At 40.8% G+C, this 121,896-nt stretch overlaps 5 protein-coding genes across 6 annotated transcripts; 1 reads left to right on the top strand and 4 right to left on the bottom strand.

Moving 5' to 3' along the window:
- Positions 1 to 896: 896 nt before the first annotated feature.
- Positions 897 to 35,972, bottom strand: NME5 (NME/NM23 family member 5; the record flags this gene model as incomplete). The annotated part of the gene is made up of 5 exons (XM_079704096.1): positions 897 to 980; positions 16,830 to 16,948; positions 28,738 to 28,838; positions 29,504 to 29,709; positions 35,844 to 35,972. The coding sequence occupies 5 exons, from the start codon at positions 35,970 to 35,972 to the stop codon at positions 897 to 899; spliced, it is 639 nt and encodes a 212-aa protein (XP_079560222.1).
- Positions 35,973 to 36,898: 926 nt separating this feature from the next.
- LOC307051227 (bromodomain-containing protein 8-like) lies at positions 36,899 to 44,737 on the bottom strand (the record flags this gene model as incomplete). The annotated part of the gene is made up of 8 exons (XM_079701557.1): positions 36,899 to 37,213; positions 37,781 to 37,958; positions 39,196 to 39,264; positions 39,363 to 39,452; positions 41,878 to 42,035; positions 42,884 to 43,153; positions 44,002 to 44,280; positions 44,717 to 44,737. 8 exons carry the CDS (start codon positions 44,735 to 44,737, stop codon positions 37,163 to 37,165), a joined length of 1,116 nt encoding a protein of 371 aa, XP_079557683.1. The 3' UTR covers positions 36,899 to 37,162.
- Positions 44,738 to 46,409: 1,672 nt separating this feature from the next.
- Positions 46,410 to 53,298, bottom strand: BRD8 (bromodomain containing 8). 2 transcript variants are annotated; one of them, XM_079702621.1, is made up of 10 exons: positions 52,974 to 53,298; positions 52,573 to 52,666; positions 52,324 to 52,370; positions 51,337 to 51,551; positions 51,055 to 51,147; positions 50,790 to 50,858; positions 50,022 to 50,199; positions 48,928 to 49,032; positions 48,405 to 48,449; positions 46,410 to 46,764 (listed from the first exon to the last, which is right to left on the bottom strand). In XM_079702621.1, the coding sequence occupies exons 1-10, from the start codon at positions 53,271 to 53,273 to the stop codon at positions 46,705 to 46,707; spliced, it is 1,206 nt and encodes a 401-aa protein (XP_079558747.1). In that variant the 5' UTR covers positions 53,274 to 53,298; the 3' UTR covers positions 46,410 to 46,704. The 2 variants fall into 2 exon arrangements, with proteins under 2 accessions (XP_079558747.1, XP_079558748.1); XM_079702622.1 differs by lacking the exon at positions 48,405 to 48,449.
- A 12,411-nt stretch (positions 53,299 to 65,709) lies between these two features.
- Positions 65,710 to 72,957, top strand: KIF20A (kinesin family member 20A; the record flags this gene model as incomplete). Its single annotated transcript, XM_079703630.1, has 18 exons — positions 65,710 to 65,874; positions 67,037 to 67,126; positions 67,229 to 67,348; positions 67,927 to 68,065; positions 68,169 to 68,356; positions 68,443 to 68,572; positions 68,752 to 68,946; positions 69,059 to 69,170; positions 69,280 to 69,348; positions 69,568 to 69,711; positions 69,853 to 70,018; positions 70,129 to 70,293; positions 70,423 to 70,562; positions 70,699 to 70,801; positions 71,114 to 71,312; positions 71,558 to 71,649; positions 71,874 to 72,011; positions 72,640 to 72,957. The coding sequence occupies 18 exons, from the start codon at positions 65,710 to 65,712 to the stop codon at positions 72,955 to 72,957; spliced, it is 2,673 nt and encodes an 890-aa protein (XP_079559756.1).
- Positions 72,958 to 73,789: 832 nt separating this feature from the next.
- On the bottom strand, positions 73,790 to 97,107 carry CDC23 (cell division cycle 23; the record flags this gene model as incomplete). The annotated part of the gene is made up of 16 exons (XM_079702787.1): positions 73,790 to 74,817; positions 75,619 to 75,738; positions 75,816 to 75,894; positions 76,594 to 76,655; positions 76,987 to 77,062; positions 77,383 to 77,502; positions 77,623 to 77,776; positions 88,378 to 88,459; positions 88,601 to 88,698; positions 88,784 to 88,961; positions 90,767 to 90,899; positions 90,994 to 91,099; positions 91,847 to 91,889; positions 92,849 to 92,986; positions 96,789 to 96,861; positions 96,947 to 97,107. 16 exons carry the CDS (start codon positions 97,105 to 97,107, stop codon positions 74,647 to 74,649), a joined length of 1,794 nt encoding a protein of 597 aa, XP_079558913.1. The 3' UTR covers positions 73,790 to 74,646.
- Positions 97,108 to 121,896: the final 24,789 nt, after the last annotated feature.

The raw sequence follows: 121,896 nt of genomic DNA, 5'->3' as shown, positions 1-121,896 counted from the left end.
CTTCTCGAAATTAAAAAATAATAAGCAATATCTTACATCAGCCTTTTATTACTTAATGCTTACATCGTTAAAATCATATCCTAAATCGACAGCCATTGCAACACAATGAGCTCCACAGAGACAGCACCAGGGCAAGTGAGAGTCAGATGGGCACTGGATGACTGTGACTCATGGAGGAAAAATAACTAAATATGAGAAAGGATATCCTAAGAGACCAAGAAGCACCATCATATGCATCCTTTGGGCAAACCTGCCAGAAGGAGCACAAGAAGTACCCAGTCACCTTCTCAGAGTTTTCCAAAAGTCCTCAGAGAGATGGAGGGCCATGTCTTGCACTGTAAAGCTGTGCAAAACTTGTTTTTAAACTGTATAGTATCTTTTGTGTATAGTTAACATACTACCAAATGTGCCTTTAGCTGCCCCTGTCCTGGTGGTATTTTCAATAGCTACTAACCTTGCCTAGTACATTATGGGGGTTGTAAACTGGCAGAGAAATTTAAAGTAGGTTCTTATTGGTGCACAGCAAAAATCAGTTATATATAGAAATGGTATCTTATTATCTTCAGTTGTCTCTGATGCATCCTATATGAATTATTGTTCTCTTAACTGAATACCACTTTGTAACTGTAAAAATAAAAAGTTGCAGTTACTTTGTTGACATTCTAAATCCTGCTAATACAATTTTCTTATTAGAAAAAAAATCATACCCTAAACCAATATTTTACTTTACATAATGTTATCTGCTGCACGAAATAGTTATTCTTTTAAAATTTATTTTTAAGAAATAATTTATTTCACATGTAGTTACTTAAACCCTTAGGAGTTACTTCTTTCTTAAGTAGAAGCATGCCTTTTACAGTGAGATAGTTCGTGATTTGTTCTTTGAGGGCTTTATTTTAATAAGGTTCTTCTGCAACTGGATGATGACAAAGTTTGGGTTTGTTGGGATTATTTTTCAGCAACCAATCAGCCAGCCAAATCTACGGAAAAAAGAAAAAAAAAAACCTTACGTTAATTAACGTTTACATATTTCTTCAATATATACTATTTCAATTTAAAACAGTTTCCAAAATCACTTTAAGAATAATAAGAAAATGACCATTAAAAATTGAAACAGGGGCCTTCCCTGGTGGCGCAGTGGGTAAGAATCCACCTGCTAATGCAGGGAACACGGGTTTGAGCCCTGGTCCAGGAAGATCCCACATGCTGCGGAGCAACTAAGCTCATGTGCCACAACTACTGAGCCTGCACTCTAGAGCCCGTGAGCCACAACTACTGAGCCTGTGTGTGACACAACTACTGAAGCCCACGTGCCTAGAGCCTGTGCTCTGTAACAACAGAAGCCACCACAATGAGAAGCCCGCCCACCACAAGGAAGAGTAGCCCCCACTCGCCGCAACTAGAGAAAGCCTGCACGCAACAACAAAGAGCCAACGCAGCCAAAAATAAATAAATAAATAAAATAAATTTTTTAAAAAATGAAACAATAAGTTTTACATTAGGCAATATTGTCAAGTATAGATCCAAATTGGAAAGGAAGGTAAAACTATGTCCATTCACAAATGACATGACCCTATTATATATAGGCAGATCTCCATCAGTTTATTGCACTTTGCAGATACTGCATTTTTTTTAATACAAATTGAAGATTTTTGATCACTCTGCATTGAGCAAGATTATTGGCACCATTTTTCCAACAGTATTTGCTCACTTTGTGTCTCCATGTCATATTTTGCTAATTCTCACAATATTTCAAATATTTCCATTATTATTATATTTGTTATAGTGGTCTATGATCAGGGATCTTTAATGTTACTATTGCAAAAAAATTATGACTCACTGAAGGTTCAGATGATGGTTAGCATTTTTTAGCAATAAAGTACTGTTGCACACTTAATTGACTACAGAATAGTGTAACCATAACTTTTATACCCATTGGGAAACCAAAAAATTTGTATGACTTGCTTTACTACAATACTTGCTTAATTGTGATGGTCTGGAACCTAACCCAAAACATCTCCATGGTATGCCTGTATTAAAAAAATCCCAAAGAATCAAAGAAAGCTACTAGTGCTAATAAATTAATATGGCAAAGTTGTAGGTTACAAGATCAATTCACAAAAATCAATTGTGTTTCCATATATCAGCAATGAATGATTCAAAAAGGAAATTAGGAAATCACTTTCATTTATAATGGATTTGAAAAAAAATCTAGGAATAAATTTAACAAACTTGTGTCCTGAAAATATAAAACATTGCCAAAAGAAACTTAAAAACCTAAATAAATGGAAAGACATCCCATGTCCATGGATAGATTTAATAACGTTAAGATGTTAAGATGTCAATATTACTCAAAGTGATCTATAGAGTCAACACAATCCCCATCAAATTTCCAACAGTTGTTTTTGCAGAAAAGGAAAGGACAATCCTCAAATTCATATGGAATTTCAAGGAGCTCCAAATAGCCAAAACAATCATGAAAAAAAAATCAAGTTGGAGAACTTGTTCTTCCCAATTTCAAAATCTTCTATAAAGCTACAGTAATCAGGGCTTCCCTGGTGGCGCAGTGGTTGAGAGTCCGCCTGCCAATGCAGGGGACACGGGTTTGTGCCCCGGTCTGGGAGGATCCCACATGCTGTGGAGCGGCTGGGCCCGTGAGCCATGGCTGCTGAGCCTGCACGTCCAGAGCCTGTGCTCCGCAATGGGAGAGGCCACAACAGTGAGAGGCCCACGTACTGCAAAAAAAAAAAAAAAGCTACAGTAATCAAAACAGTGTGGCATATAGATATACACATAGATCAATGGAATAGAATTGAGAGCCAGAAATAAACCCATATATATATGGCCAACTGATTTTTGACAATGGTACCAAGTCCATTCAGTGGAGAAGATATAGTTACTTCAACAGATGGTAGTAAGAAACTGGATTTCCACATGCAAAAGAATGAAGTTGGACCCCCTATCTCACACCATACACAAAAATTAATTCAAAGTTAATCAACAACCTAAATATAAGAGCTAAACCCATTAAAATCTTAGAGGAAAATATAGGAATAAATCTTCATGACCTTGAATTTGGCAGTGGATTTAGACATGACACCAAAAGCAAAGGAACAAAAGAAAAAAGAGATAAATTAGATTTTTGTCAAATATTCAAAAATTCCATGTGTCAAAGGACCTCATTAAGAAAGTGAAAGGATAACCTATAGAAGAGGTGCATATATTTGCAAATCATATAAGGGTTTAAAATCTACAACAGGGGCTTCTCTAGTGGCACAGTGGTTGAGAGTCCACCTGCCGATGCAGGGGACGCAGGTTCGTGCCCTGGTCCGGGAGGATCCTGCGTGCCATGGAGTGGCTAGGCCCATGAGTCATGGCCACTAGGCCTGCATGTCCAGAGCCTGTGCTCTGCAATGGGAGAGGCCACAACAGTGAGAGTCCCGCATACTGCAAAAAAAAAAAAAAAAAAAAAAAAATCTACAACATATAAGAACTCCGACAACTCAACAACAAAAAAACAATTAAAAATGGGAAAGAACATGAACATGAATAGACGTTTCTCTGAAGAAAATATACAAATAGCCAGTAAACACATGAAAAGAGGGTCAACCTCATTTGTCATTAGGGAATTGTAAACCAAAACCACAATGATAGGCCATTTCACGTCTAATAGGACAGTTATAATTATTAAAAAACAAAAAAAAACAGAAAAGAACAAGGATTGGCCAGGACATGGAGAAACTGGAACACTCATACATTGCTAGTGGGAATGTAAAATGTTGCAGATGCTGTGAAAAACATTTTAGTGGTTACTCAGAAAGCTAAACTTAGAATTACCATATGACCCAGAAAATCCACTCTTAGGTATATACCCCCAAAGAAATGAAAACAGGTCCTCAAACAGATACTTATACACCAGTGTTCACTGCAACATTATGTACAATAGCTAGAAGGGAGAAACAACCCAAGTATCCATCAACAGATGAATGGATAAACAAAATATGATATATACATATACAATCAAATATTATTCAACTATAAAAGGGATGGAATTCTGATACATGCTACTACATGAATGAACTTTGAAAGCATTATGCTAAGTGACATAAGTCAGACACACACAAAAACAAATATTATATAATTCCACTTATATGAAATATCTAGAATAGGCAAATTTATGGGGACAGAAAATAGACTACAGGTTACTAAAGGCTGGGGGAAGGAAGTAATGGGGAGTTATTGCTTAATGGTTACAGAGTTTCTGTTTAGGGTGATGAAAAAATTTTGGAAATAGGTAGTGATGATGACTACACAACATTGTGATTATAATTAATGCCACTGAACTGTACACTTGAAAATGGTTGGGCTTCCCTGGTGGCACAGTGGTTAAGAAACCGCCTGCCAATGCAGGGGACACGGGTTCAAGCCCTGGTCCAGGAAGATCCCACATGCCGCAGAGCAACTAAGCCTGTGTGCCACAACTACTGAGCCTGCACTCTAGGGCCTGTCAGCCATAACTACTGCAGCCCGCGTGCCTAGAGCCCATGCTCCGCAACAAGAGAAGCCACCGCCATGAGAAGCCTGCACACCATAACAAAGAGCAGCCCCCACTCAACGCAATTAAAGAAAGCCCATGTGCAGCAATGAAGACCCGATGCAGCCAAAAATAAATACATAAACACATAAATAAACAAAGAAAGAAAATGCTTAAAATGGCAAAGTTTATCTTATTTATATTTATCACCAAAAAACTTGTTAAGTATATACAGGAGTACTGAAAATGCTGTTAAAAGCAATTGTTTATTGTGGTACTGTTGTTAGAACATACAGATCCATGTAACAGAATACATGCCCATATATGGAATTTAATGTGTAATAAATGAGGCTTCAAAAATCAATGTACAAGGACACCTGGTCAGAAAAAAAGTCAATTTAGATCTTCATCTTGTAATTTATACAAAAGTAAATTCCAGATTCATAGGAAAGTTAAATATAAAAAAACTAGAAGAATAGTGAATATTTAGCAAAACTTTCAATGGGATAGAACTTCCTAAACTTAAATGGTAAAGTCAAACTCACAATACGAAAAAATCAAGGTTTGACTTATTAAATATTACTTAAAAGGCAAAATTAAAATTTAAACAAAAAGGGAAAAAATTTTGCAGCAAGTATGACAAAGGTTGATGTAACTACTATATAAAGAATTCTTACACGTATCCTTCTCAAACTCTTCCAAAAAACTGAAGAGGAAAAAATGCTTCCAAACTCATTCTATGAGGCCAGCATCCCCCTGACACCAAAACCAGACAAAAACACCACCAAAAAAGAAAATTACAGGTCAGTATCACTGATGAACGTAGTGGCAAAAATCCTCAATAAAACGTAGAAAGCTGAATTCAACAATACATTAAAAGAATCATACACCATGATTAAGAGGGATTTATTCCAGGGATGCAAGGATGGTTCAATACCTGCAAATCAATCAATGTAATACACCACATTAACAGACTGAAGAATAAAAATCATACAAACATCTCAATAGATGAAGAAAAAGCTTTTGACAAAATTCAACATCCATTTACAATAAAACTTCTCAGCAAAGTGAGTATAGAGGGAACATACCTCAACATAATAAAGGCAATATATGACAAGTCCACAGCTAACATCATACCAGAATTCCCACTTTTGCCACTTTTATTCAGCATAGTATTAAAAGTCCTAGCCACAACAATCAGACAAAAAAATGAAATGAAATAAAGTAATCCAAATAGGAAAGGAAGAAGTAAAACTGTCAGTGTTTGAAGATGACATGATACTCTACAGAGAAAATCCTAAAGATACCACCAAAAAAAAAATTAGAACTAATAAATGAACTCAGTGAATTTGCACAATACAAATTTAATACAGAAATCTGTTGTGTTCTATACACTACCAACAAAAAGATAAATTAAGAAATCAATCACATTTACAACTGCATCAAAAAAAAACCCTAAGAATAAATCTAACTAAGGAGTAAAACACCTGTACTCAGAAAACTATAATACACTGATGAAAGAAACTGAAGACACAAATGGAAAGATATGTCATGCTCATGGATTAGAAGAATTATTACTGTTAAAATGATCATACTACCCAAGACAAAATTCAATGCAATCCCTATCAAAATACCCATGGCATTTTTCACATAACTAGAACAAATAATTCCAAAACTTGTATGGAAACACAAAAGACCTTGAATACCCAAAACAATATTGAGAAAGAAGAACAAACCTGGAGGTATCACATGTCCTGATTTCAAACTATACTACAAAGCTAGAGTAATCAAAACAGTATGGTACTGGGGGCTTCCCTGGCAGTCCAGTGGTTAAGACTCCATGCTCCCACTGCCGGGGGCATGGGTTTGATCCCGCATGCCGTGCAGCATGGTCAAAAAAGATAAAATAAAATAAAATAATAAAATATACAGTATTGGCACAAAAAGACACATAGATCAATGGAAAAGAACAGAGAGCCCAGAAATGAACCCACACTTATATGGTCAATCAATCTATGCCAAAGGAGACAGGAAATACAATGGGGAAAAGACAGTCTCTTCAATAAATGGTTTTGGGAAAACTGAACAGCTACATGCAAAAGAATCAAACTGGGGCCTCCCTGGTGGCGCAGTGGTTGAGAGTCCGCCTGCCGATGCAGGGGATACGGGTTCGTGCCCCGGTCTGGGAGGATCCCATATGCCGCGGAGCGGCTGGGCCCGTGAGCCATGGCTGCTGAGCCTGCGCATCCGGAGCCTGTGCTCCGCAACGGGAGAGGCCACAACAGTGAGAGGCCCGCGTACCACAAAAAAAAAAAAAAAAAAAAAAAAAAAGAATCAAACTGGACTACTCTCTCACACCATATACAAAAATAAACTAAAAATGGAATAAAGATTTAAATGCAGACAGGAAACCATAAAATTCCTAGAAGAAAATACAGGCATTATGCACTTTGAAATCAGTCTTAGCAATATATTTTAAAAAAATTTTATTGAACTATAGTTGATTCACAATGTTGTATTATTAGCAATATATTCTTTTTTTTTTTGCGGTATGCGGGCCTCTCACTGTTGTGGCCTCTCCCGTTGCGGAGCACAGGCTCCGGACGCGCAGGCTCAGCAGCCATGGCTCACGGGCCCAGCTGCTCCACGGCATGTGGGATCTTCCCGGACCAGGGCACGAACTCGTGTCCCCTGCATCGGCAGGTGGACTCTCAACCACTGCGCCACCAGGGAAGCCCAGCAATATATTCTTGAATATATCTCCTCAGTCAAGGGAAACAAAAGCAAAAAAAACCCCAAATGGGATGACATAAAACAAAAAAGCTTCTGCACAGTGAAGAAAACTATCAACAAAATGAAAAGGCAGCTTACTGAATGGGAGAAGGTATTTGCAAACAATATACCTGATAAGAGATTAATATTCAATATATACAAATGACTCATACAACTCAACATCAAAAAAAACAAAAACTGAATTTAAAAATGGGCAGAGAACCTGAAGAGACATTTTTCTGAGGAAGACAAACAGATGGCCGACAGACACATGCAAAGATGCTCAACATCACTAATCATCAAGGAAATGCAAATCAAAACCACAAGGAGATATTACCTCACATCAATTAGAATGGCTATCATCAAAAAGAACAAATAACAAATGTTGGCAAGGATGTGGAGAAAGGGAACCCTGGTGCACTGTTGGTGGGAATATAAATAATTGATACAGCCACTATAGAAAGCAATATGGAGGTTCCTCAAAAAATTAGAATCAGAACTACCATGTGATCTAGCAATTCTGCTTCTGGGTATCTTTCTGAAGAAAACAAACACACTAATTTGAAAAGATATATGCACCCCTATGTTCATTGCAGTATTATTCACAATAGCCAAGATAGGGAAGCGACCTAAGTCAATAGATGAACAGATTAAAAAGATGTGATAGAGGGCAGACAGCAGAAGCAAGAACTACAATCCTTCAGCCTGTGGAACAAAAACCACATTCACAGAAATATACACAAGATGAAAAGGCAGAGGGCTACATACCAGATGAAGGAACAAGATAAAACCCCCAAAAAAACAACTAAATGAAGTGGAGATAGGCAACCTTCCAGAAAAAGAATTCAGAATAATGAGAGTGAAGATGATCTAGGACGTCAGAAAAAGAATGGAGGCAAATATCGAGAATATGCAAGAAATGTTTAACAAAAACCTGGAAGAATTAAAGTACAAACAAACATAGATGAACAATACAAAAACTGAAATGAAAACTACACTAGGGCTTCCCTGGTGGCGCAGTGGTTGAGAGTCCGCCTGCCGATGCAGGGGACATGGGTTCGTGCCCCAGTCCAGGAAGATCCCACAAATCAAAATCAAAAAATACCTAGAGACAATACCTAGAAATAGAAAAATACCTAGAAATCAAAAAATACCTAGAGACAAATGACAATGAAAACACAACGATCCAAAACCTATGGGATGCAGCAAAAGCAGTTCTAAGAGGGAAGTTTATAGCTATACAAGCCTACCTCAAGAAACAAGAAACATCTCAAATAAACAATCTAACCTTATACCTAAAGGAGCTAGAGAAAGAAGAACAAACAAAACCCAAAGTTAGCAGAAGGAAAGAAATCATAAAGATCAGAGCAGAAGTAAATGAAATAGGAACAAAGAAAACAATAGCAAAGATCAATAAAACTAAAAGCTGGTTCTTGAGAAGATAAACAAAATTGATAAGCCATTAGCCAGACTCATCAAGAAACAGAGGGAGAGGACTCAAATCAATAAAATTAGAAATGAAAAAGGAGGTTACAACAGACACCACAGAAATACAAAACATCCTAAGAGACTACTACAAGCAACTCTATGCCAATAAAATGGACAACCTGGAAGAAATGGACAAATTCTTAGAAAGGTATAACCTTCCAAGACTGAACCAGGAAGAAATAGAAAATATGAACAGACCAATCACAAGTAATGAAATTGAAACTGTGATTAAAAATCTTCCAACAAACAAAAGTCCAGGACCAGATGGCTTCACAGGTGAATTCTATCAAACATTTAGAGAAGAGCTAACACCCATCCTTCTCAAACTCTTCCAAAAAATTGCAGAGGAAGGAACACTCCCAAACTCATTCTATGAGGCCACCATCACCCTGATACCCAAACCAGACAAAGATAGTACAAAAAAAGAAAATTACAGACCAATATCACTGATGAATATAGATGCAAAAATTCTCAACAAAATACTAGCAAACAGAATCCAACAACTCATTAAAAGAATCATACACCATGATCAAGTGGGATTTTTCCCAGGGATGCAAGGATTCTTCAATATATGCAAATCAATCAATGTGATACACCATAATAACAAATTGAAGAAGAAATACCATATGATCATCTCAATAGATGCAGAAAAAGCTTTTGACAAAATTCAACACCCATTTATGATACAAACTCTCCAGAAAGTGGGCATAGAGGGAACCCACCTCAACTTAATAAAGGCCATATACAACAAACCCACAGCAAACATCATTCTCAATGCTGAAAAACTGAAAGCATTTCCTCTAAGATCAGGAACAAGACAAGGATGTCCATTCTCACCACTATTATTCAACATAGTTTTGGAAGTCCTAGCCATGTCAATCAGAGAAGAAAAAGAAATAAAAGGAAAACAAATTGGAAAAGAAGAAGTAAAACGGATGACATGACAATATACAAATAGCTTCCTAGAGATGCCACCAGAAAACTACTAGAGCTGATCAATGAATTTGGTGAAGTTGTAGGATACAAAATTAATACACAGAAATCTCTTGCATTCCTATACACTAATGTTAAAAAATCTGAAAGAGAAATTAAGGGAGAACTCCTATTTACCATTGCAATCAAAAGAATAAAATACGTAGGGGTAAACCTACCTAGGGAGACAAAAGACCTGTATGCAGAAAACTATAAGACACTGATGAAAGAAGTTAAAAATGATACAAACAGATGGAGAGATATACCATGTTCTTGGATTGGAAGAATCAATATTGTGAAAATGACTATACTACCCAAAGCAATCTGCAGATTCAACGCAATCCCTATCAAATTACCAATGGCATTTTTCACAGAACTAGAACAAAAAATCTTAAAATTTGTGTGGAGACACAAGAGATCCCGAATAGCCAAAGTGGTCTTGAGGGGAAAAAATGGAGCTGGAGGAATCAGACTCCCTGACTTCAGACTATACTACAAAGCTTCAGTAATCAAGACAATATGGTACTGGCACAAAAACAGAAATGTAGATCAATGGAACAGGATAGAAAGCCCAGAGATAAACCCACACACTTATGGTCAACTAATCTATGACAAAGGAGCCAAGGATATACAATGGAGAAAAGACAGTCTTTCAATAAGTGGTGCTGGGAAAACTGGACAGCTACATGTAAAAGAATGAAATTAGAACACTCCCTAACACCATACACAAAAATAAACTCAAAATGGATTAGAGACCTAAATGTAAGACCGGACACTATAAAACTCTGAGAGGAAAACGTAGGAAGAACACTCCTTGACATAAATCACAGCAAGACCTTTTTTGATCCACCTCCTAGAGTAATGGAAATAAAAACAAAAATAAACAAATGGGACCTAATGAACTTCAAAGCCTTTGCACAGCAAAGGAAACCATAAACAAGACGAAAGACAACCCTCAGAATGGGAGAAAATACTTGGAAACGAATCAATGGAAAATACTTGCAAACGAATCGATGGAATCAATCAATCTCCAAAATATATAAACAGCTCATGCAGCTCAATATTAAAAAAACAAACAACCCAATCCAAAAATGGGCAGAAGACCTAAATAGACATTTCTCCAAAGAAGACATACAGATGGCCAAGAGGCACATGAAAAGCTGCTTGATATCACTAATTATTAGAGAAATGCAAATCAAAGCTACAATGAGGTATCACCTCACACCAGCTAGAATTGGCATCATCAGAAAGTCTACAAACAACAAATGCTAGAGAGGGTGTGGAGAAAAAGGAACCTCGGGCTTCCCTGGTGGCGCAGTGGTTGAGAGTCCGCCTGCCAACGCAGGGGACACGGGTTCGTGCCCCGGTCCGGGAGGATCCCACATGCCACGGAGCGGCTGGGCCCGTGAGCCATGGCTGCTAAGCCTGCACATCCGGAGCCTGTGCTCTGCAATGGGAGAGGCCACAGCAGAGAGAGGCCCACGTATCGCAAAAAAAAAAAAAAAAAAAAAAAAAAGGAACCCTCTTGCACTGTTGGTGGGAATGTAAATTGATACAGCCACTATGGAGAACAGTATGGAGGTTCCTTAAAAAACTAAAAATAGAATTACCATATGATCCAGCAATTCCACTAATGGGCATATACCCAGAAAAAATTATAATTCAAAAAGACACATGCACCCCAATGTTCACTGCAGCACTATTTACAATAGCCAGGTCATGGAAGCAATGTAAATGCCCATCGACAGATGAATGGATAAAGAAGATGTAGTACATATATACAATGGAATATTACTCAGCCATAAAAAGAACAAAATTGGGTCATTTGTTGAGACATGGATGGATCTAGCGACTGTCATACAGAGTGAAGTAAGTCAGAAAAACAAATATCGTATATTAATGCATATATGTGGAACCTAGAAAAATGGTACCGATGAACTGGTTTGCAGGGCAGAAATTGAGACACAGATGTAGAGAACAAATGTATGGACACCAAGGGGGGAAGGTGGCGGGGGTGGGGGTGGGGGGGTGCTGAATTGGGTGATTGGGATTGACATGTATACACTGATGTGTATAAAATTGATGACTAATAAGAACTTGTTGTATAAAAAAAAATTCAGGGCTTCCCTGGTGGCGCAGTGGTTGAGGGTCCGCCTGCCGATGCAGGGGACGCGGGTTCGTGCCCCGGTCTGGGAGGATCCCACATGCCGCGGAGCGGCTGGGCCCGTGAGCCATGGCCGCTGAGCCTGCACATCCAGAACCTGTGCTCCGCAACGGGAGAGGTCGCAACAGTGAGAGGCCCGTGTGTCGCAAAATAAATAAATAAATAAATAAAAGTAAAAAATTCAAAGAAAATGATGTGATATATGTACACACACACACACAATGGAATATTACTCAACCGTAAAAAAAGAAAATTTGCCATTTGCAACAAGATGGATAAACCTAGAAGGTATTATACTAGTGAAATAAATCAGAGAAAGACAAATACCATATGATTTCACTTATGTGTAGAATCTAAAAACCAAATGAATAAACATAACAAAACAGAGTCACAGATAGAGAGAACAAACAGGTGATTGCCAGAGAGAAGGGGGGTTGGGGATAAGTGAAAGAGGAGAGGGATATTAAGAGATACAAACTTCCAGTTACAAAATAAATGTCACAGGGATGAAATGTACAGCATGGGGAATATAGTCAACAAATTTCAATAAATTTGTATGGTGACAGGTGGTAACTTGACTTAATCATAGTGATCATTCTGTAATGTACAGAAATATCAAATCACTATGTCATGTACCTGGAACTAATATAGCGTTGTAGATTAATTATAATTCAGTAATAAAAAAGGAATTCATACAAAACTCCAACAGATAAGTGGACAAAAGATAAATAGATAATTCATAAAGGAGGAAATACAACTAAACATAGAGGAAAATGTTTAACCTCACCATTGTGTGAGGTTGAAACAACTGAATGGAAGTTAAAACAATTGAATTACCATCCTTAATCTATTTTTCCTCTTATCAAATCAGTCCCACTCCCACTCCAGTGTTTTTAACTTATATCTAATACTTATGTGGATGAGGTGAAATGGAAATTATACATTGGTGATCACAGTATAACTTGGGATGGCCCTTTAAGAAAGCAATGTGAGGGGCTTCCCTGGTGGCGCAGTGGTTGAGAGTCCGCCTGCCAGTGCAGGCAACATGGGTTCGAGCCCTCGTCTGGGAGGATCCCACATGCTGTGGAGCAACCAGGCTCGTGCGCCACAACTGCTGAATCTGTGATTTGGAGCCCATGAGCCACAACTACTGAGCCCGCACGCCTGGAGCCTGCGCTCTGCAGTGGGAGGGGCCACTGCAACAAGGAGCCTGCACACCGCAAACAAGAGTGGCCTCCACTCGCCGCAGCTAGAGAAAGCCTGTGCGCAGCAACGAAGACCCAACGCAGCCAAAATAAATAAATTTATTTTAAAAAAAAGTAATGTGAGAGTATGTATTGTGACTGAAAATATTCACATTAGAAATAATAATGCAAAACAAAATTAAGAAAATTCTGAAAAAAGAGTAATTGAAATGTTTAGAACTATCTGATTTTGAAATATATTACAAACCTATAAGACTTAAAGCAATGTGGTACTTACAAATGAACAGATGAAATTAACAAACCAAAAAGAAAAAAAAAGAAACCACTAAATGCATGTAAGAACTTAGTATATATTAACAGTGGATTTTTAAATTGATGAAGAAAATACATACTGTTCAATAAATGGTTTTCGTCCATTGAGTAACCAAGTGGAAAATAAAATAAAATGTGGCTCTCTACCTCACTCCCTATAGCAAAAAAATATTCCAGATGATCAAAGACATATACGTGAGGGGAGAAAAAGGAAATATTAAAAAGTACTAGAAGTCAGAATGAGAGAATGTTACTTATAATCTTGAAACAGAAAACCTTCTTCAAATATAACAGAAACCTGGAAGGCATAAAAGAGCTCAACAAATATAGTACAAAAATTAAAATATATCATGGAAATAGTGATAAACTGAGAAAATCTACTAACCAACAAAATATGTTGGTTAAAATATGTTTAATTTCTTAAACATAGAGAGTACCAATACAGTAAGAAAAATACCTAGACGATAAAGCACTGGCAAATGGACAAAGGCCTGGGGTAGGAAGTTCACAGAAAAGGAAATGCAAATGGCTTTAAGTAGCATATACTGAAAGATACTTAAACTCACTCACAACAAAAGAAATACTAATTAAGTTACGAGATAACCATTTTTCACCTGAGATTGGTAAAAAAAAAACAAACCACAAAACTTGAAAAAACATCAGGTACTCTCATTCACTTTTAAAATTTTAATTAATAATTTATTTTTGGCTGCATTGGGTCTTTGTTGCTGCGCGCGGTCTTCTCATTGTGGTGGCTTCTCTTATTGCAGAGCCTAGGCTCTAGGCACGCAGGCTTCAGTAGTTGTAGCTCACGGGCTCTAGAGTGCAGGCTTCAGTAATGGTGGCACATGGGCTCAGCAGTTGTGGCTCGTGGGCTGTAGAGTGCAGGCTCAGTAGTTGTGGCTCTCGGGCTTAGTTGCTCCACAGCATGTGGGATCTTCCTGGACCAGGGCTCGAACCTGTGTCCCCTGCATTGGCAGGCGGATTCTTAACCACTGTACCACCAGGGAAGTCCCCTCTCATTCATTTTTGATCAGAGTATAAAATGGTACAACCACTACAAAAGGTAATTTGGCAATATTTATCCAAATTAAAAATGCACATATCAAAAACATCAAAATAACATTCTTTTTGACTTAGTATTTTCATTTGTAGGAATTTACTCTACAAATAAATGGTATGCTGACGAATGAATATATTCACTGCAGCAGTTTATAATAACAAAAGAGTGGAAACAACCTGAACAACCATCCATATGTGACTAATTAATAAATTGTAGGGAATTCCCTGGCTGTCGAATGGTTAGGACTCCACCCTTCCACTGAACGGGGCATGGGTTCAATCCCTGGTCAGGGAACTAAGTTCCCACAAGCTGCGTGGCCAAAAAACAATTAAAAAATTTGTAGAAAATCCATAAAACAGAATGCCATAAGCTGTTCTTTTAAAATGGGGCCATTTTGTTTATGGTGCTATTTAATAATTTATAATACATATTAAGTATATAAGGTAAAAAGCGTCAAATAGTGTGTTTAGTAGCTAGCATTTGTATCTATATGTGTTTTTAAGTACATATAAATAATAAGTATTTTAGTTTATGCTTATATATGTATAGAGTTTCTCTGAAAGGATATACTAGAAGCTGGTAACAATAATCAACTCCAAGGAACAACTGGGTAGCTGAGGAAGAGGAATGGAAAGGAGAGTTACTTTTCACTATATATCCTTTTGGAAATTTTAAATTTTATACCATATTCCAACATCGCTTATTCAAAAAATTAAACAGCTTAAAAAATAAGTAAGTTCTTAATTTAAGGGATAAAAAATTTTTTTAAATTTCATGTTTTGAATTATAATTTGACTTTTTGATCTCTTTCCAAATGAAATAATCTCAATGTGTGAAAAGCGTTATACTCAGAGATGTTTATTGTTACAGTATTTATAATAGCAAACAACTCAAACAGCAAAAGAATGGTAAAGGTAACAAAAGAAACATCATGTAACTATTAAAATAATCTCTATAAAATATATATTTAAATATAGCAATATTTATGGGATATGTGTTTATATTTAGTGATATATAAAAATAAAATCTGGGCAAAGAAAAAAAAACAGGACTAGTTGTTTTGAAATTAAACAGGATTAGTTTCATTGGAGATACAGGCTTTAAAAACCAAAACAAAACAAAACAAAAAACCAGTAATAGCAGCAGCTAATGTTTGAGCACTTACGCACCAAGCGCTTTAAGAATTTTGCATGCACTAATACATTTAATCCTAACAATATCCCTACTAGGTAGGTAGGTGCCAATATACCTACATCTTACTGATGAGAATAAAGAGACTCAGAGAGTGGTTAGGTGTCTGGAGTCAGAGCTGAATCCAAGCAAGATGACTTGGGAGACCATGTTTAGGAAGTGGAACCAGGAGTATCTTTTTCTTCTCTTCTTTACATTTTTCAGTAGTTTCAGGTTTCTTACTAAATGAAAATATACTATTTTCACAATGAAAAAGACATATTAAAGAAATAACCTGTCAATCTTTTTCCTTTTGGTAAAAGTGGTAATGTTACTGGGAAAGATTAAATCTTTTGTCTTCCAAAGGGGATTCCCTTTGAGAATGCTAACAAAGGCTAGAGATATTATTTTGGTACGGCTGGTATTAAAATAACCTTCCTTGATTATCTCAGATGGGTGGGAGTATCTATAAAGAAGGACCCCGGCTGACACTTGGCCCTGGACAATCATCCTAGGTCCTCATACTCAACTGTTCTTCCCCCTGAATGAGCAATGTTGAAGCCTCTAGGTATGTGAATAAATACGTTTTCTATTAAAAAATTTTAGATAGCATGAGAAACAAAAATGTTGAACACAATTCAAGTAAATAATTTTATCATTTGATTATATAAATTATATACGAAAACAATGCTCAGCAATGAAAGGATGCAATGACTGAAAATGTACTTAGGAAGAATTTTTTTTAAGAGTTAAAACACAGCAAGAAAAAAAGTACAATTGACCCTTGAGCAACATAGGTTTGAACTGCGGGGGGTCCACTTACACGCAGATTTTTTCCAATAGCAAATACTACAGTACTACACAATCCACGACTGGCTGAATCCAGGATGCAGAATCACAGATACAGAGGAAATGAGGATACGAGGGTCTATTATAAGTTATATGCCAGATTTTTGACTGCACAAAGGGTCAGTGCCCCTAACCCCGACTCTCAAGGGTCAACTATAATCAAAAGTTATACAAAATGAAGTATCTAAAATGTATATAAAAAGTTTTTTAAATGACTCTCAATATGTTTCAAAGAATATAATATTTTAACTATGAAAACTATAGACAATATTCTTTAGTATGAATAAAAAGATTTCTTACAAAAGGATCTGCTGGTTTTTGCTTACAAAGCTCTGCAAGTCCTTTAAGCAGAGTTGGCGTTACATACAAATTTAAATAGTCCTTAGCAGCTTGTCCAACTGGAATGGGCTCAACGATCACTGAAAATACAAATGATTAAAGCTAATATAAATGACAAAATATTATACAATCATTAAAAAGGACACCTTCAAATAAATTTTAACAGCATGAGAAATACTTAAGAGTTATTATTTTTTTAAAAAAAGGAAACAGAACTATATACATAGCATAATAGTTTGTTCAAAAACACACAAGCACACACATACAGAAAATAATAAGACTCATAAGACTGGCAAAAAAACCATCAAAATGCTGATAGTGCTCATACATAAGATTCTGATTATGTTTTCAACAATCTCCTTTTCTGCATTTACATTTCCATGTTTCTTACAGTAAATACATAATGGACAATGTTATGAAAAAGAAAAATATGAAGAATGTGTATAATCTAGGAGATTAATTCATCACAAAAATTAACTCAACAAAATGGTAGGCATTTTGCAAAGTGTTACAGATACAACAGTGAATAATACATGCTTCTTGTTCACTTACAGACTACCGAATATACACATAAAACCTATTTCTATAATAGTTTGAATATTCCTGCTCTTATTTTTCAGGTTTTAAAATAAATAATGTAAGATTTAGGGAAATTTTAGTGTTTTCAGCTTTTTTGAACACTATGTAGGTGAACCAGACTTGCAGTACAACAAAAAATATATTTCTACCAGAAAGAAATGTGTAAGTCTTCATAGGTCTTTTGAGGTTGATCTCCATCAATGTGCTTTTTTTTTTTTTAAATAAATTCATTTACTTATTTTTGGCTGAGCTGGGTTTTTCTTGCTGCGCACAGGCCTTTTCCAGTTGTGGCTAGTGTGACTACTCTTCATTGTGGTGAATGGGCTTCTCACTGTGGTGGTCTCTCTTGTTGCAGAGCATGGGCTCTAGGTGCATGGGCTTCAGTAGTTGTGGCTCACAGGCTCAGTAGTTACGGCTCACAGGCTTAGTTGCTCCGTGGCATGTGGGATCTTCCCAGACCAGGGCTTGAACCCATGTCCCCTGCATTGGCAGGCAGATTCTTAACGACTGCACCACGAAGGAAGTTCCAATGTGCTACTTTTGATAAAGATAAGAAAGCAAAGCTACTAGTCTCATGTGTTCAGATCTAAATCCTCATTGGCCCAAGGCAAAAGAAGGTGGGAGGATAATTTCTGTATGACTGTATGTATATGTGTATAGGCTCAGTCTCAATGAGACAAAGACTAACAATGGGAGTCATTTGCCAGGATGCCATGAAGAGCTGGGAGAAGTCTCATAGGTATTGGGTAACAGGTTCCTTTCCTATTAGTCTCATAATAGTACCCTTTATTACACTGATTACTGTAATAATTTTGTTTTAATTTGATTATATAAATATTTGTCATCTGTCTCTTCTACTCTGTAAGACCATGTTAAGACCATGTTTATCATGTTCACTGGCCCCAGGTCCTTTTATATTATTTTAAAAATGAAAATCTGAAAAAAAAAATTAATTAAATTAAATTAAAAAATAAAAATGAAAATCTGATGTCACTTCCATCCTTAAAATGCTTCACTGATTCATTTCTTTTCTGTTTTTTTTTATACACCAGGTTCTTATTAGGTATCCATTTTATACATAGTAGAGTAAACATGTCAACCCCAATCGCCCAATTCATCACACCACCCTCCCCCCACCACTTTCCCCCCTTGGTGTCCATACATTTATTCTCTACATCTGTGTCTCAATTTCTGCCCTGCAAACCAGTTCATTTGTACCATTTTTGTAGGTTCCACATATATGCGTTAATATACGATATTTGTTTTTCTCTTTCTGACTTACTTCACTCTGTATGACAGTCTCTAGATGCATCCACATCTCAACAAATGACTCAATTTCATTCCTTTTTATGGCTGAGTAATATTCCACTGTATATATGTACCACATCTTCTTTATCCATTCATCTGTCGATGGGCATTTACATTGCTTCCATGACCTGGCTATCGTAAATAGTGCTGCAGTGAACATTGGGGTGCATGTGTCTTTTTTTTTTTTTTTTTTTTTTTTTTTTTTTTTTTTTGTGGTACGCGGGCCTCTCACTGTTGTGGCCTCTCCCGTTGCGGAGCACAGGCTCCGGATGCACAGGCTCAGCAGCCATGGCTCACGGGCCCAGCCGCTCCGCGGCATATGGGATCCTCCCAGACCGGGGCACGAACCCGTATCCCCTGCATCGGCAGGCGGACTCTCAACCACTGCGCCACCAGGGAGGCCCCATGTGTCTTTTTGAATTACGGTTTTCTCTGGGTATATGCCCAGTAGTGGGATTGCTGGGTCATATGGTAATTCTATTTTTAGTCTTTTAAGGAACCTCCATATTGTTCTCCATAGTGGCTGTATCAATTTACATTCCCACCAATAGTGCAAGAGGGTTCCCTTTCCTCCACACCCTCTCCAGCATTTGTTGTTTGTAGATTTTCTGATGATGCCCATTCTAACTGGTGTGAGGTGATACCTCATTGTAGTTTTGATTTGCATTTCTCTAATAACTAGTGATGTTGAGCAGCTTTTCGTGTGCTTCTTGGCCATCTGTATGTCTTCTTTAGAGAAATGTCTATTTAGGTCTTCTGCCCATTTTTGGATTGGGTTGCTGTTTTTTTAATATTGAGCTGCATGAGCTATTTATATATTTTGGAGATAAATCCTTTGTCCTTTGATTCATTTGCAAATATTTTCTCCCATTCTGAGGGTTGTCTTTTCGTCTTGTTTGTAGTTTCCTTTGCTGTGCAAAAGCTTTGAAGTTTCATTAGATCCCATTTGTTTATTTTTGTTTTTATTTCCATTACTCTAGGAGGTGGATCAAAAAAGATCTTGCTGTGATTTATGTCAAGGAGTGTTCTTCCTACGTTTTCCTCTCAGAGTTTTATAGTGTCCGGTCTTACATTTAGGCCACTAATCCATTTTGAGTTTATTTTCGTGCATGGTGTTAGGGAGTGTTCTAATTTCATTCTTTTACATGTAGCTGTCCAGTTTTCCCAGCACCACTTATTGAAAGACTGTCTTATCTCCATTGTATATCCTTGGCTCCTTTGTCATAGATTAGTTGACCATAAGTGTGTGGGTTTATCTCTGGGCTTTCTATCCTGTTCCATTGATCTACATTTCTGTTTTTGTGCCAGTACCATATTGTCTTGATTACTGAAGCTTTGTAGTATAGTCTGAAGTCAGGGAGTCTGATTCCTCCAGCTCCATTTTTTCCCCTCAAGACCACTTTGGCTATTCGGGATCTCTTGTGTCTCCACACAAATTTTAAGATTTTTTGTTCTAGTTCTGTGAAAAATGCCATTGGTAATTTGATAGGGATTGCGTTGAATCTGCAGATTGCTTTGGGTAGTATAGTCATTTTCACAATATTGATTCTTCCAATCCAAGAACATGGTATATCTCTCCATCTGTTTGTATCATTTTTAACTTCTTTCATCAGTGTCTTATAGTTTTCTGCATACAGGTCTTTTGTCTCCCTAGGTAGGTTTACCCCTACGTATTTTATTCTTTTGATTGCAATGGTAAATAGGAGTTCTCCCTTAATTTCTCTTTCAGATTTTTTAACATTAGTGTATAGGAATGCAAGAGATTTCTGTGTATTAATTTTGTATCCTACAACTTCACCAAATTCATTGATCAGCTCTAGTAGTTTTCTGGTGGCATCTCTAGGAAGCTATTTGTATATTGTCATGTCATCCGTTTTACTTCTTCTTTTCCAATTTGTTTTCCTTTTATTTCTTTTTCTTCTCTGATTGACATGGCTAGGACTTCCAAAACTATGTTGAATAATAGTGGTGAGAATGGACATCCTTGTCTTGTTCCTGATCTTAGAGGAAATGCTTTCAGTTTTTCAGCATTGAGAATGATGTTTGCTGTGGGTTTGTTGTATATGGCCTTTATTAAGTTGAGGTGGGTTCCCTCTATGCCCACTTTCTGGAGAGTTTGTATCATAAATGGGTGTTGAATTTTGTCAAAAGCTTTTTCTGCATCTATTGAGATGATCATATGGTATTTCTTCTTCAATTTGTTATTATGGTGTATCACATTGATTGATTTGCATATATTGAAGAATCCTTGCATCCCTGGGAAAAATCCCACTTGATCATGGTGTATGATTCTTTTAATGAGTTGTTGGATTCTGTTTGCTAGTATTTTGTTGAGAATTTTTGCATCTATATTCATCAGTGATATTGGTCTGTAATTTTCTTTTTTTGTACTATCTTTGTCTGGTTTGGGTATCAGGGTGATGGTGGCCTCATAGAATGAGTTTGGGAGTGTTCCTTCCTCTGCAATTTTTTGGAAGAGTTTGAGAAGGATGGGTGTTAGCTCTTCTCTAAATGTTTGATAGAATTCACCTGTGAAGCCATCTGGTCCTGGACTTTTGTTTGTTGGAAGATTTTTAATCACAGTTTCAATTTCATTACTTGTGATTGGTCTGTTCATATTTTCTATTTCTTCCTGGTTCAGTCTTGGAAGGTTATACCTTTCTAAGAATTTGTCCATTTCTTCCAGGTTGTCCATTTTATTGGCATAGAGTTGCTTGTAGTAGTCTCTTAGGATGTTTTGTATTTCTGTGGTGTCTGTTGTAACCTCCTTTTTCATTTCTAATTTTATTGATTTGAGTCCTCTCCCTCTGTTTCTTGATGAGTCTGGCTAATGGCTTATCAATTTTGTTTATCTTCTCAAGAACCAGCTTTTAGTTTTATTGATCTTTGCTATTGTTTTCTTTGTTCCTATTTCATTTACTTCTGCTCTGATCTTTATGATTTCTTTCCTTCTGCTAACTTTGGGTTTTGTTTGTTCTTCTTTCTCTAGCTCCTTTAGGTATAAGGTTAGATTGTTTATTTGAGATGTTTCTTGTTTCTTGAGGTAGGCTTGTATAGCTATAAACTTCCCTCTTAGAACTGCTTTTGCTGCATCCCATAGGTTTTGGATCGTCGTGTTTTCATTGTCATTTGTCTCTAGGTATTTTTTGATTTCCTCTTTGACTTCTTCAGTGATCTCTTGGTTGTTTCATAACGTATTGTTTAGCCTCCATCTGTTTATGTTTTTTACGTTTTCTTCCCTGTAATTCATTTCTAATATGATAGCGTTGTGGTCAGAAAAGATGCTTGATATGATTTCAATTTTCTTAAATTTGCTGAGGTTTGATTTGTGACCCAAGATGTAATCTATCCTGGAGAATGTTCCGTGTGCACTTGAGAAGAAAGTGTAATCTGCTGTTTTTGCATGGAATGTCCTATAAATATCAATTAAATCTATCTGGTCTATTATGTCATTTAAAGCTTCTGTTTCCTTATTAATTTTCTCTTTGGATGATCTGTCCATTGGTGTAAGTGAGGTGTTAAAGACCCCCACTATTATTGTGTTACTGTCGATTTCCTTTTTTATAGCTGTTAGCAGTTGCCTTATGTATTGAGGTGCTCCTATGTTGGGTGCATATATAATTGTTATATCTTCTTCTTGGATTGATCCCTTATCATTATATAGTGTCCTTCCTTATCTCTTGTAACGTTGTTTATTTTAAAGTCTATTTTATCTGATATGAGTATTGCTACTCCAGCTTTCTTTTGATTTCCATTTGCATGGAATATCTTTTTCCATCCCCTCACTTTCAGTCTGTATGTGTCCCTAGGTCTGAAGTGGGTCTCTTGTAGACAGCATATATATGGGTCTTGGTTTTGTATCCATTCAGCAAGCCTGTTTGTTTTCGTTGGAGCATTTAATCCATTCACGTTTAAGGTAATTATCGATATGTATGTTCCTATGACCATTTTCTTAATTGTTTTTGGTTTGTTTTTGTAGGTCCTTTTCTTCTCTTGTGTTTCCCACTTAGAGAAGTTCCTTTAGCATTTGTCATACAGCTGGTTTGGTGATGCTGAATTCTCTTAGCTTTTGCTTGTCTGTAAAGCTTTTGATTCCTCCATCGAATATGAATGAGACCCTTGCCAGGTAGAGTAATCTTGGTTGTAGGTTCTTCCCTTTCCTCACTTTAAGTGTAGCATGCCACTCCCTTCTGACTTCTGGGTTTCTGCTGAGAAATCAGCTTAACCTTATGGGAGTTCCCTTGTATATTTGTCATTTTTCCCTTGCTGCTTCCAATAATTTTTCTTTGTCTTTAATTTTTGCCAATTTGATTACTATGTGTCTCGGCGTGTTTCTCCTTGGGTTTATCCTGTATGGGACTCTCTGCGCTTCCTGGATTTGGGTGGCTATTTCCTCTCCCGTGTTAGGGAAGTTTTCGAGTATAATCTCTTCAAATATTTTCTCGGGTCCTTTCTCTCTCTCTTCTCCTTCTGGGACCCCTATAATGCGAATGTTGCTGTGTTTAATGTTGTCCCAGAAGTCTCTTAGGCTGTCTTCATTTCTTTTCATTCTTTCTTCTTTCTTCTGTTGCCCAGCAGTGAATTCCACCATTCTGTCTTCCAGGTCACTTATCCGTTCTTCTGCCTCAGTTATTCTGCTATTGATTCTTTCTAGTGTAGTTTTCATGTCAGTTATTGTATTGTTCATCTGTTTGTTTGTACTTTAATTCTTCTAGGTCTTTGTTAAACATTTCTTGCGTCTTCTCGATCTTTGCCTCCATTCTTTTTCTGAGGTCCTGGATCATCTTCACTGTTATTATTCTGAATTCCTTTTCTGGAAGGTTGCCTATCTCCACTTCATTTAGTTGCTTTTCTGGGATGTTGTTTCTTCATCTGGTACATAGCTCTCTGCCTTTTCATCTTGTGTTTCTGTGAATGTGGTTTTTGTTCCACAAGCTGCAGGATTGTAGTTGTTCCTGCTTCTTGCTTCATTGATTCCTTACTGCACTTATATTCAAGACAGAGTTCCTTACATTGGCCCACAGACTACACTATGTGACCTCTGTTGACCTCTTCAACCTCATCTTAGTGTCTCTTCCTCCAGATCTTTCAGTTTATATATGTGCCATGTGCCATATTCTTTCCTGCTCATCACTTGAGCACTTGCTGGTCTTCTGCTAGAATGTTCTTCCCTTTCTCTGGTTAACCACTATTTATCCCTTGGATCTCAACTAAAATGTCACTCCTCAGTCGGGCCTGTCTTGTTACCAGTCTCTCGTGATACCCTCTAATTGCCATATAATACTTACCACACAATAACTATGCAACTGTTAGATAATAACTATGCAATTATATAGGTAATTATTATTTAATGGCTATCTTTTAAACACTAAACTATAAACTCCATGGGAGCAGAAACCTCATCTATTTTTTATAATTTTATTTTTTTAAGTTTTATTGAGGTATAATTCCCTTATCATGAAATTCTCCCACTGAAGTATACAACTTATTTAATAAACTTATAATTGTGTGATCCTCACCACAGTCATTTTAGAAAACTTCCATCATCGCAAAAATGTTTCCTTGTATTCATTTGCAATTCACCACTACCACTCCCACCCCCAGCCCTTGGCAACCACTAAGCTTCTTTCTGTTTCTAAAAACATCTTTTCTGGACATTTCCAATAAATGGATTATATAATATATGGTCTTTTGTGCCTGGATTCTTCTACTTTGCATAATGTTTTGAGGTTCATCCATGTTGTAGCATGTATCAGGAGCCTGTTCCTTTTAATTGCTGAGTAGTATTGCACTGTATGGCTGTATGGCTATACTAAATGCTGTTTATCCATTGGTGAACAGTTGGATTGTTTCCAGTTTGGGGCTGTATTAAATAATACTACCATGAATATTCACATGTTTTTTAAGTAGAGTTTTGTTTTCATTTCTCTTGTGTGGGTACATGCTGCCAGGAGTGGAACTGCTAGTGGAGTTACATGTTATGTGGATGTTTTAACAGTTTAAGAAATCACCAAACTGTTTTCCAAAGTGGCTGTACCATTTTACAATAATGTGTGAAGAATGCCAGTATCTCTATACCCTTGCCATTGATTATAGCCATTCTAGTGGGTATGCAGGTGGTATCTCATTGTTTCAATTTGCATTTCCCCAATGATTATGTTGAGCACTTTTTTATGTGCTATTAGCCATTCATCTTCTTTTGTGAAATGCCTATTCCATTCTTTTGCCCAGTTTTTAATTCAGTTGTTTGTCTTAGTATTGAATTGTAAAAGTTCTTTATATATTCTGGATACAAGTGCTTTACCTGATATATCATTTGCAAATATTTTCTCCCAGTCTGTTGTTATCTTTTCATACTTTTTTTTTTTTTTTGCGGTACACGGGCCTCTCACTGTTGTGGCCTCTCCCATTGCAGAGAACAGGCTCCGGACGTGCAGGCTCAGCAGCCATGGCTCACAGCCCTAGCTGCTCCGCGGCATGTGGGATCTTCCCAGACCGGGACACGAACCCATATCCCCTGCATTGGCAGGTGGACTCTCAACCACTGCACCACCAGGGAAGCCCAATACTTTTTTAAAAAAAATAAATTTATTTATTTATTTTTGGCTGCGTTGGGTCTTCGTTGCCGTGCGCGGGCTTTCTTTAGTTGTGGCGAGCGGGGGGCTACTCTTCGCTGCGGTGCGCGTGCTTCTCATTGCAGTGGCTTCTCTTGTTGCAGAGCACGGGCTCTAGGCATGTGGCCTTCACGTGAGCTCAGTATTTGTGGCTCATGGGCTATAGAGTGCAGGCTCAGTAGTTGTGGTGCATGGGGTTAGTTGCTCCATGGCATGCAGGATCTTCCTGGACCAGGGATAGAACCCATATCCCCTGCATTGGCAGGTGGATTCTTAACCACTGTGCCACCAGGGAAGTCCCCTTTTCGTACTCTTTTTTTTTTTTTTTTTTTTTTTTTTTTTTTTTTTTTTTTTGTGGTATGCGGGCCTCTCACTTGTTGTGGCCTCTCCCGTTGCGGAGCACAGGCTCCGGATGCGCAGGCTCAGCAGCCATGGCTCACGGGCCCAGCCGCTCCGCGGCATATGGGATCCTCCCAGACCGGGGCACGAACCCGTATCCCCTGCATCGGCAGGCGGACTCTCAACCACTGCGCCACCAGGGAGGCCCCCCTTTTCGTACTCTTAATGATGGCTTTTGAAGAAGAAAAGCTTTGAATTTTGATGTAGTCGAATTTATCAATATTTTCCTTTATAGATCATACTTGTGATGTCATATTTAAGAGCTCTTTGTCCAACTCAAGGTAATGAAGATTTTCTATATTTTCTTCTAGATGTTTTTAGCTGTTATGTTTAGGTCAATGACCCATGGTGAGTTAAATTTTGTGTGTGGTGTGAACCAAGGGTCTAAGTTGTTTTGTTTGTTTTTGCATGTGGATATCCAGTTGTCTCTGCACCATTCGTTGAAGAGCCCACCCTCTCCCCATCAAATTTTCTAGGTACTTTTGTCAAAAATCAATTGTACATAAATGTAAGAATCTAATTCTAGATTCTGAATTCTGCTTCATTGATCTTTATGTCTACCCTTATGTCAGGACCATACCGCCTTAATTATTGTGGTTTCATAATAGGTTTTGAAATCAGGTTAGTGGAAGTCCTCCAACTTTGTTCTTTGTTTTCAGAATTGTTTTAGCTCTCTAGATCCTTTGCAATGCCATATAAATTTTAGAATCAGCTTGTCAATTTCTACATAAAAGCATTCATAGACTTGTATAGGGATTGTATTAAATTTATCAATCAATTTGGAGAGAACTGCCATCTTGACAATATTGACTCTTCCAGGAACAAGGAATGTCTATTTATTTAGATATTATTGAATTTCTCTCAGCAACATTTTGTGCTTTTCAGTGCACAAGAATTTCACTTCTTTTGTTAAATTTATTATTAAATATCTTATTTTTGATGCTATTGTGAATAAAACTGTTTCCTTAAGTTCATTTTTGGATTGTTTGTTTCTGTTTTTGCTGACCATTTATTATTTGTCTCTGACCACTTACTATTTGGAAGTTGGAGGACTTCCACTAACCTGATTTCAAAACCTATTATGAAACCACAATAATTAAGACTGTATGGTACTGACCTAAGGATAGACAATAAAGATCAATGAAGCAGAATTGAGAATCTAGAAATAGATCCTTACATATATGGCAAACTGATTTTCGACAATAGGGCTGGATGAATTAATGAGAAACTAAAAAGTGTTTTCACGTTTCTTACATAGATAAACGTTCAATGTACTTTTAAAAGCTTTTTCATAGCATAATTTATATACTGCATTGTATATTTATTTTTATAGACTTTTAAAATACAGTCTTCTTGAAAAGAGCAGAGGCATCTTATTCATCTTTGTATTTCTGGCACACAGTAGTTAACTCAATAAATTTGTTGAATGAATGGAATATAGCAAAGCTTTGAATCAGCCATCCCTATTAAAAGGGAAGGGAAGAGCACTAGCTTTTTCAAGGATTAGGAATATGTTTTAGAATATCTTTGTAACTTGCTTTAGTGACTCCTCATCATATAGGGTTTTGCATATAGTTCCTGACTGACTGCTAAGCAAGAGGGAGCTCATATAATAAACTCTGAGAACTTTCTCTCAAGAACTTCACATTCTCATAGCAAGAGATCTGCAAGGTAGTAGGTAATAAATCATTTATCTTTATCCTACAACTGCTGCTTCTCAAATGTCTAACTGTATCTAGAGGAGTAATTAATGGGTAAAATCAAAGGCAATCTAAGATAACAGTTTAGGGATAAAACCCTATGAGTAAGAAGTGCTTCCAAAAATATCTTCTACTTAAGATAAATGAGCTTTAAACTCTATTTTAGTTAAAAGTTAAGGAGAAAAAGTCTAATTCACTAGTAGGACTAAATCTAAAGATCTACCACATTAAAAAGACATCTCATGTTTAAGATGTGCTCCAAAATAATATGGAAGCAGGAAAAGTAGGAGCAGGGGTTATAGATGAAATAATACTGAACTAAATCAACTATACTTCAATTAGAAAAAAAAAAAAAGACTGACCAAAATTGTTGAAGCTGGGTGATGGGTTCATTAAGGGTTTATTATACCATGCTATCTACTTTTGTGTAAATATTCCACAATAAACAGTTCCAATGAAAAAGATATCTTAATGGGATGGATATGACAGAAATTTCTGTCACAGAAATAAAGTATGTAGTAGGCAAATCCTTTTTGTGTACAGATATCTTTAAAACAGTTTTTGTTCAAAAATCTGAACTTTTAAACCTCCAAGACAATTTTCAATTTTCTTTGAATAAATCTTTAGCAGAAAATACTGAGGAACAGGTCTAAATTACTTAGAAAAAAAAAATGCCAAAAAAATTCAAAATTGCCCAATGCTTTGACTTTTCTTTATAATGAAAATCACCAAAATTCCTTTCTGCTCTAAAAGTATTATTGAAAATAAACTAAAAACCTCAGTGCTGCTCCTTATTATACCCACTTATAAAAGGTTTGTAACTTTCATAACAGATTGGAAACAAAAAGAGGGGCCTGAGAACTATTAATTTCATAAAACCATGAGTGTTTGTTAGACAAACAGTAAACTGTTAGAGAAAATAGCAAATCAGTCATAATTTCCAAAGAAGATTCTTTTTTCAAGTGTAACAAATTTGATGATGCATTTAGGGATAACTAAAAGGAATTACAACACAGAAGAAGAAAAACCCAAGAGAAAAGAAAGAAAAAAAAGTAAACTCTTCTCAAAAGATTCCCTAGAGATCACAATTTAGTTCTGAGAAAAATGTTTTCTACTCTTGGCTTCAAGTTAAGTAACTACAACTTGAAAATATGACAGAATATACTGGAGAAAAACCCTGTTATCTTCCTTCCCAGCTTCATCTCCAAAATAAAAGAGAAAGCAAACAATAAGTAGATGCAATTGACTAATTACTCATCTGTAACTCACCTGCAGGAAACATGAATCGCATTTCTCTTTCTGCTGCAGCAAAATCATTACTTCCATGAAGTGCATTCCTTAGCTCATCTGTGCCATAAATTGCCCTTAGACTAAAAGCAAGTTAGAGATGATGACCATCCAATCTGACATACTTTCTTTACTTTTTACATATGCATTCTATTTAGGAATTTTACAGAAGCATCGCCACTTCTCACATATGGAGGTCTTAATTTATTTTGAATGTAAGCATAAATCTATCTACATGAGGGTCAAGTATATTTAAATCTGCGGGAGGGATACACTGGAAAAATAAGAGTTACCTGGGTGAAAAAGAGGTGTTGTTTTGTGACAACTGAAAAAGCAATGCATTTTCAAAGTGCAAGAACTCAATGCCCTCTGGTTTCCAGACATTAATGATAATGCTGAAAATCTGAGTTTCTGGTCCTGCGTTACCAATATTCTATAAAATACCATACCAATATTCCCATGAAAAATCCTACATCAGTGGCAGTTTAATTCAAGGATGAGAGAAAAATAAGGCTAGTCAACCATAAATCAAAATTCTCTGAGACCTTTTGTGGTATTTGATATTAAAATACACATTTAAGTAGTTAAAACACAAAATGGACCTCCCCCACCCAGCCCTCCACCACCACCAAAAAAAATCAGGTTATTTAGGAAAACCTTCAAATTAAAGAAAATTCCTATTACAATGTAATCAGATTTTTTTTTTCATTTTCATAGTTGGATTCCATTTCTCCCCCAGGAAAGTTACCTGTCTGGGTGTGTCTCCTTAGCTACTAAGCTATTACTTGGTCCCAAGAGTTCTTTCCAGTAAGAGATGGCTTTATGTCTAGCTAATATCATGGCAACAAGTGGTCCAGAACTCATGTAAGCTGTTAAATTGGGGAAAAACATTTTCCCATACTGTTCCACATAAAAGTTACTACAGTGCTCAGGGCTGAGATGCAGTTTTCTTCTCTAAAAGAGAAACAAAATCAACAAAAGCATTATTGACAGTTCAATAATACCTCATTAAGTCATTAATAATTTGAAATTAGTACCAATCTGACCACAAATTTGAGATTTATTTTTGTATTATGAACAAAGGGCAAGATAAGAAAGTTAAATGTAGGCTGTAAATAAGAATTATTTAACCTACTTAAGAAAAACTATTCCTGTCGGGCAGCCTCTTTCAACATATGGTATGTTAATGACAAATTCATCATATCTCCTTCTTAAAGTAAAAACATGCCAATCATCAATATTCTGTTAATACATACTTTGCATAAAGTAACAAAATTGGACTTTAGAATATTCCAAATTCATCTTTCCCTATCTATTTGTGATATTTTCCTATTCATTGTGAAATTTTCCTACATATTTTAGGGAGCTGGTCTCATTATGGTATTTAGAAATAGTACGCAGGATAATGATGCAGTAAACAAGTTTTTCACTTGAACATGAAAGTTGTATATTCTTTATTCTGGTTCTGCCATAAATATGTTGATTCACTATGACTTTAAGAATAATTAGTTAGCATTAAGTTTGTTAATTTGAAAGAATATGAAATGTTTGGGACAAATAAATGTTACTTTTGTTCACAAATGAGAAACTGTATGAATGAATTATTAAATTTTAAAAACCAAAGAAGCTGAATCAGTCATTCTTCCAATTAGAAAGTTTCACATTTTCCCTAAGAGCAACTATTTGAGTACATCTTGTTTATTTATTTATTTTTGGCTGCGTTGGGTCTTCGTTGCTGCGCACGGGCTTTTCTCTAGTTGTGGCAAGAGGGGGCTATTCTTTGTCGCCACGCACGGGCTTCTCATTGCGGCGGCTTCTCTTGTAGAGGAGCACAGGCTCTAGGCACGTGGGCTCACCAGTTGTGGCTCACGGGCTCTAGAGAGCAGGCTCAGTAGTTGTGAAGCACGGGCTTAGTTGCTCCGTGGCATGTGGGATCTTCCCGGACCAGGGCTCGAACCCGTGTCCCCTGCATCGGCAGGCAGGTTCTTAACCACCGCGCCACCAGGGAGGTCCCTTGAGTACATTTTTTAAAAAATCACTCCATTACTACTGTTTATCAGATCCACTAAAGGTGGATCATGAAGGAAAGGGCTCAAAATATAATAGAGGGATTCAAAGTAGACATCAAGGAAAACTCGCTGGAGTAAGGATGATGAGACATGGAGATAAATTACTAGGGGAAGGCTAAAAATCTCCAAGATTAAGGCAGATATCCATCTTTCTAAAATGGGTTAGAGGGCTTCCCTGGTGGCGCAGTGGTTAAGAATCTGCCTGCTGATGCAGGAGACATGGGTTCGAGCTCTGGTCTGGGAAGATCCCACGTGCCACAGAGCAACTAAGCCCGTGTGCCACAACTACTGAGCCTGCGCTCTAGAGCCCGCGAGCCACAACTACTGAGCCTGTGCTCGAGTCCATGAGCCACAACTACTGAGCCTGTGTGCCACAACTCCTGAAGCCCACGAGCCTAGAGCCCATGCTCCACAACAAGAGAAGCCACTGCAATGAGAAGCCCGTGTACTGCAACAAATAGTAGACCCCGCTCGCCACAACTAAAGAATAGCCCAAGCACAGCAATGAAGACCCAATGCAGCCAAAAATAAATACATATATATATTTATTTAACTAAATAAATAAAATAAAATGGGTTAGATTTTCCTGAGAGTACAGTGTGAATTTTACCAAGTGACCTACTTCTTAAAGTCCCTTCCAAAACTATCATGTGTCTTCAAGTTTCAGAAACTTGATAAAATTGCTTGGTTTGTAGAGAGGGATCTAAACTGCCCAGAGCAAGAATCTTGTAGAGATGCTTACTAGGTAGGTCAGCAATGCTATGAACACGCTCTACTGGACGAACATAATATTCTCACTAGTCAAGGATCAGTTACAGTACTGTAAAAAAAAAAAAAGGTGCTGACATCTATTCTCATATTAAAATTCATATAGTCAAGAAATAGAAGAAATTTGAGAAGTTATAACAGTGCCTGATTTAGTATAATCCTTGATTTTATTATTTAAAATTAAGATATGCCAGTATTTGTGATTCTTATGCATATTGATTTGAGTGCTTTTTTTGCTGCATTGTAAGCCCTTATCTGCCATTATACCCCTTAACAAGCAAGGGAAGCTATATTCTGCAGGTATGCTAGCTAATGCAGCATAATTTTAAAAATTAAGGGCTCATCTTAAACTAAAGTTGATACTGAATCAGTGATTCCATCAGTTGCTTTAAAATTAGATCAGAAAAACTTTTTTGGAATTTAGATTAATATTTTCACAAAGAGGGAATTCCCTGGCAGTCCAGTGGTTAGGAGTCTGTGCTTTCACTGCCAACGGTATGGGTTGAATCCCTGGTAGGGGAACTAAGATGCTGCAGCCGCGGCCAAAAAATAAATAAATAAATAGAAATCAACAACAACAAAAAAAAATATTTTCACAAAGAGGAGTCATTAGTTTGTAACACAGGAAAGACTGCCACCTACTGAAAGAATACATCATATTTTAGGAGGTTTTTCCTAGATGGGACAAGAAAGCCTCAAGTTCAATGAACTCCCACCTATAATAGAGCCTATTTTTAAAGCATACTATACAAAGGACAAATGATTCCACTGACATGAGACACCTGGAATAGCAAAGTCATAGAGACAGAAAGTAGAATAGTGGTTACCAGGGGTAGGGAGAGGGCTAAACAGGGAGTTAGTGTTTAATGGGTACAGTTTCAGTTTGAGATGATGAAAAAGTTCTAGAGATGGATAGTGGTGATGGCTGCACAACAGTGTGAAGGTACTTAATGCCCCTGAAATGTACACTTAAAAATGGTTAAAAAGGTAAATTTTATGTTGTAAATTTTATGTTGTGTATATTTTATCACAATTAAAACAAAAAAGAAGCATACAATATACCAAGGTGTTCTTTGGTTTGAAATTTCTTGCTGACTAGGGAAAGTGTTAAATATTAGCATTTATACTAAGTTTTTTTTTAACACTGTTTTAACTTATAGTTGTCATTAACTCCTTAATTATTTTTTCACTAATTTTTTTTAAAATATGGACTTAAAAGACAAATTGGAAACTTTATATTATTTGTATACTGTTTTTTTCTCAAATTAATGAGTAATATACTTACAGGGCTAAAAAACTCAAAGCAATATAAAAAGGTTTATATGAAAAATCTCATTCCCATCCATCCTAACCCAGCCTGTTCTTCCTTGCCCTCAATATGCAACCATTTTTTTTTTTTTTTTTTTTTGCAACCATTTTTTAATGGTTATTTATCTCCTAGTTTCATTTTGCAAATACCGGCAAACATGAATATATATTCCTTTTTCTCTATCACAGAAAGTAGCTACACATTGTTCTGCATCTTGCTTTTTTCCAGAACAGGACACAGAGAGGTTTATAATTAGTTGCATGGTATTCAATTTGGTGGATCACCAGGGTCAATTTAACCAATCTTCTAATGCTGGGTTGTTTTCAATCTTTTGCTTGTAAATAAATAATGCTGCAAAAAATAACCTAGATATAGGTCACTTCATATTAATACATGGGTTATAGGAGAGATTCCCAGAAGAGTACTGCTGGGTTTAAGGGTATATGCATCTGTAATACTGATAGATAATTGCCAGATCCCCTTCCATAGGGGTTATGTCATTTACTTTTATATTCTTGCCAGATGGTATCTCAGTGTCATTTTAATTTGCCTTTTTCCTGCTTAGAGATTGAGCATCTTTTCCTATGTTTCAGAAGCATTTGTTTTTCTTTTTCTGTGACCATCCACATGTACTGCCCATTTTCAACTGAATTTTTATCCTGTTCTAGCAGCTTTTTATATACTAGGGAGATTAGCCTTTGTGATATGAATTACAAATCTTCTTCCCAAGTTTGTCATTTGTTTTGACTTTGTTTATTATGTTTATTTGGCCATGTGCAAGTTTTTTATATTTATACTTTTATCAATCTTTTCCTTTATGGTACCTAGACTTTTTTTTTAAAATAAATTTATTTATTTTTGTCTGTGTTGGATCTTCATTGCTGCACATGGGCTTTCTCTAGCTGTGGCGAGCGGGGGCTACGCTACGTTGCAGCGCATGGGCTTCTCATTGCGGTGGCTTCTCTTGTTGCAGAGCACGGGCTCTAGGCACACGGACTTCAGTAGCTGAGGCACATGGGCTTCAGCAGTTGTGACGCGTGGGCTCAGTAGTTGGGGCTCGCGGGCTTTAGAGCACACGCTCAGTAGTTGTGTCACGCGGGTTTAATGGCTCTGCAGCACGTGGGATCTTCCCAGACCAGGGCTCAAACCCATGTCCCCTGCATTGGCAGGTGGATTCTTAACCACTGTGCCACCACGGAAGCCCGAGTTTTCTCCTTTTTTTATTTTTTAAAAGATTCAATAGGCAATATGACACTGTATATTTATTAGAGAATAAAAAACTGAAATTTCAAATAAGGATGGTAGAGAAAAAAGGAAGATTAAAAATATTCCATTCTAAAGACGCAGACATAGAGAATGGACTTGAGGACATGGGGAGGGGAAAGGGTAAGTTGGGTCACAGTGAGAGAGTGGCATGGACATATATACACTACCAAATGTAAAATAGATAGCTAGTGGGAAGCAGCCGCATAGCACAGGGAGATCAGCTCGGTGCTTTGTGACCACCTAGAGGGGCGGGATAGGGAGGATGGGAGGAAGATGCAAGAGGGAGGAGATATGGGGTTATATGTATATGTATAGCTGATTCACTTTGTTATAAAGCAGAAACTAACACACCATTGTAAAGCAATTATACTCTAATAAAGATGTTTTAAAAAAATTCCATTCTATTTGTTAATTTTTTTTAATTTGATAATGTTTAACAACACTCTATATTCATTTTCAAAACTACCAACTGCAGAACAAGTATAAGGCTTAAAACATTAAACGTTTGTAAATAACTGGAAAAAAAAAACAACAACCAAAAAAAACACCCAACAGGTGCTTCCCTGGTGGCGCAGTGGTTGAGAGCCCGCCTGCCGATGCACGAACCCGTGTTCGTGCCCCGGTCCGGGAAGATCCCACATGCTGCGGAGCGGCTGGGCCCGTGAGCCATGGCCGCTGAGCCTGCGCGTAAAAACACTCAACAGTCAAGAGAACGCCAAGTAAATAGACTGTGGCTCATCTGTACAGAAGAGTATTACACAGAAGTTAGGAAGAATGAGATAGATTCAGATGTAATGATCTAAGGGACTATGATAATAGTAATATCTGAGGGACTCTGTAAAGGGGGTCAAGGGAAGGGGACTGTCCTACTTTATGGGGGAAAAATGTTTGTAAATGCATTAAAAAAATCCTAGAAGAACAGGAAAAGTGTTAAGTGGTTGCCTCTCTCTGGAGTTTAGGACTTGAGCTGGGAGAGGAGAGATGGAAGAAAAAGAAATTTTACTTCTCATTTTATATCCTTTTGAAATGTAAAAAATCTTTTGTAGTATTATCACATGTAACTTTTATACTTACAAGAATAAACCTAAATTTCATGCTAAATACTAAGGATCTAAATGGGCTAACACATTTACATAAACATTTTTAAAAGGTAAAATCAAAGGTAATCTTGGACTTCCCTGGTGGCGTAGTGGTTAAGAATCCGCCTGCCAATGCAGGGGTCACGGGTTCGAGCCCTGGTCGGGGAAGATCCCACATGCCGCGGAGCAATTAGGCTCATGCACCACAACTACTGAGCCTGTGCTCTAGAGTCCACAAGCCACCTACTGAAGCCTGCGCGCCCAGAGCCCGTGCTCCGCAACAAGAGGAGCCACTGCACTGAGAAGCCCACGCACTGTGACGAAGAGTAGCCCCTGCTCACTGCAACTAGAGAAAGCCCGTGTGCAGCAAAGAAGACCCAACGCAGCCAAAAATAAAAATAAATAACAGTAATTAATTTTTAAAAATAAGGTAATCTAATATAAGTTTAGGGATATAACCCTATGCCTAAGAAGTTTCCAAATATATCTTCTACTTAAGATAAGTGAATTTTAAATTCTATTTTAGTTAAAAGCTAAGGAGGAAAATCCTAATTCACTAGAGAGAAAAAAAACATGATGATCCTGCCCAGAAGTTACCTGAACAATGGTGAATCCAGATCTGAGAATAATATCTTGTATCTCCTCCTCTTTGTCAACAATATCTGGTTTGATAATGGCCAGAGTCTTTTCTACATAGATCTGAGGTGGGGGCATTGATAGCTCCATTCTGGCTTTTCAGGGTACAATTTAAGAGATTCTTGATTGGTATCAACTGCAATGACAGGCACCCCCCACCCCAAATTTAATGTAATTGTGACTAAACAGCATTATCAGGTGCTTGATTTTATTAATTTATAAAGCTGGAAACTGTCATACCTTTTTCAACAAGCAGCGTCTCAATAATACGATTTCTACTCTGCGTCTAAGTCCTGCCGTGGGTTTACCTAAGCACTTTCATGGAGGTGGAGAGACCAAGGAGCAAGGCGAAAGCCTAGGACCCTGGGGGCCCAGGAGGAGACTAGGTCTGCAACCCTCCGCGCTGCTCAGCGGCCCGCCCCCCGGGAAGCTTAGCGTCAGGCCCGGTTGGAAAGCAGAATCCCTGACCCTCTGTAGTCTGCACCCCCAGATTCCTTCTGAATCCGACCCTCATCTGGGCACTCACCTCAGCCCGGGCTCCTCGAGAGTCACCACATGTTGTTGCTAGGAGACCGGAAACTCAGCTTAGAGACGGTGGCTGCAGAGGCCCAATTCCAGCAGAGCGCTTCACAGCCCTTGGCTAGCTCAAGAAAGGGAACCAGCCACAGGCATTTTTATTTCCCTTGCACATTTTAAAAGCAATAGACGTTTTCTAACATTTTCCTCATAATTTATCTTACTTCATCCTCCTAGCCATTCGAAGGACACTTCAATTATCTCCACTTTATGAGACAAATCATACACATTTTCCCTCGTCCTACCCCAGCCCCTTCCAGACAGTGTATGTAAGAAAACCCATGTTAAATACCTTCCCTATTTCACCAGATAATGCTATCCCCTCTATTCCCAGCTTCTGTAAACATGAAAAGGCAATCTTCGACTTGTGAAATAACATTTATTTAAAGAGCAGTAAAAGAGGTTTCATCTATTTACCTCTAAATTAAGCCTATGGAACAAAGACATGGGCAACATATATGGCATAACCCCAAATCTCAGTTTTCTGTGTTTTCTTTATATTATGTCCACGGGCACCTTTAATTCTTTGGTTGTAAGTTAAGGCATTATTCTTATTGGAAAAGAAAACAGAGAAGTGGTAAACAAGTACTGGGATCTTCTCTAGGTCAGAGTCTCAATGAAAGATCCAAATTCCAGAAAAGTTCAGGGTAGCAGCTCCAAGTTAGCAAAACAGGTTTTCCATCATCCATGGGGTTGGTTAGTTCTCATTCCAGACTATTTAAGTCTCTTCTTTCGTCTAACCAAATACTCAGCACCTACAGGGTCAAGGAAGACAGCAAGCTATGAAACTTTATGGAGGTTTGAAAGCAGTTTTATTTCTTTCTCTGCAGAGATTCGACTACACTTTTCCTCTTTAAAGTAAGAAGCTGCCCAGAAAAGAAACCCTGAAATGTCTTCTTCTGGCTACCATATCTTATCTCCTATAGATGGGAAAATGTGAACATATATTAATACCAACAGGTACAGCAACCAAAAAATGGACAGTGACTCCAGCCTCTGGTCTGCATGTTCAGCCCTCTGACTTGAGGCTCTGGAAGCAGATGCGCCCATTATTTATCTATCCCCAGGTCTCTTAAGAGCTCTTCACTGCTGCCTGCCTTCCTAGACTATTTTACTTCACTATCTATTAAAGCTGGTCCCACAGAGGCTCAGTTTTCCAAACCAGCAGGTACAATGTCAGTCCTTCAGGTCCTTGAATCACCTCTGAACATAAACTCTGGGAACACAAGGTCACTTCAACATCACCCTTATTCTCACAGACTTTCTAAAATCAGATTCCAGAAACTACATTCCTTTTTCTTGCAGCTCTCTACCTACAGTACCTGAATCTGTTCCAAGACTTCTCGCTGCATCTCCACAGCCATATGGTACACCTGATGATCAGAGTCATTGTACATCACAGCATTCTGGAACATCAGCATCAGGTCCCTCTGGAACTGAGTCATGGTGCGAATACGTCCCTTAGACAGATTCCTTTTCAGGCTAGTTAAGTCCATGGGTCTACAGGTGGCCAAGAGAAACCAGAGGAAATCAAACCTTCATGTGGAACATGTGGTGACCTCACATGCTCTCCTGAAGAACTAACCAGCTCTTAATGAAAACAGTAGTAAAGATAACAATCCCCATCAGATAATAAAATAGCAACAGCAGCTAATATACGACTGCTTACAATAAGCCAAGTGCTATGCTAGGTACTTTCTATATGAACTCACTTGATCCTCTCAATAAACCTATATGGTAGGTACCATTATCACAATTGGCAATGAGGAAACTGAAATCAAAGAAGTTAGGTACTTGCCCAAAGTCACACAGCTTAGTTTCCAATTCAGAAACAGCCTGACTCCAGAGCCCACAGGCCCAGCCATTTCACTTTACAATTGGAGGTATCAAAGTTATAAAGAGCTCCAATGATCAGTTTGTCACAGGGTGGTTACTGACCGATTGTTTACAATGTGTAGTCATATACTAGGTATTTAATCAACTGTTTTTACTGTATAATCAAAAGCTCAGAGTTTTTTTTTCTTCTTTCATGGAGATGAAAAGAAAATCAAGTGAATATTAAGGTAAATATTATATAATGTGATACAGAGAGTGGGTATATAAGAGAAGGCACAGCAGCATAGAAAGAGGACTGAACTGGGAGGTAAGACTCGGGGGTTTAGTTCTAGCTCTGCTATTCACTGTTGATCACAGACAAGTCATGACCACCTCTGAGTCTTAGTTTCCTCATCTACAGAATTAAGGAGTCTGTCTCCAAAGGTTCTTTTCTGATCTTTTATACACTACTAACATACACTGGTTTATGACAGCATTTTAGATGAACTATGTTATAAAAATCCAAAATACTGCAATCAACCAGTGTTTGTAACATCCATTTGGATTACCATCTTTGCCTTAGCATACCTATAACTGCCTGAATGAATAGTGTTCCTTTTAAAGATTTGCTCTGAAATAACAGTGACAAAAACTACCAAAGGCTAATGTAAGATTATAATAAATGGATCATATTACTTAAAAGTCAATACTGATAAAAGCCTCTTTAGCCTTTTGTTCCCTATATTCTCAAATGAGGACTGAGCTTACCTTACCATAACTTTATAAACTTGTTCAGCTGTAAAGTATATCTTGAGCTTAAGTAATGTAAATGAAATAAAGAAATAATATAACAGATGTGAAATAAAGTATGAAAAGATAGATATAAAAGCAACCAACCTTTCTTGACCCCTTTTCCACTGACCTTTTCACCACATCCTTGTATCCTGGGGCCTGCCTTTCTGACACAGGCTTCAGAAACAGACTGCTGAACCTGTTAAGGGACAAACCCAGAGAGGATGAAGAAACCCTGGAAAGTCACCCTAAATGAGAAGAGTGGCTGTGAATACCGAGAGTGGCTTGGAGTCCTACCTGTGACTGGCTATCATCTTCCAGACTGGCAGGAGAGTCTTCTTAAATAGCAAGTGATCCTGAACAGGGTCACTATGGCCTACAGCAGACCTATAGGATAAAGCAGAGCAGAAAAGAAACAGTAACTTCACAGATGGTATTCTGTTCCCCCTAGATGCTTGATAAGGTTTCCTCAACACATAGTGCTCCTAGTTAACATCTGAAGGAAATAACACCACAGGAATGAAACATGCTTTCATAAAGGACCCCAGACTCTATAAATATTCTCTTACTGATCAGTATTATCAAATGAAGTGGTTAGATTCTTGTAAAGTGTACTAAAAATAGGCAACTGCCTTTGCCTTTTGGAATCTTGCTGATTTGCCCTTTAGCACCTGTGACTCTAAAGAACTGGTCTATAAAAGTAGTCTTTGTTCACTGATGTCTCCCAAGTTCCCGGTACATACTAGGTGCACAAATAAGTATTTGATAAATGAATCTGGTCCTGTTTTTTATGCAGAAATATGCCACATTAAGAAGTATCTCTCCCATACTTCCAGGGGAAAAAATACTTGGTTTCATATCCCACGGAATTCTCTTACACTTCATCTGAATGCTATACAATTTAAATATTTTTCCTTTTCACTCTCCTCTGTACAGTAATCTTTAAAATACCAAGAAAAATCCATTTCTCCTCATGGTCCCTCCTTCTCTGGGCTAAACTGCCTAATTTATTTAGTTTTTCTTTAGAGGTGCAACTGCTCAATGTTTTATTTCATTTTATAATTTTCCCAGTTGGCAAGTTTTCTATTTACCCCAAAGTTAAACATCATGTTACACCTCACACTTTATACACTGCATTATTCTCTCTAAATAGGCTCTCTTCACACCTAAGGTTTCACACCTTCGTTTTGCTTTATGTACCACATTGTGTGCATCCATTTGAGCACAACTCATACCTTATCATTCTCCAATTTGAATAGCTCCACGTAACTATTCATTTTCATGATGCACTATCTCACCTGTATCTAAATTACATACCACAAAAATCAATTTTTCCTTAAGCCCAGAACCCTACAAGAACAAGGGACTTAAAGCCCAAAGCAAACCTCTTCCTTTGTCTCTCATCAGTCAATCAGAATAAACAATAGGTCCTTGGTACTGATGCAATTTTGTTCATATAGCCACAAAACAGGTATTTATTGTTTCCATTACATGAAAGGTACTACAATAGGTTTTGTAACTTCATAATCACCTTTGCAATATTTTAAGAAACAATCCCTTGCTTACCTTTATTTCCATCTATTTGGAAATGCATGCCAAGCAACTACAAGTAAAAGTGTGGGAGTGGAAAGGATATGCAGACTTAGACTGGTACTCCAAAGGTTCTACTTTACTCCTGAGAGTCAGTACAGACTAAGGAAGAAGCCAGAAAAGAGGGGCCTAGGGAATGTCTATCTTTCGAAGTAGTTTTAAGCTTCCCTAATGATAGCACAAGAACTCAAATGCCTATCTCCCCTTAAGCTATCTAGCCAAGCAGACTCAATTACTAATATCTACTGCTTTCTAATAAAGATTTCATGTTTAACCTAAATTCTAAGATAAGAGTGTGGTGTTTGCGTTACAAGATGCTGAAATGTCATGAGATAAAACATCCCAGATTATTAGAGATTTCCCGTTTTGGGGATAGTCATCATATGCCATCTGCTCATACTCACAATTGGAGTTATAGAAAAGCAAAGGAAACAATTCTTCAACAAGCTAGGTTTTTAGCTGCATTCTATTTGTGTAACAAAAATTTGTAATCTGCTATTTACAAAAATATATATGCATGGTTCAGTTGTATACCTTAAACAAAAGAAGGCTAAAAGAATTACTGGTTTGCCTTCCCACAGATAATGTAGGTGGATCTGGGATAGAGGAAAGAAAAAAAAACAGTTCATACTATCTTCTCTCAATACTTAGACACAAGACTAGGCCCAGAAGATGAACTATTTGTTACATAACAAAAATAACTTTGTTTTTCTGATTTAAAAAGAAATTCACTTTACTGAAAAAAATTAAGATTCTAAAATGTGCCCTCTGGCCCCATAGTTATTTATGTTAAAAACAGACAATTATATAAACAATTTCCCAAGATGTGTGAAAAAGGAACAAGGGCGATAATAACTTAAAAATAATTTTTAATTTCAAGTTAATAGGAGATGCTTTAGTATTTTTAAAAGTATAGTTTGTATAATATTGGACTTGAGTGATAATCTGACTCAGCAACATTTCCTGAATAAATAGAGAGAAGGATTACTTATGAAAGAGATTCTTAATGTTGGTAAAACAGTCTTGTTTTATAAGATGAAAGCATACAGACTCTATTTATACAGTAAAATTATATTTAATTCTAGTTCTAGTGTTTTCGAGCTCTAATTCTCTACTTTTCAATTTACAAAAGTAATCAATGTCCGTGGCAACAAATTCAAATAGGCGTAAACAGAAGTAAAAGTATTAATCCTAACAACATGGGATAAAAGTCTATACTTACAGCTTTGAGGAGGTAGCATGGCTGAAAATGATATCCACCAGAGGAGTCTCCTGGATGCTGAAGCTATCATCACACTCACCTGAAGAACGCTGGTCTTCCATCTCTGACACATACCCTTCACTCTGGTCCTCCTCTTTGGATTCTTGCTGAACCTCCCCCTGGGAATGCCAGGAAACAAAGGAAAGTTTAGAAAGAGATTTACTATCTTCAAGGTAATTTTTCTTGCATGGGGTAACTGAAGACTGACCTTAAGGTAAGAATAGGCCAGTTATATAAAGTTATAGAATAAGTTGGAGATAGGTGACTTAACTAGACCTAAGACAAAGAATTCTTAGAGAACTCTGACTCTGTATCCCAAGAAAAAATGAAAAAGCAATATACTCTATTCTAGATAGATGTTGTTTTCTTTTAAAACTGTCATTATTACTTGTGGCCCTGGAGCTAACTAGTCTAGCTGGCCAGATAATATTAATGATAATGGTATTCTAAATTTTACTGATTGCTTACTATGAGCCAGGGACTATGCTAAGTGCTGCACGTGAATTATCTCATTTAAAATTCACAGTACACCTATAAGGTAGAGCACTATTATTCCATTTCATCAGAGAAAACTGAGGTTCTAAAATGTTCACTAGGGCTTCCCTGGTGGCACAGTGGTTGAGAGTCCACCTGCCGATGCAGGGGACATGGGTTCGCGCCCCGGTCCGGGAGGATCCCACATGCCGCGGAGTGGCTGGGCCCGAGCCATGGCCGCTGGGCCTGCACGTCCGGAGCCTGTGCTCCACAACGGGAGAGGCCACAACAGTGAGAGGCCAGCGTACCGCAAAAAAAAAAAAAAAAAAAATGTTCACTAACCTGCCTAAGCCTACACAGCTAACTGATGCTAAAACCAGGATTTAGACCCTGGTAACTGAACTCTCTGGAGTTAGCCTATGTGCTCTAACCATTCTGCCTGCCTCTTTGTGCAGAGGACTGATCAGACAGCTGGTTTAAGTTATTCACTTACCTCTTCACTCTCTGTGGGTTGTTCCTGAAGTGCCCAAATATCTGAGGGAGGTGGAGCCACCTCTGGCCTTCCATTTTCTCCCAGTAATGACTTCTCAGCTACCAAGGGGTCTACCTTGGCTGAAAGCTCTTCAGGCTCTTTGCAGGGCTCCCCCTCTCCTTCAGTAGCTTCAACTCCCCTCGCCTCTTGTTGTCTGGTGCCAGATGAAGGGCAGCAGCCTTCACCTGATTCTTTGCTGCTAATGCACAATGGCTCCATTAAATAAGCTACCTGCAATCATAGTTTGTTAGATGTATAAGAACACCAGTGGAAATCATCATCTACATATCAATAATGCCACATCATTACACTACCAGTGTGACTAAGTTTGAGATGGTAAGGGTTAATTGATTCATTCAGTCATTTTAAATTTATCAAATATCTTATATACACAGGTACTGGGCTAATTGGTAGGGACCTAACAGTAAACAAGATAGACATGATTCTTGCCTCAAGGAGCTTATGTTCTAATTTTTCATCTCAAGTGTCAACTCGAATCAACTGGTAACGACTGTCTAAAAAACTGCTGAAAACTTTGTCTGCCACAAACAATGCAGATAGAATTGGCAATATGTGAACAATTGGCAAGACCAGATTCTTGCTGGTCTTGACCTAGGTTCTACTGAGTATGTAGAGTTGCCACATAAACTCTCTGTCCAATTCTCTTTATTTCTGGTCCTCAGCCCTTCACTAGGGAAATACGAACACTGCAAAATATTGCCTGGAAATCTTAACATTATAAGCTTCAAGGGGAGTGTGGGCAAGTGTCACCTCCCATGACTCTAAAAGAATGAATTACAAGGATACTCCTAAAGATAGGCCTATATACAGAAATCCCACTTCCTCTGATCAGGCTCCTAATGACTGGGATCTTAGAACATTCAGTCAAAAAGTACATATTTGGCACATGTTTTGTATCAGCACCAAGTGCTGGAGACACAGAAATGAACTCAGTTCCTGCCTATGTGGACCTTATATTTTAGTAAACAATAATTAGAGTGGTAGAAGTATGTATGGGTAAACATTCTCTTAGGAAGTTGAGATTCTTCCCACCTTTGGAAATAATGGCTCCCCATTACCTCAGAGAGAAAGTGGAGGAGGTTCTGGCGGCTGACTTGCTCCGCCTCTTCCTGAGATTCCTCACTGCCTCCGTCCCCCACAAGCAGCTCATGAGGTTCTCTCCCTGGGCTGCTTTCCTCTAGTTCCTCAGCCCCTGGCTCCTCAGTTTCCCTCCAGCTGCCCATATCAAGATCCAAACTGGAGTCCCATGAGCTGAAGAGTGACCTGCAATCGTTGCTCAACTCAGAGTCATTGGGATAATCTTGTTCAGAATCCAACCAAACCCATTCATGCCCCATCTGTAAATACACAGAAAAAAAAATGCATTAAATTCACTCAAATCAATATCCCTAAGGCATTTCCATCTCCCAATTTTGGTAGAAAGGGGTCAGAAATTTTTTTCGACTCAACATCAGGAAGAGCAAAAACTAGCTGAAGGGAGACATCAGGATCCGTCATTAGGAATAAAGTGATCCGTCATTGGGAATAAAGAAAAAGCCCTATGTCAAACAGTATAATAGAATTATCACCCAATAATTATTTGATGTTAGATTTCCTCATACTCTAATTTAGAGAAATAACTGGAGCATTGCTAGCTGAAATGAATTCCTCTATCCCAAACCACCCTTAAACTCAACTGCAAGGCAACAATTATGATGGACAAGGGATCTTTTCCTCAGCATATAGACATTTTTAACCTATCAACCATTAAATCCTCAATGCATACTAAGATACCTGTGGCATCCTTCTGGTCATATCCAGCTCTCACTTCTCAGAAACAGAACTGCAAATCAAGTTTTAAAAATATCTTTCCTTGCTTTCAGGACACCGTACTCCTGGTTTTCTTAGTCCTTCGTCCTCTCCCTTTTACAATTTTAATACATCCATCTTCTATGTTCTTGTTTGGGCCTCTGCTTCCTTAATACGTCCTTAAAAAAATGCAGCTACTTTGAGGTTTCAACTTTGATCTTTATTAAGGTGGCTTCCAAATCTCTCCACCTTTACTTTTTATATGCATTCTGGTCTCATTTCTCCATGCACCCAAAGGTCAACTCCCTTTAGGTGCCCTACCACCTCCTTCAACTCAACACTTATAAAACTAAAATCACTTTTCTTTCTGAACATCTCCCAATAATTTGCTCTCCCGAAATTCCTTATGCCTATCATCACTATTTTCTTAGTCCTGTTTTGACTCTTTCTTCTCTTATATTCAGTAAACAAGTCCACTTCCCAATTTTCTTCCACAATAATTTTTCTCAATGCCCATCCTTTATATCTGAATAAATGTGATAGCCTCCTGGTCAGTTTCTCTATTCTTAATCCAACCTGCTCTGAATAGTCTCCCTATTCAATGCTTTACAATAGCTATCACCTCAAATTTCTCAATCTGTCACTCAAAGCCCTCCATAAATCAGGCTCTATTTTGTCCCCTTATCCTGGTACCTGTAATTCACTATTCTTTAATATGATTCCTAATTACATTAGTCTCATTTCCCCCACCTCAGATGCCTATACCTTAATTTAGCTTGCTAAGCTTATAAATCACATTCTCTACCAACCCAAAATCTATGTCCTTTAATGGACCTCTTCCTCCACAAACTTCTCCAACTTTTAGGGCTCCGTTGCTTATATCACATGCATGTTTGCAGACTGCTTTGAAAATATACTGTAATTGCATTTAATTTTCTAACTCCTGGATTGATTGAACTATCACTCACAAACACGGTATCTTCTACTTCCTTAGGATCCTAGCAAGCTTTATAGTTTTACTTAAGCCAAAAAGATCTGTGACTTGCAATCATAAAGTTCTATATCTTTCTCAAGAAGGCTCAAAATACTAGACAATACCCTATTAATCTCCATCTCTTTTTAAGAAAAAGCTCACTAGTTCACTTCACTTAGTTATTTAGTAACAGAAGTTGGGATAAACTCAGGTGATAAACTTGATAATTGAGTCTAGCCTTCAAACAGTAATGTTATGAACTCTAAAATACACAAGAACCCTACACATAGAAATAGAAAGGAATAATAATATACTATTCAAGAAATACCATGTGCAAAGACAGTATAAGTAAAACAAATGCCAAGGATAAAGATGCTAGCTATATCCATGCTTTAATCTTCTTTAAGCAATGACATGAACAGAAAACTCTGAAAACCTTAAGTTTTACCAAACATTGAAGAAAGGCTGAATATGGCAGTACTTACGGCACAATGCAGTACTTTTAAACATTATAAACTCAACCTTGGTTACTTACCTTCTCTGACCTGTAGAACAGTTCATATTATAAGACCACTTTCCCCCAACAATCTCATTCCCACAAATGACGAAAGTTTCTATATAGAAGAAATCACAAGTTTCACACACACATTCACACACTCAAAGAACACACCAAAGGCTAGAGTTTTCTTTTCTTTCAGAGTTTATTGTGTACACATACACTTCACAGGTTTTTTTTTTTTTTTAAGTCTGTACACTTCACAAGACAGTACAAACTAGCTACAATCTGCTAGCAACACATCAGGACATTAACACATCCCATGATTTTTGCCCTAAAACAGGCAATTGTGCTACTCCAACTCTCTGAGAGAGATTTTTCCAGCTCATGTCATGTGGCCCAGACACCTCCTCTTCTGTAACTTCCACTTCTGGAACTTCCACAAGCCCAAGCTCTATCTTTACTTCTATTTCATGTTCAGCTCAGTGCAGATACTCTGAGGCTTCACTTTTTCATCTTCATATCTGCTTCAATGGCACAGCGGCGCCCCCTGGTTCCCCCATCCTAGATGACAGGCAGACAAAGAAAGGGAGCATGAGTGAGTTAGCTATGAGGTAAGAGAAAAGGTGCAACAAGAATGCTGGGGATTTGGTTTTTTGGGGGAAGGGGGGGGAGAATCAGCAGAAAAATCCAGGAAATAAGGGGCATTTATCTGTCTTCCCACAGAGTGGGCTAAAAAGCACCTGGTAGTAGTGTGTGAGAGGAAATGTAGGACAGAGTACCTTGCTTCTGCCCACCATAGAGGTCACTGGAGTTCACCTGGGGTCCCACAGAATGACTATCAGTCATCCCACCCAGGCCCCAAATCATGTGCAAAGGAAGAGGAAGAGTAAAAGATGGGTGGGAGAGTCAGAAAGGGCAGTGGATAGTGAGATTCTTGGCTAACATACCTGTCCAGCTGTTGATCCCTATAAGAAAGGCCTTTCCTGCAGACTGACCCTGGCACTAGTTCCCTAGCACCTCCTGAGTTGTTTTCCGTGAGATCAGGACAATCAGAAGGCTTCTTTCCATCTGCTGCTCTCTCCCTGCAGCCCAGCTCCTTCCTCTTGTGCAATACTTTGCTGTCTTCAATAGATAAAAGATTCTATTAACCAGCCTTGCAACAACCAGCCAATTGCTTGGGGATCCAGAGTCACTGTTGCAGGCCAGTAGGAAAGAATGGAGATTACAGTGTTCTGTCTGTGGTACGGACTAAGGCCTGTAGGTAAGATGAGCTAGTGAACACTTCTGCTGGGCCAGGCCATTTTTACATTTCTAACATGCAAGGACTCTAAAATTCTTAGAGCTCATGAACACAAGTTGCCTTTGAGGCAACAGTAAGTATAAAAATACCACCCTTGCATTTGTATAACACTTCCTTTTTTTTTCAAGCCATTTTATCCTCATTTTATCCTCACAACATCCCTGTGAGGTACGCTGGACAGGCACCTCATTATATTACCTCCATCACACAGATGAGGAAAACAAAGCTCCAAGAGATAATCCAGAGTTTTAAGATCATGTGGTTTTCTAGGCTGATATCCTTCCATTACATCATGACTTAGTGCCTCATAATGAACAACAGAGAGTCAGAGTATTGTTCAAATCACAGAGGAAAAGAATAGAAGTCTTTAGGCTAGCTTTACTAAGCTTATCTCTAATTCCACCAGCCACTACTGTATGTAGTGGTCACTGTTACTGAGATCTTTATCTTAAATTTTACTGAATGTTTGTGTATCAGTCATCACTCTTGCAACTTAATATTAGAGGAAAATTAAAAACCCATGTGCTGAGTATCTGTAGGTATGAGGAACACTTTTTAAAAGCCAGCTAGCAGTTGCTGCTCTGAGCAATCTTCTATTTGTAAGAAAAGAACTGTCAAAAGGTGCAGTCAAGAAATAAGGAGCAGGTGCATCCTAGATCCTTACCAATAATACCTCATTTCAGCTCAGTGAAGTCATAAATAGTCCCTACCCAGCCCACACACACACACATGCAAACAGACAGGAGTGCAGAAGAGAGAGTTTCTTATTCGATGACTTGAATAAACAGAAGTTTAAGACATTGCCACAGTCTGCATGTTCGATTTCCCTCTGCCACCCACCCCCAGCAAGAGCTGAGAAACTTTGTGGCAACACCGCCCCTTGCAGCCATTCAATACTTACAAAGAGAGAGAGAAGGAAGGCAGGAGAGCCCATGGGGACACTGTCCTGTTAGAGGACAAACAAACACTGATCAGGTTCCACGGAAACTCTCAGCTGCAAGCACCCCAAACCTCAGGACAGAGACACAAGCACCACACACACAAAGACAAAAATCTTAAAACTCAAGAATAAGAGGAAAGAGATCCAAAAGCAATCTGGCCATTATGCCTCTGGAATAGGAACTGATGGTCCCCAAATGCTGCAAGCTATGTCATTTCTCCCACTTTGTGAGCATTCTCCGAGAGGAGATAATAATTCATGCACTCAGCTCACAATTTCTCCCATGTGACTGGGTCTTCCAGTCACAGCAGGTTTCTTCAGTGTTTGGATGGGAGCAAACAACTACCATTTTAAAATCTTTATGTCTGTATACCATTGGAATGTAGAAGCCTGGAAGTACCAAGTAGTAACATAAGGTTCCTTGGATGCTTCAAACTTCTATCACTGGAACACTGGCACACAGGCTCTTCCTTGGTCTCCTCACCTTCTCTGAAGAATCCTGTTTGCGGGTAGAATCTCTCCCTCGAAGACTTTTAGCACTGATCCCAGACTCAGATGTCTGCATAATCAACTGTGTGGCCAGGAATTGCTGTAGGGAGAAGAAACAGAGTTGGCCCTAGAGACCTGATCCATCAAGGAAGAATGAAGACACCTTAGGCTTTGTAAATAGGAGTACAGTACTGTTCTGCAAACAGCATTCAAATACGTCTTGAATGATTAGGAGTTTTAGCACATTAGGTTTTAATTCTAGTTGTGCATGCTAAGGAATCGGAAAATGCCAAATAGCTCTAATTTTTTGTTGTTGTTATAATATAGCATCAAAATCTCTATGCTCTTACTCTATAGCACAGGGAATTATACTCAGTATCTTGTAATAATCTATAATGGAAAAGAATCTGAAAAGAATATACATAAAAAATTGGGGTGGCCAAAAACTTGGTTAGGATTTTTTTCTGTAAAATGTTATCTGAAAAACCTGAACAAACTTTTTAGCCAACCCAATAGATATAAAATTGAATCACTTTGCTGTCCACTTGAGACTAACATAACACTGTAAATTAACTATATTTCAATTTTTTTTTAAATCCTAAAAAACAAATTTCTATGCTCTAAGAATGACAGAGAATAAAACTAGATGAACCAAAGCAATTTAAGTAATCAGTAAGCAATTTAAGTAGATTGGCAGACTCTGCAGAGATAGACAACATCTCTCCAAGTTCAATATCCCAAAGGGTGCTTGGTAATGTAACTACAGGATAGAAGTAGGTTCACTGCAATGAAAAGAATCGTCTACCATGTACATAATTCATATCACTTAAAAATATACATTCACCATTTTACAAAAATTTTATTAAAAAACTTCAGGAAACAAGATATTTGCCCAAGAAAGGCAGAATATTCTCTCACAACTCTTTTACCAAACCAACATGAGAAAACCATCATGAATCCAGCAAGAACAAAATTGTATCTTCCTGTGTCCCTGATGGCTATTCCAAGCAAAAACCACAACACCCCTTCCTAACATCAATACAAATCCTTCTTTTGAGTATTTTAAAATTCTCAGGATCCTCAAAGTACCTGGATCTGCTCCAAGACATCTCGCTGCATTTCTACTGCCATGTGATAGACATCGTGGTCTGAGCTATTATACATCACAGCATTCTGGAACATCAGCATAATGTCACGCTGAAATTCAGCTGTGCTGCGGATCAGTCCATTTTCAATGTTCTTCTTAATAGTTGACAAATCCATAGGCCTAAAAAACAGAGCAGGGGGAAATGGGAGCATAGAGGGGAAAGGACTCCGCTGGATCTCTGAATATATTATTACCGTATGCATTTCCTCATATATACCTTTAGTCCCAGCTGCCAGGACTCAAACACCAAGCCCTAAAACAAGTACTTAACCCCAAAACCAAATTCAGCCTGTATAGTAAGTACTGAGAAAGGTAATAAAGGGGGTTAATTCTTTTAGATTCAGTGATCCAGTCAGTGAAATAATTAGTTTAGCACTTGGTCATACTTACATCAAAAACATCTGCTTTAAACTTTCTGTCTAAAGCAAAAGTCCACTAAGGGGCTTCCCTGGTGGCGCAGTGGTTGGGAGTCCGCCTGCTGATGCGGGGGACACGGGTTCGTGCCCCGGTCCGGGAGGATCCCACATGCCGCGGAGCGGCTGGGCCCGTGAGCCATGGCCGCTGGGCCTGCACGTCCGGAGCCTGTGCTCCGCGGCGGGAGAGGCCACGGCAGTGAGAGGCCCGCGTACCACAAAAAAAAAAAAAGTCCACTAAGACTGGACAACTTACAATTCAGGCCTAGTCAGCATGCTGAATGGATCATGGCTTACCTCTGTACAATGCTGTGGTAGCCAGGTGCTATGTCATCTGTAACAGGCTGCAGGAAGACATTAGCATACCTGTCCAAAAAGAATATGGTGCAATTACTGACTTATCCTCCAAGAAGCACAGGTGAGAGAACTTGATCTAAGTGGCTGAAGGTTGTAAGAGACAATGCCATCAGTCCTGTATAAGCGTACTCAGACTTTTTTCCAATTACCAACAATGAGGAGGAGCAGGAGAAAATGTTCCTACTACTTGGTAAAGCCCACTCACCTATGATTAGCTGCGGCTCTCCATACAAGCATGATGGCTTTCTTCCAGATTTTCTGTGCTTGAATAGCTTCCTGATCCTCACTACAGACAGAGCTGAAATAAAAGAAATATGGGAGTCCCACTTGGCATAAGTCCAAAATAAAAAGAGTCTTAATTATTTCTTGTCAGATGTTTGTTCCAGGCCAAGAAACAGAAGATGAAAAAGTAAGACTAAAGAAAAGATCCTCTCCTACTTCTCACCTTCACTGCCTTGACCTCAAAGAAAGAATTGCAGATACTCACAACTGTGAAGAAGCAGGGCTGCTGGGGATGGAGTCTGCCAGTGTGTGGGACTGCAGCGTAGCATTGTGTATGCTAAAGCCATCGTCACTCTCACTCACAGGGGGCTCATTATCCATTTCTGACAAATAGCCTTCTCCTTGATCTTCTTCCTTAGGCTCCTCTAGGCTGGCCGCTTCACTGACTCCATCTTCCTCCTCATCCTCACCTGGGGCATCCTTAGACATAGTGTGCTCCAGTCAACAAATGAAAGGAGAGCAAAGCTATCCAGCAAAGCATCATTAAACATGATCTGTCTTTTGGGTTAGATCAGTTCTAGAAAATGACCTCACACTGTTTCCTGACTGAGCCCTCTATCACTTATACTACCATCTACTTAAAGACACTGGCTGATCAAGTAACTTAGAACCTGGACAAAGAATAAGACCCAGGATCTTTTTAAAAGGAAGAAAAAAAAGCTACTTACTTAAGACTAAGCTAAGAGGCGTTCCTTCTTTCCCCTTGCTCTTGAGAGGAACTCTGACCCTGGGTACAAAGTTATCAAAAATAGTTTTTATTTTGTGTCTCATCTGATGGAGCAAGCTCACATCGCATTAAGTCTGTTTGTTACTACTGCTTTAGTAATTCTAATAAGAAAACTTTGGATGACTTTCTCTGAATAGTTTAATTAATAATCTGATTTCTATATGCTCTCCCTGGCTCTGATATCCCTACTCACTCCAAATCACTCTGGATGTATCAAAGCTTCTTTGTGCATTATATGCAAAGAAAGGTCTGTGTGATATTCACAAACTCTTTCAATTAGGAAGCACCTGTTGCCATAGTACTCCCACTATGCCTAACTGTCCACTGCAGCTTTTCCCCATGCAACTCCTTAACCAGTCTCATCTCAGAGAATAATGATGCGAGTTTACTCAAATTCATTAAAAAGGTAGTGCTATAGGGAAGTCTAGTCACACAGCAAGAGGAATAAAGAAAAGTCTGAAATACCTTTATCTGGCTTCCAAAAATAGTCCCTGATTCTTCTTTCAATGAGTCTGCAGAGGAGAGAAAGACTACCTGAAGATTTTTCCACCTTAGCCTTCCCCTTCCTATGGACAATAGTCCCCTGCAGCTCTCCTTTCCATGCTGACCTATTCTACCTCCTCTACTTGCCCACAACCCACAAATCCCTCAGAAGCCAAAGCAAATGATTTAAAGTTAGTTACAGAGTACATATTTCCTGGCTTTATTATTTACCTGACATTTCAAACTTGTGCTGAGTCTCTGACTCTAAAGGATCTTCAATAGGATTTGAGCCATGTGATGGAGACAACATGCTTTCAGGGGATGCCTGAAGACCAAAAAGAACAAATACCTTAAGTCCTGGTAAATCACTACAGCTTATACATTATTCTTCAATGATAATGAGACTATAGAAATTCTAAGTCCTCCTACCCATATAATATGATTCTAATGGTCACCTTAATAGAACAGGGTAAGTATATACAGTACTGATCATACCTATGGGCTTTGGACACATCAACATGTCAGAACTCAGGCATGCAACAGGAAAACCAAAGGCCTAAAATGTCACTTCTTACCTAAGATATAACCCTCCACCCCCTGCCCCCATCCCCCAAGCCCCCGATCTTAAATACCTCTGTCTTCACTGTTGTAATTGGAGTTTCATCGCCTCTCCTACTGGAAGCATCTGCTTCAGTAATTTCTCCAGTTGCAGTACTTCTGGGTTCCTCATCTAAGTCCTGACTCCTGAGTTCTGGTGGCTCCATACTCGTGGCTGGAACAACTCCAGATACTATTTCAGCCCCTGAAATGCCTTGCTCTGGTTCTGCAGGTTCCATTTTGATCTCAACACTGGGTTCCCTGATGTCCACCAGTTCATGGATTCCTTTGCTTTCTGTTTCTTCAAAGTCCAGCCTCTCCTGCTTGACCGTCATCTCTGGTGCAGGGAGAGGTACTGGCTTTTCCCGTTCCTGCTGCATAGGGTGCTCCCAGGGGCCAGGCAGGGATTGGGGATCATCATTCTCTTCACAGAATGACAGTGCTGCTTCCACTGCTGCCACATCCAGCACTTCAGGATGATCATCTACCTGTCCCATAATACATACACTGTTGAAGTCACAAAAAGAAGCCCAAGTCCCTCAATTCATTAGCACCAAATGAGATGGCCTCAATTTATTAGCACCAAATGAGATGGCCTGAATCTGAAGCTTCTCTCTCCATCTTCTCCATGTAGCAGAAGCAACCAATGGACAGGTACCTGTCTGGTGCAAACCAGTAACATAGGAAAGCCTGGGTAGATGACTAGTATGTCAGCATCAAAGGGCTTTGGGACTACAGAGATGGAGATGGGAAGAAGCAGGAGAGTTGTTTATGTAATTCTTACTACAAGAAGCAAGGAGAGGCTGAGGAGAGAAGCCTATGTAGGACCCATGAGACATTCTTTGGGGCTTTGCTGAATAGTTACCTTGTCCTCAATGATGGCAATGATGTCCCCAACAGTCTCAAAGTCCAGCTCTTCACCTGTGTAAGACACAGCAATATCCATCTTCTCAGCCAGATCTAAATCTTCCTTCCCATCAATGCTAGGAGCCTTTGATCCTCCAGGGGCCTCTGCTACCCCTGACCGGAAACACTCTTCTTTGATAGAATTGATGATCATGGAGATTTCACTGCTATCCATGGAGACAGTCACAGTATGTGGATCCCCCACAGCCTCCATGGGAACACAGGTGTCAGGCTGACTCACTGAATAACAGGAAAAGAAAACCATCTCAGAAGCTTATTTGGTACCAACTGCCCACCTGGAGATCACACCAAAGCTGTGGACAGATGTCAAGCACCCATACACTTAAGCTCAGTAAAAGTTATCTTACATCTACCTATGTTTTCTTCTCCTCAATTTTATCTAGAAAGGTGAAAACACATTCTCAAGCCCATTCATATATGTACACTTAGCCCTTTTGCCCCAACACATAAATGCCCACCCACTTCTTCTCACATCCTTGTTTTTGTAAGAATAAAGACGGCACATGTCCACAGAGAACAGAAGCTGATGCTCTTGGTCACCTTTCTCTAACTGAAGCTCAAAATGAAATTTTGGATCTAGTTGCTGCTCAGGGCGTGGGTCAAGGACGCACCTGGAGCTACACTCTCAGGAGTGGAGACAGCCGGAGCAGAGGATGGTGCTGGCAGCGCAGGCATCATGACAATGGTAGCCTGGGACACAGACTCTACAGGGGGTGGCACAATTTTAACTGGAGGTTCACTGGCAACAGTAGTGAAGGAAGCAAGAGGTGTGGTGAACTGTGTAGGACCAGCTTCTAAAAGCCGGGAAAGAGTGGGAGCACCTAACAGACAAAGAGGTACACAAACGAGGTAAGAAGAAAGCACATGAGCAAGAAGCAAACAATAGCCACTTTAAGACTCAACCAAGAAAATTTTTAGTCTCAAAGGATGAAAGTAACTCCTCTGTTAAATAAGCTCATTATCTATATCCTTATTTTTTCAAACCTTACTTAAGATCTTCTGCCAAGTTAGGAATGACTCAAAGCACCAGAATACATAACTCACATGAAAAATGAGTGGTAATTTTTTTAAAAAGGTATGAATAAATCTGACCCTTCTACTGAAGTTAAGCATGCTATAAACCACCCAAATTTAACACTACTCAAATACTAAAATCAAATGTTTGGCATTTTTTAAAACTCTTTTTTGCTTTACATTTTCTACCTCATTTAATTCTTACTACATCCTTGTGAAGTATATATATTGCAATTAATAAAAGAGGAAACTGAGGCTCAAGAATTAAGTTACCTATCCAAGGTCGCAAAACCAGTGTGTGGCAGGCCTGAGACTCTTTAAGTTTAGTGTTCTAGTTCCAAATCTTATCTGCCTATGCTATAGTCTCAGGTATCCCTAGCACCCTTTTGTGATTTTTGCACCTTCACCATTAACTTCACTATTCCTCTCATTCAGTATCTATGCTGTGGTCATCCAGGACAATCAGTATTTTGAAGATGAAATGGATTTACAATTTCGAGCTCCATGTGGTTTAACAGGTAAAGTAGCTCCAAGGTTGGGCTTTAAATCTAGGATTCACAGTTGCTTAATAACAAAGGCTAGAAACCAAGGGCAGTCAATGCCATGTTCAACATCTCTAAAATAAAGTCGACAATAGAAAAGTAGTGACTTACCTGAGGCAGCTGGGGAGGCTGCAACAGTGTTGGGTGTTTGCTGCATCTCCCCACCATGTATCATGGGAAGGACCCCGCCTACCTCCAGGAGGACACCTGTACTGTTCAGGTGGCCAGAAGCCACAGCCATTTCACTCTCATTGACCTACCAGGGAAGAATAGAGGTGAAGGCTACACTCAAGCTTTCCTTTATTACCACTTCCCAAAAAAGCTCCAGCAGTTGGCCAAACTTCATGAAACTAAAAGTTAATATCCAAAGAAAATGATTTCAGACCCAAGGGAAACACTGATTTTCAAAACTTATTGACAAGAGTTCTCTGGAGAAGAGAACCAAAATAATTATGGTTTCAGATACCTCAGGACCCAAGGATACTATCAACTATTTTGTTTTGTTGTGTTTTTAAATTAACATTTAACTAGGAGATCTCTTCCTCTTTTGAACTTTTTTTCCATGTTATATTTTAGGTCCCAGGCACTCCCTTCCAAATTACTTAATCACCACAGCTCTCAAACACCCACAGAAGTCTCCATACCAGTCTGGGGCTAGTAGGCAGGAGGCTGCCCTTCTTCAAGAGCTCTGACAGCAGAGGGGAGGGGGGTGGAGTTGCTTTCTGTCCAAGCATCTTTTTCTGGGGTGAATCATCTGTTACTGGGGTCATGGGGGCTTCTAAGGGTGCAGAGCCTGGAGGAAGGGTGTCAGGAATTCCAGGAAACGAGGTGACTGGGGTACTCGGCAAAGTCCCAGGGGTTACCTAAGAGACAACAGAGAACCTTTATCTGACTTCTCAAACTCAGGAAGGTTCCCTACTAATCTGGATGGGTTAGTGTGTCTACCTATTACTTTATTAGTCCTGAGTGGAACTGCCCAGAAACCCTCTACCCGTCTTGCTCTCAACCACACCTTTCTTCCCCGCAATTTTTTCTCTTCTACTCACTCAAACCCAAAGTGACTCAACCATTCCACCCAACTTGCCTTTTATAAACTCCTTACCCACTACCAATATTATATTTACATAGAAATCACCCTATATTTCAGCAGGAATTTCGTAAGACCAGTACACTTACAAGTAATTCCTTAAGTTAGTCTTTTACCTATCTCTAAAAATGTCAAAAGCCTCAATGTTTTTAGGTCCATTCTTATCTTAGAGCACAGAACATGGTAAATTATGTCTTTAGAATTCAGACCAAGAGAGGAAATTGCCTCTAAGCCAGAAGTGGTTTCCTCATCACTCAGCTCTCTGCTGGCTTACTGCCCCTTTGCCGATCAATTCCTGTGGATGGAAATATACTCACCCCAGAGGTGGCCTCTTCCATAGTGGCTGCAGTCAAGTCGGCAAGTGGATAATCACCTCCTGGGGAGGAAGAATCTATAGGAGAGCGAACCATCACAGTAGGTAACCTCCGAGGGGGTGTTTTTACTGCTTGACGGGCTAGAACATACAAAAGAACAATTTCTGTCTTCAAGATTAAATAAATAAAGCTAGACTCTGCTATTATATAATAAAGGACAAATAGGGATGTTACATTACTAAGGCAGCATTAAGAATCTGGATTAGAAAGCTTTCTTTACAAGATTTTAGCCTAATTTTTCCTATGAGCAATTCCCACCCTAAGCAAACTTGTGTACCCTAAAGGTCCTTGGAGTAGGAAAGTAGTTTAAACATCCCTCAATATCCTCTTCAACAACTTAAGATTCTGCTTTTAACAAGAGGGAAAGACCTCAATGGCTCAAAGCATGTGTTCCTAGAATTACAAATGCTTAAGTTCCTCCACTTATCCAATGACTAAGTTATTCTCAATCTTTTTACAGGCTTTGACTTCTAAAACCTTGTTTATGTTCAATACGTTATTATCAGGCTTTTGTGTCTTAAAAGAACACGCGGTCTAGTGAGATCTCAGCAGAGCTCACTTTCTAAGAGTTTCCTCCTGGACATAAAGGGACGTTTTTATTCTGGTAAAAGAGAAGATGACAGAGAAAAGCATGCAATTGGAATTAGTAGATTCTGTGTTAACAAACAGTCTTCAACTGTCATCGTCATGCAGTAGTGTATAGTCAAATTGTTAAACGGAGTCACTAGGTTCACCTTACCCTGATAAGCCGCATCTGTAGCCTTCCTCTTTACTTCAGCCTCCTCTTCCTCCAATTTCTTTTTCCTAAAGAGGAAAATAAGGGTTAGATCCTAGCCGGCTGTAGCTCCTTCAGCAGTGCCCTCACAGGGAAATTTTTTGCCAGGCTAGCACTTTCTAGAGGAAAAACCTAAAAAATAAATCTTTATCAGCAAAATAGGGAATTTTGAGTATACTCCCTAACTACCAGTTCTTTACCCAGGCAAACTAGAGCCACTTTTAAGTTAGAACTAAGTTATGTTCTCACACTGAAATATTCTATCACATTACCTTCTAGGACTCACTACCCCCTCCCAGCCACCAGGCCACTCTGCAGCTTTCCCTTTCCAGAATCTCTCAAGTCTAAAGGGATGGCAGATGTAGGAAATAAGCCAGATTACTTAAGAAGTAAAGAGGATAAAAAGAGAAAAAGAAGTACAGATGGAAGAACAGTATAATATAACCCACATCGCAATGTCATTGCAAAGCTCATCCAGTCTGCTGTCCATGTGCCCAGCTTGAATTAGTTCTGCATCTCTTTTCAGCCGTCTGTAGGATGAGAGGTAGGTAGACTGGGTTTTTTAATCTATTTAAAAAATTCTGACTAGTATAAGCCAGCCCGATTTGTCTCTCCCAACCATTTTGCATTCTCTGAGAAGTACCTATATTTTTCCTGGGTTTCCTTTATCACTTTCTTTAGTTCCTCAACTCGCTCAGCAGTCAGTTTCCGAACAATGACATCTTCAACAGTTTCTACCACTTCTCCCTTTTCACCCCGTTTCCGTCTATGGAAAAATTTTAAAAACAAACAAAAACAAAAACAAAAAAACAGATACACACTTGAATAAGAGAACATTTTTTCCTACTCCCACTTGCTTTCTTTGAGCCTTCTCCAACATCTAACCAGAGATAATTTCTAACTTTTATCACACCATGATATAAACATAAAAAAACCAGACTTCCACAGTAAATATTCTCCACTAAAGAGATTTGGCTCAAGTGCCTGGCTTTGTACTCACTTTGGGGTCTCAGTGGTCTCTAGGAGCTCTGAGTACTGGGAAGCACAATGCTATGGAAAAAAGTGAAAATATGATGAGCAAGCCTAAAAAGGAATGACCTTTCAAAGTTTCAACATATTAGACTAAGGTTTAGACAGGGGAGCTATATTTAAGGTAGGAGTAGTTTCTAGGAGGACAAATTACTTTGCAATCAAATTAGTTCAAAATAATCAAAATCATAACACAAAAAAGGGAGTCTTCTGGCCTGGAGTTTGTCTATTTGAGGAAAGACAAGCTAAGAGCCAATATTTATATTTAATATCAACTGAGTAGTTACTGTATGCAAGGCACTGTGCTAAATGCTTTCTAGGTATTACCTCAACTAAGTATTTTCAACAATCCTGAATCTACTTTTATCCCTATTTTACAAATCAGAAAACTGAGGCTCATGGTTCAAAGTTTTCAAGTGGAGTCATATTAAACCCAGATCCATCTAATGTACAAGACTGGCCTTTTAACTGTTATGCTACGCTGACAAGAACAGTTTGTAATAGTGTGGGCATACATGGATGGATTGGCAAATATTGAGAAAAAGAAAAAGTATTCTCCAACTATTCTTCATGGTACAAAAGCCTTGTGATTAAAAGGGTAGGACCTGGTCACACTGGTCAGAATGGCCATCGTTAAAAAGTCTACAAATAATAAATGTTGGAGACGGTGTGGAGAAAAAGAGAACCCTCTAACACTGTTGGTGGGAATGTAAATTAGTGTGGCCACTGAAGAAAACAGCACAGAGATTCCTCAAAAAACAAAAAATAAAACTACCATATGATCCAGCAATCCCACTACAGAGCATATATCCAGATAAAACTATAATTTGAAAAGATACATGCAACCCTATGTTCACAGCAGCACTATTTACAATAGCCAAGCTAAGACATGGAAACAACCTAAATATCCATCAACAAGTGAATGGATAAAGAAGATATTCACAGATATAGAGAACAGATTTGTGGTTACCAAGGAGAAGGGGGTGTGGGGGAGGAAAGGATGGGGAGTTTGGGATTAGCAGATGCAAACTATTATATACAGGATGGATAAACAACAAGGTGCTTTTGTATAGCACAGGGAACAATATTCAACACCCTGTGATAAACCATAATGGAAAAGAATATGAAAAAGAATATATGTATGTATAACTGAATCACTTTGCTGTACAGCAGAAATTAACACAACATTGTAAGTCAACTATACTTCAATAAAATTAAAAAAAGAAATAAACATAAGAACAAATAAATAAGATACTTAAAGACCAAAAAGAAAAAAGGCAGGACCTGGAAGGGAACCCACTTCACATCTCAAAAAGTGCTCTAAAAGAACGCTTACTTGGGAACTTACTTTTTGAGAGAACCAGTCTGGAGGGCGGCCAGGTTCTGCAAAGGGCTTGATTGCTCTGCTAACTGATACCCTACAAAATTAGAAAAGCCTTATCACATATCAAATTGAAAAAAAAAGAGAGAAGGTATACTTAGAGTTCAAGGTTTAGAGTACAAACTTTGGAGTAAAAAATTGTCACTGGGAAATATTCTGGAATATGTGACTATGGAAAATGACACAGCTACTGAAAAGTCATTTTAGAGGGAAAGTGTCATTGCTAAACAGTTTTCCTACATGATGTATTTCCTGAGTGAAGTGAAGCTACTAGGACCTAGTAAAGTATCATTTCTGTTCATTTGGGAAAATATTTTTATGTTGATCTTGGTTCTTTCAGAAAACATCTGTCATTTGGGAAGCAATCTGTAAAATATTCCAGCCCCCCAAAAGTTATCTTTTGATCTATTAATACAGCTCTTAGGAATATAAGAAAATAACAAAAGAAGCAAGCACCAGGAAGAAAGCACCATGTAGACTTGACCAGACTGATGAACAGTTAGGTTTTTCCTAAATGCCTGCAAGAGGATATTTAACTTATGGCACTTCACCTCTACAAAATATTAAACAACCCATAAAAATAACTATGAAATATAATATATATGGTGATACAGAATGTATTTATAACATAATATTAACTGAAAAAAGGTGACAATTTTCTGCTATGATGGACTCATATGACTTTTTAAAAAGTTACAGGTATAAAGACAAAGGAAGAAATAGGCAAAAATGAAAATAGACTGAAATGGCTTGATGCAAGAGCATGAAGGGGCTTCAGCTGTGTCTATTTCTTTTTTTTTTTTTTTTTTTTTTTGCTGTACGCGGGCCTCTCACTGTTGTGCCCCCCCCCCCGCCCCCGTTGCGGAGCACAGGCTCCAGACGCGCAGGCTCAGCGGCCATGGCTCACGGGCCCAGCCGCTCCGCGGCACGTGGGATCTTCCCGGACTGGGGCACGAACCCATTTCCCTGCATCGGCAGGCGGACTCTCAACCACTGCGCCACCAGGGAAGCCCCAACTGTGTCTATTTCTTTAAAAAGATCTGAAGGAAACATGACAAAATATTAAGATTTCTTAAATCCAGGTACCAGATACATGGGCATTCTGTATGACTCTCCCTACTTTTCTATGTGGCTGAAGTATTTCACAACTTTAAAAACAAAAAAGTTTTAAATTTTGTGTTGGGATAATGGTTTCAGAGTTTTTTCTTTTATAAAAAATTTACTTTGGGTTTCCCTGGTGGCGCAGTGGTTGAGAGTCCGCCTGCCGATGCAGGGGACACGGGTTCGTGCCCCAGTCCGGGAAGATCCCGCATGCCGCGGAGCGGCTGGGCCCGTGAGCCATGGCCGCTGAGCCTGCGCGTCCAGAGCCTGTGCTCCGCAACGGGAGAGGCCACAACAGTGAGAGGCCCGTGTACCGCAAAAAAAAAAAAAAAAAAAGAGTTCAGTTTATATTTGAGTTATATTTAAGTTCAATCTGAGATTTACCAAATTAGTGTGCTTCGTTTTGTCACAGGATTTACCAGCTCGAGAACAGTTGCTACCTGGAAGATCCTGGTTTCATCTTTGAAAACTTATTTGAAAAACACATAAAATTGTATAAGTGCTAAGTGTGACCAGCAATGGTGCTTTGGTAAACTCATTTGGTTAAAGTAGTAGAGATATACCATACAAATGCAAATTTGTATATTAAGTAATCTGAACACTTAAGACAATTAAAAGGTGTCCTTAGATCCTGAGGGAAAAAAGGGGGGAAAAAAAGGACTAATGTTAAAAATGAAAGCGTATGTCCTGGTAGCAAAAAAGACTGGAAACCACACACAGTCCTATTTTCTGGTACTTAAAAGAAATACTGAGTGCTAAGACAATTCAATAGGGAAAGAATAATCTTTTCAACAAATACTGAGTCCTGGGACAGTTGCATACCTACATGCAAAAGAGACTCCTGCCTTACAACCTACAAAAAAATTAACTCAGAATGGATCAAAGACCTAAATGTGGAGAGTTGAAAGCTGTTAGAAGAAAATATAGATGTAAACAGCTTCTTAGCTATGACACCAAAAGCACAAGCAACAGAAGAAAAAATAAACTCATATCGAAACTAAAAACTTTTGTGCTGTAGACAATACCAACAGGTATCAACAATACCAAAGAAAGGCAACACACAAAACAGGAGAAATATTTGCAAATCATCTATCTAACAAGGGATTTGTGTCCAGAATATATAAAGAATTCTTTAAACTCAATAATAAAATGAAAAATAATCCAAGGGATCTGAGCAGACATTTTTACAAAAAAGACATACAAATGGCCAATAAGAACATGAAAACATGCTCAACAACACTACTGGTCATCAGGGAAATGCAAATCAAAACCACAATGAGATACCATTTCATACTCATTAATACAGCTACAACGAAAAAAGACAACAATAAATGTCAAGCATGCAGAGAAATTGGGGCCCTCATTTATTGCTGGTGGGAATGTAAAACAGTGGGGCCACTTTCTAATTTGGCAGTTCCTCAAAAAGTTGAATAGAGAATTACAATCTGATCTAGCGATTCCACTCTTCCAAGACAACTGGAAACATGTCTGCACAAAATCTTGTACACAAATGTTCATAGCAGCATTAATTATAATAGTCAGAAAAATGGAAACAACCCAAATGTTCATCAACTGACAAATGGTAAACAAAATGTGGCATACCCACACAAGGGACTATTATTTAATCAAAACAAGGAATAAAGGGGACTTCTCTGGTGGTCCAGTGGCTAAGAATCTGCCTTCCAATGCAGGGGACGAGGGTTTGATCCCTGGTCAGGGAACTAAGATCCCATGTGCTGCGGGGGAACTAAGCCCTCGCGCCACAACGAAAGATCCCGCATGCTGCAACTAAGACCTAATGCAGCCAAATAATGTTAAAAAAAAAAAAAAAAAAAAACACAAGGAATAAAGTACTGATACATACTCCAACATGAATGAACCTTGAAAGCACTATGCTAAGTGAAAGAAGCCAGTCACAGACAACCACAAACTATATGATTCTATCTACATGAAATGTCCAAAATAAGTTATCTATAGAGAGACAAAGTAGATGAGTGGTTGGTGGGGAATGGGGAGGGGAGATGTTAGAGAGGTAAAGAGGAGACTGGAGAATAACTGCTAAGGGATAAGAGGCTTCTTTCAGGGATATTTAAAATGTTCTAAAATTAGACTCTAGTGACGGTCTTACAATTCCAAATATACTAAATTCTGTGAATATACTGGGTTAATTTTATGGTATGTGAACTATATCTCAATAAAGCTGTTAAAAAACAAATGCTGCTTAAAGGTTAACTGTTGGAATCCACCGGTATATAAAAAAAATACCCGACAGTTTCTAATACCCAAGAAAGCAGACATCCTAGATACCTTACCAATTTTGATCTCCACTCCTCATAACGGAAGACGCTAAACACAGCTTCTCTCGGATGGACCATGGCTCTGTAGGGCCAGTACTCAGCAGCTTATGTTCTGAAAGGAGAGAAGACTTGGAGACAACCACTGAGACACTAATTCTAAGCCCCAAAGGGAAGACTAAAAGCCTAACACAAAACATCCCAACCTGTAAGGACAAAGTGAGCCACTATCACCAAATCTTGATTTTCACCTCTTTAGTAAACACCACCACTAGGGTGATGCCTATTCATTGCATGAGAACTGCACTGAGTATATGGCAAAACTTTTCTTCAAATGCCATGGTTACTATATGTTCAAAAAAAAAAAAAAGTCATTAATTTATCGCAGTTCTCCCCAAAGACCCAGTTTTAAGAATGCTTTATTCCAGGGACTTCCCTGGCGGTCCAGTGGTTAAGACTCTGCACTTCCACTGCAGGAGACACGGGTTGGATCCCTGATGGGGGGAACCAAGACCCTGCATACCCCGCGGCGCAGCCAAACAAGAATGCTTTATTCCAATTTGGACGCAAGGGCTATTTCCCAGGATTCCGAGCGGCCAACCCCCACACCCTACCCCGCACTGCCCCACCTCCTTCTTAGCATAAACTTGTTTACTTCTCTCAGGAACACCCACTCCCCTTTAGCTGTTGGGCCTAAAAGAACTTTTCACTCCGTGAAACAGGGGGAAATGGCTGAGATGCACGAAATGCAATTTTCCCCCAGTGGCAGAAAAAGCTCACGGTTAAGATACCCCATTTCTCTGTGAGTACAGGCCTCACAAACGTTCGTCAGAAAACGACTCTTTGAGACGCCGGCCATTCCATATAGCTGTTGTGTGGACAACATGTCTGCCCACACGCCCGAGCCTCTGCGGCACCTTTTTTCCTCTCACTCTGCGGAGCTCCCAAACATACAAGGACTCCCTGAGGTGCTTCTCTCAAAACTCCGCGGCCTTACTGAAACACAAGACTCTACGCTTCTAGGCCCCCAACCGTTGGCCTTCACAACGCCGGTCGAGCGCCAGGTCTTTGACGGCCCTGGGCCCTCAGGCAATTCATTGCTCCTACTCTTTAAAAGTGTGACAGAAATCTGTTGCCTGGCCTTAGCTCTACAAACACCTTCCACACAAGAGCAGCCCAATTACTTACTGCCCGTTCCTGCCGCCATCTTGGCCCCGAACTCTCCAACCCCGGAAGGAAGACCGTCTGGTAGGGCTAAATCCCGCGGGATTCTGGGAAATCGAGTTCCGGTGTTTGTTCGCGGTGCGTCGTGGGAAATGTAGTCCCCCACCCTCCCACCCCCCCCAACACCCCCAGGATGAACAAGCGCCCTAAACTAGGTCTCTTGTGAGAGGATGGCGACTGAAGCCTAAAGAATGCTTTTAGGCTTCTTAGAAAAGAAATGCCTAGGGTTCAAGAAAACTGATAAACCGGAGTTCCAGTGGGCCCAACTCCAAACTCCGACAGTTGGTAACCCGTCCAGCATTAGAGCAGAGAGGTCAAGCCGTAGCGGTTTTCCGGTCTCGCCCCCCCCCCTTGCGCCGATTGGTAGGTGCAGATTTCGCTATCTGATTCGCCGAACGAAAGCAGCGCGTAGTTTAAAACGTTGTATCAGTAACAAAGGTGCACCTCGTGGGCGGAGTTGTGCTCTCAGGCTGGGAAAGTCCAGGTTCGGCCGCGGAGTGAGAGTGAGCCGGTACCGTAGGAGAAGTGTGGCGTCTTCGGGTGAGTGTGCGGCTGTGCTTGAGCCCAGCTGGGGTACTTGCTTTTGCCCTGGAGGATTCGGCTTTCAGAAAGCGGAACTGCCGCCATCCCTTTTTTTCTTAATACCACTGTCCTCACTGTGGGCCTGGGAGGCGAGGTTGGAGCAGGAGCCTAGGGCTACTGACACCGCCTCCACGACACCGTTGAGCGAGGCACCCTACTTGGAGCGTGGCCTTATGCTTTCGGAGCCGGATATCTGTTCATTCCTGTTCGCGGTCCGAAATGCTGCCTCAGATTGGATTAAATGATTAACTCTTTCTCTCATTCCCTTCCCCTTTGCTGGTAGTTTAAGGGAAAAAGGAGTAAGAATTCAGGCAGCGAGACTAGATTGTCCTGGGGCCAGGGAATTGTTTCTTACCCAGAATTTGCTGCCCCCTTTATCCCTTAAGGTTCTCCTCTCTACCCACTCTTGTCTCTTTTTAGACCTAAACTGCCCCTGCTGAAATGTCGCAAGGGATCCTTTCTCCACCAGCCGGCTTGCTGTCGGATGAGGAGGTCGTAGTCTCCCCCATGTTTGAGTCCACAGCTGCAGATTTGGGATCTGTGGTACGCAAGGACCTGCTGTCAGACTGCTCTGTCATCTCCACCTCCCTGGAAGACAAGCAGCAGGTAAAGGAGTTGAAGAGTGGCTTGGGGACAGAAAGTGATATCCTCAGCCTACTAGTTGTCCATTCAGAGTAGCATGATGTAAAAAATCCAGCAATCCTAGGGTTTGAGGGATCAACTCAAAATTAAGAGCATGACAAGTAAAGAATGTACAGTTGTGTGTCCATAAGAAAACTATTAATTGCATTGCATTAATGAAACATCCTCAAATGCATACTCTCAGTTAATCCTATGAGGGAAGGCAATTGTTGTGTCTACTTCACTATGAGTCCCAGACATTTTAAATAATTTGCACAAGGTCATATTGCCATTATGTAGGTGGAATGTACATTCAGGTTTTAATATCAACCACAGCTTCCATTTAAGGAGCCTTTCTTTCTGCTGAGCTGAGGTTTCTCAGCTGCAGCATTATTGATGTTTGGGGCCAGATAATTCTTTGTTATACGGGGCCGTCCTGTGCGTTGTAAGACGTTTAGCAGCATTCCTGGCCTCTACCCACTAGATGTCAGTAGCTGCTTACCATTTGTGACAACCAGGAAACCTGTCCTGACATTACTAAATGTCCCTTGAAAGGGAAATGGCCATGGTTGAGAAGAACTCTACTCAGAAGTCTCCCCTTTTGTAGAAGTTTCATGAGAGCAGGAGCCTTGTTAATGTTCTTCACTGTGGACTACCAGAGCTCTTAGAATTTCTGGGCCAAAGTAGACAGATCTCTAAATATCTGTTGAATGAACGTGGTGGGTGCTATTATTGACCCCACTGAGGAAACTGAGGTGAAAAGAATTTAAAGAACTTGTTCAAGATCTCATAGTTACTAAATGATGAAATTGGGACTCAAATTCAGGTATGTCTGCCTCCAAGGTGCTTAACTGCTGTCTTTTGCTATATCACACACTGATCTTCATACCAGTCAACTAGTTCTGACTCAGATAATCTGTGGTAAGCCAAGTTTTCAGGATAGTGAAGAGACAAGGAAGGGTGATTAAGTACTGAAAACTCCATGTGGGTTGGAATGATTATGGAACCCAAGTAATGGCACAGAGTCATTTGAGGTGGAATAGAGGTAGTGTTAGCATGATTCCCAGGAAATATGCTATATTTTCCCATCTGCTCAGAAGTAACTGTTGAGATTAATCTGTGATATTGGCCTGGAATTCTGCCACAGGTTCCATCTGAAGATAGTACAGAGAAGGTGAAAGTATACCTGAGGGTCAGGCCCTTGTTATCTTCAGAGTTAGAACGACAGGAGGATCAGGTAAGTTTCTGAGGAGGGAGGATTCAAGGTGGAATGATACAGTACAGTAGAGGTTCCCAGGAGTGTTTCCTTCTGTGACAACTGTGTTTTCCCCCTTCTCAGGGTTGTGTCCGTATTGAGAATATAGAGACCCTTGCCCTACAGGCACCCAAGGACTCTTTTGCCCAGAAGAGCAACGAGCGAGGAATTGGACAGGCCACCCACAGATTCACCTTTTCCCAGGTACGGAGTTACTGACATGTGAACAAGGGACCAACACTTAAGGGCAACTTTATTCCCTCTTTAGAAGGAAAGCTTTTTACTTGACTGTGACTCCTTATATATTCATGTCTACAATCTGGGAGACGCTTGTTATGTGCTAGTCAGTGTGTCGAGTACTTTATGTGCATTAATTCCCAACAACTCTATTGTTATTATTATCATCATTGTCCCTAATTTCCTGGTAAGGATACTGTGGCTCGGTGAGTATAATGTTGCTGAAGCCATGTAGCTAGTCATTGGTGGAGTTAGGACTTGAGTCTAGATCCATCTATTTCCCAAGCCCATGCTTGTGAACATTATGTTGTTCCATTTTGTGTGCAGCATTGGACTTAGTGGATAGCATTCCATAAGTATTTGTTGATTTGGATGAAAAATGGACTGGCAGAGAGTATTTAGGCAGCAGCTGGCAGCAATGCAGGAAGAAGTTGCTTGAGTAGTCTCCAGAGCCAGCCACCCAGGAAGGGATGTATCTGCTGGCTCTGCACAGAGAAAAGTGGGAGACGAAGGATGGGCCTCTGAGAAATTGGGTGTGTCTCTAGATCTTTGGGCCAGAAGTGGGCCAGGAATCTTTCTTCAACCTGACTGTGAAGGAGATGGTCAAGGATGTACTTAAAGGACAGAACTGGCTCATCTATACATATGGAGTCACCAACTCAGGGAAAACCCACACAATTCAAGGTGAGTAATAGGCCTCACAGAACTGCTGACTGTCTTTGCCTTTTGATGCTCTGAGTTGGGGAACAGCACTTACTACAGCTGTCCACCTTTCACATGCCTCCAGGTACCATCAAGGATGGTGGGATCCTGCCCCGGTCCCTGGCTCTGATTTTCAATAGTCTCCAAGGCCAACTTCATCCAACACCTGATCTGAAGCCTGTGCTCTTCAATGAGGTAATGTGGCTAGACAGCAAGCAGATCCGGCAGGAGGAATTGAAGAAACTGGCCCTGATAAATGGAGGCCTCCAAGAGGTAAAGTGTTGGTGTTCACAGAGGCAGGGATGGGGGACAAAGTCTCCAGAAAGTTTTGTGCTTATCTTATCCCTGGACCCCTCCAGGAGGAGCTGTCCACCTCCTTAAAGAAGAATGTCTACATTGAAAGTCGGATGGGTACCAGCACCAGCTTTGACAGTGGCATTGCTGGGCTCTCCTCCACCAGTCAGTTTACCAGCAGTAGCCAGCTGGATGGTATGTACCATGACTGGGCTCTGTGCCAAGTAACAGTAGGAATGTATTCTCTACTCCCAAAAACTTCCAGGGGTACAGACCAGAGGTTGCAACCTGAGCTCCACCTTCTGAGGCCCCTGCAGGCCAAAAGGGAGATGGACTACTCGAGTTGATGCTCTGTACATTGGCTTCTTCCCCAGAAACGAGTCACCAATGGGCACAGCCAGACACTGCCCCAGTAAGTGTCCCTGCAGATATTCGCTTCTCCATCTGGATCTCCTTTTTTGAGATCTACAATGAACTGCTTTATGACCTGTTAGAACCACACAGCCAGCAGCGCAAGAGGCAGACACTGCGGCTGTGTGAGGATCAGAATGGCAATCCCTACGTGAAAGGTATGGGAAAGCAGGGAGGCTAGCATGAACCCTGGAGGGGACCTTGGGAGAGACTAGGAAAAGAGTTAGGTGCTCCCCTCTTATGTATGCCCTTCTTTCCTTGGCCTCTCAGATCTCAATTGGATTCATGTTCAGGATGCTGAGGAGGCCTGGAAACTCCTGAAAGTGGGTCGTAAAAACCAGAGCTTTGCCAGCACCCACCTGAACCAGAACTCCAGCCGCAGGTTAGTGGGTTATGAGTCAGCCTTTCTTTCACTGTGTTCCAAGAAACATTAGTCCTCCACCTGGTCATAGAAGATATGCAGTGACTTTTCTCTCTTTCTTAACTTCCAGTCATAGCATCTTCTCAGTCCGGATCCTGCACCTTCAGGGGGAAGGGGATATAATCCCCAAGATTAGCGAGTAAGTTTTTCCATTTAGAAATTTGGGTTCTTGGCCATAAATGGTAATTGGGGGAGGGGACGAGAGCGGTCCTCAGGGGAATGACTTCCGTTAGATTCATGCTCTCCTTCCTTGGGTACAGAGATTCTTCATGGGTCCTCCCCTCCCTAAAACTATACAAAGGGCTAGAAAGCTCATAACATGTGGGGTCCTTATGTTAGATCCTGTCCATCATTCAAGGTTATCACTCTGTGATCTGGCTGGCTCGGAGCGCTGCAAAGATCAAAAGAGTGGTGAGCGCCTGAAGGAAGCAGGAAACATTAACACTTCTCTGCACACCTTGGGCCGCTGTATTACTGCCCTGCGCCAAAACCAGCAGAACCGGTAAGCTTTTCACTGCAAGCCAGGATGGCCTGGAGCTCTGCAGTTTGCTAAGAGACTTCCCGGTCATCACTGGGGCTAGTGCTAGGATACCCCCAAGGGCTGGAGTTCTGCTCACAGCTCTATTCTCTGATTCCCTGCCAGGTCAAAGCAGAACCTGGTTCCCTTCCGTGACAGCAAATTGACTCGAGTGTTCCAAGGCTTCTTCACAGGCCGAGGCCGCTCCTGCATGATTGTCAATGTGAATCCCTGTGCATCTACCTATGATGAGACCCTTCATGTGGCCAAGTTCTCAGCCATTACTAGCCAGGTGAGAAGCTATAGGTGTGATGACTGTGCTCACTTTGGGCTGGTACCTGTACTTAAGGAAGCTACTAGGGACTAGAAATGGATTCAGTTAAGATTTCTCCCCCTCACTAGCTTGTGCATGCTCCACCTGTGCAACTGGGATTCCCATCGCTACATTCATTCATCAAGGAACACAGTCTGCGGGCATCTCCCAGCTTAGAGACTGGAGCTAAAACAGACCCAGGCCTTGATGATGATATTGAAAATGAAGTTGACATCTCCACATATGGCAAGGAGGTGAGAATGCAAGAAAGCTTTGGTGCAGCAGTTTGATGGCTATACATTTTCCATGCTACCTTCCAGGTGGGCCTGTGCCTTTTTAGGGCATGGGCTTCTAGTGACCTCTGACCTATGTTTCCCTCCTAGGAGCTTCTACAGGTGGTGGGAGCCATGAAAGCACTGCTTTTGAAAGAACGGCAGGAAAAGTTGAGGCTGGAGATGCAGCTCCGTGATGAAATTTGCAATGAGATGGTGGAGCAAATGCAACAACGGGAACAGTGGTGCAGGTACCAGCTGAGTAACCCCTCTTGTTCTGTCACCTAGACCTAAGGGTGGGAAGCAGAGGCTAGGATGGAGTAGTGCCTCAAGATCTGCTCTCCAAGCTCACTCAGAATCTTCACTCACTTCTCTCTTCTCTGACAGTGAACATTTGGACACCCAAAAGGAACTACTAGAGGAAATGTATGAAGAGAAACTAACGATCCTCAAGGAATCACTGACAAGTTTTTACCAAGAAGAACTTCAGGTGAGTTGCCCTGAACCAGTCCCAACTAGCTGCTCAGATTCCCGTCGCCAGCTTGCCTGAGATAAACATTATATAAACTCTCATAGGGGTAGGAATATGTAATTCACCTTTCTATAGTCTCCTTAGTGCTTTGTACGTGTCAGTCTATGTTTAATTAATTGATTAAGAGTTTGGCCAGGAAATGGTGTAAGTGCTAACAAACAGGATTTTGAGGCCCATGTATCAGGGACATTTTTGTTCATTGTTCAGTCATCTATTCCTGTAGGATTTGTCTGACTCTGAATGGAATTGTGCTCTCTGCTTCCTTCTTAGGAGCGGGATGAGAAGATTGAAGAGCTAGAAGCTCTCTTGAAGGAAACCAGACAGCAGCCAGTGGCCCATCAACAATCAGGGTCTGAACTGTCCCTACGGCGGTCACAAAGGTTGGCGGGTTCTGCCTCCACCCAGCAGCTCCAGGAGATTAAAGCTAAACTGGAACAATGCAAAGCAGAGCTAAGCTCCACCACTGAAGGTGAGGAAGGAGACAGGGCCAGGAAGCATAACAGTTTCAGGGAAGAGCTGTTCTTCAAACTTGGGCCTTCTGGTGCCAGCTCCAACATAATTTCCTCAACTCCAAGCTACATCCCCCTGACCTTTCATCCTAGGATGCACATAGCATCACTTGTTATGTTTGCTGCAAGCTACTGTTAATTCAGTTAAGGAGATAAGTCCAAGGCTAGAAAGCCTACACATGTAAGGTTATTGTTTCCTTCTCAGAGCTGCAGAAATATCAGAAAATGTTGGAACCACCACCCTCAGCCAAGCCCTTCATCGTTGATGTGGACAAGAAGTTAGAGGAGGGCCAGAAGGTAATTACCTTTCTCTGTTACCAAAGCTCTCACCTAAGGCAATTTCCAACACTATATCCCTGGTTCATATGAGGACAAGATGTTTTCTCTGCAGTCCTAGAGAATGGCTACTTCATTCAAATGACTAGCCTTTCTAGTTTTACTTCTCTTCAAATGGTTCTCCGACTCCTCCAGATCACTGGTTGATCTTGGCCACAATTTGGTTCCTACTCCTCCTTTTTCAGAATATAAGGCTAATGCGGACAGAGCTTCAGAAACTTGGTGAGTCTCTCCAGTCAGCAGAAAGAGCCTGTTGCCACAGCACTGGAGCAGGAAAACTTCGCCAAGCCTTGGCCACATGTGATGACATCTTAATCAAACAGGTTAGGGAAGCCTATATACCACTTTCTCCCATCAGCCCACTTCAGAGTATACATGAGAAAGAGAAAGGTAAAGACTTTTAGGCTAATCTTATAGTGAGGGGAGTTTCTCTTCCTTGCAAAATAACCATTCACTAAGTACAAGGCATTATGTTAAGTAATTTGTAGGCTTTTTCTGTTATAACAACCCTAGAGAGGTAGATACTATCATATTTAATCCAAGATGCTTAGATTATAAGAAACAATTAATTGTAAGATAAAACACTAACAATTAAGCTATGACACTGTCATCAGTAAATGCATCCTGATTCCAGATGTATTCAAATGTAAAAAAAAAAAAAAATCCTAGGCTAATTTGATACCTAGGAACCTGAGGCTCTTGGAGGTTAAGTAAAATCATTCAAGCTCATACCACCTGACGTGTTAGAAAAGGTCCTTCTATTCAGTGCTATTTGTTTGGGTCTTAAAGAAAATACCCTCCTATTCAGTTAAAAGCTCTGAGCATAAAGAGTTAATCTTTGTAAAAAGCAGTTTTAGTAACTAGTAGTGGATAGTGTGTATTACCTTGCCCTCCTGTTTCTCTAATAGATTAGACAGAAATGTTTTCTATAACTTTGTTGATCTTCCTTAGGATCAGACGCTGGCTGAGCTGCAGAATAACATGATGCTAGTAAAACTGGACCTTCGGAAGAAGGCAGCATGCATCGCGGAGCAGTATCATACTGTGCTGAAACTCCAAGGCCAGGCTTCTACCAAAAAGCGCCTCGGTGCCAACCAGGAAAACCAGCAACCAAACCAACAGCCCCCAGGGAAGAAACCATTTCTTCGTAACTTACTTCCCCGAACACCCACCTGCCAAAGCTCAACAGACTACAGCCCTTATGCCCGGATCCTGCGCTCACGGTGCTCCCCTTTACTCAAATCTGGGCCTTTTGGAAAAAAATACTAAGGTTGTGAGAAGGAGAGAGCATTGCCCTGAGGTGGGTCAGCTGCTCAGCTTAAGAAATAGGTCTCTTTAAAGCTTTACTATATATATATACCTGGAACTCTATCCAGAATGCAATATTCAGACACTAGTTTTTCTCCCTTTTGTAATATAATCACCTATGTAATCTTACACTTTTTTTACTTATATGGTTTCTATGCACACAAAAGTTATATTAAAATAAAGATATTGTTCACATTTTAAATTTGAATTCTAAATTTAGCATAATCATTGAATTATAAAAGGGGCAGAAAATTTGAAAATCAAGTATCATTTGGGCCCCTGGGAACTTTGCACAGGAATGGCAGTGCAGACCAGCAACTGGTGCACAGCTAACCCAAGAAAGCTTGGTAAGAAATTAATTCAAGGGACATTAGATATTCTAAACCTTCCTTAATATAAAATGAAGTGTCACCAATAAAGATGTTAAAAAAACCAAAAACCAAAAAAACAAAAACAGGTTAATTAACTAAATGATTAAAAGGTTAATAAAAAAGTTATTCATAAAAAAATAAAATAAAATAAAATGAAGTGTCATACATTAGGAGATGAATGGGTAACAAACTTGTTTTGGAACAAAAATAAAGGAAGCCTGGGCCCTGAGCTCAGAATAACCCATAGCATCTACTGTACAAATTCATTACAGCAGGCATTATAGTCATAGCATATTACCTCCTACTGAATACACAAGCACAGGCCTGAAACTCTCCCAAGAGCATAGTAAGAATGATTACTTTTACCTTGTCTAATAGATGAAGGCTAGAAAAAAAACATTCTTTTGGAGATGGGGGGGAGAGACAATTATGGCAAAATATTTATTAAAACAGACCGACTCTAAGAGTTTATTCTTATCTGTACAATCAGAAGTTATCACACCCAAATGTCCATGAAACTCTGTAACCCTGCCTCCTTGCTCTGCTTTAGTAGGGGTATAGCCAACTCTATAGACATCTTTTCCCCTTAGTAGGGGCCATCAGCAGTTCCACACTCAATGAGAGTCCTTTTGCCCCTTCTTTTGTTCAACTCTAGTAAGTTACTTCCAATTTGAAAGCTTCTAGGAGACGCCTCAAAACCAAAACAGCAGAATGTCTCCCCAGTAAGAACAAAAGTATACCTTCACCCCATTTAAACCTAATCTCTGATATCAGAATAGTCATGCTCAGCAAATCAAAGAATGATGAGTCATGTCTATACAGTGCCCTGACCTTCCTAGGGTATCCAGTGCCCTACCATCAGCAGAGGGTACAGTGGCAAGCTTTTCTCCCTTCTTTCTTCCTTGCCTCTCTAAAGAAATCTCCCACTCCCAGCAGCATTTAAACTTTGTCCCTGTAGCCTTGCCTGTGTTAAAGTGCTATTAAAGGGATGTTTTTGGGGGGCAAAAAGGTCTGGGGAAAAAGGCCAAGATCTATAGCCACTCTGAACAGAAGGGAGATAGAAGTGCTTCAAACTGGCAAAGACAGTATCTGTTCCTGCCAGGATTCTTCTGTCAGTCTACTCTGCAGGTGATTCTATAAACTGTCCGCAAGGAGACATGTGTTTCCATGTGTACAAACAAAAAGAACTAAGGTCCTTGGAAGAATAGACGTGGCTGTTCTTTACATGGAGGTAAGGCTTAATATGGGTCTGGCAATGTGCTGGCTTGAAAGTAGCCAACTATGGTGTGACTGAAGACAGGTTGAGTGGAGAAACTCTGCGTGTGGGAGTGTTGTTAGCAGACAGTGAAGCAGGGAGGAAAAAGGGAGCAGGCATCTCGGTGGAGGGAGTCTCGCCTTGGTTCCGAAGCTGTAGGATTTGCCGGAGCAAGGCCTTACCTTCTTCCCGGGTCTGAAACAAAGTCAGGCAAATGTGTCAAAATATGTCCAAGGCTTTTCTCAAAAACAGTTTCTAAAATACTGACATACAAAGTTCCACAGAACAAGGTAGCCTTTCCACTCACCCTGTTTTTTTTTTAAAAAAATCTTTATTGGACTATAATTGCTTCACAATACTGTGTTAGTTTCTATTGTACACCAAAGTGAGTCAGCCATATGCATACATATGTCCCCATATCCCCTCCCTCTTGAGGCACGGCAATCAGAGAAGAAAAAGAAATAAAAGGAATACAAATTGGAAGAGAAGGAGTAAAACTGCCACTGTTTGCAGATGACATGATACTATACATAGAAAATCCTAAAGATGCCCCCAGGAAACTACTAGAACTAATCAATTAATTTGGTAAGGTTGCAGGATACAAAATTAATGCACAGAAATCTCTGGCATTCCAATACACCAACAATGAAAAATCAGAAAGAGAAATTAAGGAAACAATCCCATTTGCCATCGCAACAAAAAGAATAAAATACCTAGGAATAAACCTGCCTAAGGAGGTGAAAGACCTGTACTCAGAAAACTATTAAACACTGATGAAAGAAATCAAAGATGACTTAAACAGATGGAGAAATAGACCATGTTCTTGGATTGGAAGAATCAATATTGTGAAAATGACTATACTACCCAAAGCAATCTACAGATTAAATGTAAACCACTCACCCTCTTAACCACCTTCCACTTTCCACCCCCAGATCATAGTAAAGTCATGTGCTAGAACCTAAAATCCAAACCTTTTACTAAAGAACTGATACTCACATCATTGAATGCACAGCACTTTTGGGCACAAGCTGAAGCTTCATCCCACAGCTTGCACTTAAAATAATACTGGGCCAGATAGCGGAAAGCAGTGCTCTCCTCCAAGTGTTCCACTATTTCCTAGATAAGGAAATCAGGAATGACTGAGGTGACAATAATAAGATCAGCAACCCAATTCTCATGCTCATGACACATACCCCACATGAATAGATATCTTGGATATATTTGATGTAACATTGGGCTGCCTGTTCTGACTCAGTCAACTGTTCATGAAGCCTACAAAAGAAATTGGTCTTTAAGTATAAATCATATCTCAAAGCAAGCTAGTGATAAAAAGTAAAAGCACACAATTAAGATTAAAAAATGATAATACATAGACAAGTACAAATTCTGACATAAATGACACAGTGGGACCCAGAATAGTATTAGTGCCCAGAGGTGGTGGTTACTTCATCAAAGCTTAGAATCATTACTCTGCTACTGGTGATGGAGGGAAAGTTAGTAAACACTTAAGCTGGATAACATACCATTGCAAAAATTCCCTGGTAATACCCTGAGTGAGATTTAAAAAGATACCAAGCAATTCAGATTTTTTGTAAGAATCCAGAAGAGAACTGGCAGGAATGAAATTGCATTTAAGAACCTCTTTCCTTATCATTTCTGAGTTACTCCTTATTTTCCTGGGCCTTATCAGGAGGAGATTAGTACCTAAAGTAGTTTTCCTAGACTGCTCTGACATAAAAATTTCATTTCTTTCTATTCATTCTTGAATTTTCCAAATAGGAAAACAATTCCTCTTCAAAGAGAAGTAGCATTCTCTTGAGTCAACTGGCTAAATTTCCAGATCAGTAATCATACACTGTGCTACATCCCCTCATTCATGTAGATGATGGATGGGAAGCTCTAGAATGTGCAGGACCCACCTCACCAGAGAAGCCAACAGAAATATCACTAGCGTGTCACTCTTTCACTCACTTTGCCAGTTTCACCAAAGCCATCTTTTCCACATCTCCCACGGCGTAAGCTCTCCAATAGCACTGTCAAAAAAATAAATAAGCTGGTCACTTCAACCACTGCCCCATCTGCCATGACTAATCACACAGAGACTCAGGTCCTGCAAGCCTCCCAGAAGTTCAGACTTGGAAAATACAAAGCATTTTTACTAGATCTGATAGGTCCAGGCTACATACTAACATTCCCACTAATGATGTCAGCCCCACTTTGCTTTATACACCCTATGTGCCTATAACTATTCAGACTTCCCTAAGTAGATAGATCCACATGAAGGAAAATTAAGCACAGATAGCTCAACCCCTCATCCAAACAGCAGATTTCCACACAAATTCTTCAGGACCCAATTTCAGATACCTTTTTGGCTTCCACTAGTTGATTGAGTTTCTCATAACATTCTCCTAAAGCGACCAGCATACGAGAATCATTGGGCCTGAGAGGCAAGAGAAATAGGAAATCCAAGCAAAAACTGAAGTCCTCCCTTGAGGAACCACCACCACTATTTCAAAGCTATGAAGGGAATGGGCTTTAATCCAATACTTCATGTAATTATATTATTTTGTGTTCACAATTATACTATTAACACATTAGTAGAATACACTACATAAAAATGACCAAACAACATATGGCATGTTTAAACTTAGGTCTCTAAGAGTCAAAACCATTCACTGTGATTCTTCAATAGCTATCAAAAGAGAAAGAAAAGTGTCAGCCCTTCCCACAACAAACACATCATCAAGTGGCCCGACTTACCGAAGCTGGTGGGCCCGTCTATAATAATAAAGGCAATAAAATGGCATCTTAAGGATTTCATAGGTCTGCCCAAGGCCATACCAGGCTCTGTAGTCCCGCTTATTGACCTCAATAGCATGCCTAAGAAATGGAAGAGAGACCGGTAAGAGAGCAGAATCAAAGTTAGCGACTTGCAGGCTCAATAGAGACTCCTAAAATCACAACAATCTGCTCCATCTCCCCCTCCAACTAAATGCTCACCTATAAGCCTGAATAGCAGCAGATGTGTTCTTCATTTCCATGTACTCATGTCCCATCAGCGTCCAGGCACCAAGATACCGAGGATTCAATTTCAGTGCTCTCTGGAAATACAAGGCTGCTTTCTCATGCTGAGAACGCAAACTATAATAATTGCCTAATTGAAAAACAAACAAACAAAATATATAAATAACTAGAAAGGCAAAAATAAGTCACTGGGCTTCCCTGGTGGCGCAGTGGTTGAGAGTCCGCCTGCCGATGCAGGGGACACGGGTTCGTGCCCCGGTCCAGGAAGATACCACATGCCGCGGAGCAGCTGGGCCCGTGAGCCATAGCCGCTGAGCCTGAGCGTCCGGAGCCTGTGCTCCGCAACGGGAGAGGCCACAACAGTGAGAGGCCTGTGTACCGAAAAAAAAAAAAAAGTCACTAAAATAGGCAGCATTCCACAGAGTAGGCATGAACCATAACCCATTCCCCCAAAGTCCTTGCAGAAAAGCCAAATTCTACATATGGGCAACATCATCATTCCCTTGGAAAATATATTTTATCTATCACACATTCTGGTTGTTTAAAAAAAAATGTTTCCTAACACCACAAAGGTTTTCTTCATTTTATTTCCTCTCGATATAGCATTTATACACATATTTCCTTAATAAAGGTAGGAAATTCCTAGACTATGCTTTAGATTGGTGGTTTTCCAACTATCTTCCTAGGTTTCTAAGGAGGTACCTAAAGGATTAAAAAGGTAGCACTCTGAACTCCCCTCTTCCACAAGAATCAAGGAAGTTCTATTATCATTGGTCTTAAAAAGAATATATGAAAGATTTTAAGATTCTATAAAAAATTTTATTTGAAGAAAGGGAATAAAGGCCATCTTTCTTACACTAACTAGTAAATGGATAAACGAAATGTAGTATATACCCAGACAACGAAATACTTCTCAGCAGTAAAAAGAGAAGAACTACTGACATATGCTGCAACATGGACAAACCTCGAAAAAGAGCTCAGTGAAAAAAGCCAGACAATAAGACTAAATATTCCAAGATTCCACTTATATGAAATTTCTAGAAAAGGCAAAACTATACAGATAGAAGGCAGATCTGCTGGGGATTGGGAGTAGGACTGACTGCAAATAGACCCAAGGGAACTTTTTGGGATGATGGAGTATTCTAAACTGGATTAAGATTATGGTTACACAACTGTATAAATCAGCAAAAACTCAGTGAACTGTAAACCTAAAATAAGTAAATTTTATGTTATGTAAATTATCCCTCAATAAAGCTATTTTTAATACATACCAATAAAATGGACAACCTAGAAGAAATGGACATATTCCTAGAAATGTATAATCTCCCAAGATTAAACCAGGAATAAGTAGAAAATATGAACAGACCAATTACCAGTAATGAAATTGAATCAGTAATAAAACAACTCCCAATAAAAAAAGTCCAGAACCAGATGGCTTCACAGGTGAATTTTACCAAACATTTAGAAAAGAGCTAACACTTATCTTTTCCAACTTATTCCAAAAAATCGCAGAGGAAGAAATGTTTCCAAACTCATTCTACAAAGCCAGCATCACCCTGATACCAAAACCAAAGATACCACAAAAAAAGAAAATTACAGGCCAATATCACTAATGAACATAGATGAAAAAATCCTCAATAAAGTATTAGCAAACTGAATCCAACAATACATTAAAAGGATCATACATCATGATCAAGTGGGATTTATCCCAGGGATGCAATGATGGTTCAATATCTGCAAATCAATCAATGTGATACACCACACTAACAAAATGAAGAATAAAAATTATATGATCGGGCTTCCCTGGTGGCACAGTGGTTGAGAGTCTGCCTGCCGATGCAGGGAACACGGGTTCATGCCCCGGTCCGGGAAGATCCCACATGCCGCGGAGCAGCTGGGCCCGTGAGCCATGACCACTGAGCCTGCACGTCCAGAGCCTGTGCTCCGCAACGGGAGAGGCCACAGCAGTGAGAGGCCCGCATACCGCAAAAAAAAAAATTATATGATCATCTCGATACAGTAAAAGCTTTGAACAAAATTCAACATGCAGTTATGATAAAAACTCTCCACAAAGTAGGTACAGAGGGAACATCAACATAATAAAGGCCATATATGATAAGCCCACAGCTAACATCATACTCAATGGTGAAAAGCTAAAAACTTTTCCTCTAAGATCAGGAAAAAAATCAAGGATGCCCACTTTTGTGACTTTTTTCAATGTAGTACTAAAAGTCTTAGCCACAGCAATCAGATAAGAAAAAGAAATAAAAGGAATCCAAATTAGAAAGGAAGAAGTAAAACTGCCACTGTTTACAGATGACATGATTCTATACATAGAAAATCCTAAAGGTGTCACCAAAAAATTACTAGAGCTCATCAATGAATTCAGTAAAGTTGCACAATACAAAATTAATACAGAAATCTGTTGCATTTCTATACACTAATGACAAACTATCAGAAAGAGAAATAATGAAACAATCCCATTTACAATCACATCCAAAAAAATTAAATACCTAGGAGTAAATTTAATTAAGGAGTTAAAAGACTTGTACTCAGAAAACTATAATACATTGATGAAAGAAAATGAAGACACAAACAGAAAGATATACCTTGTTTATGGATTTGAACAATTAATATTGTTAAAATGACCATACTACCCAAGACAATCTACAGATTCAATGCAATCCCTAACAAAATACCAACGGTGGGATTTCCCTGGTGGTCCAATGGTTAAGACTCTGTGCTCCCAATGCAGGGGGCCCGGATTTAATCCCTGGTCAGGGAACGAGATCCCGCATGCCACAACTAAAGATCCCACATGCCACAACTAAAGATCCCGCATGCCGCAACAAAGACGCCACACGCAGCAATGAATATTCCGTGTGCTGCAACTAAGACCCAGCGCAGCCAAATAAATAAATAAATATTTTTTTTAAAATACGAATGGCATTTTTCACAAAACCAGAACAAATAATCCCAAAATTTGTATGGGAACACAAAAGACCTTGAACAGCCAAAACAATCTTGAGAAAGAAGAACAAAACTGGAAGCATCACATTCCCTGACTTCAGACTATACTACTAAGCTACAGTGATCAAAACAGTATGGTACTGGTCCAGAAACTCACACACTTATGGTCAATTAATCATGACAAAGGAGGCAAGAATATACAATGGGGAAAAGACAATCTCCAATAAGTGATGCTGGGAAAACTGGACAGCTACATGTAAAAGAATGAAATTAGAACATTTTCTCATACCATATAAAAAAATAAACTCAAAATGGATTAAAGATCTAAATGTAAGACCAGAAACCATTAAAACTCCTAGAAGAAAACAGAGGCAAAATACTCTTTGACAGGAATCATAGCAATATTTTTTTGGATCCATCACCTAAGGCAAAGGAAACAAAAGCAAAAATAAACAAATGTGACCTAATTAGACTGAAAAGCTTTTGCACAGCAAACAAAACCATCAACAAAACGAAAAGACAGGGACTTCCCTGGTGGCACAGTGGTTAAGAATCCGCCTGCCAATGCAGGGGACATGGGTTTGATCCTACATGCCGTGGAGCAACTAAGCCCATGCACCACAACAACTGAGTCCGCACTCTAGAGCCCACGAACCACAACTACTGAAGCCTGCACGCCTAGAGCACAGGCTCCGCAACAAGAAAAGCCACCACAATGAGAAGCCTGTGAACTGCAATGAAGAGTAGCCCCTGCCTGTCACAACTAGAGAAAGCCTGTGCATAGCAACAAAAACCCAATGCAGCCAAAAATAAATTAATTAATTAAAACAAAACAAAACAAAAAGACAACTTACTGAATGGGAGAAAATAGTTGCAAATGATATCTAAAATATATAAACAATTCATACAACTTAATATCAAAAAATCAAACAACCCAGTCAAGAAATGGTCAGAAGACCTGATAGACATTTTTCCAAAGACGTACAGATGGCCAATAGGCACATGAAAAGATGCTCAATATCATTAATCATCAGAAAAGCAAATCATGGGGCTTCCCTGGTGGCGCAGTGATTAAGAATCCGCCTGCCGATGCAGGGGACATGGGTTCGAGCCCTGGTCCAGGAAGATCCCACATGCTGCAGAGCAACTAAGCCCGTGTGCCACAACTATTGACCCTGTGCTCTAGAGCCCGTGAGCCACAACTACTGAGCCCATGCGCCACAACTACTGAAGCCCGTGCACCTAGAGCCTGTGCTCCGCAACAAGAGGAGCCACCGCAATAAGAAGCCCGCACACCACAACGAAGAGTAACCCCCAACTAAAAGAAAGCCCAACTAAAAGAAAGCCCACGTGCAGCAACTCCTAGAAGAAAATCGCAACTAAAAGAAAGCCGACGTGCAGCGAGGACGCTACGCAGCCAAAAATAAATAAATAAATAAATTTTTTTTAAAGAAAAGCAAATCAAAACCACAATGAGATATCACCTCACAACTGTCAGAATGGCTATCATCAAAAAGACCACAAATAACAAATGTTAGTGAGGATGTGGAGAGAAGGGAACATTTGTACACTGTTGGTAGGAATGTTAATTGGTGCAGCCACTAGGGAAAACAGTATGGAGGTTCCTCAAAAAACTGAAAATAGAACTACGATATGATCTAGCAATTCCACTTCTGGGTATATATCCAAGGAAAACAAAAACACAAATTTGAAAAGATACATGCACCCCAATGTTCACAGCAGTATTATTTACAATAGCCAAGATACGGAAGCAACCTAAGTGTCCATCAACAGAGGAATGGATAAAGAAGATATGGTATACATACATAATGGACTACTACTCAGCCATTAAAAAGAATGAAATTTTGCCATTTGCAACAACATGGATGGATCTGGAAGGTATTATGCTTAGTGAAATGTCAATTTGAGAAAGACAAACTATCTATTATCACTTATACATGGAATCTAAAAAATAAAACAAACGAATGAATATAACAAAACAGAAACAGACTCACAGATAAAGAGAACAAACTAGTGGTTACCTATGGGGAGAGGGAAGTGGGGAGGGCAAGATAGGCGTAGGGGATTAAGAGGTACAAACTACTACATGTAAAATAAATAAGCTACAAGGAAATATTGTACAGCACAGGGAAATAGCCAATATTTTATAGAACTTTAAACAGAGTATAATCTATAAAAAACTTGAATCACTATGTTGTACACCTGAAACTAATATAATATTATAAATCAACTATACCTCAATTTTTAAAAAAAGAAGAGGGCTTCCCTGGTGGCACAGTGGTTAAGGATCCGTCTGCCAATGCAGGGGACATGGGTTCGAGCCCCAGTCCGGGAAGATCCCACATGTCATGGAGCAACTAAGCCCGCGAGCCACAACTACTGAGCCCGCACGCCTAGAGCCCGTGCTCTGCAACAAGAGAAGCAAGCGCACTGCAACAGAGTAGCCCCCACTCACCACAACTAGAGAAAACCCGCGCACAGCAGTGAAGACCCAATGCAGCCAAAAATTAAATACATGAATAAATTCATTTAAAAAAGTAAAAAATAATAAAAGAAGAAAAAACAATTTGAGATATACCAAGACTTTGAGGGATTTTTCATGAGATATTGTTGAGTGAGAAAAGTAAAATACAGAGAAATGTGTGTAATATGATCCTATTTTTGTAAGCAAACAGCCCATTAAACCCTGCATATGTGTATGTGTATGTTTCATGTGATATGGGACATGCTAACACAAGTATTTTAAAGGAGGAAAGGTGCAGTGAGGGAAAAAAACCCTGCAGTTTAAAAAATCTCCTTCATGTATAAATTGCATGTGCATAAACTAGATAAAAAGATGAATTTAAATGTATATATATTAATTTACAGAGATAATGATATACTGTCAAACAGAAAAAGCAAATTGCAGAGAAATTATACGATTCCACTTTGGTAAAAAACAAGTAATAAGATTTCTATATATGTGTTTGTCTTTGCTTTTAATTTTCCTAGATTCAGCTGTCAGTTTGATTCAGGAGAAATTATTTATAACAATTGTCTGTATCACTTAAGATCATTCAAGTTCACATTCACCTGGGAAAAAAGCAAGATGGAGGGCTTTATGTCCTATAAAAGGATACCTTTGCTTCTGCCACTGACTCGGACCCAGAGACAGAGGAATAAGCAAACTCTAGGCAGACTGTCCAAAGGTTAACTTCTGTAATAGAATAGGAGAAGTGAAGTAGTGGTAGCAAGGGTATAAGCTTTAGCTGCTAAAGGAGTCAGGATGACAAAGGAGATGTTAAGGAAGTCAGAACAGGCAAGTTCTGGGCAAAGATTAAGTAGATGAGATTTTCTGACCAGTTGGAACAGCTAAAATGTACTGAATGATTACAATGTGCTGGGCAACTTACATTGTTATAAGTGCTTTTTATATGTTAATTTACTTACTCCTCACAACAAATACATGGGAGAAGGTTCTACTGTTATTATCCCTTTATGGATGAGGAAAGTATAGCGCATAGAAGTTAAATCCAATGTCACACAGCTAGTTAGTAGCAAAACCAAGATTTAAACTTGGGCAGTTTTGTTCCAGAGTCCAAATCTTTACCATGCTATACTGTAATATATACATACATAAATACACATACATATATGTATTTGTGTGTGTGTGTGTGTAAAGCTGCCTCTCAGAGACTGGGACTCCAGAAAAGATGCAGAAGGAAGCATTCAATTCACATCAAGACATAACTGCAGAAGCAAGGACTAAACAAGTAGGAGATTCTTGCCATCACTCTATTCTTAAGTTGTTTCATTCTCTTTCAGGTCCTCAGTTTCTTCTCTTCTCTCTCCACCCTTCTTTCTCCTTTGTGAAAGCTGAAATATATTTTTTGTCATATCTAATGTTCCTTTTTCTTGATTTTTAAGATAGATGAGCTGAATTCAACAAACATTTATTGACAATATGTCAGGAACTTTGCTAGGCATTACAGATACACTGAAGAAAAAACAGTTCATTAAGAAGTTTACCAATCAAACGATTATTTAAAAAAACAGATGGGAATTCCCTGGCAGTCCAGTGGTTAGGACTCCGCACTCTCACTGCCAAGGGCCCGGGTTCAAACTCTGGTCCGGGAACTAAGATCCCGCAAGCCGCGAGGCATGGCCAAAAAATAAATAAATACATAAAATTAAAAAAAGAAACTCCTAAAGCATTACTCTTCATATGTACATATCCTTTGATTTTAACTAGCTTTAAGTTAGTAGGCTAAAAAAGGAACAGTTCATTATCTCCCCTACCTCTATTTCCTTTCTTCAGGTGAAGGACACTGTTACCAATCTGGTTACCCATTCACCAATTCCTGTATGTTCTACTTCCTAAATATCTTCTAAATCTAATCGCCTCTCTTCATTCCTCCTGCCAATACCTCAGCTTGGGCTCTCATCATATCTAGACTGGATTATTGCAAAAGCCTCCCTGTTGGTCTTGCCCTTTTTCTAATCCTCCCAGCACACTGTCTCCAGTTATCATTTGAAAATGAAATTCTAAAAACATCTATCATTCTCTGGTTTAAAATCCTTCAGAAGACTTCTCCTGCCTTAAGAATAAAATCCAAACTTTTAGTAAGGCACAAAAGGCTCTTCAAGATCAGGCCCCATTCAGACATTCCCTCCTCCCACACCATGCTTCAGGACACTAAACTATTTCAGGATCACTGTCTGTTTCACACTTCAATGCCTCTGCACTGCAATATCCTTCCCAAGTCAATCCATCTCCTCCTTTAGTGAACTCTTTCACTCCTGCCATCCTTCAGGTATCACCTTCTCAAGAGCCTTCCCTAATCAGACTGGATTAGCTACCTTTCCTATGTACTCTCTTAGCATCCTATGTTTACTTCAATCATAACCCTCAACCCACTATATTATAGTTGTTTCTTACTGGTCTTCCTCAGTAGGTAATGGGGTAGGTACTGCAACACAAACCACCGTATCTGGCACTCAGAAGATGTTCAAAAGATGTTTTCTGAATAAACTGGAGTTCCATCCTCACTTTAACGGACTTTATACTTCATTCACAATGCTCTGATATTGAAAAGATCATTTGTTCCTCTTACCTATGTTCCCATAGGATTTTTCTTTTTTTAATATTTATTTCCCATACTAGTCTACAACTTCCTAAAGGGCTGGAAATATTTATTGAATGACTGAATTGAAATTCTATCAGTTTATTAACAACATCCTAACATACACATGTATGTTCTCAATGCAGTGTCACCAAAGATCCAGGAACAGGGTCTTTCATCTCCAGGAAACTTAGGCTTTCAATCACAACCAACCAAGCTTACTTTTATCCAGGAGTGGCCAATTATCTATTTATGTCAACTGATTATCAGGCCACAGCAGTGTGGCCAAGTACATAGGGCCATGGTTCTCAACCAAGGATGATTCTGACCCCAAGAGGTTATTTGGCTTTATCTGCACAACTGGGGGAAGGAGGTTACTGACATCTAGTGGGTAGAGCTGGGTATACTTCTAGCATCCTGCAATGTACAGGACAGACCCCCACAAAAGAAATTATCAGCCAAAAATGTCAATAGAGCCAAGAGTGAGACACCCTGATACAGAAAAAGATACACTCTCATCTCTTTTCATAGGATTGGAAATTCTTACAAACATTTTAGTAATATTAGTAAGTTTAAAATACACAGGATTTGGGACCTCCCTGGTGGTCCAGTGGTAAAGAATCTGCCTTCCAATGCAGGGGACACAGGTTCGATCCCTGGTCAGGGAATTAAGATTCCACATGACATGGGGCAACTAAGCCGTAGCCACAACTACTGAGCCTGCATGCTGCAAACTAGAGTCCACATGCTCTGGAGCCCACACACCACAACTACAGAGCCCATGAACTCTGGAGCCCACGTGCTCTGGAGCCCATGCACCACAGCTAAAGAGAAGCCCACGTGCCACAACAAAAAGCCCATGCCACAACAGAAGATCCTGCATGCCTCAACAAAGACCCCGCGTGTTGCAACTAAGACCCGACACAGCCAAAAAATAAATAAATAGGGGCTTCCCTGGTGGCGCGGTGGTTGAGAGTCCGCCTGCCAATGCAGGGGACACGGGTTCATGCCCCGGTCCGGGAAGATCCCACATGCCGCAGAGCGGCTGGGCCCATGAGCCATGGCCGCTGAGCCTGTGCGTCCGGAGCCGGTGCTCCGCAACAGGAGAGGCCACAACAGTGAGAGGCCCGCGTACCGCAAAAAATAAATAAATAAATAAAATAATAATTTTAAAATACAGGGACTTCCCTGGTGGCGCAGTGGTTAAGAATCCGCCTGCCAATGCAAGGGACACGGGTTCGAGCCCTAGTCCAGGAAGATCCCACATCCGGGGAGCAACTAAGCCTGTGTGCCACAACTACTGAAGCCCACGTGCCTAGAGCCCGTGCTCTGCAACAAGAGAAGCCACCACAATGGGAAGCCCACGCACCACAACGAAGAGTAGCCCCCGCTCACCACAACTAGAGAAAGCCCGCATGTAGCAACGAAGACCCAATGCAGCCAAAAATAAAATAGATAAAATAAATAAATTTACTAAAAAAATACACACACACATATATATAAAATACACACATTTTTGATCCAGCCTTTCACTGCAAGGAACTAATTATACAGAAATAGTTGCATAAACATGCAAAAATAAAAATATACATACAAAGATGTTTCCTGAAGCAATTTTTTTTTTTTTTTTTTTTTTTTTTGCGGTACGTGGGCTTCTCACTGTTGTGGCCTCTCCCGTTGCGGAGCATGGGCTCCAGACGCACAGGCTCAGCGGCCATGGCTTACGGGCCCAGCCGCTCCGCGGCATGTGGGATCTTCCCGAACCGGGGCACGAACCCGTGTCCCCTGCATCGGCAGGCGGACTCTCAACCACTGCGCCACCAGGGAAGCTCTGAAGCAATTTTTATGTTAACAAACACTAGCCACAACTTATACAACAGAAAATGATTAAATAAAAATAATGGCACATCTATATAATAAAATACTAAATAGCCATCAAAAATAATACAATACAGGGCTTCTCTGGTGGCGCAGTAGTTGAGAGTCCACCTGCCGATGCAGGGGACACGGGTTCGTGGCCCAGTCCGGGAAGATCCCACATGCCGCGGGGCAGCTGGGCCCGTGAGCCATGGCCACTGAGCCTGCGCGTCCGGAGCCCGTGCTCCGCAATGGGAGAGGCCACAACAGTGAGAGGCCCGCGTACCGCAAAAAAAAAAAAAAATAATAATAATAATAATAATACAACTCTCCATGTACTAGCATGGAAAGATGGAAAAGATATATTGTTAGGTTAAAAAAAAGGACATTACAAAGCAGTGTGTATAATGATACAGTTTTTGCGAGCAAACCATACACACACATACACCATTTTTAGTACTCACACAGAAAAATATTCTGGAGTCATATCCACCAATCTTGGGGGTGGGATTACAGTGATCCTTCACATTCTATTGTATATAATTTTGTTACCTTTGACACTTTTTTTTTTGGCTGTGCTGTGAGGCATGCAGGAAGGCAGGATCCCAGTTCCCCGACCAGGCATCAAACCCGTGCCCCCTGCAGTGGATGCGTGGAGCCCTAACCACTGGACCACCAGGGAATTCCCTTTTTTTCTTTTGACACTTTCATATTATTGTTATTTTTACATTTGGATTACTCACAATAAAGATAAAAAAAGAAAAAAAGTGGTGACTCTTACCAATTACACAGCATGTTTCTACACGATATTTATCAATCTCACAGAGGTTGTGAGCCAGATAACTCAACTCAGATTTCATGCTCTGAAAGAAAAGAAAGACAATCTAAGCATGGAAAAGGAACCCCTACATAATTTTTCTTGTAGCTAATGCTACTAGGTGACAATCCAACCCAGGAGATCAAAGCACAAAAGAGCTTAAGTCCAAGCAAAGGAAGGAGCTCACCCTGACATAAAGAAGGTTGGAGAATGTGTCCATATTTTCGATCCTGTAAGGGTCTTGTTTCCTTAGCTCATTAAAAATAGAGAGGGCTTTGTCGATATCTGCAGAAAGAAGACAGAGAGTTCAGAAAACAACACAGCACTACCTTCAGGGTTTGATGGTATTTCGTTGTCCTTATTCACTCACCTCTGATATTGTGATAGGCAACTGCAATTTGGGAAACAATATATGAGCTCTTAGAGAAGCCCACATCAATGAGATTCTGATACTTTTGCAGGGCCTCCTCTATCAACTGCAACTCTGTGTATATATGAGCCAGAAAAAACTCTTTCATCCAGGTGTCTGGCAAAGACAGGAACTTCAGCTGGCAGCAGGAGAGAGAGGAACACACTTAATATACTTTGACCTCTCTCCCAAATGAACATCAAGGAACTATCTTTACTGTCTAAAAGAATTTATCGCCAAAATTTTATTAGAGTACCTAATAATGAACACAGGGCAGTTCAATTAAATGAATAGGACTTACAAGCACAATAGGGAGGAATAGGGAGGAATGGTCTAGCTGGGGACAGCTTCAAAGAAACGACAGGATTTGAGGCGAGCCTTGGAGGATGGGTAGAAACTGAATAGAAAAAGGGAGAGGAAGAGAAAAAAGACAACATTCCAGGTAAGGACAACAAAAATAGAGGAAAAACAGTCATGATGAGTGTGGGTAAATAGAATGATGCAACTAGCTCAGTTTCAGGGGAGGCTATGTGTTGGGAAGTAGTGGAAAAATAAGACTGAACTGATAGGGTGGGTCCTATGCTGCAACAGGAAATGGGATGCAACAGGAAACCGCTGCAATTTTTTTTTTTTTTTTTTTTTTTTTTTTGTGGTATGCGGGCCTCTCACTGCTGTGGCCTCTCCCGTTGCGGAGCACAGGCTCCGGACATGCAGGCTCAGCGGCCATGGCTCACGGGCCCAGCCACTCTGCGGCATGTGGGATCTTCCCGGACCGGGGCACGAACCCGTGTCCCCTGCATCGGCAAGCAAACTCTCAACCACTGCACCACCAGGGAGGCCCCCACTGAAATTTTTGACAGGAGAATGACATGATGACATGGGTGCTTTAAGAATAAGTTTGGAAACAGTATGTCAGATGGCTTGGAAATGGGAGTATAAAAATGGGAAAGCTAGATAGAAAGTATTTATTACTTTTAAGTAATCCAAATTTGAGATGATAACCAAGACAGCAAAGGAAACCAAGAGAAAGAGATGCAGACAAGAAGGTAACCATGGCAATGTCTGGCAACTGACTAGATTAAAGGGAAATAAGAGAAAGGGAAGAGACAAAATGTGACTCTGAGGCATCAAGACTGGGTGCGTCCTGAGAAACAGAGATACAACTGAGAGTCCGTCAAGTTGGGAGGAAGAAAGAGAATTTGGTAGGCAAGATGAGAAATTTGGTTTTGCATATTCTGAGTTCAGAGATAAAACAAACTTTCAATGAAAGTCTAGTAGGCAGTTAGAGATAGGTAAATACAAGTAAACCAAGATTAAGATTTCAGAAACAAATGTAGTAGCATGTATCACTACTGGGGAAAATCAACCAGCCCTTGGTCCTTTAGAGCCAACAAAAGGAAGTGTGTTGTTGCTTCTATTAACTATTGAAGAACAGCAAAATAAACTTTGTAGACAACGTTCTCTAACAATGACTAATAAAACAATGCAGTTTATAAAGCAATTTCATATACATTATTTCATTAATTAACAAATCTCTAAATCTCAACAGAGACCTATGACAGCTCAGAAGAAACATTAAAAATGTTTTTAATTCAATTCTTGATATCAGAGAAATCGTTCCTATAGCATCTTTGGAATTAGGAGAGAAACTATAATAACATTTAGTCTATAAAACAAGTTACAGTAAACCTTGAATGTGAAAACGTGAACATGAAAAGATATTCTAAGTCAACTGAATGCAAATGCAACAGCAACTACCAAACAAGATCTAGACATCAGTCTTTCAAATAAAGACCTAAATCCCAACAGTGAAAGAGACTAGAGAAGGAGCAAAGAGGTAGCTATAATGAAAGGTTTAGCAAAACTTTCTCCCCCTACCCCATTATTAAAGAATTACATAAGACTTGAAGCAGAAGATTTTTCACATAGCTCATCTCAATTTACCATCTCCTTGTCTGTAATCAAGTTACAGAGTTCTAGCCAGGCTCCCCAGTGCAAAGGCAAAACATGAGTAGCCTCCACAAACACATCAATGGCCTCTTTCACCAAGTCCAGCTTTCGAAGCACCACACCATACCTAGGAAAGAAGGGAAGGATCACAGAAGTTAACAACATCTCCCCTCTACTCAGAAGAATATCTCACATAAGTTCCAAATTACTATAACACTTACAGATAAAGGCCAAATCCATCAAGTTCCCGAGCCTGGTGTTTTTTGCTGAGCTCCACTCTCAATTCTCTGAGAGCCTCATTTTTCACTTGACCTTTCTCCAGGGGGCCTAGGAAAGAAACAGAGTTTCTGATCTAAGGGTAGACTGCTGTTTTTCATTTCATAGACCTAGATATTCCCTTTGGCATCAACCAAAGTTACACCTGGAACTTCCAGCAAACACTCACAAGTGGCCAATGACATCTTTTTTTTTTTTTTTTGCGGTACGCGGGCTTCTCACTGTTGTGGCCTCTTCCGTTGCGGAGCATAGGCTCCAGATGTGCAGGCTCAGTGGCCGTGGCTGACGGGCCTAGCTGCTTCACGGCATGTGGGATCTTCCTGGACCGGGGCACGAACCCGTGTCCCCTGCACTGGCAGGCGGACTCCCAACCACTGCGTCACCAGGGAAGCCCCCTCCAATGACATCTTACACAGTCCATTTACTTTATTATAGAATCTGCAACTGATAACTGGTCTGCAGTCATATTTTGTTAGGCCCACACAGGTTTTTAAAAATCTGAATTAATTATCAATGTCGAAAAATCAGAAGCTTCAACTAAAAATCTAAATTTCCAGGTTCAGGTTGCAGGGAACAGGGTAGGGCCAGTGGAAGAAAGCCCCTGACAACACCAAGCACACATTCCCACAGGGCAACCCTCAGAGGGAGTTGGGTGACAACCAGCCAGTTGTGCTCTCCAATTTGCAGACTCCTCCTCAGTCCACTTCCCACGTTTATATTACCTGCCTGGCTCCTACAGGCATTATAAAGTTTGCAACCTCTGTTATAGTCCAAAAGTTAAGAGAAAGAAATTCATACCTAGGCTATCAACTGTTTCATCATCCTTCTTCTTTTCTCCAGACTGTAAGAGAAAATCAATAAATAGGTCTTTTTTTCCGCTTATTCTGAAACCTGTAGCAGCCTGATTCGACCTAAAGGGTACAAGTCCAACCAAAATGACATCTACTATTGGTCACTAATTTTAAACAACTATTCGGGGGCTCCACTGGCCAAATCTGGAATAATTTGAGTACCAAAATGATAAAGTGAAACAATGAATTATAAACAATTAAAAATATAGGAATTCTTGAGTCCATACTGATACTAGATAAATACATAAATAAATGGAGAAGGGGAAGACAGACTCTTGCTTAGAGTAGAATTTACTACTCAAGAGAGTGCTGGAGTAGAAAATCATCATTTTGCAACATTATAATAAAGAATACTTCAGGCAAAAATTAACAATGAATATCTTGACTAATGGTTATTTAGGTTTTTAATTTTTTTGTCTATTACAAAAAACCCTTCAATGAACAGCCCTGTACATATATATATCCTTGTGCACATACTGAAGTATTTCTATTGGACAAGTTAAGTTTCTTAAGGAAGAATTGTTTGGGCATAGTATTTCAAATTGACATAATCTGCCCGGAGCAGCGGCCCACACATGTCGGGGCCTGGGTTTCATTTCCCCATACCAAGGAGTGGGTGGTGGGCTGAGGCCCCAGTGGTTCTGGGCGCCAAATCTCACCCACAGGCACGCCAACCAAACCAACGCCAAACTACTTTTACTCCTGAAACAGAGGGTCTACTGCCCCATATTTGTCAATAATGAATATTACCAATATTTTTATATTTTCTTTCGTACCATCATTTTTTTTACTTTACTTATGATGTCTTCTTTATTATTGCTAAGTATTTATAAAGTATATTCACCAAGTAGACTTTTGCTAAACTATTTGAAGATTAAACTTTTGCTACTGGGATTCTAAATATGGATGCTTCACTGACAGCAGAATGACATCTTAAAATGGCCCTCACCAGATATCTAGAATACATGTACAGGAAATAGGCTTTCTTGCTATTGCAGCCATATAGGAAATGTGCTGCCCGATCATACTCTTTAACGTCAAAGTAGGCCTTGGCCAGGGTGTAAGCATCCATATCCTGGGCATCCTCCTAAAAAAGAGACAAGTTTATGTAAGTGGTTAGGAACAGGATAACAAAAGTTCAAATCCAAGAATATTCATTAATTTCAAGATGTAAGAAAAAATAATTATTTTCCTCCTCCCAAAAACCTAATACTTATTTATTAGTTTATGAAGTAAGGTCACAGAACATTTTTTCAAAATAAAAGCTTGGGGAAAAATATTAAAATTTAAAAAACTAAACCAATGCACTCAGAAGCTTATTGTTTCTGCAAATGTTGTGGGAAATTGCATATGCTTTAGTGTTAGGGACTTGGATTTAAATTCTGACTCCTTGATTTCCTGGTTTCAAGACATTAGTAGGGAACTTACTTAGCTTCTCTGAGTATTCACTTCTTCGTCTGTAAAATGGAGCCAGTAATACAGATTTGATATGAGGAAAAAGTGAAAAAGTCATGAAAAATGTCTAGCATTAATATCTGACATGGCTTTCCTTCGGCAGACTTTTAAATTTCCACATAAATGCAACATGCTGTGGAATTACTTATACTTTTTGTACTTCAAAAAGTTTTGACATGTTAGTATTGTATAAACCAAAAAAACACAGCTATAATTCTCTATGTAAAAAAAAAAAAATGAAATGATGCACATTTGAGGTAAAAACATACAATCCCCCCAAATTCTAAGGATAAGTTGATTAAAACTTTAGTAATTTCATTCTCCTCATCCTTCATGTCCAAATATTACCAGCACAAAACTGGAACCAAAATTATTATTTTTTTTTTTTTTATTTTATTTTATTTTTTTTTTTTTTTTGCGGTACGCGGGCCTCTCACTGCTGCGGCCTCTCCCGTTGCGGAGCACAGGCTCCGGACGCGCAGGATCGGCGGCCATGGCTCACGGGCCCAGCCGCTCCGCGGCATGTGGGATCCTCCCGGACCGGGGCACGAACCCGTGTCCCCTGCATCGGCAGGCGGACTCTCAACCACTGCGCCACCAGGGAAGCCCTGGAACCAAAATTATGTTCAATATTTTCTTCATTGGATGAACATGTCCTAAATATGGCCATTCAGGTTAGGATTCTGGTGGCCCTTTTCACGTACACTCACCATTTACTTATTTCTTCTCCTGCCTCTTTCACCTGCATTGTATCTTTTGGATTAAGGAACATTCATTGTTTTTAAGTGTGTGTGTGTGTGTGTGTGTGTGTGTGTGGTTGGTGGGGGTGGTAATCAAGAAATGGCATCTTCAGGAAAAATAAAATGGATTATGATAAAGATCTTTCAGATGACACAGGCTATGTAAACATATATACTATAGATCATACATAAAATGTATTCCTATCTCATTTAATTCTCTCAATATCCCCACAAAGTAAATACTATTATCCACAGATGGGGAAAACTGTGGCTCAGGAGGTTAATTAAGTTGCCAAAAGTCACTAGTATGGCTGAGATTTGAACCCAGAGCTGTGTGGCTCCAAAATCAGTTTCGTGCTGTTGTATTGGGTTGGCCAAAAAGTTCATTCGGTTTTTTCCATTAGATGGCTCTAGTAGTGCTTAGTTGTGTTTAACTTCATTTGAAACAATTTTGTTAGCGTGTATTGTGACAGCTGTCATATCAGGGTTAATTTTTTTTTTTTTTTTTTTCTTTGCTGTGTTGGGTCTTCATTTCTGTGCGAGGGCTTTCTCTAGTTGCAGCAAGCAGGGGCCACTCTTCATCGCGGTGCACGGGCCTCTCACTATCACGGTCTCTCTCGTTGCGGAGCACAGGCTCCAGACGCGCAGGCCCAGTAGTTGTGGCTCACGGGTCTAGTTGCTCCTCGGCATGTGGGATCCTCCCAGACCAGGGCTCGAACCCGTGTCTCCTGCACTGGCAGGCAGACGCTCAACCACTGCGCCACCAGGGAAGCCCTCAGGGTTAATTTTTTAAAAAACTTATCAAAACTGGTGAACTTTTGTGTAGCCATTTTAATATCGAAGATGGAAGGAAAAAAGCAACATTTTCCACATATTATATTTTATTATTTCAAGAAAGGTAAAAATGCAACTGAAACGCAAAAAAAAAAGATTTGTGCAGTGTATGGAGATGGTGCTGTGACTGATCGAACGTGTCAAAAGTGGTTTGCAAAGTTTCGTGCAGGAGGGCTTCCCTGGTGGCGCAGTGGTTAGGAGCCTGCCTGCTGATGCAGGGGACACGGGTTCGTGCCCCGGTCCGGGAGGATCCCACATGCCGAGGAGCGGCTGGGCCCGTGAGCCATGGCCGCTGGGCCTGCGCGTCCAGAGCCTGTGCTCCGCAACGGGAGAGGCCACAACAGTGAGAGGCCCGCGTACCGCAAAAAAAAAAAAAAAAAAAAAAGTTTCGTGCAGGAGATTTCTCACTGGATGAGGCTGCATTGTTGGGTAGACCAGTTGAAGTTGATAGCGATGAAATTGAGACATTACTTGAATACAAGCAACGTTATACCATGCAGGATAGCTGACATACTCAAAATATCCAAATCAAGAGTTGAAAATCATTTGCACCAGCTTGGTTATGAGAATTGCTTTGATGTTTGGGTTACACGTAAGTTAAGCGGAAAAAAAACCTTCTTGACCGTTTTTCCGCATGTGTTTTCTCTCTTAAATGCAATGAAAACGTTCCGTTTTTAAAACAATTGTGACGGACGATGAAAAGTGTATAGATACTGTACAATAATGTGGAACGGAAGAGATCGTGAAGCAACCGAAATGAAACACCATCAACCACACCAAAGGCCGGTTTTCATCCAAAGAAGGTGATGTTGTGTATATGGTGCGATTGGAAAGGCGTCCTCTATTATGAGCTCCTTCCGGAAAACCAAACAATTAATTCCAACGAGTACTGCTCCCAATTAGACCAACTGAAAGCAGCACTTGATGAAAAGCCTCCAGAATTAGTCAACAGAATACGCATAATCTCCCATCAGGATAACGCACGACTGCATGTTTCTTTGATGACCAGGCAAAAACTGTTACAGCTTTGCTGGGAAGTTCTGATTCAACTGCTGTATTCACCAGACATTGCACCTTTGGATTTCCATTTATTTAGGTCTTTACAAAATTCTCTTAATGGAAAAAATTTCAATTCCCTGGAAGACTGTAAAAGGCACCTGGAACAGTTCTTTGCTCAAAAAGATAAAAAGTTTTGGGGGTTTCCCTGGTGGCGCAGTGGTTGAGAGTCCGCCTACCGATGCAGGGGACACAGGTTCATGCCCCGGTCCGGGAAGATCCCACATGCCGCGGAGCGGCTGGGCCCGTGGGCCATGGCCACTAAGCCTGCGCGTCCGGAGCCTGTGCTCCACAACGGGAGAGGCCACAGCAGTGAGAGGCCCGCGTACCGCAAAAAAAAAAAAAAAAAAAAGATAAAATGTTTTGGTAAGATGGAATTATGAAGTTGCCTGAAAAATGTGAGAAGGTAGTGGTACAGTGAATACGTTGTTCAATAAAGTTCTTGGTGAAAATGCGTGATTTGTACTTTTATTTTAAAACCGAAGGAACTTTTCGGCCAACCCAATAAAAACCTTTGACGCTTCTCCTCGTTATGAATACTGTCTAGGTTGAGCTAGAAAACCTAAAAGGCTGAAATCTTAAGCAAGGATTGTTTACTAATCTCTCCAGCTTAAGTAAGAGCACCACTAAGTCTTTCAAAACTCAGCGAAAACATACAGATAAAATCGCTTAAAACACCCAGCTCTTTGAATGCTTGAATTTCCTCTACAAACATCCCTGCTAAGCAGTATGCTACCTTCCGGTGACAGGGCACTCAGTATCTCTTCTGATGATGGGGAGCACTCACTGTGAAGACGTGCTTACCTCTGTAATAGGCGGCGGCGGCTGCAGCTCGGACAGAGGCAACGCCGGGAGGGAGAAGGCCAACTCCGCAGACCTGGAACACCCACACAAACTGAATCAGCTCAAGACCCCCAAGGCCGAGGATCCAAGCCCGGTCCCCTCGGACTCCGACATCTTACCATTTGCTACTGTGCAGTAGGCCCCGCTCCCGGGTAAGGCCCGCGATAAGTAGCAGCTGCTTTTTAATTTCCCGCAAATTTGAGAAATCGCCGCTCGATGATAGGGCGGGGACCACGGCAGCCGACACTGCCACCGGGACTACAGAGGAGCCAGCAGCCATTTTCCTGTCTTGGCCACCCCAGCCAATCACCAGCGAAAATACTAGCTGCCCCTCCGCACCAAAAAAGTCTGTCTGTTATTGGCACGCTCTTGCTCCAGAAAAACCAATCAGAAATCTTCCTTCTCGGAACGTCAGTAAGAGGCGGGGAGGGAAGAGGCAATTACTTCCCCGATTGGCGAAGAACTAGCGGGGCGCGAAAGTTAGAATAAGAAAGAGAGGGGAATAGTCACGACCTCTGGGCGGGGCAGAGAGGAATGAGTGATTGGGAAGGTGGTTTGGGAAGCTAGGGTTGGGAATAGGGGCAAGAAAGTGCAGAATGATGTGATTGGACGCAAGATAAGAGTGTAGTTCGTGGGCAGATTCTGTGCCGCTGGATGACATAGTGGTGTATATGTGTAGCAAGGATGTCTGGTATCCTCTAGATTTTTTTCTTAAAGAAGTAAGTTGTATGGCCACAGGTGGAGAATTCTTCCTCTTTACCCACCTTTTTCTTACCCCGGGGGAGGGGGGAGGGTTAACTAACATTTATTGAGGGCTTACCTTGTGACAGGTTCTGTACTTTTACATACATAATCGGGTTTAACCATTAAAACAGCTCTATGATATTGTATCATCCCAGTTTTACAGATGAAGAAAACGAAAGCTCAGAGAGTTTGCATCACTCTTCCAAGGAGAGTGTTTAGATTATAACCCAGCTCTGACACCAAAACCCAGAGTTCTTAAACACTACATGAACATTTTCAACCTTGTTTTGTTTTTAACCCTTTCATAGTAATATATGGTTTTACCAACTCCCTTGGGAATGTTTTGAACCCATTCTTTGGGTGTTATATAGAAGTGATTTTAAGTAAATCATGTTGCTTAGATTAACATGTATTATTAAAGCTTGTATTCTAAAGTCAACTTTATCGCAACATACTATACAGTGCACGAAGGCAAAATTCTACTTGTTTCATAAGTGTTGCACACTTTGTATTTGTTTTAAATTTATAATTTAAGAAAAAATGATTTGTTAGTAAATACAAAAATTACAGTATATCATACATCTACTCATGTGTACCTATGTATATATATTTGTATATATATACTGAATATAAACTGAATAAATACTGACACATAGAATGAAATGTAACTGCTTATGGCATTATAGATAGATAATGCTTTTATGACTTGTTTAGAATTCTTATATTTGCCCTTTAAAATGTTATTGTTTATTTTTATAATTGTGTATAATTTTATAGTTTTTGTTTTGTTTTTAAATAACAAGAAAATAGAGATTATTTCAATATGCTTTTGGCAAGCACTTATTTACAAACAACACATTTTTAGTGTAGCCAGGCTTTTGTCCCAATGAATGAAAAAATAAGTTGGATACAATTGTCACACAATTTTTTAAAAATAAATTTATTTATTTATTTTTTGGGGGCTATATTGGGCCTTTGTTGCTGCGCACGGGATTTTCTCTAATTGTGTCGAGCGTGGGCTACTCTTTGTTGCAGTGCGCGGGCTTCTCATTGTGGTGGCTTCTCTTGTTGCAGAGCACAGGCTCTAGGTGCATGGGCTTCAGTAGTTGTGGCACGTGGGCTCAGTAGTTGTGGCTTGAGGGCTCTAGAGCGCAGGCTCAGTAGTTGCAGCACTCGGGCTTAATTGCTCCACGGCATGTGATATCTTCCCAGACCAGGGATCGAACCTGTGTCCCCTGCCTTGGCAGGCGGATTCTGAACCACTGAGACACCAGGGAAGCCCATTGTGGGTAAATTTTTAAAGTATATATGACTTAAAATAAAACACTACAACAGTCAAATCCACCACGGAGGCTTCCAGTGTTCAGCTGAGTAATACAGCTGACCCTTGAACAACATGGGTTAGAACTGTGCAGATCCACTTATATGCAGATTTTTTCAATAAATACATATACGTGGGCTTCCCTGGTCTGGGAAGATCCCACATGCCGTGGAGCAACTAAGCCCATGCGCCACAACTACTGAGCCTGCGCTCTAGAGCCCGTGAGGCACAACTACTGAGCCCATGTGCCACAACTACTGAAGCCCGTGAGCCTAGAGCCCGTGCTCCGCAACAAGAGAAGCCACTGCAATGAGAAGCCCGCGCACCGCAACGAAGAGTAGCGCCTGCTCTCTGCAACTAGAGGAAGCCCTCGCGCAGCAATGAAGACCCAACGCAGCCAAAAAAAAAAGAAGTTATACTCAGATTTTTGACTGGGGGGCGGGGGCTGGCACTTCTAAATCCCATGTTGTTCAGATGTCAACTGTAAACTGTTTCATGTTCCTCTGATCACCAAGAACCACCTCACATTCATTCTTTCATTCACTCAAGACCCAAACTGTTTCCTTTTATCAGGAGAAAATATTTTAATAATTATCTTATTTGTTAAATGTTTAAAAAATGAAAGCCATAATCACCACCTTTAATGATGTGGACCGCCCCGCCCAACACCTTTGTGAACTCCTGATCTCTACTTCCTTGCCTTTCCAACACCACCAATCTCAGCCCAGTTCAAAGGTGTTTTATTTCCAAGCTGACATCAGTCCTCCTTCTACATTTCTTCTCTCTCCAGGGGTACAATGGTGGTAATAATGAGTTCTTTACTGGGAGGCAGTTGAGTGGAGAGCTGTAGAATGTGGGCCCTAAGCCATATTACCTAGGTTCAAGCCCTAACTCCACCATTACCCGTATTCCCAAGATCTTGAGAATATCATTTATTCTATGTCCTTTAGGTCATTCAATGATAAAATGAGGATCATAACAATAATTCCTGCTATTCAGTTGGAGTAAGAACTGAATGAGATAATCCATGTAATATATTTAGAGCAATTGTTAACACAATGAGCACTGGATACATGTAAGATATTCTTGAACACTTACTCTCTGCTGGGATCTTTACATATCAGATCACTAATTTGCATGACAACCGTGCAAAGCAGGTATCATTATCCCTATTTTACAGGTATGATACATTTATATCAGATACAGTATATAAGTATGCTTATACACAACATACAGTATATAAGAACAGTTTAAAGAATAATACTAAGGGACTTCCCTGGTGGTCCAGTGGGTAGGACTCTGTGCTCCCAATGCAGAGACCCGAGTTCGATCCCTGGTCAGGGAACTAGATCCCACATGCATGCCACAAGTGAGAGCTTGCATGCCCCAACTAAAAGATCCAGCATGCTGCAATGAAGACCCAGCACAGCGAAAAAAGAAAGGGAGGGAAGGAAGGAAGGAAGAAGAGGAGGGAGGGAGGGAGGGAGGGAGGGAGGGAGGAAATTAAAAGAGCACCCATGACCCACTACTTTGATTAAGAATAGAACATTACCAGTTCCTAAGCAACCTAAATGTCCATCAACAGAGGAATGGATAAAGAGGATGTGGTACACATATACAATGGAATAAATTAGTCATAAAAAAGAACAAAATAATGCCATTTGCAGCAACATGGATGGACCTAGAGATTGTCATACTGAGTGAAGTAAGTCAGACACAGAAAGACAAATATCATATGATATCGCTTATATGTGGAATCTAGAAAAAGGATACAAAAATGAACTGACTTACAAAACAGAAGTAGAGTCACAAATGTAGAAAACAAACTTAGGGTCACCAGGGGATAAGGGGGGAAGGGATAAGTTGGGTGGTTGGGATTGACATATACACACTACTATATATAAAACAGATAGCTACTAATAAGAACCTGCCGTATAGCACAGGGAACTCTACTCAATACTCTGTAATGACCTATATAGGAAAAGAATCTAAAAAAGTGGATATATGTATATGTATAACTGATTCACTCTGCTGTACACCTAAAACTAACACAACATTGTAAATCAACTATACGCCAATAAAAAAAATTTTTTAAGAACATTACCAGTTCATTTTTATTTTTTTATTTATAAAAGAAAATTTTTTAAAACCAGAACACTTAATGCATGACTAACCGTTGAAACCCATAAGATGAACTGTATGCTACAACAGCTGCCCTCTTGGGTTTAGGTGTTGCTCCTTCACAGAATCCATGCCTGAATCCACAGCATACAATTTTTAGGTGCCTCATTCACTGGTCAAGGCGATATTTTGTCTTTTAGCCTTGGCACTCCATTATACTTTCTCTTCCTCTTGGCCAGGTAGCCACATTTGCCACAGGTTGACTTCTGAAGGTGGGAGGTGGCACAATGTATGCACCTTACTGTGACGCTTTCCCAGTGATGACATCCCCTTCCTCACCTCTTCTGTGGCCAAGACCAAAGAGGTTACCAGTTCTTTAGAAGCCCCTCCAGTGACACTATCCTTCCTCCTCCCCTCCTTTCCCTTTGCTCGTTCTCTTTTCCTTCCCTCCCTCTGTACATTCTTTCTTCCATTCTCCTCCTTTTAAAGAATTCCCTCTTCTTTTTCTTTCCACACTCTATTTCACAGCTATGAAACCTAGAGCAACATACTTAATTCTTATGGACTTCAGTATCCTTATCTATAAAATGGGAATAATAAGAACAATACCTGCCTTACAGGCTCGTGGGAAAATTTAATGAGATAGTGTTTGTGTGAGGGTTAAATGAGATAATCTATGTGAAACCTTAGCACAGACCTTGGCATATGGTTGGAAGTCAATAAATAGTTGTTTATATTTTTATTATTATTTTAAAATCATTTCTTCTCTGCTGGAAGAATTCTGTGGTATAATGGAAATAGGCCTTTGGAGTCATAGAGACCTGGGTTCAAATTGTGGTTCCATTATATACCAGCAGTGGCTTAATGCAAGTCACTAAACCTCTACATCTATAAAATGGGGGTGATGATACTAATGGTCAGTAATTGACCACACAGGGTTGTTATGAGGATCAGAAGAAATGACACATAAAGTACCTAGTAATCAGTTAAAACCTTTCCCTTCCTCTCCTTTTCTTCCTCTTTTCTTTGATAAATTTTTTTCCCAACAGGGGTATTAAAAGCAGCTGTGTGCTTGTGCAGTTTCTCCTAAACTCTGGATTCAGTTTGGCAAGTGTTCAACAAGCACCCACTAGTTGGCTACAAACACCTTCCTGGCTGGTGTGCTGTTACGCCTAGGACACTAAACCCCTTTGAGAAAATGAAGTTCTAGGATCATCTCCATTCCTGGGTCTGGACACCTGGGATAATTTTTTAAATAATTTCTAAAAAAGAAGAAAGAATAAGAAGTTGCTGAATTCAACTCTAGGCCCTAACCCCAAGCTTGTCACACACGACAGCTTCAGTAACAACTTTATCCAGTCATGTGCTGTCCCAACTAACATTCTCCAGCTGCCCTAGGGGTTTGTAATACAGTGAAGGTTGACACACCTGAGGCCTTTCCCAGAAAAAACTCCATTGTCTTCTCCTGCTGTGATCCCAGCTCTGGCCAACAGATAGAGCCATTTCCTCCCTCCCTTCTCTTCAAACTGCCTAAGCAGAAAAGCTGTTGCTCAAAAGCTGTGTGGTCCAGGAATGAGAGAACTGTGGCCATCACCAGACACCAGAGCTAAAGAAGGGTGAGGGCTGACTACTACCAGGAAGAATCTATTACATCTAAACTGGTGACGACAGAAAGAACAGTCAGTTCCCATCAGGGTTTCAGCCCTATGGATATCTGGGGCCGTTTAGTTTTTTGTTGGGTCTGGGAGAGGGCTGTCCTGTGCATTTTAAGATGTTTAACATCCCTAGCTGCTAGCCTCTAGATGCCAGTAGCATTCCCCTCCCCAACCAAAAATGCCTGTGACAACCAAAAATGTCTCAGACATTGCCAAACGTCCCCTGTGGGGCAGAATCACTCCTAGTTGAGAACCACTGATTTGCAGCCACTAATAGTGTTGGGGCAATGTTCTATATAGAATAGACTCCTGGGGACCTTCAAGGGATGTACTCTGAGGGCCACCTGCCCTGACAGCCCAGTTTCCAATACTTGGGGGTTGGGGGAAGGCCCTTAAAACAAGGCAACTAGTCCTCACCTGTTGAGTAAGAAAAGCTAAGAGGGTCACAAAGAGAAGGGAAGAGAGCAAATGTGGAGTTGAAACCCTCATGGTTAGGATTAGACTGTGAGGTGTGGTTTATTTTTTTGTTTTAAATTATTTATTTATTTATTTATTTATTTATTTATTTGTGGCTGTGTTGGGTCTTCGTTGCTGCGCGCAGGCTTTCTCTAGTTGCGGCGAGTGGGGGCTACTCTTCGTTGTGGTGTGTGGGCTTCTCCTTGCGGTGGCTTCTCTTGGTGCGGAGCACGGGCTGTAGGCGCACAGGCTTCAGCAGTTGTGGCACGTGGGCTCAGTAGTTGTGGTGCACGGGCTTAGTTGCTCCACGGCATGTGGGATCTTCCCAGACCAGGGCTCGAACCCGTGTCCCCTGCATTGGCAGGCGGATTCTTAATCTCTGTGCCACCAGGGAAGTCCCTATTTTTAAAAAATATTTATTTTATTTATTTATTTGGCTGCGCTGGGTCTTAGTTGTGGCAGGCGGGCTCCTTAGTTGTGGCATGCAAACTCCTAGCTGCAGCATGCACGTGGGATCCATTTCCCTGACCAGGGATCGAAACCGGGCCCCCTACATTGGGAGCGTGGAGTCCCAACCACTGCGCCACCAGGGAAGTCCCCAGGTGTGGTTTATTTTAATCTCTAAAGATAAAGAAACTGAGGCTCAGCGGATCAAGCAACTTGCCTAAGGTCAAACACCTAGGAAGTGATAGAACTAGATTTCAAACCCAGGACTATCTCCAAAGCCTTATGCTGCAACTTTGGGACTCCTGTAGCCTTATTTATTCATTCATTCGTCCATCTGTTCATTTAATAACTACTTAGTTTCCACTATGTGCCAAGCTCTGGGAATAGAGTGATGGACAAGATAGTCAGTCCCTACATTCATGGACCGTGTTGTCTAGTGGGAGATAAAAATGACAAAGAAACAATCATACAAGGAATTAGTCAACAACAGTTAAAAAAGCAGTGAAGGAAACACTTAGGGAACTAGACCTGTGCTAGACTATGGCCAAAGATGGCTGTAAGTCCTTCTATCCCTAGATACATGCCCTTTTGCAAGATGACTTTTCATCAAGAAGTGAGTCTATTTCTCTGCCATTGAATTTGTGCTGGCCCTATGACTTTCTTTAACCTATTGGTAAAACAAATGCAGTAGAAGTGACTTCTGGGGACCTTCAAGGGATGTACTCTAAGGGCCACCTGCCCTGAAAGCTCAGTTTCCAATGCTTGAGAGTTGGAGGAAGGCATCAAGGGACCTTACAGCTTCTACTCTCACCCTCTTGCTGCCCTGAAGCCACCATGTAAGGAAGCCCCAGGTTAGCCTCCTAGCTGTCTCAGGCATTCTAGCTGTCCCAGCTGTTTCCACCATTTTGGCTGAGGCTCCTTACAATGAGCAAGGCTACCTAGGAACAGCTAGCAGCCAGTCAACCCAACAACTGACAGCAGCTGCAGAGGTCACCCAGGCAAGACTGAGCCCAGTCAAACTGCAGAATCATGAGCAAATGGTTAAGGGCAGTTTGTTATCCAAAGACAGAAATCCAGTTGAAGGCCCTAACCTGGTCTGGGGGTGGGGAGTGGGTCAGGGGAGGCTTCCTTGAAGACATAGGTTCAAGTTGAGACCTGGAGAATAAGTGGGAGTCAGCCTGGTAGAGCATGGGGTAAGAGTATCCAGGCAGCAGAGACCACCATTTGAAGGCCTTGAGCTAAAAATGGAACTGTGCTTGTCTGAGGTCCTATGCAGGGAATGGCAGCATGAGATGGTCTAAAGAGAGAGGCAAGCCCAACATTGCAGGCAATGACCAGTGAGTGAAGTGCTTTACTTACCACCCACCACCCACCTCCATCTCCATCCTGGACCAACTTTTTGTCACATTCTGAATACATCCATGGGCTGTGTCAAGCATGTAAATTTCATCCACTGTGTATGTCAAAGAATTAAAAAGTTGAAAAGACAGACGCACATTAACCTGCCTCCCAGAAGCTTGCAAAAGGTTGAGTCACAGTCTTCTGGGGATGAATGATACGAAGATGACAAGGCAGCCTGAGCACATGGTAAAAAAAAATGTATTTTTAATAGCTGCGATGACCATCTAAGCTATTATGGCCCCATCTTCACTGATCTCAGCTCATAGTTAAATGGAAATTTACTTGAAAAGCCCTTTCTTTGCATAATGGGAAGGCAGGCTTGTCCAATTCCATTTCCCCAAGGTAATAGCTCCAGGATGTAATGGGACGCCTCGCTACCAGCCCTGCTCATCGGAGGCTCAGAGCCTGGGTACCCCCGCTTCTCAGTGTTCTTTATCCCTATTACTCAGTAAGGTCCCCCTAAGGATGCCTCACCTCCAAGGTCAATGCTGAGAACTGTTAGGAGGAGGGAGAATTGACTGGGCTGATATCATTGTGTTGCTCATTCTCTTTGCCATGGGGAAGATGATACAGTGGGAGCTCCTTCTGCAGGGGCAAAGAGCTAAGCCTGATCACAGCAGGCTTCTCATCAGGTAGGCTTCCCTCAGGACAACCACAGGACCCCACACCAAGGCTGTTCATTGGTTCCAACCAGCTGAGGGAGGAGGGCAGGAGGGGGGTGGCTCTATCCTTATCCAGCCTATAGCAACTCCTGCTTTCTCTCCTATCCCAAGAGGGTCCCACTGCAAAGCACTACCGAAGAGGGGGTCACTTTTTTTTTTTTTTTTTTTTTGGTACGCGGGCCTCTCACCGTTGTGGCCTCTCTCGTTGCGGAGCGCAGGCTCCGGACGCACAGGCTTAGCGGCCATGGCTCACGGGCCCAGCTGCTATGCGGCATGTGGGGTCTTCCCGGACCGGGGCATGAACCCGTGTCCCCTGCATTGGCAGGCGGACTCTCAACCACTGCGCCACCAGGGAAGCCCCAATTCACATTTTTTTCACTACAAAAGTGAATATTTACTTAGGATAATAAAAGAAATCATACAAAATTACACATTTTTAAAAAATGACAGGGATTTCCTTGGCGATCCAGTGGTTTAAGACTCCACGCTGCCATTGCAGGGGGCGCTGGTTCGATCCCAGATTGGGGAACTAAGATCCGCGTGCCGCGTGGTGCGGCCAAAAAAAAAAAAAAAAAAAAACTGACAAATCCCATAAGCATTACAAAATCCGAGGGGGGAAAACATGTTTTTATTAATTAACTTCCTGACATACCTCCATAATACATTTTTTCCTACATTTTAGCCTGCAATTTTTTTTTTAATTTGAACCCTTTCACTTTACCAACCCTGACTTACAAGAGCTTCCTTTTTTTTTTTTTTTGCTCTTGTTTTTTTTTTGTTAAGGTATAAGATACATACAATAAAATGTGAAAAGTACCCATTTTCACATGTGAAAAGTAATTTGATCTTAAGTGTACAATTCAAGGTTTTGTTTTTTTTTACATATGCACACACTCATAAAACCACCACCCAGATCAAGGTAAAGAACATTTCTGACAGGTGTTTACTCTTAATCCAGTTCTATTACCAATACCTTTTTTTTTAATTGACTGAGGTTCAGGTATTAGGCTATGAGCTTTATGAAACATGATATCATTTGATCCTCACAACAAAGTACCACTATCATCTCCATTTTACAGATGAAGAAACTGAGGCTTCAAGAATTTAAATGCCTTGCAAAAGGTCACCCACAGAAGCAGGTGCCAATGTGGCACTCAAACCCAGATCTGCCAGACTCCAAGGCTCATGTGCCTAACCACTGCTATAGCAGGGGGCATCTACTGGCATCATTTCAAAGTAACCTACTGCCTCCCCCATTTTTGTTTTATTTTACTTATGTTCTCCAGGAACCTCTGGGCTTCCCTTTAAAACTTGGATGGAACAATCTCCACTTTCAGCATACCCCCTCCTGTGAGCTCAGTGCCTGGCTCCTGTCCCCTGAGGAAGACATCAGAGCACCCTCTACCAGCCCACTGTTTCTGGCAGCACAGTGGCCACTCCACTGAGCTTGCGGGCCCTCCTGAGAAAACAGCTCCATTCTCACACTTCCCCAGGGTCCATGAGTGTAGAAAGCACAGCTCCGACCCAAGAATGCTCTTTATCTGGAGTTGGAATGGAAGAGTCACTGAGTCTTTGAACAAGTCCTGCTTCAGCCACTTCCTAGTCAAGCAACCATGAGCAAGTTGTTTTATCTCATAGAATGAGAGCTTCCTCAACTGGAATAGGAAGGTACTAAGAGAAGCTTGTTCATAAAGTTGTTCTGAGGATGAGATGAGATCATGCCATGCAGACAGTCGTTACACAAAGATTGTTGCATTTCCAACAGGCAGGGGGTCCGGTGTCCCTTCACACTTGCCAGATTACCTGCTGGGTCCAGGTCAGGAAAGGATCAATCACAATAAAATTACAGAGTGGTGGCAAATAAAAATAAGAAGTAAGGGAGAAGAAGGGAGCCAGGAAGATGAAAGATCTGGGCAGAGAGAGGGTGAAGTACAAGCTGGGAGTCCTGAGCTGGCACCTCAGACTCAGGAAGGAGCCCTCGCTGGGGCAGCCTGGCACTGAGCATTTAGGCCTTCCCTGTCTTTGGATAGCCTCCCAGACAGCTCACAGCTTGCACCTGCCTACTCCAAGGCCCACCTGGTTGTTGGAGGCTAATGAAATCCCCCTTTCTCCCTTCCTTCCTGCTTTGCTCTCCAAGCTGACGCTGGTCCCAAGCTGACCCAAATCCGGTAAACATATCTCCACGGTGTTGACCTCATGCTGAAGAGGCATCTGGCTCAGTCCCAGCTCTTTCTGCCAGGGGACACACAGAGACATGCATCCCATCCTCTAACACCGTCCCCCTGCGCACCCCCCCCAACACTCGCAACCTGGGCAAGAGAAATGCATCTTCTCTGCTGCCTCTCTAATTTGAGAAGGTAGACAAGAAGGCTAAACCCACTCCCACCTACACGGTCTGAAGAAGACTCATGAGTGCCCATTCATTGAGCAGCACTAGGGGCCAGGGGATGGGGGTACGCACTTGCCCTAGTGCACTTGCCTTAGTAACTGCTAACTGCTATGCCTAAATTTCTCTAACCCGTACAACCCTGGGAGGGAAGTGTTATTTCCTCCTTTTTACCCATGAGGAAACAGGGTCTGAGAAGTTAACAGTGTGGCACAAGGTCAGTGGGTGGCCAAGCCAGAATCCAAACTCAGGTTTATCTCTAAAACCTAGTTGTTTTAACTCATACATTTCGATCTAAATTAACTTTTTGTAGTAACTGCTAATGTTCCCAGCTTAGAGTTGAAAAAACTAAGTCTCAGAGAAATTTAGCAACTCACCTGCAATCACACAATTATTCCTTTGTCCCATAACTCTGCAATTACATGATGATACCTTTGCCCCATTAACTCTCATTTGCTAATCTCCTGCATCCCTGTTGACTGCCCTCATGGAGCCTGTCATTTCTTGCCTCAGGTTGGAGATGACTGGGTGAGAATCCTTCCTCCCAGTCTGCCACCCAAGGTGCCTAGTGAGTGCCTAGCTGTTGGCCTCCATGCTTAGTCAGTCCTTGCTACTTGAAATTGATCCCAAATGGCTGCCAGAGCCTCTCCTCAGCCTCTGCCTCTGAGGGTCCCTTGGGCCCAAAGAAGTGTGATGACCTCAGATTGGGCCAAAGGCAATAACAAGGAGCTGTGGGCATCAAGCCTGGGGTAGCAGACAGAAGGCCCCAGAGCAAGTCTGATTTAATCCTGTAATGGAATGTGACTCAGATAAGGCTTTTATCAACCTTTCCTAGGCTGTGGGAAAAAAGGACCATCCCAGAGTCATGGAGAGATGCTTTGCACTGTCCTAGGGCTGCCCAAGGGTCCCTGAAGGCCTGGCCCCACTGGAAGGACCAGGGGAAAGCAGAGGTATCAAGGGGCACTTGGAGGAATTTGTCTCAAATTTTCAGGACTGAGGGAACAGGAGGGAGAGGAGGAGACTTGGGAATTCATATGTTCGGGCAGAGAGGATATTAAACCCTAACACTTAAAATAATAACAATAACAATAATAACCTTATAATTTATTAGGCATTGTACTAGGCTTTTAAATGCTTATGCAGTAGGTACCATTATCATCCTTATTATAGAAGAGAAAATCAGACTCAGGAAGGTAAGTCATACAGTTACTAAAACGGGAGAGCTGGGACTTCCACCTAAATCTGCCTGATTCCAATGCCCTCCGGCCTCACCATGACGCAGATGGACGTACACAATCACTCTTACTCACACACTTCTTCACCCCCAGAACCTTTGTTTGTCAGCACCTCAGGCACTTCTCTTCCTGGAAGAATTCCAAGAAGCTTTATGTAACCACAAGCTGCAGCCTCCCCAACACCATAAAGGGGAGAAAATACAGGATAAAGCTAGGTGAGCTGACCAATCAGGAGCAGAAAGGCTACACAGCCCCCACCTCTGAACCCCCAGGGGCAGCCATACCAAAGGCAAAGTGGTATCTGGCCTTCTGCCAACTGCTGTCTCTGTCCCTCGCCCCCTCCCCCAGCCCTAAGCCCCCTACCCTCACTTCTCATTTTTTTTCCTAGATCAACTTTACTTTCCAAGCCCCTACTCCACTCATCTTGTTCATTCAGGAACACTTCTAAGTACTGACTGTTAGCAATAGACTAGGGATTCACCTCCCTTGCCAGAGAGAAACACATACAATGCAATATTAATAGCAATAATAGCTAACACTTACTGAGCACTTACTACATGCCAGTCACTTTTCTCTCAATTTGAGCTTGAAAACGCAGGCAGAACAAGCAGTAGCTTTTATGTCAATTACAAGGAGACTAAGTCAGACAAGGGGAGGGATCTAATGTTCCCTAAGCTTTCTCTGCATGGAGGCCCAGTACCCTCAGGAGACAGAGGAGCGTGGTAACAAAGATCACGGACTCTGGGCTCAGGCCACCTCGGGTCTGAGGTCAGCTCCATTACTGGCTAGCTATGGATTTGTAGACAAGCTAATTCTCTGAGTCTCAGTTTCTTCCTTGATAAAATGTAAATAATAGTACTTATCTCCTAAGGCTGTTGAGAGGATTAAAGAAATGATGTTTGTAAAGTGTTTAGCAAACTCCCTAACCCATAATAATCAATCAATTTTTAGCAATTATTATTACTTATTAAAATAGTGTTAGGATGAAATAGCTAAATTGCAAACTTTTTTAAAGCTCTTCAGACCTAAGCAGGATTTTTTTTTTTAATTGCATGGTTGTAGTTGATTGGACTTAAAACTACTGTGCTCCTTGGGACTAATAGGTCAAGGGCTTTCCACATCATTCTGCCTGCTGCTTGGAAGCATACTTGGCAGGAGCTGTTGTAACAGAAGTGGTTTGGGGAAAGCACCTATAGATCTAATTATCTGGGCTTGGGCAGAAATGACCACTAGGAGAGCCGCAGGGGCAGCATTTTTGGATTTGTTTGCTTCATACACTAGTTTGCTAGAGCTGCCTAGCACCACAAAATGGGTGGCTTAACCAACAGAAATTCATTGTATCACAGTTCTGGAGGCTAGATGTCCAAAATCAAGGTTTGGGCAGAGTTGGTTCCCTCCGAAGGCTGTGAGAGAGAATCTGTTCCAGGCCTCTCCCCTAGCTGGTGGTTTGCTGGCCATCTTTGGTGTTCTTGGCTTATAGGCTCACCATCTTGATCTCTGCCTTCATCTTCACACGACATTCTCCCTGTGTGCTTGTCTATGTCCAGTTTTTGTCTTTTTATAAGGACACTAGAGGTACTGGATTCGAAGTCCACCCTTCTCCTTTGACCTCATCTTTTTTTTTTAATTGAGGTGTAGTTGATTTACAATGTTTCTGTAACAGCAAAGCGTACAGCAAAGTGATTCCATAAGTTATTACAAGATATTGAATATAGGTACCTGTGCTATACAGTAGGTCCTTGTTGCTTATCTATTTTATATTATATATAGTAGTGTAGATCTATTAATTCCCAATTCCTAATTTGTCCTTGCTCCCACTTTCCCCTTTGGTAACCATAGGTTTGTTTTCTGTGTCTGAGTCTATTTCTGTTTTGTAAATAAGTTCACTTGTATCAATTTTTTAGATTACACATATAAGTGAGATCATATGATATTTGTCTTTCTCTGTCTGACTTACTTCACTTAGTATGATCATCTCTAGGTCCATCCATGTTGTTGCAAGTACCACTATTTCATTCTTTTTTATGGCTGGGTAAAAATCCACTGTGTGTATATACATACATACATATATATATATATATATATATATAAATATATAAAACACATCTTCTTTAGCCATTCATCTGTAGATGGACATTTAGTTTGCTTCCATGTCTTGGCTATTGTAGTCCTCATCTTAAGCATATCTGAAATGGCCCTGTTTCCAACTAAGGTCACATTCTGAGGTACTGGAAGTTAGGATTTCAACATATAAATTTGAGGGGATGGTGCAAATTCAACCCATATCATGTTAGAATTTCTTGACTTAAGCTCATGCCTTTAAACTCTGGAAAAAAATTTAAGAATTTGTGGGTGTTCATGTTGACCTTCTAAGCCCATAAACCCCTCCTCTCCACCCTTCTCATCTACCTACTTTTCAATACTTCTACCCCAGAATTAGAATCCTCTTCAAAATCACCATTTTACTTTCCAAAGCTTTCAAACTCCTTTTCAGTCTGTGATGACCATACTGAGGGCTCAGTAATTATTCAAAAATTACTTATCGAATAGGCACTAAGCTCTATGAAAACCACAGCAATCAAGACCCAGTACCTACCCTCACAAAGCTACTGAGTAGATATCAGAGCATTTACTTTAATTTTAATTTAATTTTAGAGCATTTTCCTTTTTTAAAATATAAATTTTATTTCTTTATTTATGGCTGCTTTGGGTCTTTGTTGCTGCACGTGGGCTTTCTATAGTTGCAGCGAGCGGAGGCTACTCTTCGTTGTGGTGTGCAGGCTTCTCATTGCGGTGGCTTCTCTTGTTGCAGAGCACAGGCTCTAGGCGCGTGGGCTTCAGCAGTTGTAGCACATGGGCTCAGTAGTTGTGGCACACGGGCTTAGTTGCTCCGTGGCATGTGGGATCTTCCTGGACCAGGGCTCGAACCCATGTCCCCTGCATTGGCAGGTGGATTCTTAACCACTGCACCACCAGGGAAGCCCAGAAAAGTAGACAAGGGGCACCTGGATTTGAACCGGGGACCTCTTGATCTGCAGTCAAATGCTCTACCACTGAGCTATACCCCCTCTCATTTTCCTTTAAAATCTGGCTCCAGCACCAACTTTTGTCACATTTTCATAATCATTGTAGCTAATAAAACACTTATGGATTTTAATCTGTATGCCAGGCAGCAGGCAAAGAATTTGCATGCACAACTTCATTTAATACTTGGATCAATGATATGAAGTGGGTACATTATTATCCCCACTTTACTGATGGGGATAATAGATATTTATAATTATATACTCTCAGATAGCTTTTCCCTGTTTATTTTTTTTACAATTTTCTTTCCTTTTTTTTTTTTTTTTTTTGGCCACACCATGTGGCTTAGTTCCCCGACCAGGGATTGAACCCAGGCCCTCAGCAGTGAAAGTGTGAAATCCTAACGACTGGACCACCAGGGAATTGCCTTCCCTGTTTCTTTAATTAGCTCAGTGTAAGTCCTCTAACCCCACCCATCCTTAGGTCCTCAATATCCCTTTAGACAAAGTGAGAGAGTGGCATGGACATATATACACTACCAAATGTAAAATAGATAGCTAGTGGGAAGCAGCCGCATAGCACAGGGAGATCAGCTTGGTGGTTTGTGACCACGTAGAGGGGTGGGATAGGGAGGGTGGGAGGGAGGGAGACGCAAGAGGGAAGAGATATAGGAACATACGTATATGTATAACTGATTCACTTTGTTATAAAGCAGAAACTAACACACCATTGTAAAGCAATTATACTCCAATAAAGATGTAAAAAAATATATCCCTTTAGAAACTACATGATCATATAATACAATTTTTTGAGAACTTCCAGGTGCTGTTGCAAATCAAACATTTTGAGCCTTTCCATATAATGACAAAATATTTAAGAAAACATGGGGGAAAAAGTTTCTCAACTAGTTTGTTGATACTCTGCTTCATAACTGGTCTTACTGATTTGTGCTTACTAGTTAACTGAGGTATGGGTGTGTTTTGAGTATATAAGCTCATTTGTAAGAAAACCATTCGAGTTTTTAAAGAAGTGTGTTTTACCTTATAAAGGGACAACATTGCCCTTATCCTACAATAGTCTCTTTGGGTTGCAAGGAAAAGAGAGGCACTCGTGCTAGTGTAAGAAAAGGTGAGTACTAATGGTTGGGTGTGTAGACTGCATAGACTTCAAGGACAGGAAATTAGCATGGCTAGGCCTTATGGAACTGAAGAAATCATCAGGAACAAGTCCATTTTCATTATTTTCACATAGACTAAAGCTAAATGGCTTCTTTGTTGTATATGTCTCTGTACTTCGCCGTATCAGTTTCCTCAGCTCATCCATCAGCTGTACTAGTTCTGGAGTCTACATGACTCCCCACAATTGACTGCTTCAGTGCCCAAGAGAGGAATCTGATTTGTCTAGCTTAGGTTAAGTGTTCACTTGTGGTCCAACCAACAAACCAAGGGGACAGGGTCATATGGCACAAACATGGCTGCCCAGGTCTAGCTATTTGGCAAGAACTATGAGTGGGAACAGTTCCTAGAGAAGTGGACCATAGATGACAAACCAAAGTATGAATACTAGAGAGTTCTGAAGACTATAATGACCTCGTTGACCAGACTCCCTATTTTGTTCCAAAATATTAGTTGGCAGATAAATTTGTGAACAATTCTAACATGGCTACCATTTCTTAAACTCTCACCTTAGTATCTTATTTAACCTTCACAACCCTTCCCGACAGGCATTATCATTCCTGTCTTACAGATGAGAAATCTGAGGCTCAGAAAGATTAAGTGAGAAGTAGTCACGTCACATGAGCTAGTATTGGAACCTGGGTCTATTTGACTCCAAATCCTGTACTCTTAACTTCTAGGAGTAGGAGACTTATGCTATTACAGTAAAAAGCAGTTTTTTAGCTACTGTTCTAGCTTAAAACCATAACCTCAAATATATCTGTAAGGTCTACAAACTTCTTTATTTATTTTTTATTTCTATTTTTTTTGCGGTGCGCGGGCCTCTCACTGCTGGGGCCTCTCCCGTTGCGGAGCACAGGCTCCAGATGCGCAGGCTCAGCAGTCATGGTTCACGGGCCCAGCCGCTCCGCGGCATGTGGGACCTTCCCAGACCGCAGCACGAACCCGTGTCCCTTGTATCGGCAAGCGGACTCCCAACCACTGCGCCACCAGGGAAGCCCTACAAACTTCTTTAAATTTCATTTACATCAATGACTCAAATGAGTGCCTAGCAACCTGTGCAGTAGTCAGGGCAAGCTCAAATGAAGTGCCTCGAATTCTTATCACATTGTAGATTCACCTTGCCCATTGGACCAGTGAGTGAGAAGTAGTAATCAGATGGCTGGCCTGGCAGCTACAATCCACAGAAGATGTGTACATCGAATGTTAGATCTGAGTGAATGCTTCTAAATCAACTGGACCGCCCTAGAGACTTGGCTGGCAATGAATGAGAGTGTGAGGTGCTTTTGACACATGCATCCAGTATCTGATTTGAGCGAAAATGTCCAAGGGCACAGGTGGGACTCCCAGCCCCAGACTCTAGACTGTGGTAGCTGAAGACTTAATCTTCTGTCTGCAACTGGATTGCATCAAGGGCAGTTTCTGGTCTCCTGGTTCTCCCGAGTCATTGGGAGTTGTGTGGGTTAAGAAGCTCCTTTCCCCAACTCCCACCCCCACCTTTAAACACCCTTCTCTAGCAAAGTTTGGTCTCTGTAGCCCCTTTGCCGGTAATAGGAGATGGTACTTCTCCCCCACCCCCCAAGTTCAGAAAGGAAAGCACAACAAGATTTCTTGTTCACTGAGAAAACTACCTCTTTACATTTGGCTTCTTTTCCATTGAGATCAAAAGTTGCAAATCAGGGCTTCCCGGGTGGTGCAGTGGTTGAGAGTCCGCCTGCCAATGCAGGGGATGCGGGTTTGTGCCGGGAAGATCCCACATGCCGCGGAGCAGCTGGGCCCGTGAGCCATGGCCGCTGAGCCTGCGCGTCCGGAGCCTGTGCTCCACAATGGGGGAGACCACAACAGTGAGAGGCCCGCATGCCGCAAAAAAAAAAAAAAAAAAAAAAAGTTGCAAATCAATCAGGAGAAAACTGCCCTCGGGACTGTTGAGCAGACATTTTCACTCAAATCAGATGCTGCATGTGTGTGTCAAAAGCACCTCACACTCTCATTCATTGCCAGCCAAGTCTCTAGGGAGGTCCAATTGATTTAGAAGCATTCACTCAGATCTAACATTCACTGCACACATCTGTGGATTGTAGCTGCCAGGCCAGCCATCTGATTACTACTTCTCACTCACTGGTCCAATAGGCAAGGTGAATCTACAATGTGATAAGAATTCGACGGAATGAAAAACAGAGCAGCTGTCCTCCACACTCCAGGATCACCAAGCTGAGAAAACTGAAGGTACTAAAAATTAACCAGGTTTTGAAGCTATCATTGAACATCTACCACATACCAAGGGTTTGGCATACATTAGTTCATTTAATAATCAAAACAACTCTGGTAAGTAGATGTTATTAATATCTTCATTTACAGGTATAAACAATATTTTAGCTATGGAAAGCAGAATTTCTTAAACATAATAAATTATGAATAGGCTTTATGAGTGGATCATCATCTCTAAAACTAATTTCTCTCACAAAAGGGACCTGGGAAGAGCTCTCTGGGCAGGGTGGTTAAATGGTTATCACTTTTACTGCTTTGCCCCACTATCATCTTCTGTAAAAAAAAAACTTTAAGTGCACTTCTGTAGTCAGACAGATCTGGATTCCAATCACGGCTCTTAGAGTAATCAGGAAAATGAACTCACTCTTAGTATTTCAAACAGAGGGAATTTATTTATTTAAAAAATAAAAAGAACTTTATTATTACCTGTTACATCTCCTATATTCCCCTCCTACCCCATCCAAACAGAGGGAATTTAATACAGAGAATTTAATACTGTGGCCACTCAGGTAATGGAAAAACCAAGAAGCCAAACAGGGGAAAGTGAGGTGACCCAGAGATTAGCAAGAGCAGGAAACTGCTACCATCCCTGGTCTGGAGTCCAAAATAAGGGAGATGGAGCCCAGAAGCTGCCAAGGCTGAGGGTCCCCTGTTTCCTCCTGTCCTCAGCCCCCTAATCTCGAGCCAGTGGCTCCCATTGGCCAAACCCAAACAAAATTCAGCGACAAGGAAGCCTGGGAAATGTTGCCTGCTGAGAGGTGGGTTTGGGGTAGAGGGGTCAGGGGAACCCATTTGTGACGCAGAGTATCATAAGGGGAGCAATGGGTCTGAGTGCAAACAGGCAAATGATGAGCCCAGTTCTTGCTAGTATCAAATTCCACCTTTATAAAACAATTTCTGTCTTACAGTGCTGTTGTGAGAATTAAAGGAGAAAATCTAAAAGAAGTGCACAGTCCCTGGCACATAGTTTGGAGGCAGCTCTAACTAATTTTCCCCAGACAGGAAAACAAGATTCAGACAGATGAGGTGATTTACTTAAGGAAAGAGCTTGGGGTTTCTTTGGCGGAAACTGGTGTGATCTTGGGCCTGTCACTTTATTTCTTTGAGCCTCAATTTCCTCACTCTACCAACTCACTGGGTTTGTGAGGAGATTAATTCTGTCTGCAAATATTGATATTTACTAAGCACCTACCATGTGCCAGGCTCTGTGAGTGCAGATAAACAAGGCAGACTTACACAGTCCCTGCCCTCCTGCAGTTAACAGTCTGGTTGGGGAAAAGACATGATAAGAAAGTTGTACAGACCACCATGAAATGACGCTGTAATAAAGGCCATGAAGAAGTCAGTACTGGAAGGGTGGGTTACATCGTGGCCTGGCCTAGTCTGGGAAGGTCAACTTGGCTTCCTGGTGACTAAAGTCAGTGGGAGGGGGCCTGGCGAGGAGCCAGCCACCGTGCCCCCAGCCTCCCCAGGGTCAGGCCACGCAACTCGCCTGAGAGGACATCCTGCATCCCACGCCCGGCATCCCCCCACCACTCGCAGGGGCTCCAGGCGGCGTAGGCCCTTCCCAGCAAGGCACCGCGTCCCTCGCGGGGCCGCCCAACCTAGGCGCATCAGCTCCCGCGCTCGGCGGCCCCGCGTCCCGGGCAGCCGCTGATAGTGCACTAATGCGTATCGAATTTTTGTTGAATTCGGCCTGCGGCCCGCGCAGAGAGCGTGGCAGCAGCGCTGCCAGAGCCTCTTAATTCCTTTTGCTTCGATCCCGCCGTTAATGACATAACCTTCTCCTCTAATTAACTGACAACTGCATCAGGCGGCGCGCCTCCTCCGCACGCCGCCTGCGGCTTCCCCACCGCGGAGCCCGCGCCGCGGCAGAACCCGCGCCGGGTTTCACTCGAACTAAACGGAGAGACCTGCTATGGGAGTGGGGGGGGGGTGGATAGTATTTCAGGATAGGACACGCCCCTGCCGCCCTTATCACTCAAAAACGTGTGCTGTTGTTTATGTTGTTGTTTACTGTGTGCTAACATTGGGCCACGCACTTAACATGCTTTAGCCTACTGATTCGCTACCACGACCCAGGAAGCAGATAAATTGGGGTTCGCAGGTGAAGGAACATAGGCGATAACCAAGGATTGTAGCAAGCGAGTGAGGGAGGCAGGACTCTCACCCCTCCTACCCAAGCTTGTGCCCTTAACTCCTAGGCTACCTACACTCCAACATGTAATTTAGACTACACTAAATATGAAATGTAGTAAATATGAAGTGCTGAGCAGACTAGCTGACACATAACAAGCACTCAATCAATTTCGGTGGCAGGATAGCTTATTGAAATGCTAATTTCCGTCTATCCTCTTCTGCCTCCCCTCTCCTTGTTGGCCATTTCAATCAAGTGGTCCCGGCAGCCGAGGCAGCTGCCTGTGGTCTCTTGCCAAACACAGGGGACCCAAACTTTGTACTCCGTATAATTTACAAAGGGTTTCTCCTCCCTCTCCCTCATTCAGGCACATGCACATTATATGCTGGAACCAGAGCAGGACTTAACTTCAGTTTCATTTGTAAAACAGAAGTGTTACTTTTAGCTCTAAGATACATTTTCCAAGCCCTACTACCTGCAAGCATGATATACTAGGGGTTTTGTGGCAATGGTATTCATCTGGGCAGGACCTGTTCACATGCATTACAGATTACTGAAATGATCCAGCTGTCATTCACTGTTCTCTCTTCACCTTGGTTTCTGTGCCTTTATTTTCATGTTATTGTATTGTGTATTTTTATAAGCCACCTGAAATCTCTTCTGGGCTGAAGGAGAATATGAAAAAAATACATTTAAAAACAGATGGTACTTCCCTGGTGGCACAGTGGTTAAGAATCGCCTGCCAGTGCAGGGGATACGGGTTCAAGCCCTGGTCCAGGAAGATCCCACACGCAGAGCAGCTAAGCCCATGAGCCACAACTGCTGAGCCTGCGCTCTAGAGCCCGTGCTCCACAACAAGACAGGCCACCGCAATGAGAAGCCCGCGCACTGCAACAGAGTGTAGCCCCCCTCGCCACAACTAGAGAAAGCCCACGTGCAGCAAAGAAGACCCAATGCAGCCAAAAATAAATAAATTAATTTAAAAAAATTAAACAGATGAAATAGCAATGCAAGTGTCTGGCCAATATTCATTAAGTTGAATTGGCATTTGAAAGTGAGGAAACTGAGGCTGGGAGAGGTTCACAGAATTGTTCCAGCATGGCAACAAGAGAAACGTCTCTGTCCATGCTTCATCTAGCACCTCCTCTCTTTCCTTCTACTTGCTGGGAGTCACCTTCCCACCTCAAGCTCCTGAGATCTCATACTGCCCACTTCCTTCAGGAGAAAACTGGATTTAACAAGTCCCTGACACCCAACACTGAAGTAAATATTGGATCAGTATATCCCCAGACAGCCATTTCTTCTCCCTCTCTGACAAACCTACCAGACAGCTTTTTGGCAATAGGGCCCATGATTTTTTTAGATCAAGAGACTGAAGCTTGGGCTTCCCTGGTGGCGCAGTGGTTGAGAGTCTGCCTGCCGATGCAGGGGACACGGGTTCGTGCCCCGGTCTGGGAAGATTCCGCATGCCACGGAGCGGCTGGGCCCGTAAGCCATGGCCGCTGAGCCTGCACATCTGGAGCCTGTGCTCTGCAATGGGAGAGGCCACAACAGTGAGAGGCCCACGTACGGCAAAAAAAAAAAAAAAAAGAAAAAAAGAGAGACTGAAGCTTGGCAAGATTAAGCAATTTGCTTGAATTCATCCAGCTGATAAACAGTTTTGCTGAGATGCAAAGGCTGAATCCACTTTCCATTGTGCTCTTTTCACTACAACATGCTTCCATTGAACAGCTAGAGAGCTGCGTTTCCTAAGACACTCCTGACATGTAATTCCTGAAGAATTAAGTGTATTTGATTTGGCCTAAGAGGGGGTTCATTTCTGGGCTCCTTCACCACATCTCCCTCTCTTCTCCTATGTGCGGGAGGGGAGTGGAGGGTAGGCAACCAGCCTGAATTAGATGGTCTCTTTCAGAAGACACAAGGAGGCTTTGTGATGGAGGCTCTTAAAGGGCACAGGCAGACTCTGCCTGGGGCAAAGTTGGGGAATGAGGCGAGTCTCTTAAATGCCAGGCCCACCACCACTGAGAGGGAGCCATGAGACATGGAGAAATGAGATTGCCTCTCTTCTGATATCCCACAATATAATACGCTCATCTCTCAGGCTTTCCTCCCTTCCTAAGAAACACTTCTATGCCCATTTCTATCTGTTGAGCTTCTCTTTGTCCCTTGAGGTTTCTACTCAAACACTGCCTCCTCCATGAAGCCCCCCACAATGAATTAACTGCCTCTTCCTCAGGAGTCTCACAGACCCTAGATCACATGCACTTTCACAAAAAGCACAAATCCGGCTTCAAAAACACTTGCCAGTGATTAGCTGTGTGACCTTGGGCAATAATTCATTTCTGGACATCTGTTTCTCCATCTGTAAAATGGGGATAATAGTGTGTGCCCTCAGAGGGCCGTGAGGAAGTTTAAATTGGATTACTTACACATGTGAGACAAAGAAAAGATATTAACTATATATATTTATGGTGTAAATCTCTCCTCTGAGGATCATGTTGAGAGAAGAGATTCTGTGGAGATGGCTGCTTTGTGTATACAATACAGGGAGACAGATGGAGAAAGAGGATTTCAAGTTTTGCTGTGTACTTTTTTCAAAAGACTGTGCAATAGTTATTTAAAATTTTTTTTCAAATATTATGGATGCCAGATGATACCATGAGGAGACAAGCCCATGAGGCAACTCAGCTTTAAAAAGGATACACATGCAAAGCTCTCAGTGCAATGTTCGACACATATCAAGTACTCAAAAAATGATGTCTCTATTATTTGTTTGTCTATCTCCACCACAAAACTTGTCTTCATTTCCATGCCAACCTACTGCCTGCCATACCCAGTCCACAGCAGGTGCAGCAGGAAGTCTCCACGGGAACCCCAAAGCCAACCAAAGTCTGGGAAGACCGAACTCTTGGAACGAATGCCCTGACACTTCAGTTGACCACAGCAACTGGTAAGTCAGCATGGGGGCGGGGAGGGAGGGAGCAGCTATTTGCTGGTATCCCTCTGTGGGGGATAGGCTATCCCTTCCTGCTTGTCACTGTTCCAGGCCAGACACAGACTCACTTCATCCTCTCACCCACACACTGATCTCTGCACCCTGGGACGTCACTAAGGGGTCCAGAGGCCACGGAGCTCCCCATGGCCAGGGACGCCAAGCATGCCAAGCCAGAATTCTGCACACCAGTTTCTCAGGACTCCTGCCTGATCCATAGGGCCTGGCTTTCACAATAGTAGCTCTGCAGTTGGGTGTGTCCCCAGAGGAGAACCCTCCCCCTGGACAGTGTGGTAGGGAGTTGAGTGACAGGAAGACCTGACAACACTTCCCCTCAAAGAACTTCAGTCACAGCAGACTACTTGTCATCCTCCCAGCACTCCCTGCCCTTTCTAGTCTGCATTTGCCCGCTTTGACCTTTGGGGTGCCCTTCCCCCAATTTCTGCCTGATAAACCCTACTCATACCAGGTCCAGTCCAAATACCTTCTCTTCAGGGCTTCCCTGGTGGCACAGTGGTTGAGAGTCCGCCTGCCGATGCAGGGCACATGGGTTCGTGCCCCGGTCCGGGAAGATCCCACATGCTGCAGAGCGGCTGGGCCCGTGAGCCGTGGCCGCTGGGCCTGCGCGTCCGGAGCCTGCGCATCCGGAGCCTGTGCTCCGCAACGGAGAGGCCACAACAGTGAGAGCCCCGCATACCACAAAAACAAAATACAAACAAACAAAAAAACAAATACCTTCTCTTCTAGGAAGTCATGCTTGTAGCTTAAAAGAGCTCTCTGACCCCACACTCCTCATCACGGCCTCTGTTGAAATTTAGGTAGTGGCGTCTCACCCCAACACTGGACAGACGTGATGTGGATCAAAGGTTGCTCCTGGGAGTCAGGGAGATTGAGGTTTGATTCCTAGATCAGCCACTTGTTAGCCCTGTAACCTTGGACACGCTGCTTAGCTTTGCTATATCCCCTTGTAAAACAAGGAAAATAAAAGAGGATACTTCTGAAAAGTAAATGAGACAATGCTCTTTAAGCCATTAGCCTGGTGCTT

The sequence above is a fragment of the Hyperoodon ampullatus genome, assembly GCF_949752795.1.
Source record: "Hyperoodon ampullatus genome assembly, chromosome: 4".
Lineage (NCBI taxonomy): Eukaryota > Metazoa > Chordata > Mammalia > Artiodactyla > Ziphiidae > Hyperoodon > Hyperoodon ampullatus.
This window is presented reverse-complemented; position numbering and strand designations above follow the sequence as displayed.

What these genes read in the sequence shown, in the direction of transcription:
- BRD8 (XM_079702621.1), bottom strand. Translation starts at nt 53,273, where the DNA reads ATGACGGTCAAGCAGGAGAGGCTGGACTTTGAAGAAACAGAAAGCAAA. An exon ending in AGCCCTGCTTCTTCACAGTT is followed by an intron (nt 51,148 to 51,336) that starts GTGAGTATCTGC and finishes CTTTTATTTCAG; the next exon opens with CTCTGTCTGTAGTGAGGATC. An exon ending in AGAGCCGCAGCTAATCATAG is followed by an intron (nt 50,859 to 51,054) that starts GTGAGTGGGCTT and finishes CTTTTTGGACAG; the next exon opens with GTATGCTAATGTCTTCCTGC.